Source organism: Notechis scutatus, chromosome 3 (assembly GCF_049901735.1).
Source record: "Notechis scutatus isolate UNSWTSFEM ecotype Mainland chromosome 3, rNotScu1.2, whole genome shotgun sequence".
NCBI lineage: Eukaryota > Metazoa > Chordata > Lepidosauria > Squamata > Elapidae > Notechis > Notechis scutatus.
Window position 1 is genome coordinate 159,795,655 of NC_142011.1, and position 144,179 is coordinate 159,939,833.

A 144,179-nucleotide genomic window follows, 5' to 3' on the forward strand; every position below is an offset into this window, starting at 1 on the left:
GAACATCACTTTTGGGGTACCCCGGTATCAAATTAAAAGGCTATTTTGGAGGAAAGTGTGTGGAAGCGGCGACCAGAGAAGGGGTGAGAAAGAAAATGGGTCTTTAAATTTGGATTTGACTATTCTATTGGACTAATCTGGAGGAGAAATTTAAAGGAAAATACACTAACACAACAAAGGTTTAAAAATTAAACTAGACAGATATTGAACTGTGACGAATTAAAGGGCATAACTAAATGCTGGAATTGAATGTGTTGAAAAGAATAGCTAATTATTGAAATTAGCAAACATAATAAAAATATATTCAACAAAGAAAGTTAAAAAGAAAAAAAAGAAATGGGTATTTACAATTGTATCAGTAAAGTATTTTTACCAATATTTATTATAATTTTATGTATTATTCCTTTTCTCACCACCCATCTTTCTGCCATGCTACTTTCATATGTTTTCTCATATGAGAGGTACAACTTTTGTATTTAAACAAACTTTATTGATTACAAAACCAAAATATCAAACAAACACAACACACAGAAGAAGAAAAAAAAGGAAATAGAAAAAAAAAAATGATTTAAAAAAAACCTAACAGTTCTACTATCGACAGTCTATGGTTCCTTGTTTGTTATCAATTTTGGTGATACATTTACAAATACATTTTATTGTGAATATATAATTACTACCTCTTTTACATTTTACGTTGTTTATTAATATATTTTCTATTTTTGTTCTATCCAGTCAATCCAGCATTCACAGCTTCTATATGATGTTTCTTTTTCCTTAAGTGCTAAGGTTAACTTGTCCACCTCTGCACAGGCTGTTATCTTCTGTATAACCATTTCCTCTGTTGGAATATCTGCTTGTTTCCAACACTATGCAAAGTTTATTCTGGTTGCAGTAAGAATATGCAGTATTATGTATTTGACATTTTTAGGAATTTGTCTGTTAAGTATCCCCAATAGGAAGAATTCTGGTTTTAATTCAATTTGCTCCGCCGTTATTTCCTCTAACCATTTTTTTAATTCTGTGCCAGTATCTTTGGGCTTCAGTGCAGGACCACCACATGTGAAAAAATGTTCCCTGTTTCTTTTTACATTTCCAGCAATTCGGATTCATGTTAGGAGACATTTTCGCTATTCTCCAGGGTGAGAGATGCCATTTATAAAACATTTTATAGGCATTTTCTTTATATGCTGCTGATTTTGTAATTTTATTATTCCTTGTCCAAACCTTTTCCCATTCTAATAATGTAATGCTATGTCCTATGTTTCTGCTCCAAGCTATCATGTTGCCTTTGACTACTTCCTCTTCTAATTCCGTCTCTAGTAAATAATTATAAAATTTAGTTATATTTTTTTTATCTGGACCTAATAAAATTTTATCTAATTGTTGTGCCTTAGTATAAATTCCAAAATTGTTCTTGTCCTGGCTATATCTATTTTGAATTTGCAAGTAAGCCCACCGGTCTACTTGTAGCCCCTGTTCTTGGAGATCTTGCCATGATTTTAAAGTTCCTTGTGCATCAAGAAGGTCTTTGTACTTTATCATTTTATTAAGATCTAGATTATTTGGATGTATCATCGCCTCCATCGTTGAGATCCAGATTGGGATTTTTAAATAATGTTTTTTTTATTTTGTTCCAATTAGCCAATAAGGAATCTCTAATTATATGTCTGTGGAAATACTTCTGCTTAATTTTCCCAATGTCCCATAAAAATGCATGCCATCCCCTCTGTAAATCATGGCCTTCTAAAAATAAGATCCTTTTATTCGACAGATTTACCCACTCTTTCAACCAGAGTAAGGAGGCTGCACTATAGTATAATTCCCAATTTGGGAGTGCCATACCTCCCCTGCTCTTCATATCTTGCATTGCCTTTAGGTTTATCCTCAGTTTTTTCCCTTGCCAGATAAATTTGGTAATTATCTTGTTAAGTTCCACTAAGTAATTTTTATGTATTTTTATTGGTATTGTTTGGAAAAAGTAAATAAATTTGGGCAGAATATTCATTTTTATAGTAGCAATCCTCCCTAATAAGGAGATTTGCAATTTAACCCATATCTCTAAATCTTGAGAGGTACAACTTTTAAAGGACACTCAGCTTTAATAGGCAGTGATTTAATCGAGTTATATTTTATGTAAACTTCAAAAAGAAATCATTTCCATAATATATTTCAAACATTAAGCAAAAGAAATAATAAGAAAATATGTTTTGCACAAGGAAGACAAATAACTGGTACTTGCAAAACAACTACAGATAGTCCTCGATTTACAACCACAATCGAGGCCAAAATTTCTGTTCCTAAGTGAGGCATTTGTTAAGTGAATATTGTCCATTTTACAATCTTTCTTGTCACAGTTAAGTGAATCTCTACAATTGTTAAGTTAGTTACACAGTTATTAAGTGATTCTGGCTTTTGCATTGACTTTGCTTGTCAAAAGGTCACAAAAACCCAAGACATTGCAACTGTCATAAATATGAGTCAGTTGCCAAGAGCCTGAATGTTGATCACATGATCATGGGGATGCAGCAATGTTTGTAAGTGTGAAAAATGGTCTTAAGCCACTTTTTTCAGTGGCATTGTAACTTAAAATGGTCACTAAACAAACTGTTGTAAGTCGAGGATGGATGAATATGGTGTGGATATTAAATTTTAAAAGAATATTTTGTGAAGTATCTAACTACATTTACATTTTTTTCTGTACATGGGGGCAGATTCAACGTGGTATGTAGGTTCATCATTGGTATACCATACAAAATATGTATATTGTACATTAAATTGTGTTAGCTGTACAATAATGGGCAAAGTCAGAAAAAAATGATAATTTGCAATTCTATATACTGTTTATATTCATATACAATACACCAAATATACTTTACACAGTAGTTTTCCTTCTCATTGGTAGCTAGCAATAGGAACTGAGTCACAAATGTTGTAATAATATTTCACAATTTAAAAAATGTTCTTGAGCAGGAAAAAGTTATAGCATTCTGGCCAACTGCCCTTATTTTCTCTTAAAAAATGCTATGCCCTTCATATTGACAGCCTTACTGTTAAAATTTGATTCTTGGTTTTGGGATGCCACCGTACAACTCCCTTCTCAGGGGCATTGGGGAAAAAAAATCCCAGTTTCTTTTCTCTTAATGTATATTTCAAATTGTATTCTTTAACCATATCAACTGTACCAATAAAACCAGTAAAATCGTATTCACTAAAAATAAATTATTATTATAACAAACTATTAATTGAAGGTCTCAGGTTCTATAATACTTGAGGATAAATAGCTTAGTTTATGTTAAAAATATACAGGGTACACCTGCTTGGACTTCATTATGGCAACATGGCTCCTGATGGAAAGCCTTCTGCACTGTTCTTTTCAGATTGACCCAAACAGTCTGCCAACATGTCTTTAAAATATTGAACTTCTTTTTTCTTTAATTACCCACTCCGCTTGAGGATTGGCATGGTACACATCCAGCATATATGCATCTGGATCCAAACAGTGCTCCCCTGAAAGAAACATCAGCTGTTTAAAAAAACTTTTAAAAATCCTTACACTTTAGGATTACGCAAAGCATTTACAACCAGTGAAGTATCCCTTCTTGAAGTATTAAAGCAGCCACCCCTTTTGGAGAACTCATGTAATGCTTGACCTTGGTGTTCAAAGTAGGGTGTCTTGAGAAGCTTAGGCTTTGAGAAATATATACATCAATTCTATACACTGTGTAAAAGTTAGTGTATAGACAGAAAATGCTGCAGTTGCCAACATAGAGGACAGATTACTTGACCTTCTACCTTAAGACTGAGCAGCTAGCTGACACACAGTCTTTCATCTTGAATAATAGTTTAATTCTAAACTTTAAAAAAACCCATTATGGTGAGTGTTTTTTTCAGATTACATCATGTCCTAAAATCACTTAGTAAATCCATTTACTTCATCTGAGATGCTCTAATTTACAGTGTTGAAATAAGCACTTATACAGGAAACAATTAAGACTTGCAAAACATCCACTTTGGTGGGCTCCCATATTCATATCTTGCTTTATAAAGATAAATGGATTAGGTACTAAAAGGAGTTTGAGCAATATTGTGTAGCCCTATCATACTTGTTGCACATTCTACATTCTTGGCTGAACATACATAGCATCAAGGACATAGTTGCTATTACTGAGATTTAAGTAAGAATTTACCTATATTTCCTCCAATTTCATATAAACTTTGGATTGGCATTTTCAATTCTTCTGATGATGCAGATCTAAGAATAGAAAAATAAAGCATTCTAGTAGCAAAGAGGTAGGTTTCTGATTAACTCTGGAATTAAAACTCTCACTATATTGTCTGGGATTAAAGCATCGGAAAGAATTACATCTGTTATTTTTGTACAGAATCATTTAATCAAATTAACTATTTTGCAATTATAGTGCTTCTATATAAAATGGAATTGCTGCTACAAATTTATCTTAAAATCTTCTGTGAAGAATCAACAGTATACTGTACCTAGCTTCATCCTGTTTATTTCATAATCTGATTGATTTATAGATCTCCCAACTCCATCATGATTCTGGATAGCTACATTTTACAATTATAATAAAATTCTGTGCTAATTTAGGTCAAGCATTTCTGGTGGAGTGAATGTAACATTATGCAAATTCTAGCTGTACATTTTTCTTCAAGATTCACTATGTCAAATTAGAGAATTACATTAATTCTCAGTAAAGCAATTGTTGGGCACGTATATTGGAAATATGTATCTTTCTCTTTAATTACAAATTACAAAGAACTGTAGAACATACTGAAACTCTTTCTACATTGGTAGAGCAGATATTCACCTTCATAGACTTTGCATCAAAAGAAAGCTCAACTTTCAGCATTCTTCTGCCAATGGAACACTAGCAGCTGCAGTGATTTATGGACCCAAATCCCTGCTAATATATATGCTCGAATGGAGGGAAATTATGCTAGCTTTGGAACTTATAAACTAATCCAGCTGTCATGAAAAGTGAGAAGCAATGGATGGTGGGAAAGAAAAAGTGAAGTTGTAAAGCTATAAAAAAAACTTTATGAAAATTGTCTACCTGCTGTCTCTGTGAGCACCTAATGAGACTTTGCAAATAGAATTTTAAGAACCACGGGTTTTCTCTTAATTGCTCTGCCTGTTGAGAGGAAATGCTGTTCAGAGGGCCAGTACAAAGCAAGTTTTTCTTAGCTGAGCCAGAGAAACTATAATTAAAACCAGCTTGTTGTAATTTTTAGATTCATCCATTTTAATATGAGCAATTTGTGGGGGGAAAGAAACACTGGTGAATGGGTCTCATCTGTGTAACACTTGGCTTCAGCTGATAGTAGAGCAATTCTTTTTTTAATTTCCCTTTTGTTTCTTGGCTCGGAGCTCAGTTCCTAAAGTTAGTAAACTTGGAAATTATGACATGAACCAGTGAATGAAGCTGTAGATTAATGCTCTGGCAGAGCAATCACATGGATGCTTCCATTAATAAAGACCCATCTTAGCCTTGCATATTGACTAGAGTCAAATACACATTCAAGCTTTCTTTACTTCTAAAACCAGGTAAAGCCTATTTTAACAATGAAACTTGAATTTGGGCTATTTGCCCATTGTTCTGCTTCTACTTGCCTGTTTTCACAATAAAATCGTGCCACAATATCTTTGGCTTTTGTTTGATTATTTGGTTGAATTGCCATAGAAACTTTTGAATGTAGGGGAGCATGGACTCTTATCACACCTTCAGGAATATCAGACTACAAAAAAAAAGGAACAAATAATTTAGCTAAACCACTACGGTATTTAATATATATTATAGTATGATTGTAAACCATTATTGAATATATATTACAGTATAATTGTAAACCACTATGCTATATCCTGAATTGCATTTTCATGCCTCCTTTTCCTTATGGCAACTTTCTCTCCTGTACAAAGCCAACCCCGGTCTGGATACTTTCAGAAAAGACCAACCCTGAGAAAAAGATTGCAAAGGAAGAGGTAAAACAGCTAAGGCGGAGCATTTCACTGCAGAGCATTTTCACACTTCCAGGGTTTTACAGGGACAGCTACTGTACCTCTTAAGAACATATATGAGGTTTTGTTAGGATGCAGTGGATACAAGTGGGTGAAAAAAATGGCTGTATTTCTGTAGTGTCACATAAAAAAGGAAGGTGAAAGGACTTTGAAACTAAGTTAAATAGAGGATTTAAAAGAAGTAAGAAGTCTAAATTGAGAAGTGGTCCAAGTGAATGTAACCCTAGGAGGGAGGGTCTAAGACAACTCAGTGTGGCCAGCTGGAGATGGTTCCCTCACCATGGCCAAGTCCCCTCTGACAACTCATTGCTGTCATCATTGCAGGACAACTCAACATGGACAATTCATTGTGGGGACAACTTGCTGCTGGCGCCCAGATGGAGAGCAGGAGAAGTGGCCAGGGAGGCAAGTGAGTGAGTGGGTGGACAGAATGCACAGCTGTGGCAGGAGTGAGGGAGGGTAGGAATCTTCAAATCCAGAGAATTGTCCCCTCAGTGCTTTGCCCATGTTGAGTTGTCTTGGCAGTGATTTTGCAGAGGGGACTTGGCAGAGGCAAGGAGTTGTTGGCCGCACTGAGTAGTCCCATTTTGTCTAGGAGGACACAGCAAGTGTATTTCTTGCTTGCATGTGGGTTTTTGAACAATCCTTTTGTGTTTACAAATGTAGGAAAAAGACCTTATCAAGAAAATTTCAGGATTTGTACTACCGGTATTACATTACAGTATTATTGCAAGCTCTTATACTGAAGCAAGGGAATAACAACACAGTAAATTATAATAAATGCAAGAGAGAATTAGTTTATATAACTATAAGGGTATCAGTCAGAGTTTAGGGACATTCTTTGAAATGCAACAGCTTTACATACATATGGATGTAAGAGACTAGTGAGCACAAATTAACAACTAACTTTAGAAAATAAATAATTGCTGGATCTTTTCCAATTGTATGTTGACCAAATGGTATATTGACCATTTACAGTGTGCTAAAACCATATGTAAACAGCACAGCACAGATTTATTGTGAACACTTTTAGTATTCCTGAATAAGCTAGGAAGTCCCCTGTCCCCTGAAGCGTTATTACTCCACTCACATAATGTAATGGCCTATAAAATAAATTATTCACTTAATGAGAATTTCAATTACAATTTGATGGCACAAAAAGGCAGTAATTTTATTATTGAAGTTAATACTAAAGTAAATTTCTGGTTGAAAAGGTAGTTGCAAACACAATTTGACTGGCCTTATACTAGGTACCTACAGATGTCCAATTCTTTTTTGAAAAGTATCAAATTGAAATAATTCAATTTGTAATGCTTGCTTCCAATCCTTAACACAATTAGTACCACTGAAAGAAAAGAACAACTATTTAACAGTTTATTTCCACTTTCTGCGGATGCATAATTTAGAACTTCTGAAAACTAACATTTATGCTAAATTCATAAACATTTTAGCTTACTGATCCAAGCACTATCCGTTTCATCACCTACTATGGATGAAGTATCTTTTGTCAATTATCTTTTGGCAAACCAGATTTAAAGCCTTGCTGTAAATTTGGTCAAATTATAGACTTACAATCTATGAAATGTTCATTCATAAACACGGAGAATCCATCCATTGGAGCTGCCTAAATAGTGCATGGCAAATAGCTAGTTAATTTATAGCAGAATACTATACCTGCCTCCTGAAAAATAAACTCCAATAACAAATGTAATTCTAAAGCAGAGAGGCATTGCTTAAAAAAATAAAAAGGCTAACCCCTTAAAAGGCAACCACTGGACTAAGTGCTGTACACTGAGCTTTAGTTAAGTTTTATTCTTTAAGTAAAACTAATATAGATAGTATTAGCACTTCTAAGTAAATAACTGTATGTGCAAATATAAAATTTTGATACCTAGGCAATTTTAACCCATAGCACTTAGGTTCATTCTATAAAGACTAGTTAAGCTCCTCTGGATGCCATTATATTATTTCATTTATTTTATTGCACATTATTTGGAATCTATGATGGTTTGTTTAAGAAAATTTATTTTCTTAATAAAATAACAACCTCTGTTCTTTCTGGTCTCTCCCGGTCCATAGTTTTCCTTCTCAATAGTTTTCTTACACCCTTGTCAAACATGAGCTGCTTTTTCATATTGTTCATTGCAGCCTCATTCATCTTTCTCACTTGAGTTATCAGAAATGTTGGGACCTACATTAAAAATAAATAAAAGGAAGATAAGTTTACATGACAAATAGTTTTCTGAGTGTTATCAGAATCATAAAGGTAAAGAGTTACCCTGAGATAAGATGGACGGCCAATGAATGAATGAATGGATGGATGGATGGATGGATGGATGGATGGATGAACAAATAGCAATAGGACCAGTCACTTTCTTTCAGCTCTAGAAAGGAGTCACATCTGAAAAATCTTGTTAAGAAAACTGCAAGGAGTTGTCCAAGCAGTCTCCAAGAATCAGACACAAGTGAACGAGGTAAAAAAATAATTCTATAGCTCCAGAACCACCATTTTATAAGTGCTTTCACAGGATGAAAACCTATATGGTTTCTCATCTTGGTGCCTGCTCTTTTCATGGCCACACAAATCAGATATTATTTGCATCTACACCATTCACAAATAGTGTCATGGACAGAAGAGTATGAAAACAGCAATACAGGAATCAGTGAGTTATAAATGTGGTATTATTTAATCAGTACTCCTTATAAATTCTTGTAACTTCTAAATATATGGAAAAAGCTTACTACTAGGGCTTGGGAAGGCATGACTTTATTGTTGCTGAATTAACACCTAATTCAAACATGAATATCAGCATTATCTTGCAAGGCAGCTAACTTTACATGGGTATAGTTTCTAGATATTTTAATACCCAGACAAAAGGAAGATCTCTGCAAGAAAAAATGGTAATATTATTTAACAGTACATTGAAATCATTACTTACCATCCATAGGATATCTTGGTATTTAATCAAAAGCCTTACCACATGGGCAGTGGTGGCTGCTGCTAGTATCTCTTCTTGATTGGCATGTTTGCCTTTGTAGATGAAGAGGTTTGGGGCAACAATCATGGAGACATTCCATAAAGTCATTTTATTTTTATTTTCATTAGCAACTACCTTCTTCAAAAACTGCAGAAGGGCCTAAATAAAAATCAATAAAATCACTGATATTTATTGATAAACACTGCTGTTAATTGTATTTTGCAACTGTATTATATACTGTGACTGTATATAATAGTATAAAACTATGTATTTAAAATATTTTCATTATGTTTTTCTATCAGTTTGAAATCAATTTGAAGAAATTATACTGCAGATTATTCTTTATCCATCAATGTGTCACTCATCTCATAAGATGATCGAAGGTATCATTAAAATTGTGCAAACTGAAGGTTTGTTGTACAAATTATTCCATTTGGTGCATATATACCAGTACAAAGGGTTACCTACTAAGTAATCAAGTATGAATCACCCAATATCCTATATGATTCTCAACTCAATTTAATGTCCATTTGATTTGAAAAACTGAAGTTTCACTCAGCCTCATTAAGTACATTTATAAAGCCCTTTTCCTGAAAATTCAGAGAAAAGGTTTGGCGCTCGATAAATCATAGACACAACACTGCTGGTCTTTTCACTTTAAAAATGTAGAAATGATCTGGGAGTTTTGGAAGCTAGGAGGTTCCAGACTGAGGAAATTGCCTAAGGACAAGAAAGTGGCAGGTTTGTTGAGGCTTGGGGAATTTTGTTTATTGCATTTATTACTGGATCGCAGGAACATTATCAAATACAGATTGATGTCAAACCCTGTTGAACAACATGCCTACCTTGGCTGCATCGCGACTAGCATCGGGAAGAAGCATGATCAGCAAATGCAAAGCCTGAAGCTGCAGTTTGATTTTGGAGATTTCTAAGAATGAAAGATCAGAAAAAGCCCGTAAAACAACTGAGGTGGGCTATCTGGTAGGAATCTAGCATGACATATAAAGCTGTGGTTTTTAGTGAATGTCACAGGTAACTGTTAAAGGTACTTGTCAAATAGGAAGATAGTGGCCCACTGAATCAAATAAGAAGTAAACTTCATTCAGTATTCCTTCCTCAATAGATTTAAGGAATAGGACAGAAAGGAAAAGATAAAGACTGGTTTTAAGCTGTGACAGAGATGTACAATGGCAATGATATAAATTATATTTTGTTAAAGCTGTTAGATAACAAGCTGTTACTAAAATTATCTTCAGTGAATGGGTTTAATTTTTTTAGGCATGTTGATTCTAGAGATTTTATTAATTCGTAATTTACTGATAAATTTCCAAATGTCTGAAATAATATAGCGTCTCCTGCTTGAGCAGCCGGTTGGACTAAAAGACTTCCAAGCTCCCTTCAAAATCTGTTATTCTGTATTCTGTATATCAAAATCTTCACTGTTCATAATTTGCACCTAAAACCAAATCTGTACAATAATGCTTATGTCAAGAACAACTCTACAGAAAAAAGTGCATATAGAAATACATTGTTTGTGAAAACTAATTTTAAAAGGAAATAATAAGTAATGGGGATGATAAGTAATAAATATATTAATCATGGGTGGAAAAACAATATGGACAATGGGACAAGATTAGCTTACATTTGGGAGAATAAGATCCTGAACAATCTATGTCGGATTTGTGCTATTCCTGAGTTTTAAAGTCATCAGACCTGACATTTGAAGTGACATCTGATCATTCTTGTGTCTCTTCTTTGATGATTGAATCCCTAATCCATTTAACTTTTAAATTTTTAGGTTCATATTATGCTAAATATAATCTTGTAATCAGTTAAGTGAAAATTTTGACAGTGCAAAGTAAAGTTTTGAATATCAATAACTTATCAAATATATCCCAGGAATGTACTAAGGGCATGTATAAAATTTTCTTAGAAAATAAAATGGTGACGTTTGTTGAAAAAGAAAGCCTTAGTAACGTGGAGGTGGCAAAGAATAAACCAGGTGGTTAGAAAAAGTATTATGGAGCATTCTCTCATTAGTTTACTTTTTCAGACATTGTGCCTATTGAAAAATACTGTGTATGTAAGATGATTAGTTTCTATGGGCATCCCGTTACACACATTCTACATACCAAGTTTGCCCACTGGTTTCCTGCAGGAAACCTACAGCTCTTACAATTTGTTAGATCTATTGTGCAATCTCCCTTTAAAAATTGGCAATATGCTGCATACTTTTTAATACCCCACTAAGAGCACTATTTTTAGTCTTAGCTAAATTCTGTTCTATTATTAACAATGTTAGAATTGAATGTGTTAATAGCTCTAGCCTGTCCACACGCTGGCACAAGTCTTAATTATTTTAGCGCTCTTGCCTGGGAGCAAAATAAATAAATAAAAACAGACAAGATCATTTTGATGGCATCAGATGAATAGTCTATTCAGATTGGGACATTCTTCTGGAGTCCAAGCAAAACAAAAAACAAAAAAAAAACACCAAACCTCATTATGATTGCATTTGTATATTTATTTTGATATTGTTAATCCTTCTTCCAGAATAGTCTAATTTATATTTCATTTTCTTAATGTTTTTACTAACCTCTGGATTATTGTAAAGATAATAAAAAAGTGACAACCCACAACAGAAGCATTTGATAAAGCAATGATTAAGAAAATATTATTTTGTAGTTACTCACATACTATAGATTCATATTCAAGACTAGGGATTTTTTCACAACCAAAACTGAGTATGGATTTAGTTCTTAATTTCTATGCAGTATTGGTAATTTTTCCCCATTTATTTATTTAGTCAGTCTCAAGTGTGCAGCATTATATAGTGTGGAAAACATCTGCTTGGACTATTAAAATACTATATCCTTCACAAGGAAGCCTTGTCTTTTGTGATTCATTCTCTACATAGCTGATATTATCTGGGTCACATACAGGCCATTTTTCATTATCGCTTGCCAATCAGTTCTTTGATGTCTGAAAAACCATAATTTTTAGTTCAAAGGACAAGTCTTCTATATAACATAATACACCTCTGTCTTGATATCTGAAAATAATTCATTTCAATACTTTGTCTTTCTAAAAGCAGAGTGACTCTGCTATGTCTTATAGCAGATTTAAATCTTGTCTGCACATGCAGAAGGTGCAAAGATAAGAAAAGAGTCTAGAAATCAATCCCATAATAAAGTGACACTTTTGCTCTCTCTGTTTAAAACAAAACCCTGAAATTACAGAGTCAGCAACCTGTAAAACCCCAGGCATTACTGAATAACTCCAAGCAGTTCTATTCATTAGCTATTCTTTCTAGGAGTTATTCTTGAACAAGATGTAAAACAAAACTGGTTACCTAATTCTGTTACTGACCATGAAAAATAATGGCCTGACACTAAACTATTGTTACTTTGGCATATGCAGTAGGCTTTGGCATATGCAGTAGGGTTGTATTTTCTCAATTATTTTAATTTAATTAATGATTGCATTGATTAAATGTATAGTGGTCCAGCCCATAAGTTTTTAATAATTCTATCATAAATACCAGTTCCACCTAGGTACTATTCAGGTTTTGCTTGTTTGTTTTTATTTTTCGTTGTTCTCTTCATTTTGAAGCTAGGCCAGTTTAAATGGACATGAAAGAGTCTATTCTAAATAACAGTAATTCTATTAAAAGCAATAACAACAATAAGCTTTTTAATGAATCCTGAGGCGCCTTACACTGAGGAGTGGTAGATGTATGCTCTCCTTATAGTCTCTTAAGAAAAAAGACCATGACTAATGCTTGCAGAGCTATTTCCAAGATCCCAAAATTAGATTAGGCACAAAGTACTCATGTAATACACCACTACAATCTGGAAATTGTTTTGGAGACTAGAGTAAAAACCCCAATTTACTTTTCACTGATGGAAAAACCATATTTGCTATTGGGAAATGACAATCCAACCTGAACACAATTTTGCAGTCGGTTGAAAAATCTTAACTGAAGCATTGTAAATTTATCTTTCCTAAAATCCAGACAGAACCACTAAATGTTGTCTGTTAAATCTAGCTTCTTGCCCATTGAATGAATCTAAAGCAAGACATCTTTCATCCAGTGTCAATACATTTGATTTCTATTTCCTAAGAGAATACCTTTTATCTGTCTGTATTAAAATTCATTGTGTTATTTACAGCCCATTTATTTAACCTGTCAAATTCAATTTGAATTCTACTTAATGATAAATCCTTGAGAAGACCATTGTTAAAACACTGTTTAAGAGGTATTTTTTGAGGCCACCTAATTGTTGCGACACCATGGTATAACTTTCTTGCTATGCCATGTATCGTAAGTTTTACTATAAATCATAAGCTTTACTAAAAATCACTTTGAGGTACTTGCAGAATCTGCCTTAGGAGGCAGAGATAACAATGATTGCAAAGCCTTCTAGACCTGAAACACTTCAAAGCCTATGAAGGACTTTGAACTCTCCTAATTCAATATGCTAGTTGGAAGCAGGATCCATGTCCCTTCAGTGAATCTGTCTCAATGAACTGATTTAATCAAAACATCATCAGTTTGAAAAATTCCTTCAAATTTTTCACACAGTCCTAGGGATAATATATCATTTGCCATCAGTTTATGTGAAAGCACTGAACCATATTAGAAGATTTGTAAATGGAATAGAAGCAATATTGTCTCTCTAACCCAAGATAAAGGGGGCATAAGTGGATTGATTGGCATCAATTTCTGGCAGTTTATTTTAATCCTGTGATACAGACTATCCTGACTCAACCAATTATCTCACTGAAATCACTGGCAGTTTTGCCTTTGGCAGGGAATATATATCCTGCATGGATGAAAGTATAAAAAGTAGCTAAGGGACAAGACATTACAATAATAAACAACATGGAACCGTCTCCCAGAAGTTCCTCTTTCCACAGTCCAAAAAGTGTTTTTTTTAATTAAAAGGGATAATGCCACAGACATCATATGAAACAGCATAACATTTCTGTCTGCAAAAGATTCTTACTACCAGACTGGAGTCATAAAAAATTAACTGTTTTTAGATGATCAGAACTGTTTAAAAATTCTCAGAAATATCTTTCAACAAAGCTGGACTTTAAATAATCAGATCTGTAATCTTCCCTTAAAACCACCTATTAGTACCACACTGAGCATCTAAAAACCATACACTAAGACTGTGCACATTTTAAAAGTACAGTTTCATTTAATTATTTTAATTAAAAATAATTTGAGCTTAAAACATTCTTCAGAGTTAAAAAGGGGTTGTTCCCACTATAGCAGAAGTGTTATAAGGCTGAAGCAGCTCTGCTTTTATTATGAAACAGGGATTTTGAGCTGAAAATGTGGCTATTTCAAGCTTGAAATATTCTCCATATGATAGAGCCTGATATAAACGCAAAGTAGTATACCAAACAAAATGAAGTTTTTTAAAAAATTAACTTTTGTTTGGGCAAAATTCATTGACTTCAGTTAGCATTACACAATTTTTCTTTCTTCATACCGTACAAATTAAATTGTAATCGTAATTAAAATAAAATTATATTTTATTAAAACAAAAAGGGGGGGAACCCACATAGAATTCCATAGAATTATACCACAATTATATAAAAATATGAAATCTGAAATCACTGAATTATACAATGACATTTGAAAATAAAATGGTCTATTATTAATGAGGATAGAAAACAAAATATTGATAACAGGGTGCATACTTATGTACTGATATTAGCATATTGAAGTTGAGATATTTTAAATTTGAAAGGTATTCTTTTTGAAGTACCATGCTCTCTTGCTTCTAAAAAAGAAACGGGCACATAATTTCTTGTCATGTTGCGCCAATGGCTTCGTCCAATGCTTTCAATGGGGTATTGGAAAATGTTGTCAGAGACTTCTACTCATGTGCACTGCAGGTCTAGAAACTGGAGGAAGTGTTGGAATGACATAAAACACCCCAGTAAGTTATTTCACTTTTGTGTTTTGACAAGTGAAGAGCAGTGTTGCACATCATTATATCACTATTGTCTATTGTCACTTTGTCTAGGTCGAACAACATTGGGAGACTAAACTGCAAGTCTGGCTCAAATTATGCCTTGGTTACACACTGAGGCAAGTCATTTTGTGCTTTGTTTACTTTTGGCTTATCATGAGATAGAACTGCAGCCCTTTGCACTGGACTGTGGAATAATGAGATGTATGTAACTTAAATTATATAGATTATTTTACAATACTGTAGATTTGTCGCTGAGACTGAGTTCTTTCTATTAACAAACTGCTTATACATATTTCAAGTTATAAATATTATGAACGTGGTCTGTATTTTGAAAGAGTAACACCTAAATCTGAGAGATGGTATCTATTGATATAGCCAAAAAATTCACTTTTTACTTTTCACTCTCTTCATTTTTCTCTCTATTATATGGCATGCATGGCATATTCTACCCAACTATCCAGACTTGGTACTTGAGCTGGAGATTGCAACCACACAGATTTAATAGAAGCAAATCCGAAATACACATGTCCCCTGTGGCAAAGCAACAGGAGTTATGTGTATTGATATAAAGTTTCAGCTGACATGGAGAGAAGTAGATAAGGCTGCTGAAATTAAAAAATACTACAGTGCTTAAATTTTTTAATAAAAACAATTGGTGTGTGAAACATTGAGTCCTCCCTACTTACTTTCTATTAATGTGATAAAAGCAGGCAAATATTCCACAGGGAAGAGAGGACTTGGTAGTTCTCGTACAAACATTTTCAGTAGTCCTGCGGCATCATTATTGCGGACTTGATCCCAGTCAAAAGTATCATCATCAAATTTTGCTTCAATTTCTTGGCGAAGACTCTACAGGATAAGCAAATGTGTCTAATGTTAAACATGACCACTGATAAAAGAAATTGTGTTATATTTTATTGTTTATAACTTTATTAGACAGAATACAGTATTTATCAATGAAGTTATTATTAAATTGATATAATTAATATAAAATTAATAAATTAATGTTACAAACTATAATTTTTTATAAAAAATATATATACAGTAGTTTGCTCCTGGATTAAGTATAACACTTTTAAACAGCTTACATAGTTTAACTATCAATATCAAACATATTTAAGTTTTTACAAATAATACTCAATTCAATTAGACAAGCTGTACTTTAATGATACGTAGACTCAAGACTTTGCAATTTAGCAGTGAGCAGTGCATTAGAATAATGAAAGAGCCTCTTTTCTCACAGTATTTTCTAACCCTGAAGTAGCTATCATGGGAAATTTTAAGTTAAGCAGAGCAATTCCACTGACAAAGTAGTGCACAGGCAAAAATAAAATTAAAATCTGCTCCACGTCTGCATTGTGGTGGATACCTCCCATGACAGATCCTTGTTGTTCTAGTAATGTTCATGAAGCAAGAAATATAAAAGATAATAAAGGCATTTGAACTAATGATATACATATCATTCTAAAACCTCTTATTTATCTTCTTAAATTTGTAATCCCACACAATATCTACATAGCACAGCTCTTGCCTGCACTGAAACATGGCCCAGCTGGCACCAACCTTTTATAGATACAAGTAGAAATTAAACACCACAGAAGCCTCTTTGAGTCTTTATTCAGCTGCTACATTCAAAGAATAATCTTAAATCAGAACCACATGTATTTTCTTTAAGAAATGGGAATGCTTTCAAATGGAAATGTCAACATAATAAACAATGGCTTTGAATGGTTAAATCTGGTTCAGCTTTAAAAATATCCTTTTCTGTTTCCACTTTTTGGCTAACATTAAATGATTCAATAACTGAAATTAAAAGCATTACATTTTCATTTTTCCTAGGGATTTTTGGCTTTTATTCTAATACAGGGAAGTCTGACCTAGTAAAAACATATCACGGTGGCTCAGAAGACAAATAAAGAAAACAGATAAGGCAGTTTATAAACTGTATGAAATCTAATGCTGACAGTATTATTCTTGCTGCAATATATAATAGTTGGAACAGATAAAATGTTGAATGTTTATGAAATGACTGGCTGGAAAAAAAATCAAAGCTGAAGATGCAAGATACTTCAGATTAATATGGAAAGGGGCTTCTAATGCATTTGGTGTTTTTTTTTTTAGTTGTAATTAGATTTTTTTAGATCTGTATCCAGTCCCTCTTCAATGCAGAATGCATAGCATTTACCTCACCTGTTTCCCCTCACAACAGCCCTGCCAGAGAGGCAAGAGTGACCAATCCAAAATCACCCATTGAGTGTCCATTACTAGAGGTGAATTTGAACTTGGTCTTCCTTATCCTAGCTTAACACTACATTGCTTCTTACTGGTAATCTCAGCAAAATTAGCTCTTTATCCGTAGGAAATCTGATGCATACAGCAAAGAACTGGCAAGATAGAATTATGTATCTGAGACTATAGTAATGTAGTATGGCTATTCGCTCTTGGGTTTTGTAGATGCTTCTAAAAGAAAAAGATAGATAAGGTGACTTCTTTACAAGTAGTATCAGCTTATATTTTATTTTGAATAATCTCTCCTATAGTAATGGAATTTTGTGTTCTTTGAATTACACATTTGCATAATTGAATATAATTGGCAAGGTTGCTAGAGGTGCTTCCAAATTGAGGGCCTTGGTAAGATATCTTCTGTGGAGATTTTGTTTAGGTGGAAGTCTAGGCTCTTTTTGCCTCTGTCTTTACCTTTCCTCTTTCTCTCCTTCACATCTATTATTTGCTGCTTCACTTCAGCATGTTTATTTAATATTTAAAAGAGATTATATCACCCATCTTCAGGAAAGCATGATGCGGGTGGGAGGGGGAGGATAATGCATTATGCTATGATGTGTCTATACCTTCAAAGATCAGAATCATGCAAGCCATGTATTCTCTGTAACAATCCATGGAAATGAAAATTGGAATCTGAAGATTATTGACTTTGGAACTTTGATATTGGAAAAAATTCCTGAGAATGAACAGTTAAGGGAAAAAAACAAATGAAAAATTAAAATCCAGAATTGTCACTAGAGGTACAAATGAACAAGCTCTTCCTTTGGATACTTTATACAAAGACCCAGTTCTCTGGAAAAAAATCTAATACTGAGAAAGGCAGAAGGAAAAAGAAAAGGGAATGACCATCAACAAGGTGAATGGACTCAGTTATAGTGACAATAGGTGATCATTGAAAGATCTGAAAGACTAAGTTAGGGACATATCATCATGAAAAAAATCTATGTGGCTACTAGTAGTCAATAATTACCTGATTTGCAGAAATAGGATACTGGATAGAAAATACCTATTTGTCATTAATTTACCTGTTGTTTTTACTGAGCATATTTAATATTCAATATGGGTATGGGATGAGAGCCACTTTGGTAGTGGCTAAAACAGGGGTCTCCAACCTTGGCCACTTTAAGCCTGGAGGAAAAGCTGGCTGGGGAATTCTGGGAGTTGAAGTCCTCCAGGCTTAAAGTGGCCAAGGTTGGAGACCCCTGGGCTAAAAGATAGGGCTAGAAACCAGGAGGCCTTCTTGGGCACAAGTCAGGTGGGTGAACTTGGTCCAATCACTTTCTCTCAGCCATAGGAAGGAGGGAATGGCAAATCACTTCTGAAAAACTTTGCCAAGAAAACTGCAGGGACTTGTCCAGACAATCTCTGAGAATTGAACAAAAGAAAAAAGAAAAAGAAGGGGGGAAAACTCTAAGAGATTGTTTGGAGTCAATTGGAGAAAGATTGCTTTGGGATGTACAAAGTCAGTTGCATGGGGCAACCATAAGACCTCTTTGCCAATGCTTTATAAAATTGCAGGCTGCTAATGATTTTCCTTTTGCATGCTTTGACGTACCTCTCGGAAATTGAACCCAAAGCTGTGCACAGATCTAGCATTCAACATTCTTTTTCTCCCAACAATGTTCTAACAATGTTTTTGTCCACCAAACTGAGATTTTTGTGACATTTTTGTTGTGTAACAACTATAACATTGAGAACACTATTAATATATATGATAAATAGTTTATTTTATATGTGTGTGTATGTGTGTGTGTATATGTATACGTACATATATGTATGTTCACACAGAACCTGCCCATAAATGATTTTCTCCGTACTTCAATATCAAAGGTCTTTAATTTTGAAAGAGAAAACTGATTACCTTCACTCTGCAAGCAGATCCAGGCACTCGAAGAATACCTTCTGTTTCCAGACCAGTTTCCTCAAGTTTGAGCAATAACTATGTCATAATAAACAAAGTAGTTTTATGAATTTTTTTGGTGCAGAGATTTTTAAAAACATAGAGACATTTTTACAACAATTGGCTCCTGCGAACGTAAAACATTATGCCTAACCAAAATAATCTGTGTGGTTAAGTAATCAGAACTAGTCCAAATCCCTAAGTGGTTTTTTTTTATTAGTTTTTGAATTCTGTCTACTAAGTGAGAAGCTTAAAGATAACAGATACCCTGAACTTTTGCCCAAACAAAAATTTAACAAGAAGTTAAAACTTTCTGTTGAAGGAATTGTTAGGACTCTTTAGGAAATAAAATAGTATTATATTCTTCTTAATAATAATAACAATAACAATAATAACAACAGCAACAGCAACAATTCATCATTAAATTCTAACATCATTCTTAGTAAGAAAATACAAGCAAAATAAAAGCAAGAGATAAAACAACTGTTCCTATTTTATCATTTAAGGAAGAGTCAGCAAGCTGATGTTTTGTACACAGTGGTGACTATGTTATTTTTTTCTAGAGCAGGGCCTCCAATTGGAAACTTCTAGAAGGACTGGAATGTAGGTCCCAGAATTCCTAGATATTCTGTGACCAAACTATTGGAATTCTTGGGGTTGTTGTCCAAGATCCATTGGGAGGCCTCAGGTTGAGGAAGCGCAATATACACAGTGAACCAAGAGAGGCATGATTTTATTTAAAGTTACATCTTTCTGACTCAAAACATAAACAACTGCCCTGAAATTATAAGATTAATGACTATTATTCTTTACATATGCAGTGATGATTAAGATTAAGCTCTTTAAAATAGTACTCACTTTTTGAAAAATGAGGGGGACTTTAATTCCAGGAAACTTCTTTTGATCATTTTCCAAGAGCACTGCTAATGGAACTCCAAAAAGACCATTTTCTTAAAGAAAAATAATTTAAAATAAAAATTTCAGCAAAGTAATGTTTTGCTGGTTACTAAAAACTTAAATATATAATGTCAGAAAATTGTTTGTAACTACCTCGCCTTTTCATCCTTTCTGTCCGGTTCCTTTTCAACTCTATTCCTAAAGCATCATAGACAGCAGTTAATTCAATCAGAGAGAGATAACGAATTTTCTTCATGTCCTCAGGAGACAAATCTCCAACTTCAGTTAATCCAAGTCGACTTTTCCTAATTGTATATTTCTGTAATAGATTTTAAATTATTATTTAACATTAAAACATTATAAAGTATGCATGCATGCATATAGTATTTCATCCTTAAGTATATTTTTACAAAAAAAGCAAGTGAAACAAGTTATAAATAATTCTCTTAAGAAGAGTGCTAATTACAATCCTCAGTCTATAGATGGCATACTTAGTTTCCCCTTATGATGTAGGAATTTAGGGGGGGGGGCGGGAGGGAATTAAACAAACTGTATCTGAATTCTTGCCTTGTTAAATACAAATATAGAAGACTTACAAGTAGCACGTAACCCTTTCGCTCTCCCACCCAACTCATTTAGAATTGTTTTTTATTTCTGAATAATTTCTCTATGCATAAGATTAGTCTAAATTTATTTTATGTTTAGGGAAATTATTATATATTAATATGCATCCCTGTAACAAGTATCAGCAAATCTGCCTATAAAGAATAAATCTAATAGAAAAGGGAAAATAAATTATAAACAGTATTTTCAAACAAAGATCATGTATCTGGTCTGATACATGGGAAAATCTGTACAAATTCAAGTATTTATAGATAGTAGACCTATACAGCAGCCCATTAATTCCCTTCTTCCATTGTACAGGTAATTCTGGAATAATATTTGTAGGCATTTATTTATTTTTAGTATTTATGAATTTATTCAAAACATCTTGATATATAGCTCTCAGCGCTTCATAAAGTAAATTATGTAATTATAGAGGGCAAAAATCCTGATATAATTATTTTATTTATCCACTTATACAAAATGCTGTTTTACAATAATTAGTTTTTTAACACTGAAATTTTTCTCTTTTTATATTTTTGCTAATTATTATGTTATGGAATTCCTGAATCAGCACTCATTCTTCAATTTCTGAGGAGAAAAAACTCCCTAAACCTTGGGATCTTAAACAGTGGTGGGATTGAAATTTTTTTACTACCGGTTCTGTGGGCGTGGCTTGGTGAGTATGGCAGGGGAAGGATACTGTAAAATCTCCCATCAGAGGTGGTATTTGCTGGTTCACTGAACTACTCAAAATTTCCACTACTGATTCTTCAGAACTGCAGTGACTCTCAACACCATTGGCCAGTATACAAGCAGAAATACAGATCTGGCAGCAGCAGAGATAAGGTGACATTCTCCACGACTTGCTACAAGGCATGTTCAGAGCTGACTACGGAGCCCAACAATCAGAACCTGCTGAATACCACCTCTGACCTTAAAGCCTTGTGCCTTTTTCTGAGCTTGCTTGCCCAACAGATTCTGGAACTCGTGAAAAATTTGCTTCAGGACGAGAGCTAAAGTAATTTTATTGAGTTCTTTGTTCCTTTTAAAACTTTTGATGGATAGAAGAAGGCTTTGTATACCAAATTTGTAGCACCTTGACTAATTTGAATATAGCATGTGGCTGTTTATTAGGCATTTCTGATAATATTTGATAGGCCAGTGAAATTTCTCTTGACTTTCATAATGTGCGATTAAAGCCTATCATAGACTTTTTCTTCCAATATGAGTATTTCATGAATAATTTCAGCAAGGTACTTTATTTCTTAGTTATTCATTTCAGAGTAACCTGTTTAGAAAACAAACTAGTTTTATTATGATTATGATTATGATTATGATTATGATGATTATGATTATGATTATGATTATGATTATTATTACAAATCTCTAAAGTCAATATAACATTTTATGCTTGAAAGAAACTCAGGCATGATATAGAGTACATAAACTTGAGGAGCTTAAACTTACAGGTAAAAACTTGTTTTAAAAAATAAAATAAAAATAAAATAAAAAATAAAAACTTACAGGTAATGAGGAATCATCCTTTTTTAATCTTTGACTTTTGTGACATTCTCTGTGTTTTGGAGACACTGTGATTGATTCTGAGAAGGAAATTTCAAGGGAAAGCTCCTCTTTCTGCAACTGGCTGCCTTTATTGAGTTCATATTCCATACAGTCACTAGCTGAAATCAAGGGAGAATTTTCATGAATGTTGTATTCTCCATGGAAAAATAACACACTCAAAGGCTGGAGAAACTAATTCCAGAGCATTAACCATATATTTCTGTTCGTTTATAGTAAGAACTACATGGCAATTCATGAAAGAATTATTAAGATATTTGTTATTCATTTATTCCACCTCAGTTCCTGAACTGAGATCCAGGCTCAGAAATCAAGGGCCCGAAGTAGATTGGTATATATGTTTTTTTCCCTTCCCATTTTTAACTCAATGGGTTTTAATCAGGTGCAGACAATATGATGCTCATGGTAACAAAAGCCCTGGTTTGGTTTCTGCCAAAAGGGTTTAAAAAATTGAAATAATACAGCATATTCTTTTAATATATTTTATGACAGTTTAAAAAGATTAATGGGTAAACAGAAGCATTCACCACAGATTTCCCACAGATTTTGTGTTTGCAAAAAACTTTGATTTTGTTTTTGCTGATTAGATATGTTTGTTGCTATAGAAATGGCTAGCTTATACTGTGGTATAAAAGTAAAATTCTGAGTAATGTTTCTATTGTGTTAAAGAGAGTTGGGAGTCAACCCTCCCCCCAAGTTTCTATTACTTTAAAAAATTCTTTGTATTTTATATTTTGATAAGCTAATAAAATGTATTATAAAAAATGCCTGGGGTCAGAAAGAATAGCATAAAATTTAATAGACTAGTAAACCTAGGACAAAATCTGATATATAATTAGTCATAAATCCCACAGTGATAAAAGAGACTTATTCTGAAATAATAATATATAGGATTTCTGCATTAAAATTTAAATAGGATACTGCCATCAACAATCAAATTATTTCATAGATTATTTTTTTTAAAAAAGGTATGTTAACTATTAGTAGATACTCACAGCTAACCATTTTCCAATCTGGATTCTGCACAGAAAAATCTATACCATTGGTTGTAACAGGTAATACTGGTATAGTCTCAAATGTAGGCTGGAAGACAAGAAAATATTAGAATAATTTATTTCTGATACAAATATGCAATTCATTGACTTCAGTTAGCATTACACAATTTTTCTTTGTTCATACTGTACAGATTAAATTGTAATTGTAATTAAAATAAAATTAACTTTCATTAAAACAAAAAGGGAAAAAGAAAATCACATAGAATTCCATGGAATTATCTAAAAATATGAATGGAAATAATTAGTTTTTATTAAAAAATAATTCACACTGATTGAAATACAGCAGTTCAGTATGACATCTCCCTTTTGCTTAGCTATTATCAAAGTGAAATGTATCAATTCAGCTCTGCTTATTATTAGCCCTTGGAATGTAATATAACTTACAATAGCACTGGAAATTACTGAAATTATATAATGACAACTGGAAATAAAATGATCTATCATTAATGAACAGGATAGAAAACAAAATATTGATAACAGAGTGCGTTCTTGTGTACTGATGTTCCTGAGGCTAAAACTGCCTTGAATATCACAAGTTTTTAAATGTGGGCAAAAGGAGGTTTTGATATGTATTTTATAGAAAGGCATTTTATTTTCAATAACACATTTTCAAACATTTTTTAACAATTATTAAGTCCTATACACAAACTACTTCAGTGAAGATATATTGAAAGAATAAGTAGAGTTCTATTGCAAAATATCTAACCTATATATAAACATATATTAAAGTCATAATTTTTTTTTTGTTATCAATAACCAATAAGTTTAGAAAAAGAATGAGGTGGCCTAAGTAATTTGATATACATTTGTACTTGCACATACTGTATTCCTTTTTACAAACTTTGAATGAGGTTTAATGTCACATAATTTCTTCATGGAAACATATAAAAGGTGATTAGATAAATCATATATATTTTTAATTCTTTTGTTTTCAAGTTTGTAGCTCTTAAAAGAACAAAAATTGACTTGAATTTATGAGCAATATCTGGTGAAAGTTTTAAAGAAAAGCACAATTCTTATCTATCATCATCACATTCAAGAGCAGAATATATAAAACGAAAAGGGAAGCAGAAACTACTTTGTGATAGGCCTTCCTAAACATTTTTGCAGCATTTTGGTACAAAATATTATACCAATTTAAAGTGAAACTCCACAGAGTAATCAACCAGTAACCAAAATAATAAATAAATAAATTTCAAAAATATCTAAAGCATTAAAAAAGTTCACTTACAGAGGAATTATGAATGCCAAAGATATCACGCACATCTCTGATTGTGTGTTTATTTTTCTTTCTCATGGTCTGAGAATATGTGGTATATCTCTTGTGCACTGCAGCTGCTTGAGTTCGGGTCAATGTTGATAGCAATGCTTCTCCATTGTCTTCTTCCGATTCTGATATTAATGTAGACAGACCAACATCTTGCAACCATTCAGCTTCTAGTTCACCTTCTATAGAGGAACATATATTATATGAAGCAAGCTCAGTTAATCTATAATAATTGATAAGATACTTCTAATCTGTTCCACATGCAACCTGTATCTGCATGACCAACTTGTTTCTACTCCTTAGTTCTCAAATCACCCAGTATAAATCTTCTATTAGCTTAGCCATTCTCATTGATGAAGTGAGGTCCAGCTCATGAAAATCCATACCTTTTAATCTATTAGTCTGAAAAGATAAGTCCAGGGTCAGATTAGCATTAGGAATATGATGAAAGGACAAGATAGTCACCACAAAATTCCTTCCTCATCTAAACATCTGACTCTCCACAACAAAATACTGTGATGTAAATCAATGTTATTCAAGTCCCACAAATATGACCCTTTCAACACTATTTTAGTATTTTTTTTCATTCTTCCTTCCCCTCCTGATCTAATTGCTAATCAGCGTGCCATAACCCTAGTCATGCTCACCTCTGGAGGGCTGAGTTCTAGGTGATTACAAATTCTTATAATAAGAATCTGTTAAAATATACTTCTGAAAACAGCTTTGTATGAGCAGGCAGGCACAGAATCTGTAGAACAACGCAGTTTAGTAGAAACATTTCAGAAAATTTGAAAGAACAAATTTGGAAAAGAGAGTGGGGAGAGAAGGACATATTGTTGAGATGTCTAAATGCAAATGCTTTGGCACTGGGAATAAATCAGGGAAATCTTTCTGCACAATCATGCTGAGCTAAGACATCTTGCAGACACGCTCTTTCATCTTTTAAAAATAATTGGCTGAAAATACTAGTATTTGGCATTCTAGGGTCAAGGGTTGCACAGTGATCTGATTTTGAAGAGGAAAATATGATGTGGAGTATGCAGGGGCACACACATAGCTTCTGTTTGTAACTCTGTAAACCAAAGAGTTTGAGGCCCCCCAACTTGGTTTTTGGGAAGGCTGTCAACGTCTGGCCCCCAGGTGTTAGGACTGAGATGTTAGAGGACTACAATATATGTGACTCTGTCTTGTGAATTTGTTTCTTTTTATTATTTTTAACTATGTTTGTTTGTGGAGCCCTTTTTACATATTGGATTATTGCAATGTGTTCTACATGAGGCTGCCCTTGAAGACCATCCAAAAGTTGAAAATAGTCTAGAATGTAGTGGCATTTGCAGTTCTGGGCACTTCGTGGTTTGCCTATGTTAGTGTTATACCACTACTGAATTCGCTGTACTGAGTTGCTTTCTAGGTGCAATTCAAGGTACTGGTTATCACCTTTAAAATCCTACATCACCTAGACCCAGGTTATATTCAGGACTGCCTCAATGTGAGAGCATCTGCCCATCCTACTAGACCAGATAAGGTGGGCACATTCCAGATCCATTCTTTAAATACTGTCATGTGATAGAACCTTGGAGATGTCCTTTCTTTGTAGCCACCCTGGTCATTTGGAATAGCTTCCCAACTGAGATTTTGGGTGGGGTATTCTTTTAACCTTCTGGGTGGCTGTGGAGATCTGGCTCATGTCTAAAGCATTTCTCAACAGTGCTAATATCAGATACATGATATGGGTTCTAGACTGATGAGCTGTATTCAAGTATAGGTCTAGCAAATGTTTTGTATACTCTAGTTAGTAGTGTGATATTACCAGAGAAAAAGCTACGTAGGATTAGATTAACAACTCTTAATGCCTTTTTGGTTATGTAGTTACAGTGGGCTCTAGCACTTAGATCATTTGAGATGAGTACTCCAAGATCCTTGACAGAGTTTGGATCATCAACAAGGTCTTGACTATTCAGCCTGTATTTTATTTTCTGATTTTTTTTGCCAATATGTCGGACAGAGCATTTATTAGTTGAGATTCAAAGTTGCCATTTGTTTGACCATTCTGATACATAGTCAAGGTCTTTTTGAAGGGTAGCAGTATTGTCTGTGGTGTTGAATAGCTTTACATAATCAGCAAAGAGAATGCAGTTGCTCTTAATATGATCACACAGGTCATTTATGTAGAGTATGAAAAGAGTTGGTCCTAGAACACTGCCTTGGGGGACACCACTGTTGACAGGTACAGAATTTGATAGGATGCTCCCAATTTTGACCATTTGTTGCCTGTTTGACAGGAATGTTTCTATCCAGATATGCAGGTGTCCAGAGATACCATAAGATTTTAGTTTTAGGGGTAGTTTGTCATGTATCACTTTTCACAGGTTGAATCAGGGGTCAACTGTCTGGATGGTCTGGAGCAGGAATGAGCAATTAATTTTCCCAAGAGGCCATATGAGAAACTGCAACTGTTGTGGAGGACTGAATCAATAACTCCCGGATAGCTTTGCCCACTTGTGCACAAGGCGGTGCTTCAACCAAGGTGGTGGTGGTGGCTGAGCTCGGGTCCCTTCATGCAATGATCACAACCACTATCTCCTCAGGCTTCTCCAGGTAAGCATATTAGTGTATGATATCCAAAATCAGACGAAATCTGGTAGTTTTTTCTAACAAATTTTATGAAAAGGCATCAACTTTCATGAGCTGAAAATCACTTCATCAAAATGAAATGAAATTTAAAAGTTTATGTCTTCTGACTTCCAGAAAGAGAATTACTCTACGTAGGTAATAGAGAAATAGTATTAATGCAGGGGTGTCAAACTGGATTTCTTTGAGGGCCGGATCAGCACTGTGGTTCTCTCCTGCAAGCCAGGGTGGGTGGGTTGGATGGAACAGATGCTTCCTGCAGCACTTTGCCATCCAAAACAGGACATGGGGGGTATTTCTAATAAAAAATGTTTTAAAGCATTGAATGAGTTTTATATTAATGTACTGCAGATTCTCCCCCCCTTAAATTTTAGTTGATTATTAATTGTATCATTCATATTCTTTATTGCATTACTTTTTATATGTTATATTTTACCAATATTTTAAAAAAACATTGCCCTATCTCTGCACTAAGACACATGGATAAGCTAAAAGCATCTAAATACTTTGTCTTTTATTGAAAAATACCAATGGAAAGATAACATTGTAAGCTTCCAATAAAAGTCCTTGGGGACAGACTACTGGACTAATTTTGCCTTTGGCCTGACTCAGTATGTATTTTTCTATGTTGTTGAGAATAATACAATACAGTAACACAAAAAGGTATTTGTTTTCTATATTTCTATATTGTAACTCTCCAAAAGGGATTATGGCCACCGAAAAACCATAATCAGACTATTTAATTAATTTATTTAGTGTATGCCAAATACATGTACTTATAATGGTTCAAATGTCAATGTCCAATGCATCCAGCCATTCAAGGACAGATGGTCTATGTTGAAAAAAATCAGACATTGGGCCAGTGTAAGCTCTTGATGGGCATTTGGACACAATGTGATGGATATTTTATTGAGGAGCACCACAGTTACACTGAGGAGTAGAGACAAGACCCCACTTAAACAATGAGTCCTGGCAGACACCATGTTGGGTACGGATCCTGTTCAGAGTTGAACAATGCTGGCAAGGAAGATAGCATCTTTTGAGTAGGGTCATATATGAAACTGCTGTATCTGGGCCTGGATACAGCTCATTGCAAGTCATGACAACAACTCACAACCTGATTAAATTTCAGCAAATCCAGCAGGAAAGCCTGGAGCCTACTAAGGAAACTGGGAGCTGCCAGACAACCTGCTTGACCTAGTATAATTGCCAACCAAGTAGTCTCCTGAGTTGTCTCCCTCTCTAAAGCCCCCAGAGTGAAAGAGCAATCAAGGAAACACTCTCAGCCTTTTGACGGTCGGCTCCATCACACTCTGAATTCACCCACCCTTTCTCTGTGGACGAAATCGACGCAGCCATCAACAGTCAAAAGTCTGGCAAAGCACTAGGTTTTGATGGCATCCACCCTGAATTTCTAATTCATTCTGAGAGACTAACAAGGAATTGGCTTGGCAAATTCTTTTCATACATACTTTCTAGTGGACATCTCCCAAAGTAATATTGCTTCTGAAACCTGGCAAACTACAAGACAAAATACAGAGTAGAAAGCTATCATCCCATTGCCGTTCTGAGTTCTTGTTACAAACTTATCATAAACAGAACCCACAATAGATACATTTCAGCCTGTGGAACAAATTGGCTTTCATCATAATCAGACTACTATACATTATTAAATCATAAAATCATTACTAAAATTATTAAACTCACAATATTAATAATTTCTAGGCATCCCAATGTCAATGATCTAATCCTCAAGGGCCCTTTTGAAAAACTCAGCTGAACATCTTGGAAGCCTACCCTGTTTCTCCAACAATATGGCCTCCCCCAGTAGGAAGTCCCAGCATGTTTTATAGGCATGAAATGAAATTAAGCCCCTCCCCCCAAATTAAGGCCTATATTAAAACATGCAAAATGGGGGGGAATGGTGGGGGGGCTTGCCGTTAGGAAGTACTTTTGTTGCGCACCCGGATATAGTGCTGCCTGCATTGACCCCGATATGAAGTGCCCCACCAATGCCGAGGTCAACATACAAGCCATCGCTGCCCGCCCGCCCGAAGATGCAAGGGGGGGGGAATTAAGTCACCCCCGAAAAGATGGCCTAGCCATTTTTGGGGGGCTCAAAAAAAAATAAGACCCGGCCTTATTATATGAGAAACACGGTACTAGAAACCAATGAAGAGCACTGTACTGGTGCAATGCCACAACTGTAGCTTCCAGGTAGCTTTCAAGCCAGCCATGTAGAGCATGCTGCAGTTATTACTACAAAAGATGACAAGAGCTGAGTTGGAGGTATACAGGTGAAACTCAAAAAATTAGAATATCATGCAAAAGTTCATTTATTTCAGTAATGCAACTTAAAAGGTGAAACTAATACATGAGATAGGCTCATTACATGCAAAGCAAGATAGTTCAAGCCAGGATGTGTCATAATTGAGATGATTATGGCTTACAGCTCATGAAAACCCCAAATCCACAATCTCAGAAAAATAGAATATTGTGAAAAGGTTCAATATTCTAGGCTCAAAGTGTCCCACTCTAATCAGCTAATTAAGCCATAATACCTGCAAAGGGTTCCTGAGCCTTTAAATGATCTCTCAAAATGGTCTCTCATCTGGCTCAGTAGGAATCACAATCATGGGACAGACGGCTGACCTGACAGTTGTGCAGAAAACCATCATTGACACCCTCCATAAGGAGGGAAAGCCTCAAACGGTAATTGCAAAAGAAGTTGGATGTTCCCAAAGTGCTGTATCAAAGCATATTAATAGAAAGTTATGTGGAAGGGAAAAGTGTGGAAGAAAAAGGTGCACAAGCAGCAGGGATGACCCCAGCCTGGGGAGGATTGTCAGGAAAAGGCCATTCAAAATGTTGGGGACTTTCACAAGGAGTGGACTGAGGCTGGAGTCAGTGCATCAAGAGCCACCACACACAGACGGATACTGGACATGGGCTTCAAATGTCATATTCCTCTTGTCAAGCCGCTCCTGAGCTAAAGAAAAACAGAATTGGTCGGTTGCTCAGTGGTTCAAAGTCCTCTTTTTTGATGAGAGCAACTTTTGCATCTCATTTGGAAACCAAGGACCCAGAGTCTGGAGGAAGAATGGAGAGGCACACACTGCAAGATGCTTGAAGTCCAGTGTGAAGTTTCCACAGTCTGTGTTGATTTGGGGAACCATGTCATCTGCTGGTGTTGGTCCACTTTGCTTCATTAAGTCCAGGGTCAATGCAGCCGTCTACCAGGACATTTTGGAGCACTTCATGCTTCCTTCCACAGACGAGCTTTATGGGGATGCTGACTTCATTTTCCAGCAGGACTTGGCACCTGCCCACACTGCCAAAAGAACCAAAGCCTGGTTCAATGACTGTGGGATTACTGTGCTTGATTGGCCAGCAAAATCGTCTGACCTGAACCCCATAAAGAATCTATGGGGTGCCTTCCGGTTTGCAAGGCTTCAGCGGCGGCAGGGATTCGCGATACTGTGCGATCCCTGCTGCGTTCGCTGCCAAGGTCCCCCCAATCCGCTTGGATTTGAAGGATATAGCTGCCCCGTAGAGGCAGCTGAAGACAGGAGGGATCTGGATAGGGGTTTGGGGGTGTCACAGACCCCCTCCCCAGCCAGCAAAACCCCCTTTCCCAAGGTGGAGGAGCGGCGGTCAGCAATGGCCGCCACGAAGAAACCTGCAGCCGGACAAGATTGTGCAGGAGGAAGAAAGTCGGAAGAGCTGTGAAAGTGGTTTTTGACCGGGACAAAGCAAGTGAAAGTACCCTGGAATTTTGAAAGTTGCTAAAAATACATTGTTTCCAGAGAGAGTTACAAGCGGCAAATGGAACTCTAAAAGGGAAAGTTTTTTTTTTTCTTTTCACTCTCCTTCCTAACGTGACAGCGGATGGAACCATAAGAGAAATCGGAAAACCTGCATTGGAGGTAATTAAATGCTGAAGGGATAAGGATTTCTGAACATTTAAAAAAAATAAATCTTTTTTGCTGTGAGTGGGAAGGGAGAGGAAAAAAAATTGGAGCAGAATTTGAAAATAAGGAGAAGATTGCCTAGAACTTTAAAGAGTTATTAAACATTAATAAGACTTCTAAAAGATATATTTTAAATGGAACTTTGTGACTAAACTTTAACCCCAGAAAGAGAAAGTGAAGAAGGAGAAAGTATTTAAAAGAAACAGCTTGTTTGGATTGTTTGGTGATTTTGGAACTTCTGAGAATTATCTCTGATTAAAAGCACTTGGGTGGTTGTTTGGAAAAACTTTTTCTCTCTACAATGGCATCACTTGTGGATGGATTGAAACTTGTATACCAAAAATATGAAAAAGAAAAGCAAGAAGGGAAGGATTCTCTTGGCACTCTTTTTCAATTTTTAGAAATGGCGGTTTGTACTTATGTAAAGCTGAATGTGCAACAGGATGACCGGGACAAAGAAGAAGCCATTTTTGATGAACAAGTGACTTTGGTTGGGGAAGGAAAGGAGAAAGAGAAAAAGGAAAAGAAGACTTTAAGACTTGGAAAAATAACCAAAAAAGAGAAGAATAAGGTGAAAAGGGGATACTATGCTAGAAAACAACAGAAAGGAGGAAAGCAGAATAAAAGGGAGGTGGAGAGACAAGGGGGTAAAGAGGACAAGGAGAAGAATAAGCAAGGGAGAAAGGAAGGGACGAGAAGCCTCAATGGTGGGGAGCAAGATGCAAAGAAACAAAAGTCTTTTAGAGATAATGGGTAAAATTTATTGAAAAAGGGATTCTGGAAAGGTATACAAGATTGTATTTTTATATTTGTACTTAGAAATAATCTTAGAAAATTGGAAACAATATGCAATTTAAAATGTGATAAAATATTTAGTATAATTTAGTGAAATTTTTGTCAAGAAAAGGGGAACACTTTAATGAAACAATGATTTTAAGATATGTGATTGGGGAGGGGGGCGGAATAATTATGGAAAGCATAAGTATTCCCATAAAGGCATGATATTTAACTGAAATGGGTAAAATGTTTAAGATATAAATGATTGTTAATATTAATGATTAGACTATGTTACCCTAGTAAAAATTTTTGTGAAATGAGAGATTTGGAGTAGGAGAAGGGGGAACATTCTAATGAAATAATGATTTAAAATATGTGATGGGGGGGGGGGGGAATAACTATGGAAAGTAGGTGCTCCCATAAAAGTATGCAATTTAATTGAAAAGTAATGTGCTAAGTGTTTAAGATATAAATAAATATTAATATTAATGAATAGATTTGTATTGGTATTGATAATATTGTATAATTTTAGAATGTACCAAACAGAATCCCAATGTAAGCTATGTATTCTATATTAAGTATTATAAATGTAGGGGAAAGAGATAAAGGCATCATACTCCAATTAGTGTACAGGAGAAGTTTTCTTCAAAGAAGAAAGATAAATGGATAGCTGGAAATAGAACAAAGAATAATAAATATTATGATTTGAATTGAGATGAGATAAATAAAATAAAATTAAGAAAATTTAAAAGAGAGGAGAAGCTATATAGAAAATTGAAAATGCTAATAAGATATGGAATGGTATATAAAATGAATATGAATTTGAATTTGTGTCTGTACGAAGAGTTTTAACCCGGGACTAAGCAACTTTCAGAAAAGAGTTTTTTTTTATGTTTCTATGTTTTGTGTTTCTGTCTGTTTATGATTGATTGAGCTAATAAAACCTTGGAGGAATGTAAGAAAAGGACAATGGAGAATAAAAGATAGAAGAGAATAAAGCAAGCCAGAAAGGGAAAATAAGTATAGTGAATAAAAACATATAAAATAGATAAATATAGAAAAGAAATATAATTGAATAAAAGTATAGGGAGAAATAATGAGGAATTTGAAAGGATATTTATGTTTTTATAAGGAGATGTGTTAATGATGTATAAAATGTTTTATTTGTTTAAAATTTACAAATAGCTTTCAGAAAAGAGGTTTTATGTTCTTATGTTTTATGTTTTGTATGTCTTTAAAAATTAATAAAATTTGTTAAAAAAAAAAAAAAAAAAAAGAATCTATGGGGCATTGCCAAGAGAAAGATGAGAGACATGAGACCAAACAATGCAGAAGAGCTGAAGGCCGCTATTGAAGCATCCTGGTCTTCCATAACACCTCAGCAGTGCCACAGGCTGATAGCTTCCATGCCACACCGCATTGAGGCAGTAATTGCTGCAAAAGGGGCCCAAACCAAGTACTGAGTACATATGCAGGCTTATACTTTTCAGAGGTCCGATATTGTTCTATGTACAACCCTTGTTTTATTGATTGCAAGTAATATTCCAATTTTCTGAGATTGTGGATTTGGGGTTTTCATGAGCTGTAAGCCATCATCATCACAATTATGACAAATCACGGCTTGAACTATCTTGCTTTGCATGTAATGAGTCTATCTCATATATTAGTTTCACCTTTTATGTTGCATTACTGAAATAAATGAACTTTTCCACGATATTCTAATTTTTCGAGTTTCACCTGTATGTTGTATTCAAATGAAAAAAAACAACAACAAGGAGAGAGCCAAGACATAAACATTTCATTTATTTTATTTATTTATTGAATTTATTTGATGGCTATCTTGTAGCAAAGGACTTTGGGTGGCTTCAGCCTTAAAATCATAACAAATAAATATCTTTAAAAGAATAAAAGTAGAAATAATGGGAAAGTAAGGAAAACTTCAGAAATTATTTTGATGTTTAGAAACTTTTACCGAATCTTGAGAAAAAAGAGACAGAAAATTAAATTGCTATTTGCTGCTGCAGTATAAATGTGGATTTACTTTCAATTAGCTCTGGAAAAATGCTGCCTCATGATTTTATCAACACAATTTTAATAAAGCTGTATAACTAATTCATTAACTTAGCCCCCAAGGCTCAAAAAACTTTATGCTTAGAAGACACAACTGGGACTATTCATTTCCATAATTCCAATATTTAAATATTTTAATCTCTATGTCTTCATACAGATCTCTTCTCCCCACTCTTCCCACTTATGAATTAAATAAAGAAGCTGTTTTTAAAAAAATAAATTCTGGATGCAATCGATTCAAAGTAAAGGACTTCAAGGCTGTGGCATTACCACTTGTCAAGAAACAAGCTTTTGCAGAACTGTTTAGAGACTGCAGGAAAAACAAAAATCTTTGTAGAAGAATTAAAAACATGCTCATCTTCAGAGTACTTCTCCTATTTAATGTCAATGAGACATAAAGAGTGTTAACCGAATTGCAAATAAAATTTTAGAGATATAAGCCTTTAACACAAAGGAAAGATAATGAATCTCTGTTTATTTGCTGCTTTTATCACTCCAGCTGAGCCATAGCAACTTGAATTGAAATGTGCATGACGGGGGCATTTTTTAAAAGTATTTATCTTGTGTGGCTATAGGGAAGACATTTCAGTGGTCACTGAAATGCCCTTAATGCAAACAAACTTTATATCAATCTCTTGCTATGAAAAAGCAAATATCTTTGAATAATATTGTCCTAAATAGGGGGTGTGATGGGTCAGCGGTTGAAGATACTGAGCTTGTCAGTTGGAAAGATGACAATTCAAGTTTAAGACCCGAGCACTGCATGATGGTGGGCTGTCCCTTATTAGTCCTGATTATTCTATGATGTACTCACACACCCAATTGCCACTTAAATCAGTGTTCCCCAACCTTTTGAGCACCAGGGACCGATTCTGTGGAGAGATATTTTTCTTCGAATTGGAGGGGGTGTGGTTTCATGTGCTGCCGCATCCTGCTTGATGGAGCTTCACTTGTTTGCACGGCCCAGTTTCTGGTATGCCGAGGACTGGTGCCAGTCCACAGACCAGGGGTTAGTCCCCTAGACTTAAATGAATTAATTGAATCAAGGACCAATATTTCACATTGCTACACTGTATGTTGAGTGATTATTTAATGCAATAAAATGAAAAAAGGAACAAACTTTGGTGCCAGTCCACAGACCAGGGGTTAGTCCCCCAGACTTAAATGAATTAATTGAATCAAGGACCAATATTTCACATTGCTACACTGTATGTTGAGTGATTATTTAATGCAATAAAATGAAAAAAGGAACAAACTTTGGGGTAGATCAGAGGTGGTATTCAGCAGGTTCTGACTAGTTCTGGAGAACCGGCAAATACCACCTCTGACTGGAGATTTTACAGTGCCACACCCACCAAGCCATGCCCACAGAACCGATAGTAAAGAAAATTGAATCCCACCACTGGGATAGATGCTTATCCAGTCTCTCTCCATATTCAAAAGGAGACAAATACCACTTCCAAGAATTAGGGTTGGTAAAAATGAACTTCTGTATTTGATTCTTTTTGTATAATTTCTATTGAAGGCTTTTACAGGTAACTATTAGTCAATTAATTAGTCAATTAATCATGGGATCCATCTGCAGTGATACTTATTTTTATCTTTTAAATGTCATCCCAGAATTCATCTTTCCCCTCAGTTTTCTTATACACGTCAGTGTTTTTCATGTAAAACACTGATTTCATTCTGAAATCAGTAGAATTTAAAATCTTAGAAGTATTATTATCCAACATAGCTATGCAGTGTTTCTGATCCAGTTCTCAAACATAAATGGACATTTATTACACCAGCACCTCTTTGGAATAAAAACAAGGATCAAGGAAGATCTGAATTATTAATTCATACCATCAGGAGGCTTGACTTCTAATAGGTTTTGCTCATCTTGCCTTTCTTCTGTGTTCTCCTTGATGTTTTCTACCTCACACCAGAAATCCTCCATAGAAGTGCTATCAACAGAAACTTGTGAATTGGAACGGCTATACACGGGAGGGTGCAATGATTCATTGGAGAGCATTCTGCTAATTCGTTGGCAACGAGGGAGAGATTTCCTGAAACAAAACAAAAATAAAGTTAGGGAAAATGATGAAGAAATGTTGTTATACTATTCACCTGATACTCAATTAGCCATGCTTTTAATTTTGTTCTCTGCATATGTACTGTAAAACTGAGTTTTAGGTAGAAAATAAAAATCAGGAATCTCTATCATTCATTCAAACTTCCCCACTGTTTGGGCTCACTGAACTGTTTGGCATCATATTCTTCTGACTGTTTAAAGCAGGGGTCCCCAAACTTGGCAACTTTAAGATTGGTGGACTTCAACTCCTAGAATTCTCTAGTCAGCTGGAGAATTCTGGGAGTTGAAGTCCACCAGTCTTAAAGTTGCCAAGTTTGGAGACCTCTGCTTTAAAGCAAGGAAAACCTGAAGTAAAATTGTAAGTACAGTTATGCGGTTTTCACTTAGCAACTGCTTCACTTAATGACCAACTTACAGGAACCAAATGTGGTTGCCACATGAGGACTACCTGCATTGTATTTTATGTCAAGTCAAAACATAGTAGAAAAACATATTAATGTTATATGATAGTGTGCCATAAGTTTTGACAGCACGATCTGGGAAATATTAGTGGTTGCAAAAATGGAGCTCATGGTTAAGTTTATAGTAGATTGTCCCCCACTGCCTTAAATAAAGATATGCTAAATAATAAAGAACAAAGACAGTGAGCACATATTCTGTTTAAACATACAAACACACACACACACACACACACACACACACACACACACAAAGATGGAGGAGGGTGGAAGGGAAGGAAAGACAGAGAAAGAGAGAAAGACCTATTTTTCCAGTACTACATCATAAATGGTTATAATTGTTTTAATAATCAAGAGAAAAACTGTCTATATATTGCAAGTAAAGTTTTGTTATTAATGCATTACAATAAATTTCTTGCTTTCCAAGTAACTGTGTCCAACAATGCTTTATTGTAAAGTTGAAAAGTTTAAGGATAGAGAGAAATCAAATAATATGAAAGAAAAAATCAAATGGTAAATTGTTTGTAAAAGAAAATTTTATACAAGTCAGTGTAAAAGAAAGTTTTATCTAAGTCAGTGAAAAAGAATGTTCCACATAACTCTGTTATATGCAAATAAACAATAGTGAAATGATTCTAACCAAATATACCTATTAACCATCTGTCAAATGATAAGATATAATTCAGACATTTAAAGCAGATGGTATATTTTGCAAAAGACAATAACATTTTTTGGTTTTATGAAGTAATATTTTTATGGAAGAAAAAATATTAATTGTAGGGAAATGCAAATATTTCATATTTCATATGCATTAGGACAGTTATTGCTTTGAGATAGATAAGATATAGAACAAATATGATTAAGTATATTTACCGTATTTGCCGGCGTATAAGACGACTTTTTTGCCCTGAAAAACATGCCTCCAATTGGGGGGGTCGTCTTATATGCCGGGTCGCCTTATACGCCGGCAAATAGTAATTGGGAAGCACTGCGGCTGCCCATGGGCTGAGGCACTTTTTGTGCATCGTGGAAATCTGCGAATCCCGTGAAGCCGAAGAGCAGCCAGCCTTCTCCCAGCTCCCAAAGGGAGCGAGGCTCGCACCGCTGGGCTCGCTGAGGTATCCGGCTGGGGCTGTCAGTTGTTGATCCGCTGGCGCGGCTCCGCATGGCTCCAGTCCCTTGCCTCGGGAAGGAAAGGCAAAAGGAAGAGCCGCGCGGCGCTGCAAAGCGCCGCCGCGGCTCTTCCTTGCCTTTCCCTTCCCGAGGCAACGCGACTGAGCTCGCGCTGAGCCGCCGCCAGCGGTAACAACAACTGACAGCCCCAGCCGGATACCTCAGCGGAGCCCGGGCGGTGCGAGCCTCTTCCTTGGGAGCTGGGAGAAGGCTGGCTGCCCTTTCGGCTTCACGGGATCTGCTTCACGGTGCACAAAAGTGCCTCAAAAAAAAAAAGTGCAAAAGTGGAAGGCGTGCGGAAGAGGGGCGAGTATATAACAAACTATATTTTGAGTGGAAATGTTGGGGGTCGCCTTATACGCCGGGTCGTCTTATACGCCGGCATATACGGTAAATGACTGAAGTCAATGAAGTGGATTCCATCTAGTTTGGTTATTGGTACTGCATGAAAAAACAAGGGAACAAAGTAATTTTGAAGGCTGTTTGTACTGTGATTTTAGAAGATACTAAATCTATGTATGTTTATCTCTAGAGATTATTCCTGTGCTACTACATGAACAGATGCAGTCTACTTTTTAAAAATATCACATGATAGTTAATTTCAGAGAGTATACATAACTGCTGCTGTATAAAGTTGGAGGGCTCTTGTACGCAATCTGCATATTTGAATATTAGACTGAAATAAGCATTGGTCTTAACAATCACAAAGCAATCATGATTATATCAATTAAGGGCTTTATTTAATGAGATACTGGTTGCCTGCTAAGCTGAAGAAGCAGTGCAACTTGTCCTAATTACTTTATTTTATTTTTTTATATCCTATCACAATCCTAAACAATTACAAAATTCTACATAGGACTCTTCAGGTTTTAGTTACTCCTTGGGTACAATTGCCTGCGAGTAGGAGAATAGGCAGAATCTTTACATAAACCATATAAAGAAATTAAAAAGTTAAAGGTGAATAATAACATAAAGCTGGGAAGTGGGAAGTAGTAACAAGGCCAAGTGCCACGACCCTGTAGAAGTAGGAAGTGCAGTGCCATGGTAAGTGCCACAGTAGAAATTAGAAATAGGAAGCAGTGGGAAAGGACTTAGAACAGCAAAGTACTGTATTTTGAGGCACATGCATCTCCAACTTATACTTCATTTACATGCCAGAGTAAGCAAAGTATACGTGTTAGATAATGAATTTCCCTACATAATTTCTTATGGAGACTCAAGAAATATAAAATATAAATCTAAAATAATGTTGTGTGAACAATGTATTTCTGTACATAGGAAACACTTCAGAAAGGATCAGACAACAATGACACAGACAACACAGCTGTTCTTTTCATATTATCTTAAGTACAAACATTTTTAGATTTTTAAGTTTGGGCAAGATGTATTTATTACATGTAACAGTTAAGAAAATAAACTCATTGTGAATTACGAAAAGTTGCACATGACAGCAGCTTTCCAAGCTGTATTATTTTTGGACCATTCTTTCATATAATCGGTTTCATGCTGTAGAGGCATCTGAGGACTGAAGAGATGATAGAGGAACAAAATGATTTGCTTGGATTAGATGGACTGTTAATCACTGTCAGGAAATATAAAACATTCCTGTCTCTCAGAGAAAAGGCCACTAACCATGATCTTTGCCCTCATCTAGCCCCTTTACTTTGTTAGCATAACCACCATATAAGGAAAACAAGAGTTTGTGATTTCAACAGCAGGCTCGTCTTTTTAGTATGGTACCATGTCAGAAACAAAAACAAAACTGATTGTGTCACACTTGTAGCATTTAACTCATTTGTGTTGTTTAAAAGGACATTCACAGCTGTTCAGACCAAATAAGCAAGAACATCTAAGACATGAATGAGTATATGTAGTATTTAATTTTGTGATTATATTGTTTTGTAGTATTTACATCTTATAGGAACATGAATGTATAAAACACGCTGAGGTCTTCAAGACCTTTTTTTACAAAATGGATATTTGGTGTGCATGTTATTTTGCGGTATGGGCTGAAGTTTATATTATATTCATGGGGAAATAACCGACTAGCCAACTTGGAAGCTGGTATTCTGTGATTGGCTGCACCCATTGCAATGATCATTATGTGAAAATGTTTGAGTTGTCTTTTTGTCTATGCATTCCCATGGTCCAAGTAGCAGAAGCAATATGCAGATAAATTACAATCAATCAATCAGTTTCTTTTGCCAACATAATTAATTATATATTTTTAGTACCTCCATTGATCTTCACTACCTTTCAAATGATGTGAACTGGATTACAGAATCATTTCTAAATCAATTCAGTAGAAAATCATCTGGGTCTAATGTCATGCTAGATGAACTGAGCCGAATACCTGTAGAAAAATAATGCCTGAATTGGATAATTGAAGAGGATGTGAAACAAATGCTAGTATCCAGCTGTTCTTTGCTAAGTGTTTACTGCAGGTGAAAGACAGGGAACTGGCAGTATAGCATCATGGTGTTAGTTTGAATTAAAAATATGCAAAACAAAACCCTTCCTAGAAAATCTGGAACCTGAAAAAAACTGAAGATTCTCTGGAAAATCCTGGAAAAAAAATTATGAGCTTTAAATGGCATTCCATTTCAAATGGTTCATCAAACAACCCAGATATTTCACTCAAGGCACAAATGAGCAGGCTCACATTATGCTACTTCTCACACATTATGCAAGACCTAGCAGAATAACTCAATTACAGTAGCAATGATTGTTGGAAGACCTGAAAGACCAGGTTAAGGACAGATTGTCTTGGAGAAAATCTATGGGGTTGTTAAGAGTCAACAATGGCTTGATGGTACATAATATTTCTTCCGGAAGGCACTGAAGACCTGGTTTTGCCAGGAGGCCTGAGGAAACCAGAGCGGGGTGGAGCCCATCAAATGGCTCGTGTGATCTGCTGTCATGGGGGGTGGTGGTGACAGTTGGGAGTGATTTTTTTATTCATTTCCCCCCCAGATTTTGTTCTATTATACTTTATTAATTTATTTTATTGTTTTTGTTAGTTTTATTGGTTTTTTTTTTTAAATATGGTTTTCATTCTGTAAGCCGCCTCGAGTCGCCATGGACGAATAAGCAGCAATATAAATTCAATAAATAAATAAATTTCAGATTAACTGGGTGAGAAAATGGGTGGGTATACAATTAAAAAGGAAGTGTTATCCATCAGTGTTATTGTATTAGTCAATTCTTCCTTCAGAAAGGACTCACATATTGAATTTTGAAATATTAAGCATACTGGATGCAATTTGATGTTAGACAGAGGAGCATTTTTTTTTTTTTTTGGCTTTCACAAGAATCATGAAATAGAAACATATTATAAATGTAATTCTTCCAAATTCCAAATTGCTTTTGTATAGCTCTATTAACATATAGACCATGTAATATCAAAGTACAGGTGAAACTCGAAAAATTAGAATATCATGCAAAAGTTCATTTATTTCAGTAATGCAACTTAACTTAAAAGGTGAACCTAATATATGAGATAGACTCATTACATGCAAAGCAAGATAGTTCAAGCTGTGATTTGTCATAATTGAGCTGATTATGGCTTACAGCTCATGAAAACCACAAATCTACACTCTCAGAAAATAAGAATATTGCGAAAAGGTTCAATATTCTAGGCTCAAAGTGTCCCACTCTAATCAGCTAATTAAGCCATAACACCTGCAAAGGGTTCCTAAGCCTTTAAAGGGTCTCTCAGTCTGGTTCAGTAGGAATCACAATCATGGGACAGACGGCTGACCTGACAGTTGTGCAGAAAACCATCGACACCCTACATAAGGAGGGAAAGCCTCAAAAGGTAAATTGAAAAAGAAGTTGGATGTTCCCAAAGTGCTGTATCAAAGCACATTAATAGAAAGTAATGTGGAAGGGAAAAGTGTGGAAGAAAAAGGTGCACAAGCAGCAGGGATGACCGCGGCCTGGATAGGATTGTCAGGAAAAGGCCATTCAAAAGTGTTGGGGACTTTCACAAGGAGTGGACTGAGGCTGGAGTCAGTGCATCAAGAGCCACCACACACAGCCAAATACTGGACATGGGCTTCAAATGTCGTGTTCCTCTTGTCAAGCCGCTCCTGAACAACAAACAACGTCAGAAGCGTGTTACATGGGCTAAAGGAAAAAAGAACTGGTCTGTTGCTCAGTGGTCCAAAATCCTCTTTTCTGATGAGAGCAAGTTTTGCATCTCATTTGGAAACCAAGGACCCAGAGTCTGGAGGAAGAATGGAGAGGCACACACTGCAAGATGCTTGAAGTCCAGTGTGAAGTTTCCACAGTCTGTGTTGATTTGGGGAACCATGTCATCTGCTGGTGTTGGTCCACTGTGCTTCATTAAGTCCAGGGTCAATGCAGCCGTCTACCAGGACATTTTGGAGCACTTCATGCTTCCTTTGACAGATGAGCTTTATGGGAATGCTGACTTCATTTTCCAACAGGACTTGACACCTGCCCACACTGCCAAAAGAACCAAAACCTGGTTCAATGACTGTGGGATTACTGTGCTTGATTGGCCAGCAAAATCGCATGACCTGAACCCCATAGAGAATCTATGGGGCATTGCCAAGAGAAAGATGAGAAACATGAGACCGAACAATGCAGAAGAGCTGACGGCCGCTATTGCAGCATCCTGGTCTTCCATAATGCCTCAGCAGTGCCACAGGCTGATAGATTCCATGCCATGCCGCATTGAGGCAGTAAGTGTTGCAAAAGGGGCCCAAACCAAGTACTTGAGTACATATGCATGCTTATACTTTTCAGAGGTCTGATATTATTCTATGTACAATCCTTGTTTTTTGGGTTGCATGTAATATTCTAATTTTCTGAGATTGTGGATTTGGGGTTTTCATGAGCTGTAAGCCATAATCATCTCAATTATGACAAATCACAGCTTGAACTATCTTGCTTTGCATGTAATGAGTCTATCTCATATATTAGTTTCACCTTTTAAGTTGCATTACTGAAATAAATGAACTTTTGCACGATATTCTAATTTTTCGAGTTTCACCTCTATATGGAAGAAAAGATGAACCAAGGAGGTATTTTCAAGTGTGAAGAATAAATTTTCTTGTTTGGGTTTTTTCTCTCTCTTTTGATAGGTGTTTATTTTGATAGGTGTTTATTTTGCAGACAGGTCACTACTTGGGATTCTTCATTCAGCAACCATTCAACAGTAGGACAAGCACTGAACAAAGGGACTTAACAATCCATACCTCAAATTCCATCTATTGCAGGGCCCACACAGTTGTGATCAAAATTCAGGCACTAGGCAGCCCAGCCATACTTGGGAGCATTTCAACTCTGCTTAGCTGCCTATTTTCGTCCATCTACACCCTTTTGGCTCCTTACTGTCCTGCACTCTGCCACCCCAGGTGACCTTCACTGTTATCTTGCTCCCATGAGACATACCTAGCAAGAGCTGGCCCGAGGCTGGATTTTGCTGCAGTACGAGGGCTGCTTTTGTAGCCCTAGAGGTACAATGCATCAAAATATCCCTTTGCTCCTCACTTCTGGTCCAGGCTTGGGCTACTGTCATGTTGAGGGGGAAAAAACCCAAAACATTCCTTTGCAAGGAGCTCCTGGCAGGGTGAGCTCCATAAAAGAAAAGAAAAAAAAAAGACCAAAGCACTCCCATACCTGACAGGTATGTGGCTTATTGATGTACTGCATGGTCACAACCTTTTTCAAAAGGGCATTTTGGTGCATTGCAGCTCTGGGGTTGCTTTTGGCTTTTGTTTACGCAGGTAAAGATCTGCTCCTTTTATCCTCACCGCTATTTTAAAAGAGACAGTTTATCTGTTCTAATATTTAATGAAAACAATGCTAACATAATATTTATTTAGTATGTTATATGACCACTATTTCTGGTTTGCAAAAATTCAAACAAATACTAGATGGCTGTGAAGACTTACATCTTGTGATCAGCCCGGATATAGTAGTCTTGATAAAATCTTTATTAGTTGACTAATTTTTATCTGTTCAAAACAATCTGAACAAAAATACATTCTGTTCTTGTTATGATATATATGTGCATAATTTTTTTTTTAAAAAAAACACATTTGATTTTGAAAAGGACGCCTTGAATACATTGGAAAATTATCATCATGCACACAGCTATCAGGCTATTTAATTTGCAATAAGCACTGTTAGGCAATTTACAGAAAAGAAGTAAAAATTAGAAAGCCGAACAAAATTACAGGCAGGAAAAAATAAAAATAAAATGAAAGCATTTGTTCACACCCAAACCATTCATCAGATTACTCCATAATTTCCTATCGTAGCAATCAAGTGTTGTTCCATCACAGCAATGCACCATTTCATATATTCCCTTTTGTTCTTTAAACTTCTCAACTTCCTCCTTTTGAGGCTCTCATCAACTCCATAAACCATAACTTTCCTTTTTTCTTAACCCTATTCACTCTTCTTTCGGGAATTTATTTCAATTGTTATTGAATCACCTTACATCATCAGATTATCTTAACATTCTTTCTTCCATTCATTCATTTAATTTATTGTATTTAAAATATTTATATAACTGCCCATCTTTCAGCCAACTCTCTTGGGCTCCCAATCAAAGATTAAAAAACATAAAATCATTTTTGAAAAAACTATAAAACACAATCAGCTAAAACATAAAACATTCAAAACAACAAAAACCTGGCACTAATGCATGCATTTTAACCTGTGGTGGGATTAATTTTTTTTTTTACTACCGGTTCTGTGGGCATGGCTTGGTGGGCATGGCATGGCTTGGTGGGCATGGCTTAGTGGGCATTCCAGGGGAAGGATTCTGTAAAATCTCCATTCCCACTCCACTCCTGGGGGAAGGTTACTGCAAAATCCCATTCCCTCCCCACCCCACTAACCTGCTCTCCAGATCCGTTCTCCTGTGCAGGGCAACAAAAGAAGACACAGCCAATTAGCTGGGACTCGTGAGGCAGGGAATAGATGGGTCGGGGCCAGTCAGAGGTGGTATTTGCCAGTTCTCCGAACTACTCAAAATTTCCACTACCAGTTCTCTAGAACTGGTCAGAACCTCTGAATACTACCTCTGATTTTAACATACCATTATCTAATCTCCTGCTTGGGGAGAAAGTCAGATTTTTTTAGCCTTTTTACAGAAGGCTAAAAGGGTGGAGGCCTGTTGAACTTCAGAGGGCAGAGATGTTTCATAGAGCAATTGCTGCCATGGAAAAGGCCTGGTTCCTAGCTCCTATTAGATGATATAGATATTCTTATTTCATTTATTGTTGTACTGAGTTTGTATTTATTCAGCCTTTTCATTCTTGGTTTTATCTTTTATTATTTTGACACAAATATTTTTAAGTACCCAATTCCTATAGCACTGAACTTTCTATTTTTCTTCTCCTTGAGTGCCCAAGTCGACTCCTATATACCTAACTGAGCAAAAGACGCAGCCATTTGAGCTCCTTTTGGTAAGCATAAATTGCTCAAAACAAAATACATATGACCCATAACTATTCTACTCATGACAAATTTCTGCATTTGTCAATATACTAAAGTAAACAAATCCATTTACATGTTCCGTGTTTTTTTAGAAAACCATTTATGGGTGAATCGCTGTGTTCTCTCAGTTTTCTTTGTCAAACACAAGTACTGTGGTCTTCCATGTATTAATTTTCAGATCCATGCTGCATTCCTGATTGCATCATACGATCTATTTTATATCGACTAAAAATTATCTTTCAGCCACCAATAGATTTCGTCTGCAGATATAAACGCTCATATGTTCACATCCTTAAATGGAATACTTCTGTTGTTACCATAAATATTCCTATATATTAAACAACCAATGTGACATCCTACATTCTTGTCTTATTCTCTTAGTGCAGAGTAATTGTCTAAGACAATTACTTTCACTAAAGTTTAGTTCCATCATACCCTACCACATTTATTACATTTAAAGACCAGATTTTCAATGCCAACCACTTCTTTTGATAAACATTAATTGGTCAGAGCAAACTTTAATTAGTTACTCATTTATCTTTATGTATCAAATTGCTATCTGCCCATCTCACCTAAGTAATTCTGGGGGAGGGGGTTTAAAATTAAAAATTGTAAAAAGATAGAAGATTAAAAAATCACAAATGTTAAAAATAGGGTAAGGTGAGCCCTCAAGCTTCCAACTACCTGCACAGGTACATGCAACTTTTAGACCCCAATGCCAATTGGCAGAAGCAGATCTTGACACTTTTCTAGAAGACCAGAAGGGTCGGGCCCCCGTCTCAGTTCATAGAATGGAGACAACAGCAGAGAAAGTTCTCTTTCTAAATCCTGCCAACCAATATTCTTTTAACCATCAGTGTGCAACATACTTTCCCTGCTTGACCAGGTAGGATGGGTCAATAAGGTAGGGACAAGGTAGTTCCTCTGGTATTCTGGTCCCACAACTTGAATTGGATTCGGAAGCAGAAGGACACCCAATGCAATTTGCGTGGTAGATAGATAGATAGATAGATAGATAGATAGATAGATAGATAGATAGATAGATAGATAGATATACAATACTACACAGTATCTTTTTATTGTTACATTTTAAAATTTTAACCTATTTTGCAACATACCAAATCATTTAGTTGATTAGTTTTTTGTACAGAGCAGACTATAATTCAAGCCTATTTGTTTTATCTAAACCAGAGAACACAATAAATTTTATTTGTGACATCAATTCATTTCTCAAAGACCTGCTGAAAAAACATTTGGCATGTATATGCTTGCCTGGTATAACTATGTTAACTATACTGCATTTTCCAAATTTTGTTCATTTCCAACTCTTGTATCTTGCGGTTTCCAACAAAAAAAATCATGTCACATAACTGCACAATACTGCATAAGCCATAAAGGCGAGTCGGTTGCCAAGCATATGAAGTGTGGTCATAGGGGGTGGTGGGATTGCTGCTACTGGAATTCTGGAACTGGTGTCATAAGTACTTTTTGGCAGGGGGTCCATCATAATTTTGAATAGTCTCTAAGGGACCAGTCATTAAGTGAGAACTACCTTCTCTTTATAGAACAAAACATATTTTTTTCAAATCCAGTTGTGAACGCCATCTTCACATACATTAAACCAGTTTTAAAGCCATTCTATTAGTAAAGCCCATTCCTATTTTAGTAGTTTCCCAATTATACCATCTATACCTGAAGCTTTATCACTTTCAATATTCGCACAACATTTATTTTGTCTCTTTAAAATCATTTTTCCACTGCTATTTATAGATTTGTTTCAGTTGTAGTGTTCACAATGTATTAGAATAGTTACAAAACTATTTTATTAGAAAACCACATTCATATTTCAGTAGCTCTCAAATTATAGATCCTTCACCTATGATGTGCTATAAGGCCTTGAGCCCAGATACAGAAATGGAATGCTAATAATGTATAGAAAAACACTAGGTGATCTAGAGTTTCAAAACATCAGTTTCAAATTATTGTCATTAATGGATCAAATAAAAATGTAATGTCTCCTTGAACAGAAACTCACAGACTTTGTGTTTGTAAAGCAAATGAATGATAGATTAAAAATGATTATGTTGGGAAATCTTGGAGGAATTAAAAGAAAAGGTAGTAGAAGAGAAGATGGGATGGTGGGATTAAAATGATTGTTAAATAATAATAAATTGTTATTAAAGACAGGTTAAGGTGGCAAAGATTTTTCTGCACAATCACCTCTTGACTAGATAAAATAGCACCTCAAAATCAATAGAAAAGTGCAAATTAACAGCTAATGCAGGATATAATTGGGGTTATTTAATATGATCTAATTTACTAACACTTTCATTTTATATTAAAAGTTTAATTTTTGGAGCTTACCTCCAATTAGCATCATCAAAATCCTTAATTAATTGATTTGAAGAGAATTTCTAATTGTATACAAGAAGTAATATATATTGCTATAACTGTTATTTTCCCATATAAATCATGACATATACTAAATTTAGGCTTGTTATAAGTATGTTGATATCTTCAGAATATATGGCATGAATTGGCAATCCTAATTCAACCTCTTTGTCTTCCACAAACAAGAAACATAAATATATTTGCAAGCCATTATCTGCACTGCTAACAGATAAGTGCATGAATAATGTAAAAAGATGGCAGATTTCAATATATTTAAGACATTGACATAAGAAAACAAAGAGGATAAAATCCTATGAGAGACTTTTTATGTAGTCTTCATAAAATATTTGACAAATTAGCATCACGACATGTTTTGCCTCTAAGTTTGTTAACTAGAACAATTTTCAAGTCTTGAATAGCATAGAACCAACTTCTAGCATGCTGTACCTTAATCTCCCATTTTCTAAAGTAATGACTTAGTAATGATTAAAAATCATAACATTTGCTGCAATTATACATACATACATGCATTTCATAGTTTTTAAATTGCAAATTGAATTATCAATTTTTTTTCTATTATTGAAGCTTTGTTTCTATATTTACTGATAATAATGAACACTCATACAATCATACAGATAAAAAGTACTATGACATTAGAGTTTCAACCTTATGAACATTCAGTTAAAAATAAATCCACAACATTCATTCACTATAATTTTCCACAAACTTTAGTTCAAATGCCCTGTAAAAAAATTGTCAATTTTTTTTGATAATATCCATCATTTTGAGATTTTAAAAGCATATTTATATATCTACACAATATGTAATGTGCATAGATAGCTTGGATTGCAAATATTTCTTAAACAATCACCAGCATGTAGACAGTTTGGGTCCGATTCACAAAATATTAACTCTTTGAAAAATGCATATAATCTTACTTTTCATTATTATAGCCCTTTTTTAAAGCTATGTTTTACTCATTATTGTGGTAATATGGATTGTAACTGCATCGGTTTTTTCCCTGCAACCACTTGTTTTTTAAAATGAGAGGAAAATATTGATGAGCTATGTCTGTAGAACAACTTACCTTAGTGGGTTAGAATTTTATTGAAAATATAGAGTAAAAATAATTCCTTTTGTCATAAACCCCAGCAACTGATCTTCTAAGAAACATACATATTCTGACACTCTTCTGCCTCTGATAAGATAGACTAAAGCTTTGTGTTACTGGTTTTAAAAAAGGGCTCTCTTCTCTGCAAAAAAAGAAGGGCCTGTTGGTCTTTGAGACAAATAGAACTTCTCTTCACAGTAACTAATTAAATGCTTGATGCCTTCAGGACAAATGCTTGGACTACATTTTTCTGGCTGTGTCAGGACTTAAACCTTTCATGCACTTGCCTAGTAAAGAAATTAAAGCTCAATTGGCTGTGAGTAATCCTGATGATTCATAAGAGCTCCAGTTGTCAAAATGGGGGAAACAAATCAAAAAATATTTATTACAAGACTATAATATCTCATTTAGTTAAGAAACTAGAATCTATTGCCATCATCCTGCCCTATAATAATAAAATGCACTGAAAATATAAGCTCATAAAACATGTAAAAAATCCTTATTAAACATAGACTTTTGGGATCATTCTTTGGAAAAGTTTCTTGCAAAGTGGCCCTTTTAAAAGTTGCAAAACAATGAGAATACTTCAAAGAGTCCTTTCTTAGCTACCACAATTGGGATCAGCAAAACTCCATCACTAAGTCCCATAGTTGCTAAATGAAAAATTATGTGACTACAACATACTTATTTCCCATTTGTCCATTAAGAAAGTCACTGTGGTCATTCAGCTAAGCACTATGTGACTGTGACTTATGATTTTATTTCCACATTTTCCACTAATACTATTTGTTGCAAGCTGATTCGGAAACATGCAAATAGCAATCACATGACTTTGGATATTTCAATGGTCATAAATGTGAGAATTGATTCCAAAACTGTTCTTTTTAAAATACTATTGTAACCTCAAATGATTTATAAACAAGGAGGTCATTAAGTAAAATACATCTGACATAAAATGTTTAGACAATCTATCAGCAACATTAACAATATTAGGTGATCAAATTTAGGGAATCAATTGATTAGAATCTGAGGAATTCAAGTAAAGCTAGACACCAAGTGACAGAACTTGGTTTTAAGTACCGTTTGAGCAGGTCTGTTATAACTTTGACCGGTCAGTGTGGTTAACCGAGGACTACCTGCACATGGAAAAGTTCCAATTTTAAAAACATTCCAGTTTGAAAGTAAACATGTTTCATTATTTGAAATAGATTTTCAAAGATTTTCAAAACATGGTGATCAACAGGAAATGTCATGTTATAGTAAGTTTAAAAGGATATCCAAAGGATTTTTTTTTCTGAAAAAAAGTTTGTGCTCAGAGATATTGTGATAACTGGAAATAATATTTCTCTCTCATATAGCAAAATATCTTATCCTTTATTTCATACTGTGAGAATGAAGTGCAAAGTCTGTAGACTATCATATGACAAAAATGATAAATCATGTATAGGACTAGTATCAGGACTTGCTGGAAAAATGTACTGTACAGTATTGTTCCAGTTATTTAAACGCTATCAGGAAACAAGATTTGCTCAAGGTTTGAAGACTGTATTATCTTTATCCTGAGGCAGGAAAATTATCCTTTGTTCAGAAGTGATGACATAGCTGTCTTGAGGGGGAAAAATCAGTAAGATTTCCTTGAGGGGGAAAAATCAGTAAGATTTCCTTGCAGAGAGAAACAGAAATTATTCCAAGGCATACCTCATAATTCTCCACATACTGAAAGAGTATCCACTGAAAATATTTTGAACTCATTCTCATACTATATGTGTATCAAAGAATCATGAATCATTCATAGTATCAAAATATTTTTCAACTTACACATTCTGTAGGCTCTCTTAGCAACTTCATCTGTACTGAAATCTGCAATTATGTCCACCCACAGACTAATCAAGCAAAGGCTGACTACAGAGATATTTGCTTCACCCTGTTGTGCTTATCCAGTCTGGGCCATTGCTGTCCATAAAGTTAGAAATTGAAGTGTAATTGCAGGAGACAGAAATAGTGTGTGATAACAGCTATATAAAAAGTCCATGGTATATGATTCTACACCCTTATTAAAGGGAATGATATAACTACACACAAAGAAACAAGGAGGCCTTTAGTCTAGTTTGAGATGTCAAGCAATGCTTTCAACATCTTTATCAAACTGACTTTTCATCATATATAAGCATTCTTGTCTATATTATTCAATCCATTAAAAGGGATTAATTTCCTTTTTAGGTGTCCTAAAAGTACTTTTTCAAGAGGCAACTGGACTTTCTGGTTTTTCTTTGATAGACATTTTGCTTCTTATCCCAGAAGCTCCTTCAGCTTCTTCCTCCTTAGGCATTTTGAATTTAAGCGGTGACATCTGTAAATGCAGATAGCATTTTATATCCAAATGTAGCAATTTTAGTGTTTTTTTCTTGTTAGCTTATTTGAGACTGAATATGTGGAACTGACCCCACAGTACCCATCTATGATTATTTATGATGACATATTTAAAGGTTTGAAATATATTGATTACTAATTATTTTTACATATCTTTAAAAAGAATTTACTTCAGAACAGAGTTTATCTGGTGTTATAGACTTTTTACTGTACTCTAATACAGAGGTCCCCAATCCCGGGCCCCTGACCACTACTGAGAATTAAGTCGCTGAAACAATGGGCAAGTGCACAAAACTTCATTTGCATATGCATGGGATTTAGGTTGTGCACATGAAACCATTCCCCTTTTCCACTGCCAAAACTGCCAAAGCCACTGCTACTGTTACTGGTTCACAGATCCAAAAAGGTTGGAGACCCCTGCTCTAATAGAACTTTATATGGATAATTTGGAAATATTGACAAGCTTTTTGTATCCAACAGCTTCAATAATGCTTTGGCAAGCTTCACAATGTGCTAGATCATGGAGGCACCTCTGCACCTATGAGACTATTTCATGGCGGTAGTAGTAGTAGTTTTGGATATCAGTACTCAAGTGAGTGAGTTTTGCATGAAATGTGCTGCTACATTTGAGGCAACTGAAATAAGAATGAGGACAAATGATGTTTATGTCTGGCATAATGGCCAGAACAAAATAGAAAATATTAATGGCCAATGATTTGCTTCAGAGGAGATTAAATGTTTTACACTTCACAATGGCTTTTGATACATTGCTTTTGCATCACAGCAATCAGTTGTGAATTAATTATGTGCCATTGGTCACAGTCAACACTTAGCACCCATATAGTTTCAAAGAATGGTTGACATTTGTGTACATAATGTTAAAGTAAGTTCTTACAACAAAAACCGGTATACTTCTTATGGCATGTTACAACAATGCACACAGTGTATCTTGCAGCTATAAGTATAACCAGAAAATTATGATTAATATCAAGGCATTCTATTGTTGTGAATAAGCATAATCTTTATAATAAACAATTTAGCCATCTGCTTTATAATTTGATACTGTATATTAATCCAGTGCAGTGTTCAGACACATCAAAATGGGCAGGCAAAACAATACATTCAAAATCTTAGTGGTACTCTGCAATATTAGAATACTATCTAAAGTACTAGAGTACTTCCTCTAGTGCTTGAAGCCAAAGTCAATATAAAAAATGCCAGAAAGGATGTAACATTATCCGGACTAAAAATACAAGCTACTTGAAAAAAAAATCTGATTTATAATTATTTAATCATGTAAACTCTATTGATAAAGATACTTATGTAATTCTATTGTCAGTACAGTAAACCTCACAGAAATGGAGGAAAATATTATATATTTTATTCTGTGAAAATGAATACATGTATACATGTAAATGAATTTTTAAGTATTGTTGAATTTATTATTTTGGTGTAGTATGTATATTTTTGGTTGTTATATAATGAAAATGTTTATCTATAATTCCAAACTTACCTGGACAGGTATGGGTATATTTGTGTATTTCTCTTGTGTGTGTTTGTGCATGTGTGTATGTGTGTGTGTGTGTGTATGCAACAACAGTTGTTTTACTGAATATTTTCAAATATCTTTTATTAACTGTAGCTATGTTGATCCAGCCCAGCTGCTTAACTCTCCCCAGAAATATATTGGTGAACATTTTTAAATTTATTCTAGGATATATTAAGAGTTTGTACCTTAGAGAGGAGAGGGGAGTTTGTATCTTAGTTGAATGACATCATTTTGAACAACTGTAGAGAAATAGTGATATACTAAATATAACTTTAAATAACATTTTAGAATTTTTTTTATCCATCTAAATATGTTATTACACTTAACACACTATTTTAATTAACAATCTACTTTGTAATGAATAATTATGCTATTTGTCTTCTTTCTAAAATCTCATCTAGAGACTGATCAACAAACCAATCAAAACTGCAGGTTTCCATGTAGTAAAATGTATTCATGTAAATGTAACATGATATATATAGACAGCAATAAAAAAAGAAATCATGCAAAGAAAACATTTTTAAAAATATGTAAAAATCAACAATCTCCTATAACATGTGCTAGTGTAAACTTTAAAAATATTAAGAAAAATATACTAATTGAACTTCCCAATCATTATGAAATGACCGAACTGGACTGCCACAAAACTCTCCTAGGTAAAAAATACTTATTAGAAAAGGAAGTCTCGGGAAGTGCAACTCCAACTTTGATTCTAAGATACCATTTAAAGAACTGTTTAAAGTGCAAACACATAAACAACTATACTTTATTCCAATACTTTAAAACACGGAATGACCCACAAACTTTCCACAATGCCAGTTTTGATCTCTGCCATTCTCAGCCGTATCGATGAACTGAGGAAATAAATAAGACAAAAACAATGAAAAATGAATCTAGTTTACTATTGCTTTCCCATTATAATAGCAAAGATTGCAAACTGTACTTGGGCCTACATCAGAGGTGGTATTCAGCAGGTTCTGACTAATTCTGGAGAACTGGTAGCAGAAATTTTGAATAGTTTAGAGATAGTTCAAATACCACTTCTGACTGGCTCTGTCCCCATCTATTTTCTGCCTCCCGAGTCCCAGCTGATCAGCTGGGTCTTCTTTTGTTGCCTTGCATAGGAGAATGGAGCTGGAAAGCAGGTTACTGGGGTGGGGAGAGAATGGGGATTTCACAATACCCTTCCCTCAGGAGTGGGGTGGGAATGGAGATTTTACAGTATCCTTCCCCTGCCATGCCCACCAAGCCACGCCCACAGAACTGGTAGTAAAAATATTTGAATCCCACCACTGGCCTACAGTATTTTAGCCTGATTGTGTGTAAATTATGCATCTTGTATGAGTTGTCAGTTGGACCAGAAGTGCTATAATATTCATTATGTAACTAGGCAACAGGGTTATGCCCTGCTTTTATCTCCCCCACATACACACATCAAAAACAAAACAAAACAAAAAAACCTGTCATGTCTGCTGAGGTAATTCTCTTGCTATTTGCCTGCCAATAAGATGTAGGTCTGTGAAAACCAGCTTTGATTTGGCTTGATGAAGCTCTTCATGCTCCAGACACACTGTTATTCCATTCATTGCAGTGAAGAGGCAATCTGATTTGCCTCAATGAGACACACTGCATCTCCTAAAAACCTTGACTTGAAGCTCCATTAGTCAAAAGTGACATTCAGCAGCTGAGGAGAAGCATCAGAAGAAGCTTTTGCACATATGCAGAATACGCAAAAACTCTTTTTGAATATTAGAATTACAGAAGGAAGGTAAAGGAAACAAGGTCACTTTTTTATCTCTAAGCGAAGTGACAAGGAGGCAAAGAACAGCTCATGTGAAAGACACAAATTTTTATTAAAGTAAAGCATCCTCCTCAAAGATTTGCGTGGTCTTTATGACTTTATGGTAATACAATGTACATGCACAGATTATATGTCTTCACTAAATAAAAATATTCCTGTGAAATGGAATATTCCTCCAAGCAATGCAGATTATTTTGAGCAAACAGACAATTCCACACACACATAAACACCTGCCAGCCCTGAGAGGACTATATTGGTAAAGTACCCCTAAAATCTAAGATTATTTTTTAACTATAAATTTTTACATGATAACGTATAAGCAAAATTAAGACTGTGCTGCTTGCTATGAGCGATGGGACATGCTGCAATTATTTCCTTTGCAAACTTATATATGATACCCCCCACTTTTAAGAAACTAGCAATTTGATTTCAAAATGATTGAAAGAATTATGAATTATTAAATGGGATTTATTATGATCACAGCGTAGAATTGAAAATAAAGCATGTTAAAAATAAAAATAAGAAAACTGCAAAATGAGATAAGAATGTTACAAATGGTGCATTTATTGAAAGGAACTCAAGGTGTGTCTGGTTTTATCAGTATAACAAGATTTTGCTATGTTTAAGGAAATTAAATCATATGGTTATTTAAGCAGTAATTGTGAGATGGATCTTGGCGTATTAGTGGACAACCAGCTAAATATGAGCCAGCAGTGTGCAGCAGCAGCCAAAAAAGCTAATGCAATCCTAAATTGTCAAGTATTTTTAGAATTTATATTTGATAATGAAACTCTCTCTTAGACATTATGCAAGTACAGGTGGTACCAGTCTGCTGCACATTTTTTCCCCTTAGAGATATATGAGTACCCTCATCAAAACTATTTCTATTAGGAAACTAAAATTAATCCTGTTTGCCCAAGAGTTAATATATCTGTGTTAGTAGGATAATTGACTTCTTTTTCAATTTGCTGCACATTGACTGCTAAACTGGTGAATTGCATTAAATTAATATTTAAACTACATTATATGTAATTTATATTAGTTTTATATTAAAACTTAATTTAAATTTAAACACAAGAATTTTAATTTTCATGTTTAAATATTTTGTATTTATTTTCATATGTAATATTCTTTTTTTTTTAGCACAGTCAACTGGTGGGCATAAATGAAGAGCTCATGAGCAAGCAAACTTATTATAATCCAAAATGAGGGAAAAAAACCTGGATTCAACTGTAACAAGCTTTGGAAGAGTACGGTGTCAGGGAATGTTCATTTTGGTAAATCTAGGGATTACATATTTGGTTCTAATTTTTGCTATTTTCATGGACAGACAATACAATCCCATGTGTTATAAACATAATTTTTATTTCAGTACAGGGTCCTCACTTAGTGACCATTCAAAGTTATGACACTGAAAAAAGTGACTTATGACTGTTTTTCACACTTATGACCTTATAGTGACCCTTATGACTCAGCATCCCTATAATCATGTAACCAAAATTCAGACTCTTGGCATTGTATTAATGATGGTTGCAGTGTCCCAGGTTCATGTGATCTCCTTTTGCGGCCTTCTGACGAGCAAACCCAGTGGGGAAGCTAGATTCACTTAACTACCATGTTACTATTTTAACTGTCAGCTTTGGAAACCATATTAACACCAGAAGCTTCCACGCTGCCACATTCCTGTGTCTGGGAAATTAGAAGGGGGGATTTTTAGAGTGTTAGCAGTTCGACATAATAGCATTCTTCTTTTCGGTCAAGGTCATGTTATTCCTGCACCTGAAGGAGGAGTGGTTGAAGGGATGTCTCAAGTTGGGATGGATGGTGATTGGATCATGTGATAGACTGATGGGTGCAAGGGTTGGGTTTGATTCTTGATTTACTGAGGGAAAACCCAGAGCTCTCAGATTCGGATTTTCCCAGATTTGCCAGTATGACTTTTCCAGTAAAAAGAAACTTTGAGAAAATGCCTGTTCGATTGGAGTCTGGTTTTGCTGAAACGCTGACGTTAACAGCTGCAGTGATTCACTTAACAACTGTGGCAAGAAGGTTCGTTAAGTGGGGCAAAATTCACTTAACAAATGTCTCACTTAGCAACAGAAATTTTGGGCTCAATTATCCAGTAAGTCGAGGACTACCTGTACAAGGAGTGGACTTAAAGCACATTGCATCAGGCATTCCAGGAGGAAGAGGTCAAAAGAAAATTAAGAGATGTGCAAAAAGGTTCAGAGCTTGGATCGATGGCTGCTATATTTACAGATATAGCTATATAAGAATTTTGACTATAAAATATAATATAAATTATAAAAGAGAAATAAAAAAAATTCAATGACTCTTCACCTCTCTAAGATTACAAAAAATTATCTATTCATCCTACATCCCATCCCTTATTGATAGACAAATTGGTTACTTGTCCTTGCTGTAGTTGACAGATCTACTTTTGCACAGCTGGCTTAAATTCACCATACTTCCTTCAACATTTTTCATACTTCAGAAAAAAAAGCCCTCATCTGATCTTTCTCTTTTTTATTATATCCTAAGGTTTGAAAGCTACTTGATTCTGCATCGTCTCCCAATACTCCTATTCTCAACTACTTTTTACCCATTTTCATCATTCAATTTACTGTTACTAAGAAACTGAATTTACTAACTTAACTGATAATCTTTCAAACTTTCTTCACTGACACTTTCAACAATCAGTAAATAAAATTTCCTGAAAAAGTCCTATAGCACAGACTGGAGAAATGTTACAAATTTGAATGGAAGAATTAACAAATGATTATGAATTGTTTAACATATACTGTATTTTTACTCACGCCATTCACATTTCATGTTGTGGGAATTCTATAGTTTATTGTGATATTTGAAATACTGCTGCTTATTGGACAGTAAATTGGATAGTAAACCATCTTTCCTATATACAAAGATTTCTTCACAATTTTCATCTTTGAATCTTTCAATGTCATTATTAATTCATCTTGATTCTTGTACAAATATTGTTTCTATATAAAAATATTTGTTTTTGTTTGTTATACTTTATTGCAGCACATCTTAATTACTAATAATCTGGTAATCTACTTATGATGCCTGATACCTATGCGCTGAGATACATCTTTTTTCCAAACTTACTCAGATATAACATATTCTGCTCTATAACCTTTAGGTAATTATCCAGTTAAAAGTTAATCACATTTTCATGTTATAATATCAACAATTTTAAGCTCTAGTCAAATAATTATGTTTCTTCTGACATAATAGTGTGATACAAGTGGAATCCACACACACAGAGAGAATTACCTTTCCATAATTTTAGCATGCAGTCAATTGTTTATATATCCAGCTATCACTGAATTAAATATAAACACTGAAAATTGCTAATCCAGAGAACAGTGTTACCATTTTCCACCATCTGGTTACATTTTTCTGATTTCCAATCAAAATAGATGGAGAAGTTGGTTTAAATTCATATTGTCACATATTAAAAAAAGGTTAAAAGTAATTTAGAACTGAGCAGTGGATTGCCATGAAACAGTTAAGAGCTCTGTTTCTTTGATACTTCTCTTTCAGAACTGTATTATTATAATGCAAGCTTTCTGAAATGTGTAGTTAGGCTTTTCAAGAATATAAAACCTACTATTTCAGCCCAGTCTAGCCCAGACCATTTCAATATCTGCTTTAAAATAACCAATGATTACTAGGAATGGCTTTCACAAATTCAGCTAATTATCTGAAAGTGCATTCCTTTCTCTAACTTGTTGAAACTTTTTTTAAACATCACAATACTTTTGTTTGCTGGCCTGCACAATTTTAAATGAGGTAAGCATTTTATCTATATGTAGGAAAGTTTAAAAATGATAACTCAAATGCTTTTGTCAGCTTTTGCAAGAAAAAGTTGCTGACCAAAGTTTGGAAAGAGGAGGATCAAAAAAGAAAACTTTGCAAAGTGATAAGCTATCATAGTTCAGGTGGAGCTGCCAGCAGCTCATTTTTTCTAATTGCAGTGATCACATTTAATCAAGCTTTGTAATTATACACTTTCCAAACACTCTTCAGCACTTGTTACCAAAATGTGAAATATGTCTTGCTGAAGATATAAGAGTTGTTGCTTGAGAGGAAAAGGCTCAATTTCCCAACCATTAATATGGACTTTCCTTTACATTAAGGGAAGCAGGAGGAAGAGATGGAAAAGAAATGGGGAGCCATATAGACAAATAGATAAATTTGATAAATAAAATACTGCCAATAGTTTTGATTCTCAAAACTGGCCTTGGGGGGTATTATATCTATTGGTTTCTTGCTTCTATAGCAGACAGGTGCAAATGGTATGAATTGAGTGATCTTTGGATTGAAGGACTGGGAGTTTAGGCATCATACTATTGGTTTCTGTAGGGTGTCTGGCTTTTGGGGGGGATTTTCAGAACATAAAATACAGTTTTAGTCGATTCTCTACTAGCAAATGCCACTCATCAGGGTTCACGTGACTTTGGTCCCCATACATTTTAGAACTGGGAATATAAATGCTGATTCATGTGGTTCGAAATGATTTAGTTTTCCTACCTTCTGTTATGGCTGAGTCAGACAGATCTGTCAGTCTCTAGGAATATAAATCAATACAATTGTGAAAATGTTCAGCAGAGTTAAGCTGTGTTTGGGTAATTATTTACAATTATAAAATAATAATAACCACACATATAATCCCTAGTGTAATATACTTTGTATATCATTTAAAGATTTAAAAGGACTATTTAAATTTTTAATTTAAGAAAAAGGTTATTTTTTTTACTTTTTCTTAGGTTTTTGATTTTACAAAAATTTGATACAAAATACTATTTTCCATAAAATTTAGCACATTTCCGCTTAAACATTCTCATTTATGTCAAGGGCAGTTCATGGGATACAACAACAACAACAACAACAAAAACCACCTTCCCATTTTAAATACAGACTTGAAATCAGTGGGTATATTTACAAAATTAACGATACATGCAAACTGAAGGATAATGATCTATGCTTACAGGTTAAAAAAATAGAACAACTGTAAAAACATACTCACAATGTAGCTTAACCAATTCATTCCAAATGCTCAGGCATTGGTATATTTGAAGCAGAAGCATTGTTCCTATCCTCATTAAACGGGAATTCTGAACCTGCTTACATCTCGGGTTTAGGGACCACAATAGTTGTATTGCACAAAGCCAGCTTGCAAAGAAACTGCACCTGTATTTTTCCTTCTTTAAAAAGTAGTACAGTAATAATGAGGCTATTTATATGCTATGATAACTGCATTGTACTTAACTTCATTAAATTTAATTTCATGTAATGAAACCCACAGATGCAGAAGGATTCAGATGCTAAAGCATTAAGAGCTAAAGAGTCCCCCCCCCCCTTCAATCCCTTTCTTAGCTAGTGATTCCAGTGATGCAATCAGGAAAGGGAAGGAAGAACTGTGTTGCTACATTGTTTTATTTTGAGTTTTATGTCCAAGGTTAACATGTGATAAAATTTCCATTTGTAACATAAGGAAACAGTTTTGTGCTACTTCCAAAACAAAGGGTGAACATTTTGTAATGGAAATAAAAGATGAATAGGAGTTCTAATACATTCCCCTAAGCACCACTATGGTCTCAGAACGATTGTATTAATTAGCTTGTATAATTTATAATTAAAATACAATCTCTGTTGATTGTAATTCATACTATAATGAACATATGACACACTTTCTGAGGTGGTGGTGGGGAAGGTGTCTATTAAGTCACTTCAGCTGACTTGGCAACATTTTTGGAAGTGGTTTACCATCTGGGACAATTAATGGCCTTAAGCCACCCAACTAACTTCTTTACCTAAAACATAATTGGAATGTATGATCTCCCAGTTCTAGTCAGTGTTTACAATTACTACACCAAATAGGCTCTCATTTCTACTTTAATACATTTAACTTATTTGACCCAGATTAATAACATGCTAAGAACATTTTATGGGAAGGACACATCAGTAGGGCTTTTCTACCTAAACTACAGTTATGATGGGACTTTTGATTTTCTCTTTAAGGTACCTTTTCAAAAGGCAACTGGACTTTGTTTTTCCTTTAAAATGTTTCACTTCTCATGCAAGAAGCTTCTTCAATCCTGACTGAATAAACCTCAGGACAAGATTCAGCAGTCCATCTGCATTTTGAAGACGACAAAATCCACATTCTGGACAGAAAGGACTACTGGTTTGAAAGAGGGGTCAAAGAGACCATCTACAGTCAGACTGAACAGCCTTCTCTCAACAGAGGGGAAGGGGACTTCCGGTGGTAAGTCAACAGAGCGGAAGGGATACGACACCACCTATCTCCTGTTTACAACACAGTCCTTTCAGCAGTTCCAAGAAGGTTCCACACCCATTTGCATTATTCAGGTGATCCTCTGGGCACAGATAAACCTCCAAGCGGCTTCAACAACTCTCAGAATGAATGTTAACAGCCAGATGATTGCAAGGAAAATAAATCCCTCCATTGTCCACCCTTCAGTAAGAACTGAAAAAGTTTTTGGATGAGAAGCAAATGTCTTAAAAGAAAAACAATGTCCAGTTGCCTTTTGAAAAATAACCTTTGGGACAACTATGACCTGGATGACTGAGAATCTCCATAGTCATGACCTACTAAAGATCAGATATCTTGTCTGTATATCATTTGTGGATCGTAAAATTATACTGCATTTCCCAAATGTCACCACTAATCTGCTTTCAGTCAACATGCTGACAAAATCCTTCCCAGGAGCAGTCAAGCCAATCTAGTCTTTGCATTTTATTAGTTTTCTCTTTGTAGGGAAGAACAACAGCATACTCCCCTATCATCAAGTGCAAACAAAAGCCTCAGGCACCCCATTAATAAAATATTTTTATAATATATAATATTATAATTTATAATATATTTATAATTTATCATTTTTGCAATTATACTTACAGTGTTGTAATTGCTTAATATTCTTATTGCATTTAAGTCTTAATTTCCACTTTGGTATATCATTATTTTTCTCATAGACATCTCTAAAATATTTTTTCCAGCATTCCCTCTCTCATTCCTTAACTTTTTCCTTGTTTTTCACACGTTGAAAGCAGCTTTTTTGGGTGGGAGTGTGTTATTATTATTTTTTTACTTTTGTCGCAAGGCTTAGTTCATTTTGAGTCCTGGCTTTCCTGAATTTATCTTTATTTTACGGTTATTTTCTGCCTTAGTTATGTGCCCCTCTCTCCACTTTTTATACTTGTTCTTTGATGGGGGAGAAACATCTGCAGCTACTTAGAATTGAACAGTCAACCTTCTGAATGGGAGGCAAGCACCGTCACCATTAGGCAACTACACCACTCATCTTTCATATATTCAATACATATGACTACATTATGCTTCGAATAATTATATATGAAACAGAACATTTAAATTTCTTCTTGGTGTCGAAATGGCCCAAACATTTTCGGGTTTCATTTATACTCCCTCATTTCATGTCACCTAGCAGAATAATTTTTATCCCTACAAATCCCATTCATTCAGAATGTTGCACAAATTTCCTCTTTGGTCCTTCTATTATCAACATTCACTAGAACAGAATAAGTAACTATCAATTAACTTATGAATTCTGTCTTTATACATGCCGACAACAGCTTAGATGACACTGATTTATATTTTCTTAGCCTTTTCATTCATAATTATATCTACATATTCCCTGCCTTACATGTATTCATAAATTCCTTTTCACAAAAATAAGCAATCTTTATTCATCTCTATTAATCCTTTCCCCTTTTTTTTGTTTCACAGAAAAACAAAACATTTCCTTCCTTCCTTTTCATTCAGCCATACTCTTTACTACTTACTCTTTAATTGCTTATCATAATATTTTACACACTGCAGGCCCCATCAGTTGGCTTCTTAAATACAGTAAATAGCTCTATGCCTATGCCACCTATTATGGCTCTGGTCAGTTTAAGCTTTTACATCATATCTTACAATAATATAGAGAAGATGTAGACCAGGTAAACAGCCTTACCAGTACCACATCAGCATTTTCTGCTTACGACACAGAAAATGGTTTGAAAGAGGGGTCAAACAGACCATCTACAGTCAGACTGAACGTCCTTCTCTCAACAGAGAGTAGTAGTAAGAAATAATATCACTCAATTTAAGGAAATTTTGGCCGGTGTATTACAGGTAAAACTAAAGTCCAATTTAATCCCAAGCATGTTCATGCTATTTATAAAAGTAAGAGATCAAATGTAGAGACTACATGTCAAAACCACACACTTTTGCTTGCATAGACCAACCAGCGATCTATATAGAAGATCACTGAGACACACACAGAATGTAGATGTGAAAGAGATCATTCACTGTTTTTTGGGTCTTTTCAGTCCTAAAATAATCTTTTGAATTTAGATAGAATAAATAACTCAGTAAATAAAAATAAATATACGCTATTTATGATACAATAAAATATATCCTGATTATAAAAAACAAAAAACAAAATCTCATCTAAAACAACCACCGAGAATGCAAGGCAGTCTAACTCTATTCTGATACAGCCAGGAATGTACTTTGTCAGCCTACACAGGCTTAGTTGCAGTTGGCAGGCTTAGTCTAAAAGGAAGCTGTTATTAGCAACACAAAATTCCTGAAATAATTTAAGTGGGCATTGCCCACACCAACCAATAACTGCTTAATGACTTTTCATTTGAATTTACAATAAATACTATAAATGTACTATTTTTCATAACGGTGTATTTTTCAGTGTTTATGTAGAAATAAGAGAGAATTACAACAATGTATTACTGTTTTTAAATTATATAAACTATTAATATCTCAAGAAGAGATCCATTTTGAAGTAGTAGTATAAGGCCTACTAGGAAAGTGAATTGTTGTGAATTTGCAATAAATCAATTGCTAAATTGCACCACTATGCATTCAGTTTGCAGTCAATTTATTTTTGCATTTCCTAACCTGTTAAATGTAATCTTTCCTTAACTTTTTCATTTTATAGCAATTTCTACAATACAAATTGTATATGGAAATTGTCCAGTCATTGTTAAGGCCAGTGGGAAATACAACAGACTTGCTGACAATAACAGTGTTAATGAATAATACAGAACGTCACAATATAATTTCAATATTTCTCATGCTTGAACACCTATCACATTTTGTAATATTTTTTCAGCAAAAGATATATTTAAAAGCTTTGACTTTAAATATACATTTCTGATATGACTGATGATTCCTAACAATCACACCAAGTAATAGAAAATATAATTTTACTGAAAGCTTACAAAACAGAGAGACAATAGCAACTACATATATACATATAAAGTAAAAGTCAAAAGACACTTTCTTTATGGCTAATGACTCATTATGGACCAAATGTATGCGTTTACATATGAAATTGTCATGCCCCTGGTGAAGACTGACTCTAAGGGAGTGGAGGAACAGCCGACAGGGAGTGGAAGTGTGACTGGAGGTTGTGGAGGAGGCTGGGGAAGGGCAGAGGCCGGCTGGGCAGTCAGAGGAAGACCCAGGCCCATCCCCTCTCCATCCTAGGGCACGCAGAGAGGAGAGGATAAGGGAGAGATATGGTCTACTGGGGAGGAGAGGGCCTTGATCCTCTTCATGGGCTGCAGCTGTGACAACTGGATGGGTATGCGTATGGGCAAGTGCTGGAAACAAAGCATGGAAATATCTCTAGTTTATTGTTCCTCTCTGAGTTTGGCATCCTTCCCATCCTCTGATGTTCCAGCATATGCATTCCAACATATCCAACATGCACAATAACTAGAATACATAAATTAAGGAACATATACGATAGTATGACTAATTCAATAATACTTAAAGAAGAGAGAATGGAAACAAGTGCCTGGGATTAAACAAGAACCAAAGAAAGTGTACACATGCTCTGGGTGCAGAATCTACTTTGGTTATTTAAAGTAATATGTCTTAGCAATTCTACTAGATCACTTAGAAACAAGAGCCACCTTAGTTTCACTGTAAAACACCAGTAATATATTCCTAGAAACTAGTATGTAAATGATCCCTTGAGTGAGTATTCTGGAATGGTTAAGTTATATTCTGAAAGTCATGTTCTAATGGAAGTAATGACTAGTTAGAATTGTCTCAATTTAAAACTAGTTCAGCAGAAAACTAACTTCAGGTTAAGGAACTAGGCTAGAAAGTAGAAGATAGTGAGTTCAAATGCTGCCTTAGGCCATGAAAGACAGCTGGGTGACCCTGGACGAGTCTCTTTTTCTCTCTCAACCCAGGTTGGAGACAAATTATTATGGAGAAGATCCATCTACCATCAGTCAATTGGTGTTCATACAGTATGTCTTCCTGATTAAATGTATCCTAAATGCCACGTTAAGTTATAAGAGATTTCAAACATGCTAAGAAGCAAAACTGGGTATTCTTTAAGTTTAACTTACCCAAAATGTTACATCTTATTAAACATTTTTAAACTATTAAAATCTCATTCTCTAACAAAAAAATAAAGCTTCTTGTCAAAGAAATTTATAAGATTTTTTTCAAAACAAATATATGAAATTATTAAATTACCACCAGCGAGACTTTCAAAAATGTTTCCTAATAATTCGACAAAATGCTGGAAATGTGGTCACGATCAGGGAACCTACTACCACATGTGGTGGACCTGCCCAAAAGCAAAAAAAATATTGGTAGAAAATTAGAAATTGGCTTTAAGAAATTACAAAAATCAAAATTGAATGGAAACCAGAGATATTTTATTAGGAATATTAAAACAAAAAATTAGTAATAATAATATTATATATTATACTCCAAATATTAACAGCAGCAAGGCTTGCCTTTGCCCAAAATTAGAAATGTGAAAATAATCTCCCCAACTTTATGATTATAAAAAAAAATTTATACACATGAAAGGAATAAAGTCAAATGAAAAGGTATGATGGAAATTGGTAATATTATGTGTACTATATAATGTAAATTAGATGAAACTTTGTGTTATATATATATACATATATATTAATGTAGCAATGTAAATGATTATCTTACAACAGCTTGAGAGATGTCAGATTGAGTGAATACTGTCTTGCCTACGTTGCAATAAATGAAATGTTTAATTTTATTGTATTTGTATATTTTTGCTTAATATTTTTAAAATTTAACAAAAAAATTATTAAAATTAAGAAAACCATGGTTTACAAGCAGGGAGTTAGATTAGAAGACTCCCAAGGTGCCTTGCAACTCTGTTATTCTATTCTAAATTTTGGTGGCAGGATTCACACATGACCTTCATGGGTATAGTACCATATAACCCAGGGCTGTCAAACTCCCAGCCCATGGGCTGGACGTGTCATGCAGCCGGATGCGTCATGTGCCACGAAGGGGGCGGAAGTCACGTTATGTCAAGTGATGTCACCGTGATGACATGAGTTTCACACCCCTGATATAAGTTTCAAGATGACATGAGTTTCACACCCCCTTTGAACTATGAGTGGCTTTTACAAGGCTCTGGATGAGTTTCCCTTTGAGCTATTTACTCAGAAAGGAAACCACTGTAGTTCTCACTAAACAACAAGGTTACTTAATGTAGCAAAGCTGTTTATAACCATTTCCAAAGTTCTGATGGACACGCAGGGGATGATTGCATTTTGGAAACTTGCTTGTATTTAGGGCCTTTGGTAATATCCCTCAGTCACCTAACTCTGATTTTCAGCATATTTTATGGGTTTTTAGAGTTTATTTCTGGTTTTCAGCAAAAAAAAAGCCATTGGAGAAAACAAGACTTCTTTAATTACCATGGTATTTATCTAATGACTGTAAAAAAAGGTCATAAAACCAGATATAGTCACATCGTGATCCATTTAACAACCACTGCATCTTAGTACCATAACTCTGATGTTTTTACAGCTTTTAAAATGTTTTTTGTAACTTTTCACAATACATAAAAAAGGAGTGACTTCAGATTTGTTTTCAAAGAGTTTAACGGCTAAGGCTTTGTGAAAATGGTTTCAAGAAAGACTTTGAACAAATCAGAAAAATCCTCTTGTGAGGGAAAAAAAAACTACTTTGTTTTAATGTAGGATTTAAGGATGGCTGGGAGGAAGACAATAAAAAAGCATACAATTGGCTTGACTATGAATTGCTACCTTTAGTAATATTTAATGGTTATCTGGATTGGATAGTTTCTCTTCTGGAAATGTTCAATGTTGTAATGGATCAGTTTGTAATATTTACACTATTATTTTTGGATACTTAAATAAGAGAGAGTATTTGTGGTAATGTTTAATAGCTCTGCACAGACACAAATATATCTATATCTATGTTTATGTATGTATGTGTTAGCTTTGTTTTTTCTGTTTAATATAATTCTTAATAATATTATTGTAATATAATGATATACAAACTTGAGTCCATTTTTAGAAATAAACCTTTTCTTCTTTCTGCAAGTAATTCAAGCACATTTAATCAATGTATAGTAAGTGACATTGTAAAAATAAATGGAAGGCAGCTGCTCAAATGTTTAATCAAAAAGATAATCAAAAAGATAATGCCAGATGTTTCCCATAAGTTCTGCATATGAAGGCACCAGGGAAATCAGCAGGGCACTAATGCTAAAGAACCCAGAGAAGTTAAATCATAACATGAAATTCTATCAAGACTATAAATACTGCATTTCCTTAGTCAGTGTCTCAAAGAATCAGTCTGTAGAGTGTATAGGAAAAATTGAATTTACCATTGTCTGGTTTACTTTAAGTGTTACTTCCTATATAATTTAACAATAGTTTGTAGTTGAAAAAAACTAATGGCTTGCAAAATTCTGGTTAAAAAGTGACTTTCTTTTAAAAAAGACGTTTACTATTTCCCCAAGCCAAATGAAATACAGACATTTCATATTTCTCTAGCTTGACTTCTGTTTTATTTCATCTATTTTTCTAAATTACATAGCTTTTTAAACCAATGCATAATTAAGAAAAACACATGTTTATATTTAACTTTCATACACTTTTAAAAAGTGACACTTGAAATCATTCCATTCTTGTCTACTGAGGAGTTTAGGGTCTAATGAACTCAACATCAAGAATAGTCTTAGACTATTTACACGGCACCTCAACAGAAGGGCCTTGCCATCATTTGTATATCAAATGGAACTGTAGAACTAAGCTGCTGAAAATCAGCCAAAGAACCTTTCGTCTTCTTGGTGGGTTTTCTCCATATCAATGTTTGTTAAGGAAATAGATACGAATAGTTGCTCATGAAACAATACACCATGAACTGTTTGCATGATAAAGTAGCCTTGCAATGTGCTTGGAACATATTTTTCTAAAGATCAAAATAAGAACATTATTTAAAATGTTCAATTAATGATGCCTGAAGTAACAGTCCTGAATTCTGTCTTATTATTTCAGCTATCTAAAAAGGGTGAACCAGAAAGCAATTGGCTATTGCTGTAAACCAGTAGTGAAGGTAGTCCTCAACCTACAACCACAATCGGGGCCAGAATTTCCAGCACTAAGCAAGGCAGTTGTTAAGTGAGACATGGCTTAGTTTACTATCTTTTTTTTGCTATGGATGTTAAATGAATCATGCAGTCATTACACCAATCCAGTTTCCCCTGCTTGTCAGAAGCCATCTGGGAAGGTCGCAAATGATGATCATATGTAGTAGTGCGATTCAATTGGTATAACAATTGGTTCGGTAATTGCGTGCTTTGTGCATGTGCATACCATTTTAAAAAGCCCATTTTCAACTATAATACTTACCTTCTTCTGCAGCCCCAGTGAGCAAAAAGCTGAAGCGCGGCAAACTGTTATGCCGCGCAAATCAGCTGTGCTCCAAAACAAGGAAATAAAGCACAGGAAAGAGCAGGGGTGGTTGGGCAGGGCCAAATGATCACCGGAACAACTGGTTCACCCAAACTGGTCCAAACCGGTAGAATCCCACCCCTGATCATATGACTTTGGAGCGCTATTCTCATTGCTAAGTGCCTGAATTCTGATCACATGACCCTTGGAATGCTGCAATGGTCATAAGTGTAAGGACAGTTGCAAGTCACTTTTTTCAGTGCCATTGTGACTTTGAGTGATTGCTAATGAATGGCTGTAAGTCAAGGACTACATCTGGCCATTACTATTCCTTAACTGGGCTGTATTACCACTGTTCATTTCACTGCATGTTTTGGTGAATTATTGCAGATGAGAATAAGCAAAAAAAAACAAAAAACCTTCCTAAATTCTTATATACCAAAGGTTTCCTATGACACTCAAATCAGGAAGCTGCACTTTAAGCACTGCTTGGTTTATAAACTTGGTTTACATAAATACCTGAACTATACTTTTAGAAAAGTTGTCATTTAAACTAACATATTTCTTCTGCAGCTTGTCAATCAAAACATAGATGAAAGATAATGCGAAGAACATTTTGTGTTACAGGTATATTTATGTGCATTTGTATGTATACACCAGAGCTATGGTATTCAGCAGGTTCCAACCAGTTCTGGAGAACCGGTGGTGGAAATTTTGAGTAGTTCGGAGAACCAGCAAATACCACCTCTGACTGGAGATTTTGCAGTATCCTTCCCCTGCCATGCCCACCAAGCCACACCCACGGAATCGGTAGTAAAAAAAATTGAATCCCACCACTGGTATACACACATATACAAATCCACCAAATAATTCACTTTTGGAATAAGCAACATTATACAGATTGCAGAAGGAAGTATGAAGTTGTAATCCAAAACAAAGGCTTGAGGTAAGAAAAAGAAAACATCTAAAACTACTGTAGTTTACATCAACAATATTCTTCTAAATAGCCTTTCATTCCTCAAAGTGATCCTTGTCCCACCTCTTCCATACTCTTGTTTCATATATTACCTTTTATTCTTTAAATTTCTTACCCCTCTCTTCATTAAGGCTTTTTCATTTCATAAAACTTTTTGTAAATCAATTAACATACATTAAACTGATCTTCTTATGGACTTCCATATGTACACACATAACTTTCTCAATGATCCAATTGTAAAAAGATTGAGCATTAAATGTCATTTCTTATTTTCATCCAATGTACTGATACTGTAACCCCATGACTGTTCTCTCTCAACTAGGACATTATGCGCTAATTTTTATCACTGTGTAAGAGAGTTTACAAAATATGTAAAGAAATACGAGGAACACATATTTCGTGGTATATAACACTGTGTATAATGAATAAATAACATTGGTAGACATATTTATTTTATTTCTGTAAAGAGAAATATATCACCTGATAGAGCAAAAAAATTTATTGGGAATAACCTCCTTCAAGAAATACAGATGAATCGTTTTAAACTAGATTAATATCCTCAATTACAGTAACAAAGGAAGTTTGCTAAAATCTTGTGTTTATGAGAAACAATATAAAATAAAGAAGACGGAAATGGATTATGAAGCCAGTTCTGTTTATAATTTATGGAACCATTACACTGTGAATTCAAGAAAATATTTCAATAAGAATTACTGTTTTTGAATTCATATTGATTTTTCTGCATTTCTAATATTTAAGAACCTCTTTCCATTGAAGTTTGCAGTAGCTTTGTGAACTATTAATCACTTCATGATATTTCCACAAAGGTACTGATGTATTAGCAATCCATAATTCCTATTTGAATTGTGAGGTTTTTTTCAGAGCATTATACACTTATGATTTGCTAGTTGTGAATGCATGCTTTATTTCCATATATTTAAAAATCAAATACATACAATACACAGCACAAATGAAATAAAAGGTGGTATTTCCTTCTTCCAGATAATCTATATATGACAACATAGTTACATTTCAGGAATTTTTTCTATCCTCATTTTTCATTATAATATTCCTGTACTTGTCATGTAATGACTATGATTATATAACTTTATGTATTTTATTTAGTCACATTTTATGTTGCATTTTCACTCTTTCTTAACACTTAAGAATTCCCAATGCTATATAGCGGTACTTCTCAACAGTTTTCTTCACCATAGACCCTCTTTAAATACCTTTTGTGGTCATGAATCACCAAGACTTAACTCAAAATTTAAATCATAATATTTCTTCAATATTTTGTGGACCCCCTGTGACAATATCACATCCCCTCAGTGGTCCATGGTCCTCTGGTTGAGAATCACCCCCAGAGCTAAACAGCTAGACTTCTGTTTTAGCCACATCAAGTTAATATTTTATTTGAGGATTATTGTTGCTACTTTTCCTCTAAAACCTGCTAGCTTCACAATTTATTCATGGAGCTAAAATAGTATTTTATGAGAGATCCAAGAATGCCAAATCCTAAAACAGAAGTATTTTTGAAGAATGTATAAAGCAGTATAAATAGCAATATTAAAAAGTATAAATGTCATTATTTATTTACAAACAATTTTATGAAGCACATTTTCTATTATTCTTTAAATGCATCTCATTTAACACAACACAAAAAACATGAAATCTAACTCTGTCTATATTAGGATCATCATTCATGTTCTGTTTTTCCTATCCACTAAAAGTTTGTTACTTTCAAAATGATTTGGAGGAAGTATTTAGGACCTCAATTAACCACACATCACATTTCATCCCAGCCTGTAAAAAGAAACACCTGCTTGAAGAGGATGTGCTGCTTGTATGAAAGTCGGTGGGGGAGTATACTTTAATGCAGTGGTCACCAACCTGTGGGCTGGAGACCACTGGTGGTCTGCGAGAAAATGTTGGTGGTCCTCAGAGAAATGTCCCCCCCCAAAGCACACATACCCCCCAAGCAATTAATCCAGGCTGCACAGGAACACAAGGCTGCGCCACCCACATGGCCCGCCCACCCGCTGGCCTCCACCCTTCAGCCAAGCACAAACCTTACCTTGATTAGAGCCCCGCGAGCTGGAACTGGAAAGTAAGACCAACGGCAGGGGAGGGAAATCCACCCGAGGTGGCTTGCTGACGTTGGTGGGAAAGTCGGTCCCATATTCCAGAGCTGCAGTAGTCACAAGATTGGCCCTTTGGTCATCCTGGAGCAGCTGCTCCTCCACCCGGGTGCACCAGCCTGCCATGGACTGGACGAGCAGCTGCTCCGGGAGGACCAAAGGGCTAGTCCTGTGACTACAGTCCAGCTCTGGAATATGGGACTGACTTTCCCACCAATGTCAGCAAGCCACCATCAATCAAAATTCATATTAGTGGTCCATGGGATTTAAAATTATGAGTTTGGTGGTCCCTGAGGTCCAAAAGGTAGACGACCCCTGCTTTAATGAACAGCAAATAGGTGTTGTACCTCTGTGAGATCAGGTGAATTTCTTTAGGAACAATTTTCAAAGATTATATAGCCATATTATTTACATCTTTTCTAAAATAAGGTAGATTGTTAATATTTTCAGACTTATGAACATAAATATATATTATAAATATTGGAATAAGGAATTTTATACTGATTGTGCTCAGTGGTGGGCTGCAACCGGTTTAATAACCGGTTCTGTGAGTTCACTTTTCACGTGCGCGGAGCATTCAATAAACACCAATTTGAACCTTTCCAGCTCACCTTCCCTGGTGAGTAGAACAGCTGAGGCGCAGTAATCCACTTTGCCATGCAAATCAGCTGAGCTGCAAAAAAGGAAATATAAGACAGGGTAGGGCGGGGTTGTCATTCGTACAGGTTCGCTAGAACTGGTGCGAACCAGCATGAGCCCACCACTGATCGTGCTCATTATAAAGACACAGGATATTCTAGCTTCAGCCATGAAATTGCTTTCTCCTACTATAGTGAGGTCAGAAGGAACTGTTCAGAAGTCTTTGCCTTTGTTGATTAAAGCATAGCTGATGGCATGTGTGATTAATCTGCAAAAACCATGGTTTTGAAACTTTGTTTCAATGTTAAAATTAAGAGGTAGTGCTAAACTTTGGGATCTGAAATCTGGAAACCTTTGGTAGCTGCTACATTTTGGGAGCTGAAGCTGGAAAGCTGTCTTCTTTACAGCTTTCAAAATGATGAAATAGGAAAAAAACCACCACATGGTCCAATTTCAAATAAGTCTTTGCTTGAACAGCATTTTTAATCAAATTACATGTTTCAAAACATTCTGATAAAGTGCTTCCTGCCTCTAAAAGACAGAAGAGCAGTATTATTTTGTTAAAATAAATGGAGAGATTTCAGCAATTTCTAGAAATCAGGTGCCAGTTAAGAAAACCCTTTCTCCACTTCTGGTCAGGGCAAATCGCACCCATGGTGCATATCTCTTGGTACAACACAGTGTACCAAGCTTCAGCTGCAGAAAACAGCCTATTTCACACAGCCTATTCTTTAGACCCATCATGACATATCATAGATTCATCATTAATTTCAGGCATAGCTATTCTGTTGAAATTTTGGCTATTCAGGTGAAAACCATCTCAATTCTGAAAACCTATTGTCTGAATTTAAAAATCATTATTTCTGTACACTTCATACACGAACACAATGTGACACATACTAAATTCAGTATCTTTGGACATCAGTGTAAAATTGTTCCAATAATTCCACATTAAAGTTTTTACTTCTGCAGCAAACATAAGCAAAAGAGCTCCAAGATTCTGTTATCAGATGATTATTTTATGCACAACAATATAAAATTACAGCTGCAAATACTTTATCTGGTCTTCATACGCATGAAGTTCTTCCACAAACTAAGATATTGTAATGTAACCAGTGTGGCATTTTGTAATTGACAGAGGAAAACGTTATCAATACGCAGATTTTTCAAGTTCTGTGTAAGATTTTTTCATTTGGTACTCAAAGTGCCAATAACCACTGGGAATACCCACACCAGTTTATGCCATAATCTTTCAACTTCAAATTTCAAACCTGATATTTTCTGTGCTCTCTAATGCTTTCTTATATTATTATTATTATTTCTACTGTAGAAAATTTCATCTAGATTACTGTCTGCAAATGAACCAATAGGAACCATAAATAAGGAAGAGAAGAGAGTAAGAGAATTAATATGACAGTGTTTATTAAAAAAAGATTTGGAAAACATTCCCGCATTTAGTCTTTTGAAGTCTGACACCACCAGTTCATTTGTTTCATGCATTCTGCATTCCGCCAGGCCAATGCTGAGGTAATATAACCTTGCACAGCATGTTTTGGAAACACAGATGGAGTTTCTGACTGTCCATATGGCAATAACTAGCTATTGCAACCAGACAGCTGCAGGAAGTGGGCAACCTCACTAGGATAGCCATTCCAAAGTCCTGTTGGTGTTCTGAATTTTGCAGGAACTCATGAAATGTGTTACTCATATTATCTCACATAGAGCTCCTGTTATAATATTTTACTTGCACATATATTTGTTACAGATTGCATATCATATTGTAGCTCTTTGAGCATATTTCAGAAAGCTTAGAATTCTAGCCAATTTTGAATATGTTTTGGAAAATGTGTAAACTGATTCTCCTTAACTGGTACTTTAGAAGCAAAATCATATTTTAAATTGGATCCAGTCTGTTCTTCACACAAATAGAAAGGGCTATCTTTTAGTAGGGTAGGGGGAAATCATAGAGAGAACTTTCAGATTTAGTTTCCTTTCCCTCTTTTGCCTGGATAATAATAATAAGTTTCAGCAATAAGTGAATGAGTATGTTTTGATCATTTGGGTGGTAAATCAAATAACAGTAAGCATTACGAGTGAAAATCAGAATACAAACAATAAATGTGGCACAGTACATTTACATTGAAACAAAAGGCTGAGTGAATGTCTTAAACTGGCAAGAAAATCTCATAAGGCTCTGTGCCAGCCATAACTGGACGAAGAGGAAATTCCACAACTGGAGTGATTTTACTGAGAATACCTCTCTAGGGTTGCCTGATGAATGAGATCATTGGATCTTAATGGATTGGCAGGATAAAAAGAAAGTGTTCTAATGGAGTACTCAAAGTTGTAGTCCCAAATAGTGTGGAGGACACAAGTTTGGAGAAGCTTTGTATATAATTTCTTTTTGTATAATATTTCTGTTCCTAAACAGAATCAACAATGGTAACAAAAGATACATAGATACATTTAGTAGCACAGTTGCGAATCAATAACTCCATTAATAAGTAAAGTAATTGCTAAATAGGAGCTCCTAACAATTCCCCCAGCCTTTGGAATGATCACCCTGAGAGTGAAGGTGGGATAGTTGTTAGGAGGCAAAAAAAGTGTAAATGGTTAGTCTTATCAGTTTCAAACTGGAAAGCACAGTTACAATCACATGATTTCCCACTTACTGAATTATTGCTAATTAACAAGACATGAACTAATGTTTGTCTTACAAAAGAATAAGCAGGCATATAATGGGGCATATGCATCAATACCAATGTGCTGGCACCGGCAGCCATAAGTACACTTCAAATAGCCTGGTGTAGTACCCATTGTATGCCTGCTTACTCTCTTGTAGTCCCTTCTCTACAATCTTTTCACTTTGTGGTGAGGAGAGTAATAAGATTGGGCACAGGAAAGCTTGCCTATAGAATTTATTTTCTGCCCCCTCCATAGGCCACAGGTACCGGGGAAGAAGGGATTACAAGATAGTAAGCAGACATACAATGGGTAATACAACAGGCTGTTTACGTAATCTGCTCAGAGCTGACAGTGGTAGCACATTGCTTCTGATAGGCATTCCCAATTGTACCTCTTTGTTTCTCATTCCTTGCTTTCCATTTTTGTCACTCTGCAAGGGGGTACAACAATAAGCACAGGTCATGTATTAACCGCAATAGTGATCATGTGACTGAAGGACACTATAAAGATTGTATGTGCAGCCATTTATCATAAAGTTATTTTTTTCAGCACCATCATAACTTTGAACAGTTGCTGAATCAGGCAGTTGGTAAGTAAGGACTATCTATACTACCTTCTATCAGTTCTAGGTAACACTTCTTTTTCTCTTGAGATCCAATAGTGAACTGGACCAGGAAGATACAATTTGAAATCATTATTTGATCAGAAAATTCTCTAGCCTGACTTTTAGCTAACCTGTTCTCTTCCTCCAGCCTATCTCACAGGAACAGAATGCAGATAAATGAGAGGTTGACCTTACATTACATCATCATGTGCTCCTCAATGGACAGGCAGAGATATGCAAAACAAACAGTGATAGTTTAAATACTTTACCTTTGGGCTGAGATGGTTCATTCCTCATATGTAAGTGCACTGCAAGAATTATTTCAATTTATAATTCCAGATATTCAATACTTCCCTTCTGCAGTTTTTTACACATATACATGTGCATGCTATATACATACACACACACACAAACTCCATGGACAAGGCCAGTACTGCAAGACAAACAACTATCTATTTTATTAACAAACTCTTCTTTTTGGCCATCATTAGGGCCTTAGTTTTTAAATACATTAAAGTTCTTCTTATGCCAAAAGTGAAGAGAAAAACCTAAACCTGAGCAATACAATATCCTAGCATATGATTAATGTAAAACATCTGGAAGATCCATATTATTATACCTGGAATATATTATTTCTTTCCTCTCCAACCAATTCCAGATTTTACAAGGAGCTAACAAGTATTATACAAACACACATACATAATGCAGCCATTATAATAATGCCAATTCTTTGACTGAAACTTCTATTTCATGCAAGTCTTTTTGTCTTTAACTATAAAATAAACAAGTATAGTATTGTGGTATAACAAATATAAAATAGCATCTTTTTATGAACACCATTAAACTGCAAAGGATAGAAAACTTAGATTAAGATAGAGAGAATAGGCTTTAAAAAGCTATTTTAAAAGTCCAATTGGCAACTACCCTATCCAAATGTTGAACCAATCGTGATAAGCTATTTGATAGGTTAGTTTATCCATGTCGTGCTGGTCATTGTTAAAGTGCTGAATAAGCAGCATGAGTGAATAAATTGCATCCAATTAATAAACTAAATTTATCACTAATACTAGGTCTGGAACATTGCAGTATTGTGATTCTCTTACCTTTGATTTATTCATTTTATATTATTTTTGAAGCAACCAATCTCCACATTTCAAGGGCAATAACACCAACCTTACCATCTCTGTTTTATAATTACAATATTTTTAATAGTTACAATTTGCAGAGCCTATCCAAACTCAAGATTCCCAAGGGGAAGAGAGGTCAGCTTCACTGAGTCTAAAGGTGTTGCTGGTGAAGATATTACCCAAACTATTTCCTTTATCAGCAATTTTATCTGGGACAAATGCTAGGAATGTCTCCAAGATACACACCAAACATTGTGAAACCTTTTGCCTTGCAGGGGAAGGAAGAAACGAAGTGGCTGTGTGTGAGTTGAGAATCCTGCATCCCGTTTTAAGTCAATGGATGGATTGGTATTCGAATTACTGGTTGCCTCCCTTCGGAATGACCACAACTGAGCATTATAAATTAGATCCAGACACATATATTTATAAAATCAACAGGTGCGCAAATAATAAGACCCTTCAACCGCAATCCTAAACACTAAACTCTAAGCCACTCTTCTCATTAGCTTAGTTCTGAAAGATGGGGAAAGGGAATCGCTGGGGTTGTTTGAAGGTGAGGGACGCTCCGTCTGCCAGCCGATTCCCTAACTCGGAACTGAGCCTCTTCTTAATAAGTGACCATTTCCGCGTCCCTTCCGCTCTCTGTGCCCTCGTTACTTTTTAGGTTATCTCCAGGCTCATCTCGGTTAGCAAACAAACTTGATCTGCAAGCTCTCTCCGGCGCCTTGAAAGGGAGCCATTTGGCCATTTGCGCCACACAACACACACACACACACACACACACAAAACACACACACACACGCTTCCCCTCGCCAGGGCACCACCAGAAGAACCGCGCATTCCTTCAGCTGGACGCGGGCTCCCTCGGGTCGCGCCTCAGAGCGGAACGGCGATAAAAGCCGGCGCAACTAATTTGCAGCTCCCGACCGAAAGTCGACTCAACGGGCGACTCAAAACTCCCCCGCAATGGCAGCAGCGTCCGCCAGGCAGCCAGCGACCGCTCAGGCAAAAGCACGGCTGGCCCGACCAAGCGCTCCCCCCCCTCCCGCTTTACCTGAGAGGAGACCGGCTTGGGGGACCCTCTGGAACGAAGCTCTGCTCCACCCTGCTCGGCAGCCGGGATGGAGTGTAAGAATGATAAGCTGTCAGCACCACGCTGCCCGAATCCTTTATCTCCATTATGGGACGCGCATGTCTTCCACAACGCCTGGCGGCCGACAAGTTGTCTACTCGGGAAGCCTCTAGCTTCTTTGGATCAAAGGACTCCGTCAAGCCAGCCAGGCATGGCCTTGCCCTTTAAGAGCCCGTTCCCTTGTTACGGATTGCCGGGCAGGCGAAACGAGGCTCTTCTTACTGCCAGAACATATGAATTAACATAGATTCCAAAACGCCGCCCCCTCGCCCGCCTCCCTCGAAGAAAGCCCCGAGTTTCTAAGTAACTAGAAACCAGAAGGAGCCCTGCCCTGCGTGGCACCGAGGTCCAGAAGCCCATACGCCTCCGTCTACTCCCACCTCCCCCCCACCACCCGCATTTTGCTGTACTTTTCTAAAGTTTTCCAAGAAAGTGCGAACTCAGGGTTCTTCCTCCTTTTACACGCGTAGCGTTTGTTACCGCTGGAGTATGTAGAAAAGGAGAAAAAAAATGAAGAAGGAACTGCCCCCCCCATAAATTATACTATTTATTTTTCAAAAGATCTGCTTCTAAAGAAAGTGTGGATCACACCAAACAATATTAATCAGTTCCTTTCATTGTATCCATAAAGAGACAGTTCAGAAGCAGAGAGCAAAAATATATCAGTCCAAGATTAAATCCAGGGTGGCACTGCTTTTTCATTGTAAAACAGTAAATCTTTTTTTGTTACAACACGTTGTGCTAATTTCATAGTTGTTGTTTTTTTTTCTGTACCAAAAATTCCAAACATGGTCTATTTGATTTAAAATCGTATACACTTTTTAAAAACCTACATTACTCTTTCCAAAACCAAATAGTATTAATAAACACATTAGGGGTGTCAAACTCGTGGCCCACGGGCCATGCTGGCTCCACCCCGACCCGGTTTAGCGAAGGGGGAGGGAAGCCCCAATATGTCACATAACACTGTCGTGAGGACGTGAATTTGACACCCCTGCAAAAATATGTGTAGATGTCTCTTACAGCATTTTACACCTCCAATGAAATCTCTTTTTCAATGAAAAACTGTTAATTTCATTTAGAAACCTTGCAAACACACTTTATCCACTGATTCGTTAATATGGGATATTATAACTCTACCAAAATGTTTGTAACCAATGTCCACTTTAGCAATACTTTAATTTTCTATGGAAAGAGTACTGTAGATTTGGAATCACTCCAAAACACATTTCAGTGCCAATTGTAATTATGAATGTTTAGTTATTACTAATACATTTGGTCCAAATTGTAAAATGAACAAGTGTTATAATTAAATGCCTGACTATTTTTGTCATTTTTGCAGTGTGACATGACAATTCAAGTGGTTTAAAAATTTCACTAGGAAGTTGATCTAAAATATCAATATATCAACTAATTAGAAAGGAAAGAAATATCTGATAATTTCAAACTAGAATCATTGAAAAATATAAATATAACATATGAATATAGGCCAAATTTGTGCCTCCATACAGCAACATTTAAATATGCCTTAGAGCCTTTTACGCTGGAAATATTTTAAAATTCCAAGCAGTTGACCTGGGTTTGATTCCTACCCAACACAGATATCCTTTGCAAGATAATTTGTTCTAGTGGTTAAGATGGTGGCCTAGAAACTGGGATCCTGTCCCACTCTTTCACACCCTGACACTAGGCCATCACACTCTTTCAGCCCAACCCAACTCATAACTAGGTAGGAATAATGACAATATAGTCATTGACAAAATTTCCATTTGTCAAGAGGCCATGTACTATACCAATACATGATGATATCTTAGATTCTGGGACTATTTTGATGCACATAGAGAACGATACTGGCTAAAGAGCTGGCAGCTATGATTTTCCCTTTTTTGTGAATACAGTAATAACACAAACTACTTTTTTTAGCTGCTGCAAGAAGATCATACAGTCTGACTACAAACAATGGCCTGACAAAGTAGCAACAATAGTGCATTGGAATATCTGCAAAAATATCATGTTGCTGCACTAGAAAATGAAGAAGCTTAAATGCTCTGAGGCTTTAGAATTCAAACAGACAGGCACTTGCTCAGACTTCACAATGTCAATAAGAAATACCAAAAAAAAAAAAAAAAAGTCTGGATAGCAGATATGGCAGTACCTGGAGATGGCAGAACGGAAAAGAAAGTAGTGGAGAAAATCACAAAATATAGAAATAGAACGACATTGGGAAAAGGAAGCAAAAATAACACCAATAGCAATAGATTTCTTGGGTACATTCCCAAAAGATCTGGAGCACCACTTGAACATTATGGGCATCAACAAAATGACCAGCATTCAATTGCAAAATCCAGCTTTAACTAGGAACAGCTAACATCTTGTGATGAGACCTTTAACAGCATCAAACAACAGAATATTCTCTTCTCAGGTCCTTGAAAAGGACTCAGTAAGTGGATAAAAATACCAAAACCAATCTAAACATCTCGCTGACTGTGTGACCAAATATAATTTGCCATGATATTGGGTGAAGGGGGTATCACATTCAGGGGTGAGCTTCAAAAATTTTAGCAACCAGTTCTCTACCTAGTTGCTGGGGTAGGCGTGGCCATGGTGGCCATGGCCTAGTTGGCCTCTTGTACCTTGGTGGGGGGGATTTTTGCCTTCCCTGGGCTCTGGAGGCTCTCTGGAGGTTCTCCTGAACTTCTGTTTTTTGCCCTCCCCGAGCCTCTGCGCACACCCTGCATTTACCTGCATCCAAAACAGGCCACATGGGGACTCCTGGGAGGGAGGGGTGGGGCAGGCATGGCCAGCCAGGAGTGGGATTTGGGGGTTCTCCAAACTGCAGAATCTTAGAGGATCTCCCGAACCTCTGCGAACCCCCAGCAGCCCCCATCCAGATCACATTAGAACTTTCTAATTGGACCCACAGTGGTTTTTTGACTTGATCATTTACACTCCTTGAAGAAATAAAAAAATTAAAAATATGCTCAGTTATAAAACTGAAAATTAGGTAAATTAAAACTTTGACCAATTCATAGTAACTGTAATTTAAAAACTCAATATTTTTTCTAACACTTTATTAATAATTTGGCAACATAGTTAAAGTTTCTTCAAGATATTAACATAGGAAAATTTGTATCTGCAAATACAAATATTATTTATTTTATAATATGTGTCTCTTTCCATAATCTCAGTGGGATTTTAACCATTTATAATAACATTAAGCAAATAAACTGATATATTTACAAAATGAAAACGTATCCTTGGTTAATTATAACATGTCAAACTCTAAATAAAATCTCATTTGTAACACATTTTTATAGATACCTTAGAACATATAGAAAGAAGATGAAACATAAATGAACTGAATACTCTGCTAATTTGCCAATGATTGTGCTACATCACCTTATTTTATAATGATATTTTAAAGTAAATTATCAGCATATAATAATAATTCCATCTGCTGTTATGTTAAAAAGGTCTTCCTGACAAGAGAAGCCAATGGTTCTCATCAGTCTCCAATGGTACTTATCAGTCTTAAGTTAAGAATAGAACATCTTGATAGATCAAAAGATAATTTCATTATAATCTTTCATGAAAGATGCAAAACCACATTTAACCCAATTAATAAAAAGGAAATCCATATTTGAGCAAAATGGGCTCCAAAACCTTCCAATGTGCCATATCAATAGCTTTTTCTACATAGTGATTGATGCAGAAATCTGTTGCTAATTTAGTTAATAAGCTAATATCCAATGCTTTTTGTCTTTTGATAAAATCATATACCACAAAATGGTGAATTAGAAGTAATGTGTACTCTACATGTCAAACATTTGGCATCAGCATTAAACAAAGAAATAAGCTAACAACTTGACCAATTAGCAGACTTTTGACCAGTTTTCACTGTTTTGTAATGTTTTGGGGGAGGGGAAACATTCAGTGTTAATAGAGACAAAAAGATAATGTATGTCTTGTATTATTCTGCTAGATAACCATCAGGACTAGGAAGTTTTCTTGTGTTCATAGATTTAATAGTATTTTTATTTCTGAAAAGTATAATAGCAATAGCACTTAGACTTACATACTGCTTCACAGTGCTTTACAGCCCCCTCTAAGTGGTTTACAGAGTCAACATTTTGCCCCCAACAATCTGGGTTTTCATTTTACAGACCTCAGAAGGATGGAAGGCTGAGTCAACCTTGAGTCTGGTGAGATTCGAAGTGTCAAATTGCAGGCAGTCAGTAGACAGCAGAAGTAGCCTGCAGTACTGCACTCTAACCACTGCACCACCGTGGCTCAATTTTATATGAAACTTTATTAGAAAAAATATATATAACCAAAAATAAGGATTAATTTCTTATTCAACTGTTGTTGTCAGCAGGATAAAACTGATAGCAATTTTTAAAAAATATTGATTTGTTAAATCAGAACTTCCTTGATTATTTTATTTTTGCTGTTTTAGTTGAAAGGCTAATAATTTATCAGGTCTTTCTCTTCATTTTCAATATTTTCATTTCTTACTATTCCATTAACATTCTGTACCCAAATTTCAAACCTTCAAGGAATCAATTACAGTGTTATGGAAACAATTAATGTTAATTTTCTAAGGCTTCTTCCTTTTGTTGCTTACATTCATGTAGTTCTTAGTCATAGTTTGTGGATTTAAAAACCTCTATAAGCTTCATCTGAAAGGGATGTTATATTAATTTATTTATCTAATGAAGTTCTGTTTCTCATATGCAGCATTTGCTCTGTACAGTCTGTAGAGCTGACATAATTGCTGTCTGGTTTGCTAAAGCAGGAAATAAACATTAACCAATGAATGCTGGAAACTCGGGGAAAACTCTAAACAGATCAGTCATTTCTGTACAACGGTGTGACTCTAGAAAAACAGATGAAGAAGGTGGTGCCTATTCAGCAAATGGTACAAGAATAAAATAACAGTGGAAGGGGAATTTGCAAACAGCAGCAAAAGCGAAATAACACATTGTTAACATGGGTTCCACTCTTCATTTCGTTTCTTAGTAATGTATTTCATTGCAGTTACTTATACTGCGGCACACTTGTAACCACTAACATTCTGGGGCAACTATTTCCCTGTTTTTCCACACCGCAAAATATTTAGCTTCTACAAGATCTAAACCATAGGAGGAAAAAAACCACCCCAGCATATTGTACATCAGATTTCTAAACAAAAAGAAATTATGGGAGCATATGAACAAGCACAAAATGTAACCCAAATGTAGAATGCAGTATACATTTTAAAAAAGAACCTAAATCAGGGTGAATGGGTATACCAGCCATCTATTTTCAAAGCACACCACCTAAATATTTAATGAATTTAGAGCCAAGCTATAATCTGTTAGTTGATATAGAATTTTTTTTGATTTCTGCCTTTGAATTAACTTTTCAAGAATAGACAAACAAGTGAAAGCTGCATTGGTTGAAATGTTAACTGTTCGCATTATAAAAATGATTAGTATTAAACTAGACCTCAAATGTACAACTTCCATTGGCTCAAAGGCCACTTCAAGTTCAGGTAGCATGGCAAGGTCCACATTTCAAAAATGGAGTGGGCAAATCTTTTTTGAAAAGATAGATTCAGGAATTTAAAAAGAATCTGCAATGCAACAGCATTAATTTTGTCCTTCACCAGCACCCGCCTACATGCAAGAAAGCGTCCAGATTTTTGGTCAGAGCATATTTTATGATATATCGAGCTCTTCTGTAAATGCACCAACAGGTAAAAGCTTGTATAAGGGAATGCTATGCCACTTTGTCTCAACTGAAACAGTTTGAGCTTTATGGCATTCAACGTTTGTCAGAAATCTTTAATGAAGTGAAAAGATAAAGAACTTTCCATTCAGACACGCACTACAGGTAATCCTCAACTTACAACGGTTTAGTCAGTGGCCACTCAAAATTATAATGGCACTGAAAAAAGTGACTTATGACCATTTTTCACACTTCCAACCATTGCAGCATCTCCGTGGTCCTGTGATCACAATTCAGATGCTTGCTTGGCCTCTGACGTCTTATTTATGACCGTTGCAATGTCCCAAGGTCATGTGATCATTCTTTGCAGCCTTTAATGTCAATGGGGAAGCCAGATTCACTTAACAACCATATTACTAACTTAACATCTCCAGTGATTCACTTAACAACTGTAGCAAGCAGGGTTGTAGAATGGGGCAAAACATACTTAATGTCTCAATTAGCAACAGGAATTTTGGGCTCAATTGTGATCATAGGTTGAGGACTACCTGTCTTTTGTCAAATAAGGATATCATGAGAGCTACCTTCAGTTGGTTCCAATCACTTATATCAGAACAGTAATAACACTGAAAATGTAGTAGTGTAACAAACAGATGGCAAATGAGAAATCCTCCTATTATCATGAAATAAAATGCATATTAATATTTTGGACCATTAATATTATTCAACATTACCATTCAAGTGTAAACAGATTATACCTTTGTATCCTGTATTGTGTAGGCCCTAATTAAACATGAAGGAATAGCATGTGGAATTCTGATTTTTGTTCCATGTATTCACTCTTACACAATTGGAAGATATGTGGAAAGTGTTCTATTAATAATATTTCTGTTGAATACAGAACCTATAAATAAAAGATGTCCTTGCATCTGAAGAATTTAATGTTTCTATATTATGAAAATAGACATGATCATATTGCTCTCAACTGACATAATTCTTTTTTTAAAAAAAACAGAAATAGTTACAGACATTGAATGTCTTCGTAAACCTATATTTTGAGTGGGAACAAATGTGATACTAATGTAAATTTAAACTGGCCCCAATAAATGTTAATGCACAAATAATTCCATTCCGTTGCTTGAGGGACTGAATATGAATATATTGGCTCATACCCAATATATTGGTAAATTTAGTACATACAATATAACTTTCCCTGAATATTCAATGACAGTTATAAAATTAATGATGCTATTGGTCTGAAGTAATATAAAATGATACGTAAGTTGCTAAGTAAGAAATTTGCTAAGTGAGTTTTGTCCCATTTTACAACTTTTCTTGCCACGTTTGTTAAGTGAATCACTGAAGTTCTTAAATTAGTAACATAGGTAGTTAAATGAATCAGGCTTCCCCGTTGACTTTGCCTGTCAGAGGGTCACAAAAGATGGTCATATCACCCCAGAACACTGCAACAAATATGAACCAGTTGCCAAGCATCTGAATTTTGATTATGTGACCATAGGGATGCTGTAATGGTTGTAAATTTGAAAAATGGCCATAAGTCACTTTTATCAGTGCCATTGTAACTTCAAGCAGACCTTCATAAATTGTATTAGAGTTTTATTAGAATTATTTCTCTGGATTTGACAGTTGAAGTATAACAAAGACAAACTAAACATAGGTTTTCATTTAATGTCATGATGTGAGCTTTTGAAATTATGGCTCAGTTTTGTGCTGAGGGATTTAATATCCCTAACATTCAGGTTTGGAGAAGTAAGTAAATATGTATGTTTCTTTTGTTTCAAAAATTGTGAACTTTTTAGGAACTTTTCAAACTGGTTATCATACTCATGGAAATAAAAACAGAACTAAGTATGTTCTTTTGAAATATATGATTAGGGAACAGACAGAAATGTTTAAGATCAGAGACAGGAAGAGATTTCACTCAATATGTCTCTTGAGATTGGCATTTTTTAAAAATAAAATCATCCTAAATCTAATTTACTTTGTCATTATTTTGGGTTTTGCTTCACTTTTACTAATTGGACTTACTAAGACGTGCACAGGATTTCACCATTTAATGCTGCCTGAGAACTTTAAAACAAGTTGATGATGGCAGAATTGTACTGAGACATTACACTTTCGCAGGATTACCTCTAACCAATGTAACATAGGGCAAGATAGACTTGGGATATCTGCAGGAAATAAGAAGCTGGCCATACACCCAGGACTTTACCATAACCAAGAGGATTGAGTAAACTGTATTCGAAAAGTTACAACATGGATAACTTGGCTTCTCCCAGAAAAGAAATGAAACAAAATTCTTGTTTCCCCTTTATCTCAGATGAATGATTTATGGATTGCAAAAGCTAAAGAAAGCCATGGTCCAACTATATTCCAACAGATGCATCATATGCCTTTTCTTGTCATACAGCTATAGTATGCCTTTGATATATATTTTACAATGAGAGATTCCCCAAATCTCCTTATTTATAGAATGTTGCTTTTAATATAGCAAAAATTTCAAGAAACACATTCTTTGCTGTCACTGCTGAAAATAATCCCCAATACTTTCCCCTGAATGACAAGGAATTTATATGCTAGGAGTATTTATCCTCAATAAGGTCACTTTATTAATCTGTAACATTAATTTATTATTCTATCTTACCAGAGGTATAATATTATGCTGGTATGATTATCCATGTATGACATTAGGTTTATGGTGGAGACAAAGGTAAAAAGTCAGGTTATGTAAATTTAAGCTTCTATTTAAATAAGTACACTTTTAATATTTTATTTTAAAGAACTATAGTTTGTATTTATTTTGAATATGATGTTTATTTTGGCTTTTTGTCAGAGGCACGAAGGAATGTATTATTGGAGATATTATTCAGATATTCTGAAATCACATTAGTTAAATAAATAATAGTTCACCAAATGCTAAAGTTTTTTTTACTAATCAATTACAAAGTATTAAATCAATAATTACTGACAGTCTTTCAAAAACAAAATCCCCTAAACAATGAGTTTCTTCATTTTAATTTCACACTTTTCCTTCTTCTTTTGTTCATGAATTTTACATGAATAATTTATTTACTCTTGTATTACATTTAGTTTTATAGGAAAACAGTTATTTTACTGTCTGTCTTCTTTATTTGCCCCAGACTATATCAAAAGCCACTCCAATTATATTTCCTATTTCTAACCTTTTTATTTATTTATTAGAAGTATATATTACCTGAGTTTTCCCTCAATAAAGATTATTTCTGCTCAAATTTCTGAATTCTCTTTCTTCAAAAATGTTCAATTTCAGTTTCTTTAAATCATAAATCAGCCTATAAATCAAAGAATTTCTCAAATTAATCACTGGTTATTCTACCTGCTTAATAACTTCTTCATTCATAGCAGACATGGTGTGGAGATTGATGGTAGGGATAAAGAATTTGAACATTTATCAGTATATATTCCTCAGGCTACTGTATAGTTTACTGTGGCAAACCCAGATCTTCTCAGTCAGTTATAATCTAGTAGGTTTCTCAGCCTGAGCTGCTGTCACTTCTTCAACATATCATAGATAAAACTCTTGATTAAACGGAAGAGGTAAGCTCAGCCATTATGATTCATATAAGGATGGTTATCATTATTTCAAACACAGAAACTGGGATCTCAACCACAGAGGCTATGATTGAAACAATACTGCCAGAAGTAATTTACAAGAAAAAACACATTTGCATATTTGAAAAAGTCAAATTTTAAAATGTCAGAAATTCACCACTAAAAAAAAGTAAAATGTAATTTTGAGTCAGGAAAATATGTCAAATAAAAATATCCATGCTTCAGTGCAGAAGATGGATATAGATTCTCAAATATTTTAGAGTAAAGTTTCTGCTTAAATTGCAGTATACAGTAAATTATAAGCATTGAAATGGGTTATATAGAAAACAGAACAAAAAGTAATGTTAAATTATAACCATTCATTCTGTTAGTTCTATGATTAAAAGCAACCATGTTTTTGTAGAAAGACAAAGTTGTATAACTGCCAAAAAAGGATTTCCTAGTAAAACAAAGCTGACTTTAATCTAAAAAGAGAGGTAAGTTTTTATTCCACTTACATTTGAATTTATTTACCAGTTATTGTTTAAGACATATAAATCTTTAAAAGCACAAGTTTTTATAGAAGTAGAGAATCATTTCTAGCATCTCTTATTTATGTTAAGTTTATCTATTAATGAAGTAAACATTTTGTTCTAGATAAAAAATACATGATTCATATTATGTACACCGTAAAAGCAAAATGGATGCAATTATGTGTTATCCTTGATAGATTTAGAACAATGGAGTGGAATGATTAATATTTGGCAAATATAATCTAAAATAATCTATACTACTTCATACAGCTCAGCACAATTAGAACATAGATTGTATGCTGTTTTCAAATTAGTCATTTTTCTCCAGAAATACTTTCTCCTTCTACTTTTTAGAGTTTGCAAAGGGTTAAGGCAAATTATTTTTATTTCACTAATTTCTGCGTTCTTCTAATGCTATCAGACTTGTGAAGACAGCACTAGCCTGTCTAGTTATATACTGTAAAATACTGTAAAATACTGTACCATATTTCTGTTTGCAATTCTATTCCTTTCATATTCTCTCTTTCAGTAAGCCTGGGGGACCACAGGCTAACTTCCATCAAGGGAGCACGTAACAGAAGGAACACTTCTGATATCAGAAGCAATTAGCTATCTGCTGTTGTCCTGCTTTCCACAAATGCAGTGGCATTGAAAATTTATCCGGAATAGATTGTCTAGATCAGGCTTGTCCAACCCGCGGCCCATGGGCCGCATGCGGCCCAGGTCGCCTCGTAATGCGGCCCAACGCCCACCCCAAGCTTCGTGAAAGATCCAGCAAGGAGGAGGAGGAGAGGCAGGCGCGAGGTGGGGCGAGGTGAGCAACAGAAAAGGCGGGCAGCCGCAGCCCAAAAGTCCCGCCCTGCCACCTCCTGCTGTTGCCGCTGCTGCCGCCACCGCTGCTTCTGCCCCCGCCGCTGCTTCTGCCCCCGCCCCCGCCCCCGCTGCTGCTTCTGCCGCCGCCGCTGCTTCTGCCCCTGCCGCCGCCGCTGCTTCCCCCCTCCCCCCCACCCCGCAAAATTTGGCTGGAAAATTATAAAATAAAAAATAAATAATTTTTAATAAATAATTAATAATAAATAATAAAAAAATTTATTTTATTTTATTTTTTATTTTATTTTATTTATTTTATTTTTTATTTTATTTTATTTTATTTTATTTTATTATTTTATTTTATTTTATTTTATTTTATTTTATTTTATTTTATTTTATTTTATTTTATTTTATTTTATTATTTTATTTTATTTTATTATTTTATTTTATTATTTATTTTATTTTTTTATTTTATTTTATTATTTTATTTTATTTTATTTCATTTTATTTTATTTTATTTTATTTTATTTTATATTATTATTTTATTTTATTTTATTTTATTATTTTATTTTATTTTATTTTATTTTATTTTATTTTATTTTATTTTATTTTATTTTATTTTATTATTTTATTTTATTATTTTATTTTATTATTTATTTTATTTTATTTGTTTATTTTTATGTGCGGCCCAAACCAAATTTTCATCTTCTAATGTGGCCCAGGGAAGGTGAAAGGTTGGACACCCCTGGTCTAGATGTTGGGAAAAGTGTCACTGAAAGATAAAGCAAATATTAAAAAAATAAGAAAATGTGAATAATTATTATGCAGCACATAACTATCAGTTGATAGAAGGCCTCAGAAGGATTCATCTCTGATAACAGAAAGTGCAAACTATGTATTATATTTTTTTTTAAATTATACCACCCACACTTTCCAAATTTATATTCTTTTTTCCTTTTTTGCTCTTTTTTCTTTTAACTGAAATAATATAAATAAATATTATTATGTCCCTTCCTAAATAAAACATATATTAACTGAAATATAAGTAGAATATTGCTTGGTTCTTGGGAATACTATTTTTGGGAACATCCCAGAGAAATTCCTAATTTTAAAAGTAATATGACCTAGTGATGGCACAATAAAAATAGACTCCTCCGTCTACTCGGAACATGTTAGAGAAGAGTTGTTTTTTCATATAATGGAAGGGATGTACAGTACTTAGAAAAATAGGGAACAGGGAAGAAGAATGGAGAAAGGATGGATGCCTAGATTAGTCTCATCAAAGTTGACAGTGCCCAGCATCTGTCTGGCATCATCCATGACTGCCAACGCATAGTCAGGCAGCATCAAGTAATATATATTAAAATCTAGTATTGTAAATTTCATGCCTAAGAGTTTTGTCAGTTTTCCGCTCCTAGTTCTAGTCACACAGAGGACAGAAATTCTTGTCATAGCCAGAGTTAGGTGTAGTACAGCGGAGAGATGTCAGATTGTTTTCCATTTATATTTGAAAAAAATAGGAGGAGGGAAAGGAGACAGATAAGTCTGGAATTTGCATTTGGCACATCTCATAATAGATGATCTAATTACTAGCTGTGTATTTAAGAAATAATATTAGTGGCCTGGCTCCAGTTCCTCTTCCTCCTTACAGAACAAATTGTTAAAGGCAGAGATTTCTGATGAAGCTAAAAGACCAAATTGAGATGGAACAAATTCCATATTCAGGAATCTAATTCTTACTTGAGGAAAATACACTGCAACTTTACAACTGGAGGATAACATATCAAGGAATAACTCAGACCCCAGATTTGCCACTCATTTTATTATCAGAAGACACTAGCCTGAGTCAACAAAACAGATGTCCAGCATTCACTGCCTTCTCTATCATACCACAGTAGTCTTAAGTCTAGAATATTTATTATAAGAGGCATCTGTTCTATGAGCAGCTGTTGACACATCTGCCATATCACATAGAATAAGGAATAACTGCAGCCCTGTACTGTTTGCTAAGGGAAAAAAACTATTTAGAACCTCTGGTATTCAGAGCATATTTCATATTTACAAAGCAAAAGTACCTACTCAGATGTTGTTTTAATAGATAATAAGTAATTTCTTTCACTGGTATTAAATGCTTTTTAAAAAACTTAAAGATAATGAGATGTGGAGACTGGAGACTAAAACATATGAAGAATGGTTACAGGAACTGGGCATGGCTAGTCTAGTGAAGAGAAGGACCAGGGAGACATGATAGCAGTCTTCCAATATTTGAGGGGCTGTCACAGAGAGGAAGGGGTCAAGCTATTTTCTAAAGCTCCTGTAGGCCAGACAAGGAATAATGGATGGAAACTGAACAAGGAGAGATTCAACCTGGAAATAAGGAGAAACTTTCTGGCAGTGAGAACAATCAACCAATGGAACAGCTTGCCCTCAGAAGTTGTGGGAGCGCCATCACTTGAGACTTTCAAGAAGAAATTGGACTGCCATTTGTCAGAATTGGTGTAGGGTCTCCCGCTTGGGTAGGGGTTTGGACTAGATGACCTATAAGGTCCCTTCCAACTCTGATTATCTGTTATCTGTTAATTATCTGTTAATGTACTTTACTGGAAAATAAATTGTACTTTGCTGGATAAGTTCTTTGCTGGATTATGCACAGCCTATCTAATTCAACATTCAAAACCAGGTTGTACTAGATGACCCACTGCTGGGCGATGAAAGTTGTTTAACATGTATTAAATGTAAATGTTGATGATAAAGACATTCTGAATAGATAATGACCTCAATTAAAATATCTTAAGTTCAAAATAAAGAAAGCAGCACATATCAATTAAAACTTATTTAGCATACATCAGCTTTACCTACAAAAATATGTTAACTACTTGTGTCTGCTTTAGAAAGTGATCCGATGTGTCTTTCCAGATGCATCGTCAGGTACATAAATACATGTCCTATGTGTTAAATAACAGTTGAAAATAACCAACCACATGTAGCACCTTAAAGATATATGCATTTGTTATAGTATTCATGATGTCCTTGCTTTCAGAGACAAAGGTTTACTCCATCAAATTCCCGAGTTGGTAGGTATGTAGGTATGCAATGACAAAGAAAAGGTGAAAAAGGAAAAAAAGGGATTAGAATTCCACCCTCCAATTTTCCATTAGAAAAATGGAACTAGACGTGTAAAAGAATAAAATACTCTTTGACAACTACGTCAAAACCTGAAAAATAAACATATGCAAAATAAATATATCTATGTAAATAAGTTTACAGGATAAAGTGATTTTATGAATTGAAATAATTGGCAGCATAAAATTATATCATCACTTTCTCATTTCATTTTGCCTGAAAATGGAATTTGAATGGTTAGACTGCATTCTTTATCTAAAACAGAGGAATCAACATTACTATGAATTAATCTGTGCATCTATATTATAGGGTGAGTCAATAAAGATATAGAAAAAAATTGTCAGGAAATTAAAAATGTCTTTACTTTTCTCCTATTTCCTGTATCTATTGCTGTAATATATAACAAAAAAACTGGTGTCTATGAGGTAGGGAAGAATACTTGAGAAGACATTAACAGCTACTAAGGAAAGAAACTAGACTGGCAGCCAGAGGAACTAGAGTAACACAACTTACTTATTAACTTGTCTCAAACACTGAAAGTTCTTCACTCTTAAGGTAATCTTCTGAAATCTCTTTTATTTCCATTAGTCCCGCTTATTATTATTCATTTACTATGCAACTTTTACCTTTTTGTGTTTGTGGGCTCACAGCCATTCAGTTTTATAGAAAGAGAGATCTAACTATTGATTATATGAAAAGCAGAGCTAAATCCCAAGGGTTTATGAAATCATCTGTGTGGCAAAGTGTATGCCGGAAACATATTTTTATTGAGTAGATTAAATATTAATTACCACTATACTAGAATGTTCATTTGAAAGTCTTTGGTTTCAAATACTTTATGTAGCTTTCTCCAAGTAAGTGATGTGATGGATAACAATTCCCATCATTTACAGTAGGGGTGCCCAAACTTGGGGTATTGTAAGACTTATGGGCTTCAACTTTTGACTGGCTGGAGAATTCAAAAATGATCCCCAAAATGGCTTGAAAATGCTCCCCAAAATGCCTGAAAAACAGATGGAGGCAGGCCAGCCAGTAGTGGGATTAGTTCCAACCGGCAGAATCCTACCTCTGCCTTTGAGGCGATTGGCCGGGAGGCAGGGCTGGGTGTGATAAGTGACATCACCCACCCAGCCACATGACCAACTGGCCACACCTACCCAACCAGAGAACCGGTTGTTAAGTTATTCAAATCCCACCACTGTCTACAGTGGAATTCTGATGGGAGATGGTAACTGGTAGGCTCTTATAGAAGTCCCAGATGGTATTAACATCAGCTAAAGAAAGCATGGATAAGGAGAGACCTTTGAAAGGCATTCAGAGAAATAAAAATAAATAATGACTGGATTGAAAGGCATTCAGAGAAATAAAAATAAATAATGACTGGATTGAAAGGCATTCAGAGAAATAAAAATAAATAATGACTGCATTTTTTGAGGCTTATAGTTATGGTGTACACAGAAAAAATATGCTACATACCTATTTGAGGAAGAGTTTTATAATATTTATTTTGCTGTTTTGTTGTTTTTGGGCGGAGGCAAAGCTCCTGAATAAAATCACATCTTAAATGAGTGTCTATTGAACCCAAACAATTAGCTGTAGACAATAATTTATTTTTAAGTTGAATATTTAAAAAGATATTCATGATTTTTCATTTATATGATACTTTCAAGCTCATGAAATATTGCTTGTGCTCCTTCTAAATCCCAAGAAAGAAATACTCAGACTCCATGGTGTAGAGCAGGATTATTCTTTTACTGGAAATTGAATGGTAGCAACAAAATCAATTCCGAAACTGAGAAATTGGCGGGCAAAATGCATATACAAAGGGATAGAATTGCTCCCCCCCTCCAAAGATCAAATGATTCTTCCAATTAAAGCTTCTGAATAGGATCATGTGGTCATCTCCAGGTGATGATGAGGCTACTGTCACTGACCTTGACATATTTTGATAAAAGTTCGCAGCTGCGCAACAAAGGACAGAGGCTAGCGAAGAAATGGAAAGTTAAAACAAAGAATCCCCTCCCCTTCTTAACCCAGCAAAGGAATGCAAAACACCTCCTGCCTTCTTCCCCTCCAAGATCCCCCCCCCCACCGTTTCATGGCAGCCGAAAGAGAGAAAAGAGCATAGCAACAAATAAGCAATAGTTAGGGGTGAAGATATCTTGATAGTTAGGGGTGAAGATATCTTGAGGCTGACACAGATATTCTGAAATCACATTAGTTAAATAAATAATAGTTCACCAAATGCTAAAGTTTTTTTTACTAATCAATTACAAAGTATTAAATCAATAATTACTGACAGTCTTTCAAAACAAAATCCCCTAAACAATGAGTTTCTTCATTTTAATTTCACACTTTTCCTTCTTCTTTTGTTCATGATTTTTACATGAATAATTTATTTACTCTTGTATTGCATTTAGTTTTATAGGAAAACAGTTATTTTACTGTCTGTCTTCTTTATTTGCCCCAGACTATATCAAAAGCCACTCCAATTATATTTCCTATTTCTAACCTTTTTATTTATTTATTAGAAGTATATATTACCTGAGTTTTCCCTCAATAAAGATTATTTCTGCTCAAATTTCTGAATTCTCTTTCTTCAAAAATGTTCAATTTCAGTTTCTTTAAATCATAAATCAGCCTATAAATCAAAGAATTTCTCAAATTAATCACTGGTTATTCTACCTGCTTAATAACTTCTTCATTCATAGCAGATATGGTGTGGAGATTGATGGTAGGGATAAAGAATCTGAACATTTATCAGTATATATTCCTCAGGCTACTGTATAGTTAACTGTGGCAAACCCAGATCTTCTCAGTCAGTTATAATCTAGTAGGTTTCTCAGCCTGAGCTGCTGTCACTTCTTCAACATATCATAGATAAAACTCTTGATTAAATGGAAGAGGTAAGCTCAGCCATTATGATTCATATAAGGATGGTTATCATTATTTCAAACACAGAAACTGGGATCTCAACCACAGAGGCTATGATTGAAACAATACTGCCTGAAGTAATTTACAAGAAAAAACACATTTGCATATTTGAAAAAGTCAAATTTTAAAATGTCAGAAATTCACCACTAAAAAAAAGTAAAATGTAATTTTGAGTCAGGAAAATATGTCAAATAAAAATATCCATGCTTCAGTGCAGAAGATGGATATAGATTCTCAAATATTTTAGAGTACAGTTTCTGCTTAAATTGCAGTATACAGTAAATGATAAGCATTGAAATGGGTTATATAGAAAACAGAACAAAAAGTAATGTTAAATTATAACCATTCATTCCGTTAGTTCTATGATTAAAAGCAACCATGTTTTTGTAGAAAGACAAAGTTGTATAACTGCCAAAAAAGGATTTCCTAGTAAAACAAAGCTGACTTTAATCTAAAAAGAGAGGTAAGTTTTTATTCCAGTTACATTTGAATTTATTTACCAGTTATTGTTTAAGACATATAAATCTTTAAAAGCACAAGTTTTTATAGAAGTAGAGAATCATTTCTAGCATCTCTTATTTATGTTAAGTTTATCTATTAATGAAGTAAACATTTTGTTCTAGATAAAAAATACATGATTCATATTATGTACACCGTAAAAGCAAAATGGATGCAATTATGTGTTATCCTTGATAGATTTAGAACAATGGAGTGGAATGATTAATATTTGGCAAATACAATCTAAAATAATCTATACTACTTCATACAGCTCAGCACAATTAGAACATAGATTGTATGCTGTTTTCAAATTAGTCATTTTTCTCCAGAAATACTTTCTCCTTCTACTTTTTAGAGTTTGCAAAGGGTTAAGGCAAATTATTTTTATTTCACTAATTTCTGCGTTCTTCTAATGCTATCAGACTTGTGAAGACAGCACTAGCCTGTCTAGTTATATACTGTAAAATACTGTACCATATTTCTGTTTGCAATTCTATTCCTTTCATATTCTCTCTTTCAGTAAGCCTGGGGGACCACAGGCTAACTTCCATCAAGGGAGCACGTAACAGAAGGAACACTTCTGATATCAGAAGCAATTAGCTATCTGCTGTTGTCCTGCTTTCCACAAATGCAGTGGCACTGAAAATTTATCCGGAATAGATTGTCTAGATGTTGGGAAAAGTGTCACTGAAAGATAAAGCAAATATTAAAAAAATAAGAAAATGTGAATAATTATTATGCAGCACATAACTATCAGTTGATAGAAGGCCTCAGAAGGATTCATCTCTGATAACAGAAAGTGCAAACTATGTATTATATTTTTTAAAAAATTATACCACCCACACTTTCCAAATTTATATTCTTTTTTCCTTTTTTGCTCTTTTTTCTGTTCCTTTTAACTGAAATAATATAAATAAATATTATTATGTCCCTTCCTAAATAAAACATATATTAACTGAAATATAAGTAGAATATTGCTTGGTTCTTGGGAATACTATTTTTGGGAACATCCCAGAGAAATTCCTAATTTTAAAAGTAATATGACCTAGTGATGGCACAATAAAAATAGACTCCTCCGTCTACTCAGAACATGTTAGAGAAGAGTTGTTTTTTCATATAATGGAAGGGATGTACAGTACTTAGAAAAATAGGGAACAGGGAAGAAGAATGGAGAAAGGATGGATGCCTAGATTAGTCTCATCAAAGTTGACAGTGCCCAGCATCTGTCTGGCATCATCCATGACTGCCAACGCATAGTCAGGCAGCATCAAGTAATATATATTAAAATCTAGTATTGTAAATTTCATGCCTAAGAGTTTTGTCAGTTTTCCGCTCCTAGTTCTAGTCACACAGAGGACAGAAATTCTTGTCATAGCCAGAGTTAGGTGTAGTACAGTGGAGAGATGTCAGATTGTTTTCCATTTATATTTGAAAAAAATAGGAGGAGGGAAAGGAGACAGATAAGTCTGGAATTTGCATTTGGCACATCTCATAATAGATGATCTAATTACTAGCTGTGTATTTAAGAAATAATATTAGTGGCCTGGCTCCAGTTTCTCTTCCTCCTTACAGAACAAATTGTTAAAGGCAGAGATTTCTGATGAAGCTAAAAGACCGAATTGAGATGGCACAAATTCCATATTCAGGAATCTAATTCTTACTTGAGGAAAATATACTGCAACTTTAGAACTGGAGGATAACATATCAAGGAATAACTCAGACCCCAGATTTGCCACTCATTTTATTATCAGAAGATACTAGCCTGAGTCAACAAAACAGATGTCCAGCATTCACTGCCTTCTCTATCATACCACAGTAGTCTTAAGTCTAGAATATTTATTATAAGAGGCATCTGTTTTATGAGCAGCTGTTGACACATCTGCCATATCACATAGAATAAGGAATAACTGCAGCCCTGCACTGTTTGCTAAGGGAAAAAAACTATTTAGAACTTCTGGTATTCAGAGCATATTTCATATTTACAAAGCAAAAGTACCTACTCAGATGTTGTTTTAATAGATAATAAGTAATTTCTTTCACTGGTATTAAATGCTTTTTAAAAAAACTTAAAGATAATGAGATGTGGAGACTGGAGACTAAAACATATGAAGAATGGTTACAGGAACTGGGCATGGCTAGTCTAGTGAAGAGAAGGACCAGGGAGACATGATAGCAGTCTTCCAATATTTGAGGGGCTGTCACAGAGAGGAAGGGGTCAAGCTATTTTCTAAAGCTCCTGTAGGCCAGACAAGGAATAATGGATGGAAACTGAACAAGGAGAGATTCAACCTGGAAATAAGGAGAAACTTTCTGGCAGTGAGAACAATCAACCAATGGAACAGCTTGCCCTCAGAAGTTGTGGGAGCGCCATCACTTGAGACTTTCAAGAAGAAATTGGACTGCCATTTGTCAGAATTGGTGTAGGGTCTCCCGCTTGGGTAGGGGTTTGGACTAGATGACCTATAAGGTCCCTTCCAACTCTGATTATCTGTTATCTGTTAATTATCTGTTAATGTACTTTACTGGAAAATAAATTGTACTTTGCTGGATAAGTTCTTTGCTGGATTATGCACAGCCTATCTAATTCAACATTCAAAAACCAGGTTGTACTAGATGACCCACTGCTGGGCGATGAAAGTTGTTTAACATGTATTAAATGTAAATGTTGATGATAAAGACATTCTGAATAGATAATGACCTCAATTAAAATATCTTAAGTTCAAAATAAAGAAAGCAGCACATATCAATTAAAACTTATTTAGCATACATCAGCTTTACCTACAAAAATATGTTAACTACTTGTGTCTGCTTCTAGAAAGTGATCCGATGTGTCTTTCCAGATGCATCGTCAGGTACATAAATACATGTCCTATGTGTTAAATAACAGTTGAAAATAACCAACCACATGTAGCACCTTAAAGATATATGCATTTGTTATAGTATTCATGATGTCCTTGCTTTCAGAGACAAAGGTTTACTCCATCAAATTCCCGAGTTGGTAGGTATGTAGGTATGCAATGACAAAGAAAAGGTGAAAAAGGAAAAAAAAGGGATTAGAATTCCACCCTCCAATTTTCCATTAGAAAAATGGAACTAGACGTGTAAAAGAATAAAATACTCTTTGACAACTACGTCAAAACCTGAAAAATAAACATATGCAAAATAAATATATCTATGTAAATAAGTTTACAGGATAAAGTGATTTTATGAATTGAAATAATTGGCAGCATAAAATTATATCATCACTTTCTCATTTCATTTTGCCTGAAAATGGAATTTGAATGGTTAGACTGCATTCTTTATCTAAAACAGAGGAATCAACATTACTATGAATTAATCTGTGCATCTATATTATAGGGTGAGTCAATAAAGATATAGAAAAAAATTGTCAGGAAATTAAAAATGTCTTTACTTTTCTCCTATTTCCTGTATCTATTGCTGTAATATATAACAAAAAAACTGGTGTCTATGAGGTAGGGAAGAATACTTGAGAAGACATTAACAGCTACTAAGGAAAGAAACTAGACTGGCAGCCAGAGGAACTAGAGTAACACAACTTACTTATTAACTTGTCTCAAACACTGAAAGTTCTTCACTCTTAAGGTAATCTTCTGAAATCTCTTTTATTTCCATTAGTCCCGCTTATTATTATTCATTTACTATGCAACTTTTACCTTTTTGTGTTTGTGGGCTCACAGCCATTCAGTTTTATAGAAAGAGAGATCTAACTATTGATTATATGAAAAGCAGAGCTAAATCCCAAGGGTTTATGAAATCATCTGTGTGGCAAAGTGTATGCCGGAAACATATTTTTATTGAGTAGATTAAATATTAATTACCACTATACTAGAATGTTCATTTGAAAGTCTTTGGTTTCAAATACTTTATGTAGCTTTCTCCAAGTAAGTGATGTGATGGATAACAATTCCCATCATTTACAGTAGGGGTGCTCAAACTTGGGGTATTGTAAGACTTATGGGCTTCAACTTTTGACTGGCTGGAGAATTCAAAAATGATCCCCAAAATGGCTTGAAAATGCCCCCCAAAATGCCTGAAAAACAGATGGAGGCAGGCCAGCCAGTAGTGGGATTAGTTCCAACCGGCAGAATCCTACCTCTGCCTTTGAGGCGATTGGCCGGGAGGCAGGGCTGGGTGTGATAAGTGACATCACCCACCCAGCCACATGACCAACTGGCCACACCTACCCAACCAGAGAACCGGTTGTTAAGTTATTCAAATCCCACCACTGTCTACAGTGGAATTCTGATGGGAGATGGTAACTGGTTGGCTCTTATAGAAGTCCCAGATGGTATTAACATCAGCTAAAGAAAGCATGGATAAGGAGAGACCTTTGAAAGGCATTCAGAGAAATAAAAATAAATAATGACTGGATTGAAAGGCATTCAGAGAAATAAAAATAAATAATGACTGGATTGAAAGGCATTCAGAGAAATAAAAATAAATAATGACTGAATTTTTTGAGGCTTATAGTTATGGTGTACACAGAAAAAATATGCTACATACCTATTTGAGGAAGAGTTTTATAATATTTATTTTGCTGTTTTGTTGTTTTTGGGCGGAGGCAAAGCTCCTGAATAAAATCACTATCTTAAATGAGTGTCTATTGAACCCAAACAATTAGCTGTAGACAATAATTTATTTTTAAGTTGAATATTTAAAAAGATATTCATGATTTTTCATTTATGTGATACTTTCAAGCTCATGAAATATTGCTATTTTGCCCTTTAGAACATAATTGTGTTACTATGATACTATGTTTCCATGTGGCTAGATTAGGGGACAGCTGTGTCCTCCTGCAGCCCTCAGATTTCAGAGGGCTAATGTATTTATTTATTTGCTTTCTTCTGATTTGAAAGTTGGAAGAAGGTGTATGAAACTCTTCTTACAAAATCTGGGGGAGGGGAATACGGAACAAGCAAAACAAAGTGAAACCAAGCAAAATATTCCTTCGAAGCTAAAAACAATAACATTTCAAAGTATGCACCCACCTGAAAATAATGTCCCTCTACTAGGAAATCAAGGCTTTTGTATAGTGGAAGTATCCTGGCGACGTTTCAACAAAATCTTATTTGTCATCTTCAGGCTTGTGTCTTCGGCTTTGTGCTTCTCGGAGTAATGTGAGCTTGCAGCTGCTTCTTCCTTTTAACTGCTAGTGGGGGTGTGACTTGATTGGGTGGGGGCTTGGCTGTGTTCTTATTGGGTGGGGGTGTGTTCTCATTGGTTGCGGGTTTGGCTGTGTTCTGATTGGCTGGGTGTGTATACTATACAAAAGCCTGATGATGGCAGATGAGATTCTGCTGAAATGTTGCTACAACTTTAAAAGCACCACTACTATGACGTGGGAAAATACCCGAACAAAGCTGAATGCCATATATATACACATATACATATACATATACATACATACATACATACATACATACATACATATATGGATCTTTGGTTATTCGGGTTTTCTCCCGCGTAAGATTGGAAGTATCTAGGCAATGTTTCGATGAAGTCTCATTCATCATCTTCAGGCTTGTGTCTTCGGCTCTGTGCTTCTCAGAGTGAGTCCCACCTGAACAGAACACACACCCAGCCAATCAGAACACAGCCAAACCCCCAACCAATGAGAACACCCCCCCACCCAATCAGAACACAGCTAAGCCCCCACCCAATCAAGTCACACCCCCACTAGCAGTTAAAAGGAAGAAGCAGCTGCAAGCTCACATTACTCCGAGAAGCACAAAGCCGAAGACACAAGCCTGAAGATGACAAATAAGATTTTGTCGAAACGTCGCCAGGATACTTCCAATCTTACGTGGGACAAAACCCGAATAACCAAAGATCCACATACAAATTCCCGCGAAAACCTCAGAAAACATATATTTATATCTATATACACACACACACATACCTGCATACATACATACATACATATATTATTTATAAGATTCAGAATAATAATACATTTAAAGGCATATTAAGACAAATAGGTAGACATTTAGAGAAGCCCTTATGGATTCCAACAAGTGTAGAATCATAACAAAACAAACCATCATACATGCTGGATCAGAATGATGTTTCAGTCCGGTACTGACCAAATCAGTTGTCTGCGTTCAGTACCACAAGAGATAGTACTCTTAAATAATTAGAGTTAAACAAGAATTAGAAATCAGCTCGCCTTATCACATTGTTTATCCATTATACCAAAAAAAACAACAACACCAATCTGTACAAATATTCTATGATATGCACATTTCTTTCAAATCTCTTTCTCCTCTACTTTTCTCCGTACCTTTTGGTGGTACTTTTTTTTTCTTTGAAGGTGGACGGCAGTGTCCAAGAAGCCCTCAAGCAAAAAAAAAAGTGTGAGATTTCATGGAGTCACCATAGAGGAAAAAACTACAGTGATAAATTCTTTAGCAGTTTTTTTTCTTTCTCACTTAAATTTTGTTCTTACAAATCATTTTTCTGTGATGATTCCCTAAAGCTTATTTCACTTTCTAACAAATCATGATTCTTCTTCAACAAGAGATACAGATTTTGGAAACTATAGGATAATCTCAGTTTGAAAATATAATTAGTGCAGGGGTGGGATTCATTTTTTTTTAACAACCGGTTCTGTGGGTGTGGCTTAGTTGGTGGGTGTGGCTTGGTGGTCATGTGACTGGCTGGGCGTGGCCAACTCAACATCACTCACATCAAGGTATGCATCTCCTCGCCTGGCCTCTCGTGACTGTGGGGATGCTGCAATAGTCGTAAAGTGTGAAAAATGGTCATAAGTCACTTTTTTCACTGCCATTGTAACTTTGAATGGTCACTCCACACAAGCAAAGTACCAGCAAAGGAGGGGAAAAAAACTCCAGAGAAGTTCCTGAGACAGGAAGTCTAGTCCTGCCAAGAATGTAATAAGGGTTGATGGAGAGGCAGTTTCTGTAAGCAACACCAGAATGTTTCCTTCCTGCCTTCCTTACAGGATTAGGCCAGTAATTTCTTCTAACAACTGGTTCTCCGAACTGCTTAGAATGTTAACAACCAGTTCTAGCAAATAGGTGCGAACCTGTAGAATCCCACCCCTGAATTAGTGTTTTGTAAAGTTGCTCTTGATTTCTGTTAAATATCGAAAGATTTATAGAGGAAAGGAAATGAAGAAAATACATTTCTCCAACTTCCTGGTTTTGGTCAATGTTCATTAAAAACTAACTATCCCCACCTCGTTCTTTAAAAAAAAAAACAACTCTAATACTGTACATACTTTTTCTTCTTTTTCTAATTGCCTTGGCATTTCTTTTCCATAGAATTGCAGATGTGCCGAAGTTTTCTATTACTGTTATTGTAAAAGTTATTGAAAATCAGAAAATCTTTCTGCTCTGCCATTAGGATGGTAGTGTGACAGATTTTTCTGTACAGTACTTGAAGAAGTTGCTGTTTTCTAACAATGGTCACCAGTCTAAATGAATGCCTCCTAGAAATGTCGCTGACAGTCTCCAGAATTTCCTGCACATTTTTACCAATCAACATTTCTATTTTCTAACACTGTTGCAACAGTTTCAGAATATTCCTATGGCCATCTGGGGGAGCCATCTTCCTTTAACTGCACCTCACCCTTCCACAGTTCAGAGAATTGAGAGCTACAAATCTGGAAATTGCCAACCATCAGGGTTAATGGTTAGGAATTCTGGGAGCTATACCAATACACCAAGCACAAATGTAGAAAGCAGCTTTGTTGATCTACTATGGAGGGCCTACTATGGATCCTGTTGGTCAAAGAACTCTGACTATTGGGATCCAGAAGAAGAGTCTTCTCTGAGGCAGTGCCAACCCTTTGGAACACCCTATCCTACAGGGCAGGGGTGATGAATCTTGGCCTTTTTATGACTTGCGGACATCAACTCCAAGAATTCCTGAGCCAGCATTGGAGTTGAAGTCCATGAGTCATAAAAAGGCCAAAGTTCACCTCCCCTGGTCTAGGGTAAGATCTGCCGCCACCCTTCTATCCTTCACCAAGGATCTATCCTTCTATCCTTCACCTGAAGACTTGGCTCTGCCAATTGGCCCAGGGACCAAATGGAAGAGTTCCACAGTGGAGGCGGCTGTTGGATTGATAGCATACTCCATCCCCCTTCCCCCTTTTTTTCTGCTCTCCACCCTCTTTCTTTTTCTTATCACATTGATGTATTCCCATTGTTTTATTTTTCATTGTTTATTTCATTGTTCTATTGTTTTACTTCTGTTTTGTTTATACTCTTTTTATTTCATCCTTTTTATTCTTGTAAGATGCCTAGATTATCCACGTGGCAAGATAGGTGGCAAATAAATTTAACAAATAAAAAAATCAATAAAATGTGTACTTGTTTTCGTTCTGCATGAAATTATGACTGGAATGAGATAAAACGGAACAAATCATTTCAGTGTGGTCACTGGAAAGTTGCTGGGAAGGAACCTCAAAGTTTTCCTACATTCATTTTAATTCAGGGATATGTGCAGGGAAAGAAGGATTTTTTAAAAAGTCAAGATGATGGTTGAAATGATAATCACAACTGAATCTTGATTTTTTTATCTTCCTCTTGTGCACATCTGTTCCCATTACTCTTATAATATTTCTCTATCAAGGCCTAATTCCAGTATCTTCTTCAAAGATATTGTATTTCCAATTTTTGATGTTTTGTCTTGATTTCTGCTAAATTTTGAATAACTTCAATGCATTTCTGTGGCTGTTCAAAGTTAGTTTATAGACAAGTGGGTAGAAAAACATGTTGCAAACTTCTCAGGCTCAAATTATTTTAATCATTAGCAGATCTAATTGTTTTGCATAGACACCAAGGTAGACAGGACCCCTTTAAACTGGGTCTAGTTTTAATGTATTTTTTCCATTTTCATTTCACTTGCAGTAGGCATCAGATACAAATATTCTAGAGAGTTCCCAGTAATTCCAGCAAATATGATAAAATGCCTCCCCACTGATAAATTTGAAGGTGTATCCACCTGTTCTTTAATCTACCTAATCCTATGCCTATACCATAGTGTGGTATAGTGGTTAAAGCATCAGGCTAGAAACCTAGAGATGGTTAAGTTCTAGTCCTGCTTTTGGCATGAAAGCTAGCTGGGTCATGTTGAGCCAATCATTTTCTCTTAGTCTTCAGAAGCAAATCACTTCTGAAAAACCTTGCCAAAAAAACTATAGTTGCCAGGAGTTGAAAACTGAAGGTAGAATAAAAATATTTTTTAAAACTCCTATTCCTAACTCTATTGGTGTAGTTCCTGTTGGTATTACCTCAAGTGCCCCATTTCAAATCTTTTCCAGTCACTTGGCCCCCCTCCCATGAAACAGGGGACAAGGCCTAACATATTTCACATCGTTTGAGGTCACCTTGGACAATGTTAGAATAAGGGAATGAGAGACATACTACTTATAATCTAACTAAGGACAATTTAAGCAAGTCTTACTGGTGACCTGGGACTTGGAAGAAAAAAAAAATGTTTCTGAGATGTTATTATAGTTAGATTTGGAAGTATAATTTCACTTGCACTACATTTAACTCTTTAATCTCATAACCACAAGGGGCAGTGGAGTGCATAACGATAGTTAGAAATTTCTTCCATGTTCCCTATTTATATATTGCTCTGTCTGCTCTTTGTCTGTAAGATTGTTAATCTCAGGATGCTTCCTTCCAGCCTTTGTCATTGCAAGGGCGCTTGATCTCTAACTCTTTGCCTGATAGATGTTGCTAGCCCAGAGCTAGGATTTGTGTTTCCTGTAATAAATCACTCTATTATTAAAGCTGCAATGAACTGCTTTGCTATTCTTTGCTCAGATTAGGTTCTCTGGGAACACCGCAATTAACCCATCCTCAAACCACAGTTGGTGCAAGAATAGAAAGGTCTCAAGTGTAATGAATGCTGAACTGTTCTGGAGACTCACAAGAACATCATCCCTAAAGCTAAAGATTAGACAACACAAAGAGATAACTAATACAAATGTATCCATTGACTGTAATCCAATCCATACCTGCCTTAACCCCTCCAAAAATAATAGATAATCTGTTTCTCTTATAGATGTTTGTACAGAAGGGAAAATGAGGCCAACATTCATAATATTATCTGATTGGACTGACCTGTTGTCACAGAACATACATCAATATTCAACACTCTAAAAGAAGCTTTCAGATATAATGCAAAAAAAAATAAATCATGATAATATAATAACCTAAAATTCTGATGGACTGGGGGTAGGAAACATATATCTGTTAGTATTAAAATAAAGGAAGGAAAACCAGTTTTTGGTAATGATGAAAGTAACAGGATAGAAAATGAAATTGTGAATTCTAGTCCTACTTTAGGTATAGAAGTCAGCTGAGGGACTTTGGGTCATTCACTCAGTCTCAGCCCTAGGAACCAGGCGATGGCAAACCACTTCTAAAAATATTGCTAAGAAAATTCTGTGGACTTGTCTAGGCAGTTGCCAAGAGGCAAAAATGATTAGAGGGCACCAAAAGAAAGATAGGGAGAGGGAGGGGGAGGGAGGGAGGGAGAGAGTGAGAGAAGAAGAAAATTAAAAAGAACTGAGAAGTCACCATATGAGACAAGAATGAGAAACTTGTTTTAACTCAAGAGAAGAATTGGCTCCAGGCAAGACCCAAATCATTTGAATATCAGCAAGTAGTATGGTTACAGGACATTAAATCACCCCCCACCACATGAGATCCATTCAGCTTCATATGTATTTGTCCAGAGCTATATCCACTAATTCACATACAAACAAAACTATTTGGGCTTCCAGTACATTGTTCATCCAGTAGCAATAGCAATAGCACTTAGACTCAATAGTGCTTTATAGCACTCTCTAAGCGGTTTACAGAGTTAACATATTGCTCCCAACAATCTGGATCCTCATTTTACCAATCCTCGGAAGGATGGAAGGTTGAGTCAACCTTCACCCAGTCAGGATCGAACTCTTGGCAGTGGGCAGACTTTATATATCCACTTGCAGTTTTTACAAATGACATGAAAGAAGTAGTAGTTACCTGTGAATTAAGACTTTCAAAGGATGCCTTCCATGAAGCTAATTTGCTCCCCTTTATCAGAAGGTCAGAAAAGAGTAGAATTCTAGAAAGCTGTCACTTCAAGATGCTTTAATGTCCGATTGCATTATTGTAATGATTGGACAAAAACATAAATTGAGGTCAAATAGTGAGAACAAATGATTAGACCAGCCACGGGTGCAAAGATATTTATTTTGCCTCCTCCTGTTTCTCAAAAATTCTATTTTTATCCCTAGCTGATTAAAGATATTTATCTGACTCCAATATATACTGAGCATGAAACTTTGCTCAGTGAAATCCATTATAGAATTAAATAAACAATTTAAACCTAAAGAGCTTTCTTCTTCTGCTAAAACATTGTTTGGAATCATTTCAAAAAGTCTTTTTGTGTTCCACTCATGCCAGTTGAAAAAGCACAGCAAATATGCTGTGAAAGTGGAAGTTGGTTTAGCGTTCAGTTTCAACATTGCTAGATTAAAGCTGAGGTAAAATTTCATGCAATATAGATATTATATAGATATGGAACGTCAGAGATTCTAACCAGTCAGCATTTGTCAAGTCTTAATAATTTACATATGAAATAGGCATACATAAGAAGGACATGTTTTCAAGATGGATTGATTTCAGTTTCTTATGTTAATTTATATTGTAGTCCATGTAGGATATGCCATTCGCTAAATAAATGACCAGCATTTTGCATTGCCTTCTACTCTCAGCAGGACTATTATAAGTACAGCAGTTCAGAAACAGGTACAACTATGCACATGATAGCACTTCTTGGTTACATCTGTCATAATTCCCCCTGAGATTAGATTAGCTTTGTCCCTATTGTTCTTTCATAAAGCCTTAAAAACTTGGTTTTGTGCTTAAAGCTGGGGCCCTGATCATGAGTTAGAGCCTATTTCTGGTTGTAGAGATGATAGGTAGGACTATGCCCAGCTGCTGTGTATTTTATGTTTGTTTTATGTTAGGAATTTGGGGGTTTTTAATTGTTTTTATAAGCTGCCTAGAGTCAAGTAATAGTGAAATTGGCAGCTATACAAATCAAATCAAATCAATAAATCAATCTCTTTGAACAGAAATTAAAAGTACAGGAAGCCTGCAACCTCATTCAGAACTAGACATGAAAAGTCTCTGGATTTGGAAGGTCTGTGTATCCACAATCACCCAATCTTGCTAGTGTCAAACTTAAGTTTGTTTATGCCCATACATACCTTCAGTTACATGATTGGAGTCATGATTACCATAGTCATCATGAACTCATGATTTTCTTGAGATTCTATCTCATGGCTAAGGTCTGCTCTTGAAAACGTCACTGCCCACCCAGCAAGTAGCACAATCAGGGATGTCACTGTGTAGTAGGGAGGCCATGACAACAACCAACTCAGTGACAGCTGAGGGTATTATATCAGGCTAACTGCAGTACTCAACTTCTGAAAGCCAAATATCATTTTAACATTTAACTCCTGTAAGACTGAGTCCCTTATAACTGCCGAGGTCTCCAGTGCATTATGGGTAAACAACCGCCATTATTCTGGATTTAAGGCTGAACCATTCTGCCAGATCTAACTGGAGATATCTCCTTTTTCTCTTTTTGTCCAGCCAGGTCTTGTTGTTTCATATAAAGTAAGTATATCTAGATACAAAAAGGAATGTCCTATGTTAGAAAAAATGTGATTTCTTTGTACTGTGTTTTCCTTCTATATGTATGTGCATTGTATGCAAGCTGGATTTCTGTTATCTTATTTTTGAATATTGACATATGTGTGGACATCTGTGTATATTTACTGACGTAGATAGCATCATGGAAATCTTTGCTGATATACTGCGTATAGAAAGTATATAGCTAGACAATTAGAATTCAAGTTCAGTCTTTTCTTTGTAATCAGTTTTGGTTTTCTTGGCTAATCTACTTCATTTATATTTGATTCTCATCATCTTTTTTTCTGTAAAATTTAAATTTAAAATTATGTGGATTCCAGTCAATAGTTTATCATATTGGAATACAATATTGGGACTTATTAAGTGGCCGCTGCTTTCATGTGCTTTTCTCTCCTTAAGTTGGTGGAAAAGTATATTAACATAAATTACACTGTGCTTGACTGACAACACAGGCAATATTGCTGCCCCTACATTGTTTTAAACACAGGACCATGTTATGCCCACCAATGATTGGTGTATTCCTTGCACTCCTTATCCTTCCACTGAACACTCCCTCCCAAAACAAAAACAGGTACCCAAAGTCCTACAGGGCAGCTGCTTGAATGAGGCTTGACAGTAGCTCTCTCTTAGAATGACTGAGACCAAAGGACCTTTGGGGAAAGAAATAGAAACCCAAAATAAAGCATAATCCCTTTTGCAAAATAAGGAAAAATTGCATGTAAAAGATATTAACTATTTGGAACAACTGCTCTGATCTCCTTTCTTTTTACTGCTTTCTCCTTATTTCTTTTTATTTACTTTGGGAGACCTTCAACAGCCTTATCGTTTCCCCACGGATGGCATTCAAGATAATTATTTAGTTTACCTCCCAAAAAGCATTTTTACCAAGCCTTGAATGGACTACCTATAAGTATGCCCCCCCCTAATTCACTTTTACTGAGTAAATTTTGTTGATGAGAATAAGCCTAGGTTTCCCCTACCCCTCCTCTCTCTCATTTCTTTTTCCTTCTCCTTTTATTTCTTTATCTGGAAAATTCCTATTATCTGGCCAACATTCTTCTTTCTTGAACATGTTTTTCCTCTCTTCCAAGCTCAGGATCGAACTCTTGGCAGTGGGCAGACTTTGGTATCCACTTGCAGTTTTTAAAATGACATGAAAGAGTGTAGTAGTTACCTGTGAATTAAGACTTTGAAAGGATGCCTTCCATGAAGCTAATTTGCTCCCTTTATCAAAGGGAAGGTCAGAAAAGAGTGTAGAATTCTAGAAAGCTGTCACTTCAAGATGCTTTAATGTCCGATTGCATTATTGTAATGATTGGACAAAAACATAAATTGAGGTCAAATAGTGAGAACAAATGATTAGACCAGCCACGGGTGCAAAGATATTTATTTTGCCTCCTCCTGTTTCTCAAAAATTCTATTTTTATCCCTAGCTGATTAAAGATATTTATCTGACTCCAATATATACTGAGCATGAAACTTTGCTCAGTGAAATCCATTATAGAATTAAATAAACAATTTAAACCTAAAGAGCTTTCTTCTTCTGCTAAAACATTGTTTGGAATCATTTCAAAAAGTCTTTTTGTGTTCCACTCATGCCAGTTGAAAAAGCACAGCAAATATGCTGTGAAAGTGGAAGTTGGTTTAGCGTTCAGTTTCAACATTGCTAGATTAAAGCTGAGGTAAAATTTCATGCAATATAGATATTATATAGATATGGAACGTCAGAGATTCTAACCAGTCAGCATTTGTCAAGTCTTAATAATTTACATATGAAATAGGCATACATAAGAAGGACATGTTTTCAAGATGGATTGATTTCAGTTTCTTATGTTAATTTATATTGTAGTCCATGTAGGATATGCCATTCGCTAAATAAATGACCAGCATTTTGCATTGCCTTCTACTCTCAGCAGGACTGTTATAAGTACAGCAGTTCAGAAACAGGTACAACTATGCACATGATAGCACTTCTTGGTTACATCTGTCATAATTCCCCCTGAGATTAGATTAGCTTTGTCCCTATTGTTCTTTCATAAAGCCTTAAAAACTTGGTTTTGTGCTTAAAGCTGGGGCCCTGATCATGAGTTAGAGCCTATTTCTGGTTGTAGAGATGATAGGTAGGACTATGCCCAGCTGCTATGTATTTTATGTTTGTTTTATGTTAGGAATTTGGGGTTTTTTAATTGTTTTTTATAAGCTGCCTAGAGTCAAGTAATAGTGAAATTGGCAGCTATACAAATCAAATCAAATCAATAAATCAATCTCTTTGAATAGAAATTAAAAGTACAGGAAGCCTGCAACCTCATTCAGAACTAGACATGAAAAGTCTCTGGATTTGGAAGGTCTGTGTATCCACAATCACCCAATCTTGCTGGTGTCAAACTTAAGTTTGTTTATGCCCATACATACCTTCAGTTACATGATTGGAGTCATGATTACCATAGTCATCATGAACTCATGATTTTCTTGAGATTCTATCTCATGGCTAAGGTCTGCTCTTGAAAACGTCACTGCCCACCCAGCAAGTAGCACAATCAGGGATGTCACTGTGTAGTAGGGAGGCCATGACAACAACCAACTCAGTGACAGCTGAGGGTATTATATCAGGCTAACTGCAGTACTCAACTTCTGAAAGCCAAATATCATTTTAACATTTAACTCCTGTAAGACTGAGTTCCTTATAACTGCCGAGGTCTCCAGTGCATTATGGGTAAACAACCGCCATTATTCTGGATTTAAGGCTGAACCATTCTGCCAGATCTAACTGGAGATATCTCCTTTTTCTCTTTTTGTCCAGCCAGGTCTTGTTGTTTCATATAAAGTAAGTATATCTAGATACAAAAAGGAATGTCCTATGTTAGAAAAATGTGATTTCTTTGTACTGTGTTTTCCTTCTATATGTATGTGCATTGTATGCAAGCTGGATTTCTGTTATCTTATTTTTGAATATTGACATATGTGTGGACATCTGTGTATATTTACTGACGTAGATAGCATCATGGAAATCTTTGCTGATATACTGCGTATAGAAAGTATATAGCTAGACAATTAGAATTCAAGTTCAGTCTTTTCTTTGTAATCAGTTTTGGTTTTCTTGGCTAATCTACTTCATTTATATTTGATTCTCATCATCTTTTTTTCTGTAAAATTTAAATTTAAAATTATGTGGATTCCAGTCAATAGTTTATCATATTGGAATACAATATTGGGACTTATTAAGTGGCCGCTGCTTTCATGTGCTTTTCTCTCCTTAAGTTGGTGGAAAAGTATATTAACATAAATTACACTGTGCTTGACTGACAACACAGGCAATATTGCTGCCCCTACATTGTTTTAAACACAGGACCATGTTATGCCCACCAATGATTGGTGTATTCCTTGCACTCCTTATCCTTCCACTGAACACTCCCTCCCAAAACAAAAAACAGGTACCCAAAGTCCTACAGGGCAGCTGCTTGAATGAGGCTTGACAGTAGCTCTCTCTTAGAATGACTGAGACTGAAGGACCTTTGGGGGAAAGAAATAGAAACCCAAAATAAAGCATAATCCCTTTTGCAAAATAAGGAAAAATTGCATGTAAAAGATATTAACTATTTGGAACAACTGCTCTGATCTCCTTTCTTTTTACTGCTTTCTCCTTATTTCTTTTTATTTACTTTGGGAGACCTTCAACAGCCTTATCGTTTTCCCACGGATGGCATTCAAGATAATTATTTAGTTTACCTCCCAAAAAGCATTTTTACCAAGCCTTGAATGGACTACCTATAAGTATGCCCCCCCCGCCCTAATTCACTTTTACTGAGTAAATTTTGTTGATGAGAATAAGCCTAGGTTTCCCCTACCCCCTCCTCTCTCTCATTTCTCTTTCCTTCTCCTTTTATTTCTTTATCTGGAAAATTCCTATTATCTGGCCAGGGAGGGTAACATTCTCCCCATCTTTCTTGAACATGTTTTTTCTCTCTCTTCCAAGCTATTTCTCCAAAATTTTGGTAGACTACAAAACAAACTTGGGTGTTAATTATGTCACAAGCAACCTGCTGAGTTGTATTAGAAAACCACTCAAGGTAGCAAAGGGAAATATGAGTATGTGAGAGAGTGTGAATCTGGTGAGAGATTCACACTATAAAGAAGTTGCCAGTAATAAGCGATTCTAAAAGTGTTTGACCCAAGAGCATAAAACACATAGAATAGGTAGAATATTTCCACCCAAATACTCATACTGTGGGGGAGGGGGGAATCCACTAATACTTGTCATCTTCCAGGACATTAGGGAAGCTGGGAGACCATTCATGACACATGGAAAAGAACTGTCTCATCTCCTTTCAGAAAAATGCCTCTCTGAGTAAGGCATAGCATGATTGTATCAGCCCAATTCTGAAGCAACAATTGCCTTGGAGGCTGATATTCTATTCAGAGAGGGAAAAAAGAGAAAATTAGGAAGCCAGATAAGGTTTTTCTTGAATAAAAGATAAAATGGTAATAGTCATAATACTCTATAACAAACTTACTCAGCCATTAGGGACTGAGCAGATGGGTGCTTCTGATGGTGTCAGCATCAAGGTGCCCTCAGTTGTCCATATGGCAAATGCGATATTGGGAGAAAAGCATCACCAGTAAGCAAGCTGTCCTTGTTCTGTGGTAAACAGGACATTATGATAAATCTTGTATATAGAGCTGAGCTCTGTGATCAAAATGGGAATCTCTCTGCAAATATAATACAGTTTTAGCAAATTGCTGAATTAGTAACAATAATAACTTGATAAATTTATCTATTCTGAATCATTTATTCCTTTGCAGGAATGGATATTTTACTGTATTTTAGTTTTGCATATTCTGATCTTTGTGCATGCATTTATGGGTGCAAAACTCAGTACAGAAATTTGAATATCTGTATTATAAATTCATGTCTCTAATATATATATACAATAGAGATATACAGTAACATAATATGATAGATATTAATGGCATGTTAGGGCAAAAGAATGGACTTTGTTATATCCTTTCAGAAGTAAATGAGATCTTTTTCCACTTGAGGGTGAATACTAGCTTATTCTACCAAAAATTTCATTGTTCATTGACTTCACCTTCTGGAAGTCCAAATTTCAAATTTGGATCTTTTTTTAACCTTTTGAAATGTGAATGAAATCAACTGACTGACATCTGTAAGCTTAGAATATTTCTATATTTCTCATCACTTTTACAAGAGGGCTGGTTCAAAATGGTTACCTTGTTAGTTTTTATTTGAGACCTAAGATTTTACGTGTGTGTATGTGTGCATGTTGTAATCTGTATGTACTATGTATGCATAATATACATTTTATCTTTTACTGATGTCCTAGTTATTTTGGTGAATGAATTGTTCAGTATGCATCCCATCATTTTTCTAATATTGAGCTTGTGCTCTAAAAATAATTTAAAGCTATATTAAATTCCAGTATAATTGGATTTTATTCACTGATAATACAATTTCATAGTCAAAGGTCTCGGTGTTACAAGACTGAACTTTGCTGTTAGGTCCAACTAAATTCTGAACAGTAGCCAGTGTATTCTGCCTAGTGTATTAGCATTGGAAGTATATAAAAAATATCTTGGGAAATTTGTGATGTAATAGGATTTCCTGGAAGCTTTTGTCCTATGATTCCACAGAAATAACTATATCAGTATTTTATGAGAAAAATTAAGACTCAAATAATTTTATGGAGAGTTCTGAGATGCTTCCAGATGAGATTTTTACTGAGTAATCTCTCTGTCTCAAAGATTTTATGAGAACTCCAGATCTTATCTCCTTTTTATAATTCTCACATTATTTTGTCTTCTTTTTTATCTTGTAGAATATCTGGAATGTGGGGTGGAATTCCTGTACAATGTCTTGTTGAATGATATGGCTAGGAGCTATTGACCTCAAACAGTATCTTTTTAAGAACAGGGGAAGCCCAGGGGCAAAATGCTAATTTAAATTCTTCATCTTATTTTTTCGCTATATTTCTCAATGTATTTTTTTTCCTTTCTATTCTACTGTATTCTTTGCCCATTCAGAACAAAACTCTTGGAGTTTTATTTATCTTATGTGTTTTATTGTTTTGACTGAAAAGGATTGCTCCATATGATCTTTACCACATATTGAAGCATATTTTGGATGGATGGAGTTCCTTCCATGTAGGAGACCTGGACAAAATCAGATCTTGAAACATCCCAGGAAAATTCCTCCTTTTCACCCCCTTTTCCCCCTTTGGGCATTATTATTTGTTTCAAAAGACATCCATTTCAAAAAATTTGATATATTCAAAATTCTCCTTCTTTTTTCTTATATACTCTTCTATCATAAAAATTGTTGTTTCAAAATAACCTTGAATCTAGAGTTTAGAGACTTGAGAAAATGTCAATCAGCCATGTGGTTTATCATTGTTAGCACTATACTAATAAATTGCAGTCATTTTTTGGGCACAATAGAATGAAAATAGCACATATAGTACAAATACATCCTTTAAAGGATATTAACTTTGCCAAGTTTCATCCGTATAGCCCAAAGGGTTTCACCAAAATATTGTAAACATTTAAAATGTTCCCTTGCAGATAGCAAGGATGAGCAAAGGCAGTAAAGAAACATCCAAATTATCCAAGAAAGAACATACAGACATACTAAACCAATGCAGGAAATATCTTAGTTCAACCTAAAAGTAAATACATTCAAAGCAAAACTTGTTTACAGAGAAAGCTCCTACACAAAGTATGACACCTCCTGTTCAGTCTTATTGGCTTGTATCATTGCTGAGGTTATCCTTTTCTGTGTATATTATCACTGTTGTCTATATTATACTGTGTCCTATAATTTCTATTGCATGATCTAATCTAAGAGTAGACTAGATCATGTAATCCAGTGGTGGGATTCAATTTTTTTTACTACAGGTTCTGTGGGCCTACGCCCACAAAACCTGGTGGGCGTGGCAGGGGAAGGGTACTGTAAAATCTCCAGTCAGAGGTGGTATTTGCCGGTTCTCCAAACTACTCAAAATTTCCGCTGCTGGTTCTCCAGAACTGGTCAGAACCTGCTGAATACCATCTCTGATGTAATCATAGTTTTACTCAGTTTGATTTTTCAGAATGGTTCTCAGCCTAAACTGCTGCCCTCCAACTGTATGAAGATCACAATTCTCATGAGTTGCTGTGTGAGAATTCTAAACGTTGTAGTCCTAAAATATCAGAATCATGCGTTCAGATATCTGAATCATGGCTTAATATAGATGCATTTAAAAAGTGATGAAAATGGAAGAATAAATTCACAAAAATACCAAAATAACTAAAAATAGAAAGCCTCTGCTTTCATTCATTCATTCATTCATTCATTCATTCATTCATTCATTCATTCATTCATTCAATATGCTGCCCATTTCACTATCCAAAGTGACTCCGAGTGGCTTCTAATGCTATAAAATAATAAAATAAAAGTATTAAAATTATTTATTTATTTGATTTATTTATTTGATTTGCCAATTGTTTACAAGATAATAAGTATAAGTGTATACATAGTTGTGAATACATGAAATGGGTACATATAAGAAAAATAAAAGAAGAATAAGAGAAACAATAGGACAGGGACGGTAGGCACGTTGGTGCGCTTATGCACGCCCCTTACCGACCTCTTAGGAAAGGGGTGAGGTCAATAGTAGACAGTCTAAGGTTAAAGTTTTTGGGGTTTGGGAAGAAACTACAGAGTCGGGTAGAGTATTCCAGACATTGACCACTCTATTGCTGAAGTCGTATTTCCTGCAATCAAGTTTGGTGCGGTTAACTTTGAGTTTGTATCTATTGTGTGCTCTTGTGTTGTTATGGTTGAAGCTGAAGTATTCATTGACAGGTAGGACATTGCAATGTATGATTTTATATACCATGCTTAAATCAGACCGAAGACGGCGTAATTCAAGGTTTTCTAGTTCTAGAATTTCAAGTCTGGTGGCATAAGGTATTCTACAACGAGTAGAGGAGTGGAGAACTCTTCTTGTGAAATATTTCTGGACTTTCTCAATTGTGCTAATATCAGATACGTAATGTGGGTTCCAGACTGATGAACTGTATTCGAGTATTGGTCTAGCAACTGTTTTGTATGCTCTGGTTAGTAGTGTGATATTACCAGAGAAAAAGCTACGTAGGATTAGGTTAACAACTCTTAATGCCTTTTTGGCTATGTAGTTGCAGTGGGCTCTAGCACTTAGATCATTAGAGGTGAGTATTCCAAGGTCCTTTACAGAGCTTGGGTCATCAACAAGATCTTGACTATTCAGCTTGTATTTTATTTTCTGATTTTAATTTCTGATTTTAATTTCTGATTGAAATTAATAATTAAAAAGGCTAAACTAAAACTCAAGAGCATGTAGAGAACTGGGGGAGGGGTGGGCTCTTATCTATCTCTCCACCAACTACTTCCAGTATATCATGCCCCATCTGGGGGGTGCAAGCCAATCACAGAGCCAGGTTTTAAGACCCTTCTGGAAGGCCCAATGGGTAATGGCGGATCCCACTTTGGCAGCAAGATGTTCCAGAGAATCGGAATCATGGCAGAAAAGGTTCTTTTCCAAGAATCCACCAGCCAAAATTCCTTGATTGACAGTTCAATTAATTACAGTTAATTGTGTGGTTAATGTACTATCACTCAGTATTGAGAAAAAATGTTTCTCTTCTAATGAAAGAAATTAGCATTTAATGAAGAAAAGAGTGAGTTTCTTATGAACCATGAATTCTTTTGATGGTCTTTACTTTAAGCCTGGTGTTTGTTTTCTATGATTGAAGCAGGATCTCTGGTCTCTGAAGACTGGATTAGTTTTAAATCAGATCCTTTGTCTGTAACTGAAGGAAATTTATAATACTTAGGATGGTCAGAAAAATTCTGAATCCCTGTTTATCATTGTTATATTTCAAATTAAAAAGTTATCTGTTATCATTATAAACTTTCTTTCATGTGGAGATTGGATTTAACATGCTAGCTACCTTCAATTCTAGCCTATTTTGAAACTTGTTAGCATATATGTAGGATTGTCTCTGAACCACATCTTTCAATTTTTCATAGGAAAATACCTTATGAATAGTGCATGTAGGAGACCCGGGCTTGCTAGCACTTTTCCTATCAGTTCTCATTCAATAGTATGAACAGAAAATTCTGAAATTTTCTTCTAATATTTCGTTCTCCAACTCCCAGTCCCAGATTTTCTCATCTGCTTCTCTTCACTTGACATAGGCTCTTACACTATCCATCATCCCCCTATATTAGCAACAGATAGAGAGAAACTTCCACTATGTTACAAAGGGTAAATCCTTTCACCCTTGTGGTGTTTATTTTATCACTGCATCAATATTCTTGTTTGAATTACTCATTTGTTGATACATAACAATCTGATGACTCTTGTTACAGCTGAGAAAATCAGGAAAAAATAGTGAAAACAGTCATAGAATAATGAAATGATGCAGTAAAATAAAATGATGAAAAGAATTGTACCTTTTTTTTTTTAGTAAGAATAATTAAATATATTTGCCAAAGAGTCAGTAGAGATGACCTGTTGGCAGTACATTTTATCAAAATAAAATGTATGTTTTTATGTCATTACTCTGTATCCATGAGAAACATGTGCTAGATAAGATACACAATCTTCTTCTGCAGATTACGTTTCACAGACTTACTTGTATCCTTTCAGGAAATTATGGAAATTCCTGACATGGGGAACAGAAAGTGGGAGGGGGGAGAGAAATCTCTCTCTCTCTCTCTCTCTCTCTCTCTCTCTCTCTCTCTCTCTCCATCTTGGAGCATTAAGTATTTAAATATATTCACTGTAATCATATTTTCTTTTAAAAAAATTGGAAGGATGACTCTCTATTCCCCATGATCCAACCAAAATTTCCACCTTCAGGAACTATTATTTGGCACAGGAAATAAGTTTTCTTTGGCACCAATGGAAATTTCCCTTTCCTTTTCATAGAAGAAACATGATAGAAATATATATTAAAAATGCCATGTTCCCGTTCTCGCCATTTTGGCTGCTACTGTTGAGAGAGGAGAAACAAGTATAATAAATATAGTACTACATTTAATATCATGTCTGTTTTAGATTTCAAACCATAGAAGAACTGAGATGATGAATCATACATATAGCATTTTATACATGCAATTACACATATGGCCTAGAACAGATGTTCTATGTGCTGAAGTGAAGACTTCTGTATTTCCCAGCCAAGATTGATTTTAATATCATTACTGGAGAAAGCAAAGTGTTGCTTATCAAAAGATAACAAATTAGTTTTGACCAATTCTTTCTGTCTATGTTATCAATAAATTATAGTTCTAGAAAAATCTACAAGTACAACTTTCTAAGAGGCAGCAACCATGAAGTGTTCAACCTTTAGAGAATGTTGCATAAGGAATGAGCATATAAATTTAGGTGTTTGTCAGGCTTCAGAATAGAAGGACTTCACTTTTCATTTATATAAGTACTTAAGAGATTTTCATAGAAAAATACAGTGAAGTTAACTAGGTTCTTATTAATATTGCATTTGTTCTATAGAGTTCATTGTTCCATTTAGTAAAACATGAAACCTTATAGGTGAAGACAAGCAATACTATTCAATGAAATATGCAATTTTAGGCAGCTAACAATGTTGGTACTTTCTCTTATTACCTTTAAATTATTCATATTTTAAAAGTGCAGATACTGCTCATTAAATATTAAAGAATAATTTAAAACAATATAACTACATTAAGTGAAGATGATGTATTAGAGGAGAACCTTCCTTATGATCAATCATATAGATGTTCTTTAAAACGACATGGTAACTATGTCTTCCTATAGGATGACGTGGAATTCCCATCAGTTCCATGTAATGTGGTTAATGGGTGGTGATTATGGAAAAATATAGACTTTTGGAGGGTTTAATTACTCATCCTGCCTTAGAAGAACAGAAAATGGAAATATGTTTTATTTTCTACCTTTCCATTATTTCAATAGATTGCATTTCTAACAGGCCTCCATTTTGCCTCCTCTGCAACAGATTCCTTCCTTGAACTTGAAGGGATGATCTGTGTTCTGATTCAACTCCATCATAGTGGCATGCTGCTGCCATGCTTGAAGGAGAGAATCCAAATGCAAAATGGACTGCATGCCTCAGGAATGCAAGTTTCCCATCATGGTACTGTTTGCAAAATGGAAAAATACTAGCACCTTATTTCTACTAAAATGATGAGATTAAAAATCATATGCGTCTAGGCATAGGTTTGTAGTTAATTCATTCAGTTCCTGGCAAGCAAAAGAATTACAGGCCAGAAAGGGTCAATGCTGTTAGTATCTTCTCTCTAGTAAACACTCATATTAGCCTGTACTCCTAGCATCCTGATGTCCACATAGATCTACGGTAAAAATATAGATCAATTGCAAGTGCATTTTGGATTGATGAGGATATAGGAACTTTGTTGTCTGAAAACATAAATTATGTCCCTAAATTTTACCTTAAAATGTATCACTTCTCAATTTTTTGTTACAACTCTTAGCACATGTATCTAAAGTTCCACTAAAACCAGCATATAATATTTTCAGTCAAAGTTGTATTATTTGTCCTCTCCACTAAATTGTAATTTGGGCTGTAAGTTGAATCTAAACTAAAACAATATACTTTTTTTCCAGCAAATATCCCAAAGATCACTGGCTGAGCTATGGACACAACAAACAATTTTCTCATGCACTATATAAGGGTGAAACTGCAGATTTCCTTCCTGACTTAACTTCGGAAATGGGTCTGGATAGCATTGACTCCATGGAATTAAAACACATCTCAAAATCCACAGCCAGAAATTTACAAGAAGATAGATTGTTTTGCATTTATTACATTCAACTTCTAGTGTATTATAAATGCAGAAAAATACACACAAACGTACACACACAGAATCTTTAGTCCTTGCCAGTCCACTCACATGAATATCTGGATAGTGAAATTGCTTCATCAAGAAAATCATGATGGAAAACCACTTGCAATTACTCATCTTCAGATTAAAATGTAATGTTTCATCATTGTCAACACACTTTTCTCCATAGAAAATGGAAGCTGCACAATACATGTCCATCAAATAAGGATAACAGTTGCTAGAAGGTCCATTTTAGAATAGAAATTGTTCTCCCACACATCAGTTGTTTGGCTTAACTGAAAATAGCTCTTTCTGTGCTAAAAGCTGTCCAAGTTTCTCCTATTCATCTACAAGGGGAAGGAGATGTCTGAAGTAAAATAATTAATATAGACTTTATCACAAAATTTTGGAAGGAATTCATATTTCCCCCCTTTTATAATCTTTATTCTAAAATTACTCCCATGGTTATATTACATATGGTGGTGCTGAGCAGAAGATAAGATGATAGAAGCTGGAGTTGTCTTCCAGCTCCCTTGCTAACTCTCTCCATCTAGCTCTTTCAACAGCCCAAAGATATTGGTTTGCCTCTGAAGAAATACTTCCAGCTTCTTGATAAACCTGCTGGGATCCAGCATTCTGCAGCTGTAGTCTTTGCTTAGCACCCAACTGGCTGGCTGAGAAGTCATCTGTGGCGATGGACCAGGGAGCATCAAACTTTCCACTTTTTCTTTTCCAGAGTGCTACCTGTCCCTTCAGCCATCTGGTGCTGATGTTTTGGTTATCCTTACTCATCCTTGGGGCATTTGCTTTGCAGTTTGATCCTCAATGTTCAGCTACTTTTTGTTCTTTGCTGCAAAGTTTGATCATGAAGACAGGAGGATGGGTAAACATAAAGCAAACTGAAGATCCTAAGCTCACTGAGAAGGATTATTGAGGGCATGTTGTGCATATCCTTTCAGCAGGGCCCCAGACATATTGACTGCATTAGCAAGTTCAAAAATCTCCCCCACCCAAATTCTAAGGTTTTTTTTTCTTCTTCCTTGACTTCTCTGTAGCATGACCCTGAGTGGAATCACTGGCTTTCCACTAGTATATGTTCTCTATCAGCATGAGGAAACTATGTGGATAATATATGTATATGCATATAGGATACATCCAGGAAGAAAGATTTGAACATTGTCAGTGGAACATTGGTGGCCTATGTCAACATGCAGGGCTTGCAAAAAAGACATTTCACTCCTGACATTCATGAAGAGTTCAATGAACACTGCAGTTTCTTGGCCTTCTTAGGAAAATGCCTTGATAAAGGCAGATCATTGATCCAATTAGCTAAGTATTGTCTACATCAGGAGTGTCAAACTGGTGGCTCACGGGCTGGATGCGTCACACACAGACCACGCCCACTCCAGATCCGCAAAGGGAAAAATGTCATGAAATGTCACATGACAGCAACATGATGCGACGAGTTTGACTCTGTGGTTTATACCAGTGATCCCCAACCTTTTTTACGCTGCGGCCCGGTACCGGCATCAACTGGGCGCTGCGGCCCGGTACCAGCATCAGCTGGGCACCGCCATCTTTTTCATGAAAAAGTGCTTCCGGTGACCTCACCGGAAGCACTTTCATCAAAATAGATGGCGGGCGCTTCGGTGAGCTTTTCCGGGTAGAAATGGCTTTCTACCCGGAAAGCTCACGAAGCATGGCCGCCATCTTTTTGATGAAAACGTGCTTCCGGTGAGCTTTCTACCGGAAAAGCTCACCGGAAGCACTTTTCATCAAAAAGATGGCGGCGCCCAGCAAACCAGCGACCCGGTAGGACTTGTTCCGCGGACCGGTATCGGTCCGCGGACCGGTGGTTGGGGACCCCTGGTTTATACAGAGTTGCAAGTACGTCTCAAGAACATCAGATAAGAGCCTATCTTAACCCAACATAAGCATGGAATATTCTGTATATAAAGTGATTGCTCTAATTTGAGCAGTGGCTTATCTCGTATATACACCTGGACAAATTTAAGAACCTCTTCTGTCTCATGAGCAATTTCAAGACCTCAGATAAATTTCAAATATCTTAATAATGTGTTGACCTAGGTTAACTGTAACTCTAATTCTACCTGTAATCCCAAGCATAACCCACAAATTAAAAAATGAGAACAAAATAATAATAATTTTTTAAAAAGACTACAAATATATTGTATAGATTTCCAGAAGGAGCATCTCAAGACACAAGGCAGAAAATTCCTAATGAGCTAAGGACCAAACTATTACAATAAAAATAATTTAAATTATAAAACTTCTCTTTCTTTTCTTTTTCCAAACCATGTGCTAGTTTAGCATCTAGTCCAAAGACTCTTTTCTTTCTAGAATATAGAGATAAACAAAAAATGCCAGGCTCTTAAAAAGTTTTTCATCTTTCATCTTGATGCAAGATGAATCTCACAAAACTATCTGTGTTTGTTGATTAACAGAGGAAACGAACCAGGAAAAATCATCTTTGTTCCATTTTCAGTTATTTCAAAGAGCTCAGATGCCTAGAAAGCTGCAAAATATTATCTGAACAGATTGATCTAAACCAGTGTTTTTCAATCTTGGCAGTTTTTAGATGGGTGGTCTTCAACCTCCAGAATTCTCCAGCAGGCAATTGCAATTGTTGCGAATATGGCAAAGCAGCACTTATAGTTCACTTTAGGTGAAGAAGGCTATCTGGAGCCTTTCCAGTTTGGGTTCAGGCCCAGGTATAGAATGGAGATTTCATTGTCACTATTATAGACTATTATTGTATGTTTCTCATTACAATTTAATCTACCTTCTCTGCCCAAGAAGATAACTTAGAAGCTACAAAATGCAGCCCTCAGTTTGCTAACTGGTAAGTAGTGGTACAGGAGAATAACACTTATCTTGTGAAAGTTGCCCTTTTTGCTCATCAGGCTACTAGAGCCACTTTAAGGTGGTTAAAGTTATTATTTATAAAGCTTTGTATGGATTGGATCCACTATATTTACAACATGATTGAGGTAGATTTTGACCAGAGGTTAAGAGGACAAGATGAGAATTCCTCCTTCAAAAGAGGTTAAGGAGAGGGAGCCAGGAAACAAGCTCCCTCACTGTGGAGCAGCTTGTCTGTTGCCTAATTTCTTATTAGAAAGCCACATTTTATTTGGAATTAGCCAACTTAGGGAGCATGCATTACATAATTTAATCATGTGATCTATCTTATGCTTTGTTTTGAGGTTTTCAATGGTTTTTATACTATTGTAAGTCTTAAGAGTAGATGTCATTGTGTAAATAAATTCTAGACAATGAACCTTGGAAACAGTATTTTATCTTGGTGAATCCCAATATCTTTGTCTATTTCTTATCAGTATTTTTCAAGTTGCCCGATCCTTATCATAGAGAACTGTGTAATTATCTTTTTAGCTCTTTCATTTCTTTACAGAAGCCATCCATTTTCTGGTTAATTATCTCACCTTTAGCTAAATATGTTTGTAGCTGCTGAATAAGAGATTTCAAAAGCACCAAGAGTTCGGAATTAGAAACTTCTAAAGCTTCTGGAATGCTGACGGGATCAGAATTAAAATAGCTCTCTCTCATACATCAGAAATGTATCAGTTTCACTAGATTTATCAGCAATTTCAGCCATGTCAGCCCTTTGGGTTTATTTTCCAGCTTTTCAATAAAAATCATCCTCCTACATGAAGGAATGAAGGGTTTTTTATGTTGCAGTGAGCTTTTTTCTGCTTAACAATTAAATAAGACAAAAGTCTCAGGAAAAAAAAAAAGTTTTTAACAAGAAGAATATAAGACCTGCAGCAACTGCAGAATGTCTTAATGTTAAATCCATCTCAGTAACAATCGCTATTGTAATTACCTGATCACATGAAATACTGGACTTCTCTGGTTGATTTATTACTGATCACTGTACGTATTTTTTTCTCCAACAGATTTCTGCTGCTCAAACTGTAATCAGTTTAAAATGTTATCTGTATTCTTTGCTATTGTCGTTGTTGTCTGTGGGTTATAGCAAAGTATTCTATATGATGTAGTGTGTACCAGTGCACACACTGACAGTCAGAACAAAACATAAAAAGAAATTAATGGAAGTACGCAAATAAACTCATCAAAACATTTCATAGTTCAAAATGGCAACTCAACATTTTGTTACATTAAAACGTTGGAGTTGATCTTATTTCATGTTCCCCGCTATTTCTTTAGATGTACCAGTTAATGTATTTTGTATGATTATAGATTATACAGTAAGTCAGCACTTCATTAGTGAAAAAAATATGAGCAAATAAATAGAACTTCCTGTCAGGCAGTGGTGACCTTCCTGTGTTGAATGTACTACTGTACTTCCTGACCATGTACTAATTGCAGAGCTGATTCTCTTACTTAAGGCCTATGTTTACTTACATGATAGCATTCTTTAAGAGGTCGAATTCATGAATAATCAAAACAAAGTCTTTGTACAACCAATGTAAAATGGAGCATTTCTATTATTTCTGGCTCAGGCATCCAGTACATCTGGTCTCAGCCATTCCCGGTTGGCATAACACAAAAGCACAGGCTCTCAGTGAACTTTCATTAACTATATGTCAATTTATCATCTTTTATTCAAAAGGTTCTTTAAGATCCCATGTTCATATGGCTATTGATCACTCTGAATCTGAAGGTGAACTTTCTGCTCTGTCAGTTACCCCTTCAAGATACTATAGAGTTCATGACATGCACTGGCTCACACATGATGTAAAGTGTATATATTTTGCTCCTCACAGGTCATTAATGGCCCACCAGCTGGATCCCAAAATCTTTCCCCTGTGCTTTGTGAGTTAGACACATTTCTGGTTTCCATGGTTCCTATGATATGAAATAGTAGTTTGCGTTATACACAGGTAGACCCTGTTATCTGAAGTCCTTTTAGCTGTGAGTTTGCAGAGTCTCAGCAGGCAAGTAGAGAGTAGACCTTATTATTCATATTAAAGGTTTTCATGAATTTTGACAAGCAGTTCAGTTTGGAGGAAGACTTCTAAAGTACTGTTTGTGCATTTTACACATCTGTAAAATGGAGGAGAGCCTTTTGAACATGAATAAATTATGCTTTGTCTAGGTCTTATCCTCAGTGGTTTTGGTATCCACTGATATTGCTATGTTGGATCAGAATTATTATGTATGACTATGGATAACCTAATGGCTAGTCTCAGTTCCATTCATGCTTGGAAGATATATGATAATGCAGAGAAGCAGCTGAAGGAAAATATAATTAAAAAAATGATTTTATAGGAGAGTGCGGTGAATCAAATGGAAATTAAAGAGGAACTGAAATAAAACTAACACCATGAAAATATTAGTGTACATACTTCACTACAAGTCAGGCAAAATAAAAAAAAAAGCATGGATTTGGTGAAAAAGAGACAATTTATCACAAATGAAGAAGGGAGGAAGTGGTGTTCAATGATCTGAAAAGCAGACCCTGAACCCGTGGGAATACACTAGGAAGAAGGAGAAGAGAAGTAGAGGAAGGTGGTTTGTCTTTTCCTCTCTCTGTCTTCAGATGAATCTGTCAGAAAAAAAAATAGAGTGACACAAACAGCATAGAAGGAATAGAACAAATACATCACACCCCTTCACCAAGCACTCTGGCAGCAACAGTTGTAAAACTGATAAAAGATTATGGCAGCTATTTATGCCAATATTTAGGGATGAGCTAAATGAGGAGGGCTCAGCTGGAGGAGAAGCCAATGAGTTCCTCCTCCAGCTATCTCCATATCAAAGAAAATCATGACTTTATTGTTAAACTCCTAAGTATCTGAAACTCCATCAAACAAAGCTATTTCAATCAACTATTTAATTTGAAGATTCTATCTGAGGTGATGCCTCAAATGAATCTCCTTTGAAGTGAATGTTCATGCTGAATCTTCTCATAATAATTGTTCTTTACAGCAGTGACAGATCTCAAGCATTTTAGGCATTTAAGGGGGTTGGTTGTCATCCATTTTATCAGAGGATTGATACTTAACCACTTTGGACAAATGCAGTAGATGCAGTTGCTCTTACTTTTCCTCAGCCTGCCTTGCAGCCTTTTGCTTTGCATGAAAATATGAGAAGGCTAAAATATACTATTGCAGACTCTCATCAACACAATTGTTAATTTGATATTTCATGAATTGATATTTCTTCCTTTTATAACCTTCCTAGCCACAGTTGTTAAGTGAATTGTTGCAATTGTTAAATTAGTAACATGACTGTTAAGTAAATCTGGTTTCCCCTTTGACTTTGCTTGTCAAAAGGTTGCAGAAACTGTTCACATGACCCCAGAGGCACTGCAATCATCTCAAATATGAACAAGTTGCCCAGCATCTGAATTTTGATCATATGGCCATGGGGATACTGCAACTGGTGTAATTATGAAAGATAATCATAAGTCACTTTTTCCAGTGCCATTGTAACTTTGAACAGTGACTAAATGAACTGTTGTAAGTCAAGGACTACTTGTATTCAAACCTCAACTTACAATAGTAAGTTGACCTGGAAAAACAGGTCAAATAAATATTTTAGCTCATTGAATTATACTTACCTTTCCAACACTTTGCATTTTGAGAATGGATGCTGAATCGATGCCATCTAGTGGCTGTAGTACTCTGAGTACAATAGTTGGTGTTTCAGTAGTTAGCCTTTTGGCATTATTGTTCCTAGTAAAGAAGCAGAATAATGCATCAAATCCACTCCTTAAAGAAATTTTCTTGCTTCATAGATGGAAGAGAATACATTATTATTAACCATAGTTCATTGCACAGTCAGATGTTTAGAGTGGTTTTGGCATTTTTATCACCTACTATGTCCTTCCTAAGGATCTGATCTAGGTAGATTTGTTGTTTGATGGTGTTAAAGATATTGCTGCAGGATGAAAGTTGTTCCAAGTAAAGTTGCCTTTTGCAAGTTGGTTATTATTATTGTTATTGTTATTCTTCTTCTTATTATTATTATTATTGACACAGTTAGCCAGATGTTTAGATTGGATTTGGTCTGCTGAACAATAATACAATGCGATCTCAATTCATCACCAGAAATCACTTTAAAAAACTAACTACTGAAGTCCTTGAAGAAATACAGTTCTTAATGCTTTTCAGAAGGCCATCACATTGGGGTCAACAGTTTTCATGTTCCATAAAGTTGAAGCCATAACAGACAACTTCATTTTCATTTTCAAAAGTAAGCCACGCAACCCAATACTCAGCTTTTACCCTCAACCACAACCCTACCTCAACCCATCCACCATCACCCAAGACTAGGCACACACGCCCCCAACTACCTCAATTCCAACTACTGCCGGCCTTAAATGCAAACTACTCAATGCAAGAAGCCTCGTGAATAAAATACCTGAATTTCTCTTCCTCTTAAATATGGCTAACTTCGACATTATATTTGTCTGTGAAACATGGCTCAATGCATCTCTCCCCGACTCCATTACCACAGTAAGAGACTATCATGTTTACAGATCAGATCGTGAAAATCGTCGAGGAGGTGGTGTTGCTATATTCTATAAAAATCCTTACATCTAAAAATATCCAAGTTACCCAGGAGCTTGCCCTTCCTGAAACCATCATCTGTGAACTATCCTCAAATATCACAATTCGATTCTTACTATGTTACAGAGCACCTGATTATGACATCGAACATGTAAACAAGCTAAATACATTACTAACATGGGCTGCATCCTGCCCATACCATTTTATCCTTCTTGGTGATTTCAATCTACCTCATATTGACTGGACCCTAAATGATTGTACAACTGAAATCATACACACAACCTTCTACAATGCTATTACAAATCTGGGACTGGAACAACTAGTAATCAACAACACTAGACTAAACAACTGCCTCGATCTCATCTTCTGCAACAGTTTGAACCTAATTTACGGAATACAAACTAAAGAACCCCTTTCCAGTAGTGACCACAATATGATTGACTTTTGTCTCAACATACATCCACACAAAAATCACCACAATGATGTAATCCCCTATTGTAACTTCAAAAAGGCAACTATGATCTTATAGACAACGATCTCTCATCCCTTGATTGGCAATCTCTATTCACTGGATGCAATACCGTTGAAGACCATTACAACATATTTTTACTTGAAGTCAAAAGAGTCATCAAACTATATGTTCCAACAACAACTCCCAAAACAAAACAAAAAAGCAGATTACCCATATCAATAAGGAAACTTCAATCCAAAAAGAGATCACTCTGGCGGAAAAACAAATCTGGTCACGTTGCCAATTTCAAAAACCGATACAAAAATTTATGCCACCAGATAAAGACTGAATGCACCAATTATCACATTAAACAAGAGGAAAACCTTCTAAGCACCAATTCCACCCGAGCTTTTTACAATTTTGTAAACAACAAACTAAAAGACTCAAGGTCCATCCCTCCCTTGATAGGACCTGATGGTAAAGACTGCAACGACGACACCATTAAAGCCAACATCTTTAACACATTCTTCGGCTCAGTATTTGTAAACAGCAATGGATCATGCCCAGTATTTCCTAGCTGTACCACAGATAACAACAATGATCTAATACATATCGATTTCACAGAAGACAATGTCGAAAAATCACTATGCAATCTAAAACCATCTCTATCTATTGGACCGGATGGAATATGTGCCTACTTCTTAAGAAAGCTATCCACTGCCATAGCCAAACCTCTAAGCATAATCTTTGAAAAATCTTTCAGGAACAGCTCCTTGCCTAACCTATGGTCACAAGCCACAGTCATCCCCATCTTCAAAAAGGGAGACCCAAGCCTAGTTGAAAATTACAGGCCAATCTCCTTATGCTGCGTCACCTGTAAAGTCATGGAATCAATTATTAACCAATCCATCATCCTCCACTTAGAGGCAAACAACCTACTCTCCAATAAACAATTTGGTTTCAGAAAAAAACTATCCTGTAATCTGCAACTCTTACACTGCAAAAACATATGGACGACACAACTCGACCAGGACAAAGCAATAGACGCAATCTACATAGACTTCTGTAAAGCCTTTGATTCAGTGGTACACGACAAACTACTCCTAAAAATAAAATCCTATGGTATCTCTGGACAACTGAATAACTGGATAGAAGCATTCCTGTCAAACAGACAACAAATGGTCAAAATCGGGAGCGTCCTATCAAATCCAGTACCTGTCAATAGTGGTGTCCCCCAGGGCAGTGTTCTAGGACCAACTCTCTTCATACTCTACATAAACGACCTCTGTGATCATATTAAGAGCAATTGCGTTCTCTTCGCTGATGATGTAAAGCTGTTCAATACCACAGACAATACTGCTACCCTACAAAAAGATCTTGACTATGTATCTGAATGGTCAAACAAATGGCAACTTCAAATCTCAACAAATAAATGCTCTGTCTTATATATTGGCAAAAAAATCAGAAAATAAAATACAAGCTGAATAGTCAAGATCTTGTTGATGACCCAAGCTCTGTAAAGGACCTTGGAATACTCACCTCTAATGATCTAAGTGCTAGAGCCCACTGCAACTACATAGCCAAAAAGGCATTAAGAGTTGTTAACCTAATCCTACGTAGTTTTTTCTCTGGTAATATCACACTACTAACCAGAGCATACAAAACATTTGCTAGACCAATACTCGAATACAGTTCATCAGTCTGGAACCCTCATTACGTATCTGATATTAGCACAATTGAGAAAGTCCAGAAATATTTCACAAGAAGAGTTCTCCACTCTTCTACTCGTTGTAGAATACCTTATGCCAGGGGTCCCCAACCACCGGTCCGCGGACCGGTCCCGGTCCGCGGAACAAGTCTTACCGGCCGCTGGTTGCTGGGCGCCGCCATCTTTTTGGTAAAAGTGCTTCTGGTGAGCTTTTCCGGGTAGAAAGCTCACCGGAAGCACTTTTTCATCAAAAGATGGGGCGCTAGCTCGTGAGCTTTTCCGGGTAGAAAGCCATTTCTACCCAAAAGCTCACCGGAGCGCTGGCGCCACCATCTTTTGTCAAAAACGATGGCAGCGCCCAGTTGATGCTGGTACTGGGCCGCGGCGCCCAGCTGATGCCGGTACCGGGCCGCGGCGTCAAAAAGGTTGGGGATCACTGCCTTATGCCACCTGACTTGAAATTCTAGACCTAGAAAACCTTGAATTACGCCGTCTTCGGTCTGACTTAAGCATGGTATATAAAATCATACATTGCAATGTCCTACCTGTCAATGAATACTTCAGCTTCAACCATAACAACACAAGAGCACACAATAGATACAAACTCAAAGTAAACCGCACCAAACTTGATTGCAGGAAATACGACTTCAGCAATAGAGTGGTCAATGTCTGGAATACTCTACCCGACTCTGTAGTCTCTTCCCCAAACCCCAAAAACTTTAACCTTAGACTGTCTACTATTGACCTCACCCCTTTCCTAAGAGGTCTGTAGGGGCGTGCATAAGCGCACCATCGTGCCTACCATCCCTGTCCTATTGTTTCTCTTATTCTTTTATTTTTCTTATATGTACCCATTTCATGTATTCACAACTATGTATACACTTATACTTATTATCTTGTAAACAATTGGCAAATAAATAAATAAATAAATAAATAAATAAATAAATAAATAAATAAATAAATAAATTTTCAGGCTTCCCACATCCCATCTTAGAGAAATGCAGGATCCTCAAGAACCTCTCCCAGTATAGAACCTAGGCAAGTCCTGGTTAGATATGGCATTCCTGAAGAGATGATGCTGAGTCATACATGGCTTTTAAGTCAAAACGGACACTCTAAATTGCACTTGGAAGTCTATTGATAAATGTTATGTAATGGGACCTAGGAAGCAAGCCTTCTTGTAGTTGCCCTTGCCCTGTGGAACACTCTTTTCCCAGAAATCTGGTAGACTCCCACCCTCTTTGTCTTCCAGAAGGCCTTGAAGAGCTGGCTTCCCACAAGCATTGGGATAGGATGAAGCTGGAGGCCAGGAAAATGGTGTATAGATATATGGGAGAATGCTCCCCTGGGGTACCATGAGTTTTTCTACAGTTTTTATTATTTTTATTTTTTGTTTTGTATAGTATTTAATGTTGTTATTATACTTTCTTATTAAAGAAATTTGCTCCCATTGTTTAATGAAATATGAATATTAAAAGCTAACTTTGTCCAGATCTGCCATTTTCATATAGTACATGACTTCTGAGATATTTCATGCACCAGCAATCCATCATCCACCAGTAAATCCAACATAAAAGTACTGCAGTTTGACATGAAAAAATGCTAGAACCAATTTGGGATGTAAAACCTAATGCTAGATGGTGGCAAAAAAAGTTTTCAATGTCTGCTGTAATCTCATTTTTCACTCAAATTGGGTAACCCTAAAAATGCCATGACTGCAAATAGAATAAATATTTGGGAAATACTTTGTAGCAGGTGATAATTTTAAATGCTATTTGAAACATTAGAACTATACTTAAAATTATACGAGATCACTCTACAAATACAGATATTATATAGGCTGCTTTATAGAGAAGGGAGGCTCTTACTTTAGCAAGTGATCAAAGGTAAAGCTGTGATCTGAAGCTTTTCACCACACTATTCTTCATGTATAGACTCATCAGTTACCTAGTATCTAGTGACACCTTCAAAAAGTCTTCTTTCTGTGATTGTAATTCATAAATCACATCCACCTTCTCATGTATATGGGTTTTCATTACAAACACATTTCAGACGTGGAAAATAATATGTGTCGTAGCACCCATTGTGAAATTAACTGGGTGATGCAACATAATTATTTTTGCATGAAAAGCTAAATGAGATGTAATCCAGGTTAGGCAAGGCATTTGTAAAATTACCCAATCTAGAAAGTTTTCACCCTCCCATCCTTTTAAATATATTCTAGGAATGGACATTTCTTTTGCATACATATTTTTGGAAATCAAGAGAACAAAGGTGATAGTAGGATGTTAGGATCCAGAGATTTTGATTATGTTTAATACTGAATTGTAACAATGCACTCATCTTGACAGTCTTTATCATAAGTTCCCAAATTGTTTATAAGACTGGAGCTGAAAGATATTACAAAAAAAAAAAAAAGCTGCTAGGAGATTGTACACAGGCAGAATTTAGTTAACCGATTTGGCACTTGGCCACTGTGCTAAATTTAACAGTCCTTTTTCAATGATGAGGGTAATTTTCTAGTCACATAAAAATATCTTTGCAGTTGCTGTTTTCTTGGAAAAAAAATACCCTAATGTGAAAAAAGTATCCTCCTACTAATCTAGAATTCTTCTGTACTTTATTTAGATAGTTCATTGAGAATGACTCATTGGCTGAAACAGGCAGGAAATTCTGCCTTGTATTTTTGCTTTCCTTGTTTCCTTTAGTGTTACTCACCTGCCTCCTCACAATAAGACATTCCTCCCTGTCCCGCCCAATTATAATTATGTACATTTTTTTTTCTCCCTGGCTTTATTTTTTCTATAACTAAGAATTCTGTGACACCAGATATTTATTGGGTAGAGTTTATCTGATAGACACATAGTCTTAGAGGACTTCTAGAACAAACTGTGAGGATACACATAAACATGTGTAACAAGACAACAAATCAAAACAAAAGAGAATTCTACTTTGTAAGTAGAGACCTATCTAATAGTGATGATGTTCTAAGCTATTGTTTTGACATTGTTAACTGAATATTGTTGTTGTATCTGTACCATAAACTATAACACCAGGTTCAAATGACACTACTTACCCATGCTTCAAATTTCAAGCATTGCCAAAATAATACTAAACATGATATCAAAAATAACTTATGCAATACAATCAGAAGGTTATTACAATTGCCAAAATGTCAAAAATCTGCAGACAGATGGCACTCTTTCCTTTTTACTAGGAAATACTGATTCAAATGCAGGAAAGAAACAGGAGGTTGTAACCCTTTTGTTAGAACTGGGTCATTTACTGAAATAAATTAGAAAATAGGAATAGGGCCATCTTGAACCAGATCCCAAATCCATCCGATCTAATCTTCTGTTTCTACAGTGACCTATCATTGTGTCTGTTGGCATTACACAACAGTATATGAGAACAACCCAGAAATTATTATCAACAAGATCAGCAGCTCAACAGCTGGAAGCAGTCAGTCTTCATCACCAGTGGTCATTGAGAATCTTAACTTTTATGAATTTGTGTAAGATGGGCCACCCATCCTACAAGTGATTCTGGCAGCAGGTTCTGCAGTTGTATTATGGAGTTTGTAAATATATCTTTCCTTTCACTGGCTTGGATATCCCTCCTTTATGCTAATAGTGTAAATGGATGCAGAAACAGCATTTGTGTAAATATGATTTTGATAATGAACCAACAGATAAGTGTTGACTCTTAGCAACTACATTATCTCCAGTCCAGCTCTTCAGGGTTGGATGCACACACTATTGCTGTAATTGACCTTTTCTTGGTTTCCTTTCACCGGTCCTAGCATGACAGACTCCTTAGTCAAGCTTAGGCTTTGTGTAAAAATATGATCAATTCTCTGTTCCTTAAGTGAGATCTTTGAATTGATTTGTTCCATGATATAGGTATGTATGTATGTATATACATATGTATGCATCTATTTATTTCTTTTTTGTTGACTATTCATGGTTTTGGGGGAGCTTTTTCCAATATCAAAATTCACAAATGTCAATATACTTTATCTCTTTATTCTTCAAAATCTAATTTCGGTTTCTATAAAGTGTCACAAGAAAAAAGAAACATTGCTTGCAGGATTGCAATCTTTGTACATATAGACACATCCCAGAAACCAAGTATTTTTTACAACGCCTTCAATGCTATTTTACCAAGTGTTAGTTTATAGCATATTTATTGATGGCAGGTTCCTTTTAGCAGATCCTAAAAGTTTTCCATCACTTCTGTATCTTCATTGTCAGTTCTAAGATAATTGCTGTAGTTTTTGTAATTAGTTTGGTTTTGTGTATATATTATCTTAATCCCATTTTATTCACTCAGTGCAGAGCGAATACAGTTACTAGAATTCAGATCATTTCCATGTTTCATTATTAGAATAGTGTCATGAGCATTATGCAGGTTTCTTAGTCCAATTTTAAAACCATACTCATTTTCTTCCAATCCAGCCTCCCTCAACATATATTCAGCATATAATTTGTACAAATAAGGACATAGTTTTGTCTCACTCCCTTGTTGACTTGGAACCAATCTATTTTGCCATGTCCCATCTGTTTTGTGGCTTTCTATCCTGTTTCACGTGATGACAATAAGTTATTCAGGCTTTCCCATTTTACTAAGGACATTCCACAGCTTGACAAAATTTCACAGCGTAGAAAAATAATGCTTAGCATCATCCAGAGCAGATTAGAGCTCTACATGGAAAGACAGATGGCAAGCTGGTTTAGTAAAGGCAGAGCAACAAGAAACATTATTGCTGATGCATACGGGAGAATTGAGAAACCCAAAGAACATCAAAAAGAAAATAATATGTGCTTCATTAATTATAGATTATAGTAGTCTTGACAGAAATTTACTCTGGTGCCTTTGAACTCCACTAAATGGCAGTTGTGAAACTGAGGTTGTACTATGTAAGAGTTGTTTTAATCACTTCATATATTCATCCTTTATAGGGGTGGGATTCAAATTTTTTAACAACCGGTTCTGTGGGTGTGGTTTAGTTGGCGGGTGTGACTTGGTGATCATGTGACTGGGTGGACGTGGCTTGGTGGTCATGTTATCAGCTGGGCATGGCCAACTCAATATCATTCACATCAAGGCACACATCTCCTCGCCTGGCCTCCCATGACTGTGGGGATGTTGCAACAGTTGTAAGTGTGAAAAATGGTCATAAGTCACTTTTTTCAATGCCATTGTAACTTTGAATGGTCACTCCACACAAGCAAAGGAGGGGAAAAAACTCCAGAGAAGTTCCTGAGACAGGAAGTCTAGTCCTGCCAAGAATGTAATAAAGGTTAATGGAGAGGCAGCTTCTGTAAGCAACACCAGAATGTTTCCTTCCTGCCTTCCTTACAGGATTAGGCCAGTAATTTCTTCGAACAACCGGTTCTCCGAACTGCTTAGAATGTCAACAACCGGTTCTAGTGAATAGGTGCGAAATAGTAGAATCACAACCCTGATCCTTTATATTTTAAATTGTAAGTGAATTTATACCATGAGCATGTTTCCATGTTTCCATGCAGGCTTATTTTTGCTATTTCCCAATGGTGAAGCCACCATTTTCAAAGTAGCACACTGAGTCAGTGTTATCAAACTGTACACCCCAAACTCTAATATAAAAATCATTTTCTTGGTCAGTCTCTACTAATTAAACATATATATAAAATTAGGATTTTTTTTAAAAAATGTGTTTTCTGCACTATAATATATCAGTTTACACATACATCAAGTACATTTGCTATCTTCATTCCAACTACGATTTGGTGATATCCACAAATTCAAGTACCTTAGTGCTCATTTCTTATTCCAGATTCATTCGGCTTCTATAATTTCTGTTCTGATTAAAAGGATCAATTTCCTTAATGAATATTCTGCCTACTTCATTAACCAAATGCATATATAATGCCATCTTGATCATTATCTTTTATAGTATGTATATACAGCCTTGAAAAGTAATGATTGTATAATGAACTGTCTCCCAATGCTTAATTTAAAAGCTAAGCTAAAGGGGTAGAATTATATAAATATTATATTTCTATCAGGGATACATGGAACTTCATATGACATACAACCAGTATGATCTAGTGGGTAAGGCACCAGGTAGAAGGTGAGTTCTAGTCTCACCTTAGGCACGAAGGCTGACTGGGTATTAAGCCACTCTCTCTCAGCCCAACTCACCTCACAGATTTTTTGTTGTGAGGAACATAGGAGTAGGAAGGAATATTAAGTATGTTTGCTGCCTTGAGTTATCTACACAAATAATAAAGGCAGGATAAAAATATATAAAAGATTATTTCTTTTCATAATTAGGTGGAAATGATGCTTATCCTGAAATTTTAGTAGAAAATGTCTTTACTATCCTGAATTTCGGTATATTTTACTCTATCTGAGCAAAGTATATTTTACTCTATTTGAGAAAAGATCCTTTATGACTGCAATAATATATTTATTAAAGAGGAATGAAGAAGAGAAGATGGCTTTTTTTAAACTAACCAAGTAATTGCAAACAATCTTACATACAATAAGTGTACAGGGACCATTTTTATACACTTTGCATAAAATGAGCTAACTGTGGTTTAATACTTAGCTAGAAACAGGACTATAAACAGACTAGATGATTGCAAAGTAATATTATCCTTCCAACCCCACCTCCCCAACCCTACAAACTAATCCCTTCATAGCTCCCACCATCTAGCCAGAACTGATGAAACTTCTTGGATGGGAACAAAACTTCTTCTTCAAGGAAAAAAGCAGTCCAGTGGTCTTTTGAAAAAGCATCTTTGAGACAGCTGTAACTAAAAATCTCCACTGACATTTATGGGTGTTATAACCTAGTTGGTCATGATTAGGCAAGCTTCCAGAGAGATCTTTATTTCTTTTGGGAATGGTTAAACAAATGACGCACCACTGATCAGTAAGGCTCTACCCTGGGTCCCCCAAACTACAGTTCATAGATTACCCAGCCAGGCCACAAGGCAAAAGTCCAGGCATAAGACAAGGGCAGTTTTGAAGGCAAACTCTCCAAGGCTAGGACAAGACAAGAACAGTCCTCAAAGCAAAGGCAGTTGCTCCGGAGCTCAGTTGCTCCTCTGCTCCACTGCCTTCCCTTTCTCTCTTCCTCCCCCCTTGCTCGGTCATCCTGAGCCCCTTTCTTCCTCCCTGCCTATTCTTCGAAGGCCCGAAGGACCTGAGACTGCTTCCTTCTCCTCCCCAGGTCTTTCCTGCTGGGCCATAGTGATTGTCTCCCTCCATCAGCCCCAAGTTCTATCTCCTACTCCCAGGGGTGGGATTCAAATTTTTTAACAACCGGTTCTGTGGGTATGGCTTAGTTGGTGGACATGGCTTGGTAGTCATGTTATTGGCTGGGCATGGCCAACTCAATATCACTCACATCGAGGCACGCATCTGCTCGCCTGGCCTCTCATGACTGTGGGGATGCTGCAACAGTTGTAAGTGTGAAAAATGGTCATAAGTCACTTTTTTCACTGCCATTGTAACTTTGAATGGCCACTCCATACAAGCAAAGTACCAGCAAAGGAGGGAAAAAAACTTTAGAGATGTTCCTAAGACAGGAAGTCTAGGCCTGCCAAGAATGTAATAAGGGTTAACGGAGAGGCAGTTTCTGTAAGCAACACCAGAATGTTTCCTTCCTGCCTTCCTTACAGGATTAGGCCTGTTTCTTCTAACAACCGGTTCTCCAAACTGCTTAGAATGTTAACAACCGGTTCCAGTGAATAGGTGCGAACTGGTAGAATCCCACCCCTGCCTACTCCTCAGACTCAGGCTCCAACAGGACCATGGCAATGTGTCATGTTCAAATTAAAAATAAGGATTGGAAAGTAGAAATGATAGTGATGATGGTGGTAGTGTGAAAGGGTTATAATGGTAACAATTGAAAAGAACTCAACAAGTAATTTAACTCAAAATGAGCAAAAGATGTACATGGTTCTGCTAATTGATCTCTAGTTAGCTTGAAGGAGGTCAGCCACACCGCACAATATGAAAATACTGTCCCCTGCCCTTATATTATTAAATTCTCATTTGAGTACTAAAATTCATGATCTGAGCATATGCTCAAATTTATTTTACGTTTCTAGGAGTGTTTGTAACTCTGAAGGGGATATACCTCTTATTAGAGTTAAATATATACTGTGCAAAAATTACTGTTGCTTTTGTTTTTAACAGAGGACAGATGTGAAATCCCACTCTAGTTCTGGAGCACATATCTAGATAAACTTCACAACTTCTTCAATTTTGAATCATCCTTTAATGAGATAAGAATTTATCTAAACAGAAAGAACTTCCTTTAATTCCACTGTATTCTTTTATAGATTTAGGTTAGAGAAGAGGGACGAAGTGGGAAAAAATTAAAGAGCTAATTTTAAGGACTTCAACCATCTGATCGCTTCTACATGCTTCCCCAAGTGGTTTAAATATAAGCATTTCATTTTATTTTGCATCTGGTTCTGAATGAGAGATATTTGAACAAAGAAAAATAAAATAGAGGCTGCCCATCCAAAGTGTAATGCATAATATTAAGGAATATAAAAATACACTAAAGAGTTGGCAATAAAGCTTGGCATTCTTTTCAGTGAGTGAAGATAAATTTCTAATTAATTGGTAAAGTCCACAATCTGGACATAGACGACCATTGGTTTGAAAGAGGGGTAAAAAGGCCTTTCATGTTAACATTGAGCAGCCCTGTCTCTCCCTCAGAGAGGGAGGAACAGGACACACACCACCTATTTCCTATCTACAGTACAGTCCTTTCAGCAGTTCCAAGAAGATACACACACATACCCTATGTGTACTCTGATACAGGTGACCCTGAGAGCACAGATAAAGAGCCCAAGATGGCCTGAAGACCTCTCAGGGAGAATGCTAAGACTAGATGACTGCAAAGAAATATGATCCTTCTAACCCCGCCCCCTCATCCCTGATCCTGTCAGAAGTAATCCCCTCCACAGCCCACCATCCTGCCAGAATTGATGATGCTTTTTGGATGAGAAGTGAAATGCCTTTTTCCTCAAGGAAAAAACAGTCCACTTGGCTTTTGAAAAAGCACCTTTCAGACAACATAACCCGCAACCGTCTCTTCATCTATTAGCTCACGGCATGAAGAATCACTGTCATGTCTCAATTACTGCATGTCCTAGAGAAATACAAAAAAAATAAATCCCTCCTCCTTCTTCCACACTGCTAGGCAAAAGGGAAATAAAATAAATAGCTTACATCTTTATTCTGCAGATCTGGATTTTTGATATTTTTATATTCAGTTGTCTCATTGTACAGTATAAAGAAAATCATAGCAGTTGAAGTTACTTTATTATGGACAAAGGTCAAAAATGTACAAACGTTAAAATAATAAAATATCTTTTTAAAAAAAGAGCCAAATATATTAATCATATGCAATTATGTCCAAATGGATTTTATAGGCAATATAAGAATATTTAGAAAGCTTACATGAGATTTTATCATTATTTTCTGACTAACTACTGGAGACAGAACAAATTCAAATGTTTTGAAAGCTAACTGTATGGAGTATTAGTGGACAATCACTTAAATGTGAGCCAGCAGTGTGCTCACATTTAAGGAGCTGCCAAAAAAGCCAACACAGGCTGTATAAACAGAGGGATAGAATCAAGATCAGGTGAAATGTTAATGCCACTTTATAATGCCTTGGTGTGGCACACTTGGGATACTGCATCCAGTTTTGATCGCCAAGATGTAAAAAAATGTTGCAACTCTAGAAGGAGTGCAGAGAAGAGCAACAAAGATGATTAGATTAAAACATAATAAAAGAATGGTTGCTGGAATTGAGTATGTCTAGTTTAATGAAAAGAAGGACTGTGGTGACATGATAGTAGTGATCTGATATTTCAGGGCTTGCCACAAAAGAAGGAGTCAAACTTTTCTCCAAAGCACCTGTGGGCAGGACAATGGATGGAAATTAATCAAGTAGAGAAGCAACCTAGAACTAAGAAGAAATTTCCTGACAGTTAGAACAATTAATCAGTGGAGCAACATGCCTCCAGAAGTTGTTGATGCTCCAACACTGGAAGTTTTTAAGAAGAGATTGGACAACCATTTGTCTGAAGTGGTGTAGGGTTTTCTGTTTGAGCAAACTGTTGGGCTAGAAGATCTCCAAGGTGTCTTCGAACTCTGTTATTCTATTCTATATTGTGCAAAATGTCTTTATAAAAATACAATATAAGAAAAAAATAACCCATGGTTTCCCTAAATATTGCATATTGCACAAGGGCAATCTTCATATGATATTTTCTTCTATTTCCTTTCCAGTACAGCTGCTGGTAACATACAGGTAGTCCTCAACTTATGACCACAATTGGCAACCATCATAAAACTGAGTCAGTTGTCAAGCATCCGAATGTAACTCATATGACCATGGGGATGCTGCAATGTCATAGGTGCGAAAAATGGTCATAAATAACATTTTTCAGTGCTGTTGTAACTTCAGTCACTAAACAAACCATTATAAGTCGAGGACTACCTGTATTAAAGTGTTTTAATGGCATAGCTGTCTTGTATTTTGATATTTCAATTAGATTTAAATATGTGGTCACACTGCAACTAATAGCCTGACAACGGAGATAAATCCACTTGACAGGCAACTTTGCATTTCTTGACCTCTCTACATAAACTGTGACTTGGTCTGGACAGAACCCAAGGTAAAAAAGCTTCTGATGAATATCAGCTTTAGCAGAATAAAACTTCTTCATTTGGAGATAAATTATCTGGTAAAACTAAGAAAATGAAACTAGTAAGAAAAAGTAATAATTTTAACTGCTAACTTAAGATGTTGATTCGTATCATAATATTCTTGACTTATAATATCAGTCAAGACTTAGAACCACATTTTGAATACAATGAGACACCGGGAGTATTTCATACAAAAACTGTGATTGTAACAACACAAAGGCTGTGATATTGTTAAGGGTCCTTATCTGATGTCTGTAAAGCAGCTTGCATTCAAGCTTTTGTTGTAAATAATTTAATTGCTAATACATAGAAAGTATTCCAAATCAAGAAAACACTTTTATGATCAGAGTTGACTTTTGTGTATTTGGAGCCATGAAAGAGTCAAATCCTAACTGAATTTTTTATTTTTTATCTGATTCTCCCTTCTGTGGTCCTCCCTTCTGCTTCTTCCTGATATTATGATTGCTTTTCAGATTACTCTTTTTTTGGTTGTTGCTTCAGTGCTTAAGTTTTTAACTCCCTTTCCCCCCTTTCCCTTTTTTATCCCGCTTAAAATTGCATGGTCATTGAAGATGGCTTCTTCGTTGTCCCACCCTTCTTGTTCTGCCAGCGTTTCTTGTTGTTTTTCATAGTTCAAGATCTCCATTTCTAAAAATTGAAATATGAAGCCAAAAGTTCCTCTTCCATCTTGTGCTTCTTCTTTTTGTTCTTTAAGTCTCATTTTTAACTCTTCAGGGAGTGATGCCATTTAAAAAATTTTTTAAACAACCCCCAATTGATTTTATTTTATTTCATTAGGATCCTCCATCCAAAGTTCCAGGAATCACCCAATAATCCAAAACTGTTTCTTGCTTCTTTTCTCACTTTCTCTTTCCAGGGGCTTTGTTATCTTATAACAAAGTTTCAGCTACAATGTATCTTTTGCAAGCCTTGTTAAAATTCCACTATCAAATTTTTTTTTTAAGTTCCAGGTGGTCTTCTCCATTTTCCAGATTCCACCCTCTTTTTTCTTTTTTCCCTCTCTGCTTTCTTTCTTTTCTTAAAGAAAGTTTTTAAATTATTCAAGAATCTTTATCCCCTTGACACTTTATTTTCAGCTAGAATTAGTCTATTAATGTCAAAGTGGATTAGTATCAATTTCTTATTCGAATCTCTTCTTCTTAATGTTCCAAGTCAGTTAAAACTATCGATGTTAGAGGGAAAAAAGCCAATTCCGTTTCCTTTCCCTTTCTCTTTTGCAGCTTAAAATCTTTTTTAGGAATAGTATTAGTCTTTAAAATTCAGGTTCCAGGTACCTTAAATAGATGTTCTCCATTCAACCCGGTCAGTCAAACTTTCTCCTTTAAACTTCCTCCTGCACAATCTTGTCCGGTCGGGTTCTTCTTTGAGGTGGCCATTTCTGACCACCGCTGCAACCGCCTTTGGAAAAGGGAGTAATGGCCAGCTGAGGAGGAGAGATGCAGCTCTCCTCAATCCCACTGACAGCTCCCCCTTCTTCACCACCTCTATGGGGTGGCTTCAGCCCCAAATCCAGGCGGCTCTGGGCGCTCCAGCAGCAAGCACGGATCAAAACAGCGGATGATCGCGATTTTGGTCTGTCACCGAAAAAGCCCAAACCAGAAGTCACCCTAACTGAATTTTTTTTTAATGGTTTGTAGGGACAGTGACAAAGCCATCAGGTGAACTTTCCCTTTAAGAGAGCTGCTCAAGCAAAAGATGGAAAATGTGTGACATGGTCTCTCTCCATATGGAGAACTCGATTGACCACAAGTTTCCCCAAATTTCAAAGAAAGCATTAGTTTCCCTAAATTGTGAATCATTTACTGCTGAGACAGAAAAAAAAAATGGTCTCAGGTTTCATATGTAGTCAGTAGTGTAAGATTTTAGAGGTCCAGAGCAAAGTCCCTTGAAGTGCCTTTACTCTCTACTCCATGAGGAACCATTTTGATGCATTTTATGTATATTCTTCAATCTACAGTAGTCTTTAACATAGGTGTAATACATCTCATATTAGAATATACTGTGGAATTAGTTTTAGTCAAATGTCACATGATTTCCAGGGACGTGGTGGAATGCAGTGGCTCAGTGGCTAAGATACTGATCTTGTCAATCAGAAAGGTCAGCAGTTCGGTGATTCGAATCCCTACCACTGCGTAATGGAGTGGGCTCCCATTACTTGTCCCAGCTTCTGCCAACCTAGCAGTTCGAAAGCATCTAAAAATGCATGTAGAAAAATAGGGACCACTTTGGTGGGAAGGCAGTAGTGTTCCATGAGCCTTTGGCATTTAGTCATGCCGACCCCATGACCACGGAGATGTCTTCGGACAGCGCTGGCTCTTCAGTTTTGTAACTGAGATGAGCACTGCCCCCTAGAGCCAGAAACGAGTAGCACGTATATGCGAGGAAACCTTTACCTTTACCTTATGAATTCCAGAAAATTAATCTTGTTATACTATTGCAGAAAATATAACACATTAAAAGACTAACAGTGTTTTAGGCATAAATCTTGACAGATGAATTTGATGAAATATTTCAGTTCATCATGACAACTCTCCAATGAAATTCTCATTCTTGAAGGTGCCATGGGCTTATAAATTGTTGTAAATTCTGATTAGCACTTCAGGTTCTTGACGATTGGATGTTTCTTCCAAGGAGGGAAATAATTCCTGTAAAAGAACTGATAAAATCTTCTATTTTGTCATCAAATTACAGGGTAATCAATTGGAAAGATTATCCGATGGCTCAGAGATATTCTGAAATGGGAAGCTATTAACTCATTTTCATGCAAATAGATAGATGGACCCCAGTGGGAAGAAGGGGAATTAGAGGATGGATAAGTTGATACAAAGCAGAGCTACCAGCCACTCCAGTTATGTGGTAGGACTACAGAGCAGAAATACAGCAACAGCAGCCCAGAAAAAAAAAGAAGGGTAACACTTTATACTGATATTTCATCTCAAATCTTGAAGAGTACTTAATAGAGTCTGAGATGCCTGGAGTTCTTAATAAGCTACTAAAATGGTTATTTAATGTTTTATGTAGCCGGAGTGAATAATTTTGTAGGAGTCAAGGATTGGATTTGGCTGCCAGGAGTCCTACTGTTCTACTGTAGAGAGTGATGGGTGGGACCAAACAAAATTAAAATGTAGGTTTTTTGTTTTTTTTTTAAAAAAAACATCTTGTTAAACATATTTAACAGAGTTGTTCTCAAGCCATCAGTTACATTTTTTTTTCTTTTTCATTTTCACTCTAAAAATGGCAATTGAGAAATAAATATGAGACATTTCTGTCTTTTAGGGACCTGGAGTTGCTTGTGCTATCTAAAGGCACTTCTGTCAAGAAGCATGGGCATTTGTGTTCATATACATTTCTGGTATATGCATAGTTCTCCATTCCTTTTTATGGATTTGACCTACACACTCAAGAAAAAAAAATGCATGAGAATATAGGAAAATGTTTGGAAGTGTGGATGGATAATTATAATTCCTTCGATAGTTACATGGTACCTGAAATCATTTGACTTTTGTAGCAGAGCAGTTTCCTTTTTTTCTAACTGCTCCTTCTAAATTTACTTTTCTTCATCCAACATACTACACTCACTTGAACCTCCTAGGCAATGTTGACTGGTGCCCTGTCCTAACCAATAGTAGTGCTAGTACTGGCCACTCACAAGTGTAGATTCTGTCAGGACTGTAGTGCTGTACATTATTTTTTTTAAAAAGGAACATGTGCTGCAAAACTGTCATTAATCACAAATTAATTTTATAATTCCTTCAGCAAACATAGCCTGAAGGCAGCCATAAGGGCATGGAGTTTGTGTACACACCTAGATCTATATCTGTCACATGCAATCAGGAGTATGGAAGTAGCAGCAGTTTTCTTGAGATAAACTGCACTGAAATGGCATATTCCTGCAAATAAGTGATCCTGGAATTTTTAATGAAAATGCCACAAAAATGTGCCACTTAAAAATTGCTTAAAAATTCAAAATTCTGTTTCTCTCTGGATGCAAGGATACACTCATTTATACTCATTGGTGAGGCCAGTCACAGGTCAATCAAATCCAATTTTGGGATTATTTTTGCATCTAAAATTCTTAGTTTATCTGCAAATATATGCAGTATTTCATCACTGAGAGGGAAAAAGAGAAGATACAGCAAATAGTATAACTAGCACAAAAAGTTGGATCTCTTGCAACATTCTGTGTCTAATTTCTTCAACAAGAGGCAATTTCCATCTGGTAATTTTTCTAGAGTCAGCAATACAAGAGCAGAAGGTAACAGAAGACCTTTCAAAAATCCCCTAGTGCTAGAATGCTGGATTTTATGCTTCTTTGCTAAGAGATATAGCAGCTACAAGTATAGCCAGGCAGTCCCTGGGCTGGTAATTTGTGAAGCATGTGAGACCTTAAAGCAAGAATACACCCCAGGATTGCT

General features: G+C 35.6%; 1 protein-coding gene across 3 annotated transcripts; it reads right to left on the reverse strand.

The window, feature by feature from the left end:
* Positions 1–468: 468 nt before the first annotated feature.
* Positions 469–77,921, reverse strand: ARHGAP28 (Rho GTPase activating protein 28). 3 transcript variants are annotated; one of them, XM_087961555.1, is made up of 16 exons: positions 77,470–77,551; positions 71,972–72,033; positions 35,889–36,091; positions 24,559–24,776; positions 23,268–23,355; positions 22,216–22,373; positions 20,239–20,404; positions 20,047–20,138; positions 19,150–19,227; positions 15,692–15,854; positions 9,858–9,940; positions 8,974–9,171; positions 8,082–8,225; positions 5,630–5,754; positions 4,188–4,252; positions 469–3,507 (listed from the first exon to the last, which is right to left on the reverse strand). In XM_087961555.1, the coding sequence occupies exons 3-16, from the start codon at positions 36,055–36,057 to the stop codon at positions 3,407–3,409; spliced, it is 1,848 nt and encodes a 615-aa protein (XP_087817681.1). In that variant the 5' UTR covers positions 36,058–36,091; positions 71,972–72,033; positions 77,470–77,551; the 3' UTR covers positions 469–3,406. The 3 variants fall into 3 exon arrangements, with proteins under 3 accessions (XP_087817681.1, XP_026527683.2, XP_087817680.1); XM_026671898.2 differs by lacking the exon at positions 71,972–72,033 and having other exon boundaries at positions 77,470–77,921; XM_087961554.1 differs by lacking the exons at positions 71,972–72,033; positions 77,470–77,551 and adding an exon at positions 59,503–59,824.
* Positions 77,922–144,179: the final 66,258 nt, after the last annotated feature.

Bases quoted from the DNA above. Each gene is read 5' to 3' on its own strand.
- ARHGAP28 (XM_026671898.2), bottom strand. From the start codon at position 77,594: ATGGAGATAAAGGATTCGGGCAGCGTGGTGCTGACAGCTTATCATTCT. The intron at 20,405-22,215 runs GTAAGTTTTTAT...AATCTATTACAG, and splicing joins AGGATGATTCCTCATTACCT to AAATATACAATTAGGAAAAG. The intron at 9,172-9,857 runs GTAGGCATGTTG...ATTTTTATTTAG, and splicing joins CTAGTCGCGATGCAGCCAAG to GCCCTTCTGCAGTTTTTGAA.